Here is a 141,679-nt window from a genome sequence, read left to right on the forward strand (position 1 = left end):
CCACGGAGGAGAGCTGAGCACCTCAGGGAGAGCTGGGGACCTCGGGAGCACAAGGAAAGGCTGGGGAGCAGGAAAGCTAAGGGGTAGGAGGGTAAACTGTGCGGCACATCCAGGTCCTTCCTGGGCACTGAGTCCAGGACGTGTGAGTGAATCAGCCCCAGCTTCTCTGCTGGCTCCGGGGCCAGGGGAGAGGGAGGCTCAGGCTTCCGGCAAGCCACACTGGATGCCAGTTCCAGCCCAAATAAGGGTCTAGACATGGATTCTCAGCTCCCAGTGTCCCAAGGCCACCCCCAGGGTAAGTGGAGTGTAACACCCTTCAGGGAGAAAGTGGCTTTGGTCCCAGTTTGAGCAGGCCACGGGTCAGGCACTCTGGCATTTCAAGTTCCACTCCTCAGTGCAGCCATTTATTCACTCTTCAATCTGTTCACTGATTCCTTTAACTTACATTCATGTTTCTTCCCTTCCTCACTTCTCAAAGGATTTAAGATGTTCGTGTGAGGAGACTGTGTCAGCTACTGCCCCAGGGGCACACTTTCCCCTGACCATAAAGCCTTGCCCGTGCATCCTAGTCACTTTCCATCATGGCTGGGACAAAACACCTGACACCGGCTCACGGTTCAGTCCACGGTTGGCTGGCTCCACACAGGCTCATGATGGCAGGGAGCCACCACAAAGGAAAAGGGGCTCACCCCATGGCGTCCAGGAAGCAGAGAAAGGGAGGAGCCGGGAGGGGGATGCACTCTTAGTCACACCCCTGTGAGCCGCCTCTTCCAACCAGGCCCCACCTCCCAACACAACATTTGACTGTGAGCTTCTCAGAGGATGATCCATTGGTGAGTGTAGCTCACCTGTGACCTAATCACCTCTCAAGCGCCTACCTCTGAACACATGGGGCTTTGGGGGGCAACCCAGAGCTACACCAGAGCACCATGTTCCCATTTACTCAAACAAAATCTATTCTTCTGCATCTAGACCAGATTTCACTTCCTGTCTGAGAACAGCCCAGTCATGTCAGCTGCTGCCATCTCTTCTCTTTGAAATTCTTTAGTACTTATGTGACATATATATATATATATATATATATATATATATATATATATATATATATATAAAACTCTGTCTCTCCAACTAAGCTGTGAGGTCTTTGGGGACAAGGACTCAGTATGTGAACCTTTAATGTCTCTAATATTTGCTAAGGCACTGAACACATGGGAAGCCTGTCTCTAGCATCTAGTAAGGCACTGAGGACATAGAAGGCCCTTCATAACAGTCACTACCCTATAGCACACATTCACTTCTGCCTCAGAAACATTCTTCCATGCCCTGTAACTGTTCTAACATGCATTGGAGCATGAACAGTTTAAATTACAAGGTCAGCTATAACAAAGACAGGAGGTAAAAGCTGAAGACCCATAAAGTAGCAATTTACATTTGTTCTCTGTAGACTAAAGGAATACATTGTAACAAACACAATGACAAGTTAATGTTGGAGCTTTGCTTAAAGTCAGTGTTACCCAGATAGACTCTACTGCAGTTTCTGTGAAGTGTGGTGGGGTTATGCACATTCCTCTAGTAGAAGCAGCCACTGAGCCAGACAACTGTCAAATATAGACTTTAACCCTAGGACATGTCTCTAAAACAGAGATCAAGCGGCTGACCTCCACGTGAAGAAGAAATGCCACATTTCTCAGCTGCCTGTCACCCATTGGAGCCAAGGAGGGAGGACAAGGGAGCGTTTAGATGTTTCAAATTCGACTTTTAAACACCAGCTAGAGAAACAAAGGAGACTGGTTTCTGACACAGTCTTCCCTTGGTCACATTTGCTTTTTCTCATCACTCATCAGATGTTGCCCTGAATCCTATACTTTAATATGGCTAAGCCTTATTTTTCTGCATTGTCTTCCTCTATGATTTTATGCTTTTCATTTTCATTTTATCTATTTCCTCTTTATAATCTCCTTCATCTCCATCCCCAAAATTGAATAGCGACATCTTTTTTTATGGATGGTTCTAGGGACTGAACTCAGGCCCTTCATACTGAGCTATATCTCAACCTCCCTTTTCAAATGATTATTATTATTAATCACTTTATTTTGAGACAGTCCTGGTAAGCCACTAAATCACCAAGGCTGGGCTTGAGTTTGTGATCTGCCTCAGCCTCCCCGAGTGATGGGATCACAAGCACGTACCACCATGCTCAGCTAACAAAAAACTTTTATTTTACCATTCGGAGTGAGGAAGGGATTGAGTTCATGCCCCAGTGGTCAGACCAGGACTCTTGTGAATAGTCACTCTTTCCAGCTCTTGTTCTTGAAATCCGTCAGCCTCAGCCCAATATTTCTGCAGTGTCATGTTAGGAATCACCTTTCTGGTGTGCCTGGAAATCTCAGAAAGAAAACCACATGGAAGATGATGAAGAACTACAAATGCTTACTTTAAATCATTACAACCTTGGATTGGTTTGTGGGATCAACAACAGTTTTCTAAAATGCAGGTTCCAGTCTGCGCAAATGTCTTGTTTTTGTTTCTAAGCACCCTCCACTATGTGGCAGACACTCGTCTAGGGACACAGATCTGAATGGATGCACTCCCTGGCCGCTGGGTCTGACAGAGATGGAAGGAAGCCTGGTATGTGTCTGCTTGGCCTCCAGCTGTCTCCCTCCCTCGGGGAGCATGCTACTTTGGGGTGTGGGGTTGCACCAGGAGCTGCCTACTATTTTACATAGGCTTGAGGACTCCCGACTGGCCTTGTCTTCTACAGCACCTGTGGAAGCAGGAAATGGCAGATGAAGGGCTCAGAGTGCCAGCAGCTTGAAGCCCAGGGAGTGGGGACTGGCCTGGCTCCCACAGCTGTCCTTGGCCTCCACCCACTGCTCCTCTGTGGCCCCCTGGCTCCCAGCCGTCCTGTGTCCTGCAGCCTCTTCGGGGAGACTGAGGCTCACTGCTGCCCTCCACGTCGCCCGCGGCTTTGAACACTCACACAGCAGTTGCTCGGATTTGGACAATGACTCTGAACATTCACAGGGCAGTAACGGATGTGACTGTTAGGACACTTCCCGCACTTCTTCCTTTACTTTTACAAACCTCCGAGGTAGATATTTTATTGCCTCTCCTTTTAGGGCTGAGGAAATAGATTCAAAAGGTTACAAGACGTTGGCCACAGGCAGTGCTGTGGGCGCGGATGGGAGCAGGGGAGCAGCGAGGTCTAAAAGGCCCAGCTTAAAAACCAGTCGTCTCCACCCGGTGGGCGTTTCAGGCCAACCCCACCGCTTTCCCAGCAGGCTGTGAGGGGCAGCTGACAATGATAGGAAGAATTTCAGGGCCACGGGAGAGGAGGGTTAGCGCTAAGTGGCTTCCACCAGACACAGCAGTATGAACCGTCGCTTGTTATATCCTGCATGCATTCACTGTTCCTTCGTTCAGCAGCATGTTCTCTGGTGAAGTGCTACCAGCTAAGGGAAGCAGTTCCCAAATCCACCACATTTAGGAGACGGCAATCTAGTCCTGCAGTTCAAACGTTAAACCTTAGTCCATCTGACTTTCTAATCACTGAAGAAATCCTGCCACGAAACTATCTCTATTATCTTTAATAGATATCAAATCAGATTTCCTTTACCCTGACAGGGAATAAATTCAGCATTAGTCTCAGAGGTAACAGTGGATCCATCTTAATGTGAAATAGGAAGAAAAGGGGCAAAGGGGAAGGAAGTGGGAGGGCTAGGGGAAAGGATAGAAGGGAATGAGATTAATATGAGAAAATGGAAAAATAGGAACAAAATCTTTGTAAATAGGGAGGACTGGAGGGGTTGAAGGGAGGGCCGGGCAAGGGTGAAAAGTAAGAACCAAGAGAGACTATGTAAAGGTGCAAATTTCCAATGATGAATGTCATTATATTGTATACCTAAAATGTACCAATGATTAGAATGAATAATCAATAATGCAAAATAGGAAGAAAAGGTCCAAAGGGGTAGGGGTAGTGGGAGGGGCAGGGGAAAGGAAAGAAGGGAAAGGAAAAAAGGATGACAAATGGAAAAAACGGAAATAAAGTCTTTGTAAATAGGGAAGGGTGGAGGGCGTAAAGGGAGGGCTAGGAATGGGGAAAAAATAAGAACCAAGATGCATTATGTAACGGTACAATTCCCAGTGAGAAATGTAATTGTTGTTGTATACCTACAATGTACCAATAAAAGAATTTAATACAAACAAAACAAAACAAAACAAACCAGTGGATCCATCTGACACACTTTCAGAACCTAAGCCTTTTGCATCTCATTTTCAATCATCTTTAAAAGACCAGCGTCTAAAAATAGTTGCTCCCTCTCCAAGAGTTATCTAAACACCCACACTCACAAATTATACAAAGCAGGAGGAGATTTTTGCAGCGGCAAAAAGTCGCCTTTTATTAAAGAACTCACTGTCCGTTTGGAAAGGCCTAACAGTGAATGAATACTGGTGCCGATGGAGAAATCGCCCCTCTGGGAGGCCGACTCAGGAGAATACCGAGTTGGAGCCCCCCCCCCCGGGGAGCGTACCGAGTCGTCGGTCAGACAGAAAAGCCCCGACCGCATGAAGTCCCTGGGTGACGCGGGGATGGACAGAAAGTGTGGCCAGGGTTTGGAAGCTGCTCCCGGGGCCTGGGCGGGGAACGGCTGCGGTCCGAGGCCCTGGCTGCCTGGGAGCCCCCCACCTGGGCGGCCGCCCGCAGAGCCTCCCGCCCGGCTGCCGGGACAGGCCAGTTCCCGCCGGCTGCCGTGCGTGCGCCCTTCCTCGGCTCCCCGCCCCTTCCTCCTCCCGGGCGCGCCCCCGCGGCCCGGCAGGGCGGGGACGCGGAGTCAGCATCCGCGCCTGCGCACTAGGTCTCCCGGGCCGCGTCCGCGCGGAGGGGGCGGGGCTGCGCGGCTCGCGGGAAGTCCCCGCCCCCGCCCCCGGCGTCCGCCGTCGCCGTGACAACGGGTGCGCGAGGCCGGCCCGCCCCCGGCCCGCCCTCCCGCGCTGCGCCCCGCGGTCCCCGTCGTCGCCGTCCGGGCGCGCGCAGCCAGCGGGCGCGACGATGCCGAGATGGTCCCGCCGGCGTGGAGCAGGCACCGGGACGCGAGCGCCCAGCCGCCGCCGCGCGGGGCGCAGGACCAGGACGCCGGCGAGCCGGGCCCCGAGCGCGCGCCCCCGCCGTCCGCACCCCGCGCCCGCAGGGGGGGCCCCGCCGCGCCGCCCGCTGGGGCCGGCCTGGGGGGGCGCCTGGCCGCGCTGCGCGGGGCGCTGGGCCTGCGGCGGGGGCGCGGGCGGCGCTGGGCCACGCCGCTGCTGGGTGAGCCCCGCGCGGCCGTCCCGGCTCGGCGGGGCGGGCGGGGCCGAGTTTCCAAACTTGAGGCGGGAGGCGGGCGGTGGCGGCTGCGGGAAAGTTTGAGCGCGGGAGCCGGGCTCTTCCGCCTCTTTGTCCCGCCGGCGTCCGGGGCGCGGCGCGCTGCGGCAGCCGTCGGGTGCGGGCCTGGCTCTCCGGGCGCCCTGCCGGGTGCCACCGAGCTGCGCTCCGAGCTGCGTGACTCCTGGCGATGCCGCCCGCGCTGGCTTCTCATCCCCGGGTACCCGCGTTCCCTGAACCCAGGGTGGGGCTCGGTCCTGGGCCCCCGCCGGAGGCGCTGGGTCTCGAACAGCCGCTAGCGTGGTGAGGCGCTCGGGAAGTGGAGCGTGCTGCCTGCTGGCGTGCGGACTAGGTTCACCTTGGGGAGGAAGAGGGAGGCGCGGGCCTTCAGCTGTGCTGGCTGCGCACCCTTTCCTCCCGCTCCCCGCTCTCCGTTCCCCGGGCCGGGCTGGGGAGCGGGACTCAGGGTCGGCGTGCACGGGGAAGCGCCTCGTGTCCGCACGCACCGATTCCAAGTTGTGAAATAAGCAAGCGGGTGATACTGGCTTGAGATTTCGTGAGAGAGTAAAGGCTTATGTTTTGAGTGGCTAGCAGAAACAGTAACCACTTCGCAGTAAACTGTATCATGGAGGAACAGTAACAAATCATGGATTAATGATAGGATATCTATTGCTTTTTTGCATTTTTCCCTCTAATAGTTGCGTTTCTTTCGAATCTTCTTATATTGCACCGTTTATATTTGGACTTGGTAATGGCTGTGCTTCCTAAATACAGTTCAGGGCCCATGTGATGGTGTAGCCCTCTGCTTGGGTGCCCCGGGCGTTGGAAGGTGGTGAATGAGAGCATACCCGCCGCTCCGGGCAGTAGTCACCCGATGTCCGGAGGCTGGATGAGCACCTCGCGCCCCAGACGTCCTGTGCTGCCGGCGTTCCGGGCCGGCGCAGGGCCCGGAGAGGCGGGTGTGCTGCTGGAGGGACCTAGAGTCTGGCTACTTCTCTGGGGTGACCCGCACGAGGCCCCGCCCTGCCCGAGCATCAGAAAGCCACCCAGGCAGGAAACAGTTTCCGTATTTTCGAAAGCTGCCTCCTTTCCTTTTCTTTCCTCTCCCAGAAGGAGGTGAGAGGCCCGCGTGTGGACTTTTGCAGTAGCTCTGGCCTTCGGTGTGGAGAACCGGTTGTGTTCCTCGGTTCTGGAGTTAATCTGTGGCTGATCAAGTACAACCATAAATATTAGGCTCTGACCACAGTGCTTTCGTTTCTGTTTAGGAAGAAACTTATGATGTGAAGGACTGTGATAGAAACACAGATTTGAAGGCGTTAGAAACTGGCTGGGGTTCTTTTCCATTTGTGCTGGACGCTGAGAAGTCTCCGAAGTGGTCCTTCCCTTTGTTAGACAGGGCGAAGCATTGTTAGAAAATCTGTTTTAATCATCGTGTAGGGTTTTCTTACTACTTATTTAATGCTAACAGTTGTATAAATGGGGTCTTGAAATGTTTATTTTTGGAAGTTTCAACCTGGTTGCTTTCTGTTCATCAGCCAGAAGGAGGCAGAGGTGTAGAAAGAACCTTGACAGTGTTTCTCAAGCTTTTTGACCACAGCCCACATAAGCAGTGCATTAAAACTGCTCACACCTCTGAAAACAGCCCACTAGCGTCTGTATGGCTGTGTCCAAGTGTCTCCCAGTCTGTCGATGTGCGGCATGTCAGTGTCCGGAACGAAACGGATTTAACAAATGGACTTTTTGCAAAGTAGGAGCAGGCTTAAGGAGCCCACAAGGACATGCAGCTGCCCAGGGACTACCTCCAGGATGGGGGCTGTGGCTTCAAGCCCCCCCCCCCCCAGCTCCCCAAATCTCCTCCCTTGCCAGGCACTGACTTTGATACACTCTCCCTGGAGTCTGCCTCTTGGGGCCTGGAGCCTGGGAGGGAGGAGAAAGGAGACCAAGCTGCATGTATATGCAAATATTTAAAGCAAGTGTCCCGGGGCAGGATTGACTCTGAGCCTGTGCGGTGTACTCTGATCTGTTCTTTTTCATAACGCTGCTTATAAACCATGGAATTGACCCCACCATCCAATGTTTTACCTCACAGTTTGAAAACCGCACCTTTCAAGACCTTGTTTTTCCTGAGTCTGCCTGTTTCAAACTAGTCACCCGAGCAAGCATTTAGCTTTGTCCAGGCCTGCTTCGTGGACCTGTCCGAGGAGAGCCCTGGGCTGGATGTGGTTCTCAGGTTTAGCTGTGGACCAGTCACCAGGCGCCTTGGAGCCATCCTGAGAGCTGAGCCACACTGTGTAAGCTAAGGCCCAGGTGGGCAGGTGGCAGAGGGAAGAATGCTCTGCGTGTCTGTCCTGCTGGACCGTGCTGGACGGTGTAAACCCACCCCTCTCGCTGGCTGTAGCTTTTCATCTTCTCTTGAAACAGCAGTTGTGAGTTGCCGTTTGTCACCTGCCATGGCTACTTGTTGTTGGTAAGGAACATGGTGTTCCGTATCAGAAGGGGGAAGTTGGGAGGGGCCCTGGGGAGGACTGTGTTTCCGGCAGGAGTGAGAAATACACGTGACACCCGCAGGCAGAGACATCTGTGCAGGGACTGAAGGGCGGCGCTGCTTGTGAGGCAGAATGAAAAGGCAGCCTGGGATGGCGAAGACAACAAAGTGGTCTCCCCTCTCCTTGTCAGCCGCCCGTTCCCGCGCACCCCACTCTCATTTGGTTTTCTGTCGAAGGGCTGAACCTCCGTGCTGGCACGTCCTGGTGGGCTGAGCTGCTGCTTCGGGGGGCTGTCCTGTGCCAGCAGCACCTGGCCTGTGGTGACAGCAGAGGGGCCAGAACCTGGACGGAGGCCAAGGTTTCGTCCACAGGTTGGGAATGGGGGGTGGGCTGCTGGCTGGCGACAGGACAGCCATTTCAGTACTGGCCCGTGTTTGAGTCCTGCTGCTGGCTGCAGAAGCTGTGTCTGTGCTCGCTTAGTATTTCCCATCCTTAGTTGCCTCATCTTTGCGAAGGGACTACTACAAGCCTCATCTGGTTATGGTACGGAGTATATGAAGCCAGGCATGGTGTCTCACACCTGTAATCCCAGCGCTCAGGTAGGCAGGGGCAAGAAGGTCACAAGTTCAAACTCAGCCTGAATAAATTATGGACGCCCTGTCTCAAAATCAATAAAAACAGCTGGGGATGTAGCTCAGTGTGAAGGCCCTGGGTTCAGAGCCCTGTATCCTGAGTGGGTCTGCAGGGGAGAGAAATGAGATAATATGCCTAAAGTTGCACGATAAGTTCATTTGTATTTACCAGTTACGGAGTGCCTATTGTACCAGGTGTTATTCTGGGGGATTAAAATAAACAAGACTCTAGCCCCTACCTCTGTGCCACTTGTGTTCTAAAAATGTGTGTGTGTATTGTACTAAATGAATTGGAAGAAAGGAAAATCAGCTGAGATAGGGAAACAAAACCCCAAAGTCGGGAAATACTCACTTTGGAGAAGACCAGGAAAGGCCTCTGGGAAAGAGGCCTTAAAGCTGAGACCCCCGGGAGCACAGGTGGGTGCAGGCCGGCGGCGAGGAGGAGAAAGCACGCAGGGCGTAGCCAACCGCACGCGCGGAGGAAGGACCGGCCCTGCGAGGGAGCCCTGCGGGTGCTGAGCGGAAGGGTCGTGATTCCGCTTTGCCTCGGAGAACCTGTCTTTGGAGGCAAGGTCTGGTCTCCCGGGCCCAGCGAGAGGGGCTGACCCGGATGGTAGGTGGCGTGGAGGTGGATGGAAGGGGCAGGACTTGGGGGACTTGGCCTTGCTGAAAGAGAAAGGGAGGGGTTACGAGTCATTTCTGGGTCTTGGCAGCTCTAATCGGGAAAATAACATACACACTGAGACGTTGAAGACGAGTGTGGACGGAGCGACAGGTTTGAAGGAAGAGAGCAAGAGTTTGTTTTGACGTAATACTGTTGAGACATTTGGAGATGTCAGGTTGGTGGTGGAACTTGGGAGAAAAAGCCTGGAGGAGACCTAAAGTGGGGTCTTCAGCAAGCAGGGGGTCCTCAGGCTCAGTGGGATTGGATTCCAGCTCCCAGGGCAGGCGAACGGGCACCCCGAGAGGGACGTTCTCTGCTCCGGCTTGTTCTCAGCGCCTCGGAGGAGACGCACCGTGGTGTTGGGGTTGTGCTACTTCCTTTCCCAGGCACCCTCCTGAGGTCCCCTCCTGTGGGGCAGGGCCAGGCTTCGAACCCAGGGAGCGTGGCTCCTGACTTTCTGTGCCTACTCTCCCACTCTGTTCTGCCTCCTCTGGGCTGAGTGTAGCAGGAGAAGAAAGCCCCAGTACCCAGTGCTGAGGAACCTCAGCATTTCCCGAATGTCATGGCTTTTATCTAGATGTCTTCCCAAAGCTCATGTGCTCATGGGTGGTGCTTTTGGGAGGTGGCTGGATCTGGGGTGTGTGATACTGAATTAACGTATGGGTTGGTTTAGCATATTCTTTCTGAGTATGGATGATGGATTTGCTGAAGAGGGAAAGCCACCCTGGGTGTGGGTGGTGCTCTCCAGGAGGCTTGTAGCCTGGACAGGCTAAAAAGGGAAGGAAGAAAGAAGTCTCGCTGCCTCCTGCCTGCCCTGCCGTGGACTGTTTCTGCTCCGCCAGGCCCCTTTGGTAGACTGCCCCGCCTTGGAGCCAGCCCACTGTGGACTGAAGCCCCTACAAACTGTGAGCCAAATGAACCTGTCCTCCTTTACCTTATGGGTGTCAGATACTTTGTCCCAGCACTGAGAAAGTAGCTAAGGCACTGCTCAGTAAACGTCAGCGTCCTTGTTCCTCTCTCCTCAGAAAGTTAGGAAGGGGAACCCTGCACAGAGGCATAGCACAGGAAACAGGAAAGAGCTTGTTTGGCATGCGGGTGGAGCCAGGGGCCGGGGCCATCCTCCTGGCCTTGCTTCTTGACAGGCGCTGAAGCCACACTCAGCACCAGTGTGTGGGGGGGGGCATGTGAGCTAACAGAGACCCCAACCCATGTATCCCCTGGGAAGCCAACAAGAAAGAGGGCAACTTGGGATTGCAAAGAATTTCTTCAATGCTTGAAACCATTTTTTAAAAAATTTCTAAAATAGACTTCTCCTTAAGCTTAGAGAATGTTGATAATCACTGAAACATGTTTTATTCTTAAAATGCTCTGAGCAGTGTGATAGCTCTAATAGCTCTAATCCCAGCAACTCTGGAGGCAGAGGCAGAAGAGTCCCAAATTTGAGGCCAGCCTGGGCAATTTAGGAAGACCTTCTTAAAATTCAGAAAGGGCTGGGGTCTAGCCTAGTGGTAGGGCGCTTGCTTAGTATGCACTGAGGCCCTGGATCCAAGCCTTAGCACCTCAAGAAAGAGAAAGAAAAAGAAAACAGGATGCTCTGAATGCAAAGGACACATTCTCAATTTGTGATTGACTTTGGTCAGTAATATGGCATGGAAATTGAAAGCAGATAACATTTTAATTATTATACACACGTTTGGATGTTGCTAACATTTGAACATTTTAAACACTTACCCTATTTGGTTCTTCCAGTGTCTCTTAAGGAGTGCCTTATGTATATTAATGTCTCCTAAAGATTATGTTAACAAGTTCCTTACACTTCAGAGACTGCAGACAGACCTGCCTGGGTGTTTCCCAGTGGGGTAGCTTGCAGCCTTTGTTATTTCAGGGTTGAACCCTAACTTCCTGGTTCGCTCCTTCATCTCCGCCCTCAGCTTGTCTGTCCTTCACCAAGCATCGCAGCCTCCCTGGGCCCCGTCTTCCGGCGTCTGCAGTCACTCACTCTGATGGTTGCAGCCATCAGAACTGGACGTTGGTCCTGACCTTCATGAATGCTGCTGTTAAATCCCCTAAGGAAGGTTGATCTCTGTGGATCGCCTTTCATTGGCCAATCAAGCATTATCGAATAGGATTACATTTAAAAAGTGAAGAGTTGATTTTCAGAGTACACAGGTCCGTAGCCATTGTGGCACATCTTACTGCCTTTAGTTTTGTCAGTGTTGTCACCATGGTATTTCCCGCTGAGGGCACCTAAACAAACCCTCAGGCTCTTGTTTGTTTGGCTCCTTCCCCACTTGACTTTCTTCTAAAGTAGCCACCTGTCAGGTGCGATTCTGGTGCTATCGCCATTGTGTGATGAGCGTTGGATGGTCTTTTGTACCTGTAACTTACTGCAGCAGTGACTGTAAGTGTAGTTCTGCAACTCCCGCCAGAATCACTGAACAGCCAGTGTGGCCTGTTCTGTACAGGGCGGCCGGGATTCTCTCCACAGTGTGTGGAGCACAGCTTGGACGTCATTTGACCAGTTCCTTTTGCAGACTTGCTATTCAGACAGATCTGAATGTGGGAAGATTGTTGTAATTGAGAAGAGTGAGGCTTCATTCATATTTTTCTAACGCGGATTTGCCTAAAATGTTACCTGCACTGTGAGGCCCATTCCTAGTTTCTGATAGTAATCGCTGCTCTTGTAATCCAGCTTTTCAGTGCAGTTGTCAAATGGCGGAAGAGTTTTCTCCAGGTTTTAATAGGAATGGGAAGCACTTACATAATTGGGGCAATGGTACTGTTTTCTACCATGTTTAAAAGATTTTTTATCAGACCTTGCTTTTCATTCTTTTCGCACCTTCGTTGTTTATGAACATTTCACAACAATCTGAAATTTAAAGGTCACTGCATCGCATTTTACCCATGGGAAACTGAAGTGAGCCAGGTGATCCTTACTCCACCAAATGGGACTTGGGTTGAAGGTGCAGGTCTCTTGGCTTTGTTAGTTACCTCCGGACTCCTGGGCTTGGAACCCAAAATCTTAGGAACGTATCAGTGGGAAGATGGCTTCCTGTGTCCCAAGCCCCTGACTCTTAGAGCCCTGCTCTGCTAGTTGTGCCTGTTGGCCGTCCCTCAGGTTTGCATCTCCTCATGGTCAATCTGTCATCTTCAGTTTGTCGTTGCATAATTAACTTTGAAAACTAATAACTTCTGAATTTTTTTTGGTGTATGTATTGGTTGTTTATTTGGCAATGCTATAAAAACAGTAAAATAGTAAAAAGGTATCATGATTTAAATTAAATAGTAGGGAAGATATTGTGATATCCAAGGTCAGATTGCAGTTCGGAGGGATTTTGTAGTCTTAAGATTGGAGCAATTCACCAGGCAATGGACTTTCAAGGACATTGTGCATGGATGCTGTGTGTTGCTCCCATTTTCCTATAGTGAAGAGATGCAACTTCTAGTTTCCCATTGGGTTTCCTAAAGTTCTGTAGCTTCGCTCTCTTGTCAGAGCATTTCATAAGGTTGGCTGTTCTTCTGCTATATCTTAGCTATAGAGCTCTTTGTTCTTAGAACACTGAATGCATTTTTTTCAATAAGGAGGAAATTAGTTTTTTTCCTTGTGATACTGGGGGCTGAACCCAGGGCCTTTGCATATTCTCTGGCCCTTTTACATTTATTTATTTTTATTTAAATTTTGAGACAGGGTCTCACTGAGTCACTAAGTTGTCCAGGGTGGTTTTGAACTTGCAGTCTTCGGGCCTTAGCACCTAGAGTGCTGGGATTGCAGTTGGTGACACAGGCTAGGAGGAAGTTACTTTATGAAAGCAATTAATGTGGGTTACTCATTAATTTAGAAATATTTATATTCACATTACATAAGGCTGAGACTTTTAAAAAAGTTAAAATTTATTGCTTTTAAAACACACTGGGGGGCCGGGCATTTAGCTCAGTGGTTTTGCCGCCTGCTGCGTAAGCGAGAGGACCCGAGTTCAATCCCTGGTACCAAAAAAACAACAAAAAACCACATTGGGTAATGGTCGTATTTAGGTTTACCTCCTTTAATGTTTATGGATCAATACATGTTTAAACCACATGAAAACCTTTGTATACTTCTCCCCTTAGAAGCCAAATTACATTCTTTCCTTGGTCTTGTTTTCATGTATTCACTTTAAAATGAGTCATTTTGATTCAAGACCAGCTTGGGCAACTTAGTGAGACCCTATATCAAAATAGAGAACAAGTTTTTAAAAAGGGCTGAGGATATAGCTGAACATGGAGGCTCTGGGTTCAATCCCCAGTACTGTTAAAACAAACCCTAATCCAAAAATGCCCCAGACCCGAAAGCGTTTGATCCTTGAAGTTTCTGTGATGTCTAGGCATCCCTGAGTGCTAGTGCACGCTACCTGCAAAACATGCCTGCCATTTCGTGGCTCAGCCTGGATCCAGAGCCCTGGCTGAGCTCCAGCCCTGGAGCCTTGGGCTTCCTGGGGAACAAGAGCCTTGTCTATGTGAAAGTGTCATGTAAACTGCAGCGGATAAACGTATTAGATATCATCCTTAGTGTTAAGGGTGGTGACTTTTTTCTTAACTGTTGCAAGCCACTGTTGTGCTCACTGCCAGCTGTATGGAGGAGATTCTGATTAAAGTCACTCCGAAAACCATCACCACGTGGAACACGTGAGTTCTAGACCTCACCAGGAGCAGTAGTTTCTTTACATAGAACTGAATTTTAAAAGCAATCTTCCTTCTCAGTTTGAAACTCATCTCTATAACTGAATTGAGCCTATGTCTTTTCCTGTTCAGAATAAAGTTTTTCCCCCTGTTCAAAAGAGAAAGCAGAAGGGTCAAACTTAGTAAGGTTTTGCAGTGGGAGGAGCAGGATGATCAGAAGGCAAACAGAAGATCATAGGAGAATTGCCGTGCAGTCGCTTGCTCTGGGGAGAGTGGCGTCCAGAGAGTAAGTGGTGATGCTGTGGGGCACATCAGGGCTGGACACACCCGATCATCAGCAAGGCTCCCTGTTCCGTGCTCTGTGCAGATGCCACCCAGAGAGGCTAAAGAAGTTACGGCAAATCAGGCCTAAGGGAGTCCCTTTCTTTCTAGGGGAAATAAAAATATCTTGGATTTTAATTCTTTCCTTTTCTTAGCCCTTTTTCCGCTATCAAGTTTTGTCAGTCAGAGCTGTCTCGAGTTTGTATTTTCCCTTCCGAATTAAGCGCATTCTGTGGATGCTGTCCGGGCCTCATCTCTCAGACCCCATCCTAACCGGGCTCTGCTTACCAGGCTTCCTGCGGTCACTGCGCTCCGCAGAGTTCAGACTGTGTGGTCCCCGGAGGGCTTGTTCAGGAGCAGTTTCCAGCCCAGACACGACAGGGACACGATTGGCAGTGGAGTCAGGCTCGCTGTGTGGCCTTCCTGCGCTCCTCCAGCCTGGGCCTCGCCCTGTGGTTGCTCAGCAGATCTGCTCCAGTGCCACCCTGCCACGTTGGAAGCCACCAGGAGTACAGGATGCTGTCGGGACCCACATGGCCCTTAAAGGTGGCTCCAAGTTACTGCAGGGGCTGTTAAGTGCAGGCCGGGAGTCAGGACTGATGGGGCCCGAGAGTGCATTTCCTGGCAGCTCCCAGGTTGCGAGGACTCTGGGCTCCAGATGCACAGAGTAGCCAGGAGCCTCTTGCCAAGAGGGCCTGGATATCCACCGCCTAGACCTCCCCCGTCCTGGTCTGTGCGGAGGTGAGGCCCTGACTGTCCTTTAGGATCAGTTGTGAACTGAAGAACCCATCCTGGGAGTTTCAGATGGGGCCCTGACTGAACCCTGAGCATCTCTGGCTCCAAGTCACTGGTGATCCTGCCGCACTACCAGTGTGAGTGCCCTGGCCCCACGTCACTGTGCTCTTCCTTCCTGCCCCTCAAGATGCATACAGCAACTGGGTGCCTGTAGCTCGGTCTGCACAAAGCCAAGAGGCTGCTGGCGGGGGACTCTGGCTCGCCTGCGCTGGGCACAGCCTGAGGCCGCTGGTGAGCAGCTCTCTCACTGCTCTCCCCTCTGTGGTCACGCAGCTGAGTGCCAGCCTGTGTGGGGAGCAGGGCCCTCAGTGTGGGTGAACACCGCACTGTCATTATTTTTTAGGGGCCATCACATCAGTGCAGATGGAAACCCCACTGCCCTGGTGGATCGAGTGTGTCCAGCTGCATTTCACCTGCCTTCTGGCTGTCCGCCCTGACTCCCTCCTGGGTTGTGTCCTGTGTGTCTTCAGCCCTGCCCATCTATTTGCCGAGGTCACTGCTGGCCTGCCCTCTTGGGATTTCTTACAGTTCTCGACATTTGTGTCGTCTGCTGACTGTCGAGTGTGGTTTTAGTCTCATTATTTTGTGGACCTAAATCTTATCTCTCAGAGATTAACCTCTAAGGGCAAAGACATTGGCTACCATTTGTTAGATGTTCTTGACTTCTAGAAAAACATGTCGTGTGCCTAGTAGGCATTTTGATACTCATTGACTTAGAAGCATTTGTGACCCACAAAAAAAAAAAAATCCAGGCACCACCAGAGTGGAAGGAGCACTATGGGCTGTGGCTGTTCTTTTTCTCAAACTGGATTCCTAAGAATGTTTTTTCCTTTTTTAGTTTGCTCCACAGAAACTGAGCTTTGTTTTCTAGGTACTACAGATTAGATATGTTATTTATGTATCCACATAACTCTAACTCTTCAGGCAATTTGGATTGTTTCAGTACTGTCGGAGAGTGTAGTTTCAGCTGAGTCCCTCCTGTGATTCCTTCTGCGTGGCTCAGCGAGGTGCCTGGCAGGCAGGCTGTGCGCGGAGGTTGTGTGGAGATGAATTAAGCCCGGGCCAGGTGCTGGCCTGGAGCTGTGGCAGAGGCAGCTAGCCTGGGTGACCGGGAGCCGGCATGTGTGTGACCACCTGCGTAGGCACTGTCATCAAGGCCTCCCGAGACGGCAGCTGCCCAGAATGTCACTCTTGAATTCTCTTCGCTTTGAGGGATGAGGTAGAGACTTCTCTGGCAGGAACAGGGAACAGAGTCGTCAGCCCAGTGGGGCTTTAGGAGAGCGTGTGCGGGATCGACTGGAGCAGGCCAGAGGTGGGCTCCATGTGTGTGCAGAGGGAAGTGGGGCTGTGCAGGGCAGGGGAGCGGAGCCTGTCTGCAGGCAGCAGCCGACTCGGCCTCAGAAGGGCTTGCTGGTACGGAGCAGGGAGCCGTGCGCACCAAGGAACCCTAAACTCACTGGGGACCCTCAGAACAGTAAGAAATGGGGAGATTAGAACGGGGCTCAGCCTAGAACCTGACAAGGTTGATTTGGAAACCTTGTCCCGGTGGATGTAAGGGATGTCTAGCTTCTTTTACTGTCCTTTTGTCATAAACAAGGCCCAAACTCCCTAGCATGTTTTAGGTGAGAAGCCCTGTTTGGGAATAGCTGTCTCACCTGTCTCGGTGTGCCTGCTGGCAGGAGGCTTCAGTGCCCAAGGCGCTGCTTTGGGAGGGTGCTGGGTCCCGGGAATCCTGCCCTTGCGCAGCTGTGCGCCTCTGGGGAAGAACAGCCCTTCTTTGTGACATGGGATCAAAGCCTCGCAGAAGGTAGAAATGAAGTTTTCTAGGTGCTTTGTGAATGTTCAGCTGTGCACGTGTAAGGGAAGATGCCTTTGTGCTCAGGAGCGTGCCTGGCAGCTGCAGCTGTGGCCAAGTGGCCTGCAGCCTCACAGGGTGGGTGGGGGCTCTCTGGCTGCTCGGATCCTGCCTCACACCTTGAGGAGACAAGATGGTGGGCCTCCCTCTTGAAAAGCACTGGACTCAGCGGGGGAATCTCAGGAGGGCAACCCCCGGTGTGTGCTCCCTCCCGTCCTCAGGGAGGGACCTCAGCCCCACTGTCTGGCGGCCGCAGGGCTGGGGCTGGGCCTAAGGACAGCAGAGTGGCTTAACTTTCGTTCTGTCTCCTTCCCAAGCCTGCAGACATGGGTGGGCCGGGGACCCTGTGTGCTGCTGGGCCCCTCCCCGTGCTGGCCCAGGAGCTGTGGCTGGAACCAGGTCATCAGAGGGAGTATGAGCTGAGGCCCAGGATGGGCTGGGGTTCTGGTGCATACGTTGTCATGAGTCAGCAGTGCATGTTCAAACCCTGCACCCCCACCTCTGTACCCTGCTTGGAACAACAGCCTGTGTGCAGGGCATCCCATTGCAGGAAGTGAGTGGGGTGTGTGTGTGAGTGACATGCATGTGAGTGTCAAAATGTATTCCACTTAAGTTTATTTATTTATTTATTTTTCCCATTAAGTTTATTGGTACATTTTTGGTATAAAATACAGTTACATTCATCATTGGGATCTTGTACCTTTACATGAGTATCTTGGTTCTTATTTTTTTTCCCCTTCCCTTGCTCTCCCTTCCCTATTTGCAAAGACCTTATTTCCATTTTTTTTCCTCTTATATTTTTTCCTTTCCCTTTTTTCCCTTCCCCTACCCCTCACAATTCCCCTGCTCTTTTAGACCTTTTCTTCCTGTTACACAATATCAGTTATACATTTTTTAGATTACAATGTTAAGATCTAGGAGACATTACCACAGATTTTACAGAATTTAAAGGGATATAGAAAGCATATTACAAAAATTGTTTTTGAAATAAATTTGACAACTTCTAAGAAGTACCTTGGAAGACAAATTAATGAAACTAACTCTGGAGGAAATATAAAATTTGAATAGCACCTATTAAAGAAAGTATATTCCTAGCTTGAAAACCTACCTATATGACAACAGCAGGCTCATAAACATTTTAACTGATAAATTATATCAAACAATTAAAGCAGAAAAAAGAAAGAACACTTCTCCCCTCATTTTAGGAACTCAACATTGTGCTAATCCTAAAACTGGATAAAGATATAGAAAAAGTATGAACATTGATAGAAATTTGTTTAACAAAACAAACTATTAGAAGTCAGATCTGGCAGGATGTAGAAAGTGGTTTTGTTATAGGGATGGCAGTGTTGGTTCAGCATTGGAAGATCCACTCCCAAAAGTCATCATTTTAACAGAGGAAAGGAAAAAGCCATGTGATCCTGTCACTAGTTGCAGAAAAAATATTGGACTAAATTCTACAGCTGTTCGTGGTAAAAGCTATCAGGAGACTAGAAGTAGAACAGAAACTTCTCAACAGATTAAAGACATGTACTCCATACTTCCAGCAAAAACACCTTATATGAATGGAGAAGATAAAATACTTTCTCCCTAAGGTGGGGAACAAGGGCAGATATGCTTACTCTTTATCTGTCCATTAAACTTTGAAACCTAGGCCCCACCAAAATAGCCTGGCAATAAAATGACACAACTAGGATAGGATTGGCAAGATAGAAGCAAAATCTTTATATGTAGATGAAATGATCATCTACAGAGAAAATACTAAGAAATCTCTAGGAGCCCCTAGAACTTGTATTTGAATTTAGCAGGATTAGAAAACACAAGGTATATATAAAAATTGAGGTCTGTGTATACTTGCTGTAAATGAAGAATTGGATATTGAAATTTAAAAGTTATGTAGGAGTACAAAGGACCTAGAAAAGTAAAATCAAAAACAAAAAGAGTGTTGGAAGACGTTTAGTACCTAATTTTAAGACTTCTTCTAAAGCTACAGTAATCAAGGCAGTGTTGGTGTAAGGAAAGACATATAGATCATTGGAATAAAACAGAGAATCTAGAAATAGAACCACACATATATGGTCCACTGAGTTTTGAAAGATTATTTAACATTAGCATTTTATAGAATATAAACTCGATTCAAGAGCCTAGGAAGAGATAGTGTTTGCAGCAAATGGCACTAGAACATCTGGTATCCGTATATAAAAAACTAACCTCAACCCTTTTTTTCCATACGTGAAAATAACTTGAAGGCATCTATAAACCTAAATAAGAAAGCCTAAAAGTATAAAACTTTAAGAAGAAATTATAAGAGAAAATATTTATGAATTCAGGGTAGGCAAGAACTACCTAGGATAAAACAAACATGATGTATAAAAGAAAAAAAATTGATACATGAGATTCCATCAAAATTTAGAACTTTAAATGACATCATTAAAATGAAAAGTAGTCCTTAAACAGACCATATTTCCAATGCATATAACCTATGAGCAGAATATATAAAGAATTCTTAGAGCTCATTAATAGACAACCCAATTAAAATGTAGACATAAGAAGATGATAAATAGCCAGTATAGCACAAGGAATGGCGTGCAACTCTAGAATCAGAAAAATACTAATCAGTACAATAACAAGACTGAATTATACACTCATTAGGGAGATGAAGTTAAAAGTTTTAAAAGCCTTGTCCTGACTTTTTCTTTTTGTTGGATTCTCCCCCTTTGTGTTTAATTTGTTGTGCCTAATGGGTTCATTCTGCTGGCTTTCCTGGGGTTGTAATCCTCATTGTCTTTTCCTAGGGTATTGTCTAAAATTTTTTGGAGTGCCAGTTTGGTATTCATGAAGTTCCTGAGGTGCTCTTTGTCATGAAAGCATCTTATTTCTCCATCCATTTTGAAAGATAGTTTTGCAGGGTACATCAGTCTGGGTTGGAGGCTGTTTTCCTTTTAGGGCTTGAAATATATCACTCCAAGCTCTTCTTACCTTGAGGGTTTGCATTGAGAAGTCTGCTGTGATTCTGATGGGCTTTCCCTTGTATGTGATTTGTTTCTTTTCTCTCACTGCTTGTAGAATTTTGTTCTTCTGTTGGATTTCTGGAATCCTAACTATTATATGCCTATGTGTAGATTTCTTTTGATCAAGGCTAGCTGGAGTCCTATATGCCTCACTTATCTGTATGTCAAGTTCTTTTCCCCTCCTTGGGAAGTTTTCTGCCATCACTTCTGTGAAGAGTTTTTTTATGTCATCTGCACTCTCTCCTCTTTCTTCATTGACTTCAATCAGTCTTATGTTATTCTTCTTTGCATCATCTAGCAGCTGCTGGATTGATTTCTCGTGTTCCCTTACAATTTTGAAGCAATTTTTCTTTTCCTGGTCACTAATTGCAATCCTATCTTCTATATCTGAAATTCTATCCTCACATTGGTTCATTCTGCTGCTTAGACTTTCGATGGAGTTTTTAATCTCTTGGAAATCTGTTTGTATGTTTTATGGATTCCATTTGTTTCCTATGTTGGGAGTCCATCATGTTCCTCAGCTCCTCTACTTTTTTCTGTGTCCTCTCTAGATTTATTAATCATGTCTTGCACCATGAGCAAAATCTTTGCTGTTATCTGAATAATTATTTCTGATTTCATTTTTCCCAGATCCTCTTTTGTTGCCAGTTCAGAGAGTCCAGGTGGTTGAGTATCAGATTGTTCCATCTCATTTCCCTTTGGGGTTGCTGTAGGTGATCCAGAAGTCTGTTTCTGAGACTTGTTTACGTGTCTTCTCATTTCCATGGGAGGGGGTGGGGCGGGTGGCTGTGGGGGGTTGGTTGCTTCTGGAGTCCACGTGCCTCACCTTCTCTGCCCTAGGGGCTTGGGATGGCAGCGGGGGAGCTTCCTTCTGGTTGCTGGGACTGGCTCACCTTCTCCGCCCTAGAAGCCTGGGACGGAGGCGGGGAGCTTCCTTCTGGGTGCTGGGACAGGCTGAGCTTCTCTCCCACTTAAGTTTATTATGTGACCATTATTCAGGGTGATTCCATCCTCAGGATGATTTCTCCTTCTCCACTGTACCAAGCAGGGCACATTGTCTCAGCAACGCCACCCACGAGGCCTGGCTGTGTGTGCACTAACAGCCACTGGAGTCAAGCTCAGGGAAGCTGTTTCTCCTGGGAGTTAGGGTTTGGTTTTCATAGACTGGAATTTTGTTTAAACAAGACTCTAACGAGAGTAATACTCAGTGACAAGTCCTCTAAAATCTCTGCAAATCCATGAACGGTGACATACACTCTGTGCAGTTTCTTTAGTTGGAAAGAGCCAGTGCAGTAGGATGCCTAATTCAGGTTGAGAGTATAGGCAGTTCATATGCTTCCAAAATTATAAGAGCCTTTCAGAATTCTCAGGCATACGGAATGTGATCCTTTGAATTATATTACATAGCAAATCTTCCTTTGAATTCCTTTTTCTTACTGAACAAGTTTGAATTTTTTTGAAATTTACACTTGTAAAAAAAATGTTTTATTTTTTAAATAAAAAAATACTTGACTTCATTTCCTTAGAATACCAAAATAGGGCATGGGTGTTAATGTGAAAAAATGGATTAGCTGTTTTGTTATACTTGCCCCAAATATAGAAAGGGTGGAAAATTACTAGGATAAATTTAGAGAAAGTAATTTAAAATATTCTTTCTTGAAGGCAAGAAAAGCTCTAGGAATGCTTTCAGATGTCTTTGTCACTTTATAATTTTATTCTTAAATTTCATGGTCATAAAACAGTGTTTTCCTGGAAATTTCAGTTTTCACATGACACATATCAACACAATGCACTTCAGTTCTTAATCGTTTATCATCATTCTTTCATGTAAGAATTAATAGCCTCTGTGGCATCCACTGCCTGTATCAGTGGATGCATTGCAGCTTTTCTTTTACGTTTAAAGTAGAGGAGGAGTTGGAATACCTTGGGGCCAGGAGGCCCCTCCTTCCACCCGCTTCTTTTTTCTGAGGATTGTTTAAGCCTAGGCTGCGGGCTGCGCGAGCGTGACAGTCGCAGTGTCTTGCTAGTGCAGGTGCGCGGTGCGCACTCCTGACGCCTGCCTCGCCCGGTGGGGATGTGCGCCTGCACACGGCTTGACTCCTTTAGTTCTCTTTCCCTCCCCTTCTGCCCTCCTGCTCTGTCTCTGGCCCCCTTCCCACTTGTAAGTGATCTAGCCCTCCGTTTCCTGTTGTCCCTCTCTTATCTTGCTGTTGAAATTATTTACACTTTGAGTCGCTCATGTAAGTGGCAGAGGCCATGTGTCGGCCCCAGTGCAGCGCTCAGGACAGTTCCTGGGGTTACCTGCTGTGCACCCTGGAGCCAGTGACTGAATACTGGTGACCCCTCCGCCACCACCCCGTTCACGCAGGACAGCTGTGGAGTTCTGCTCAGTGGGGCAGGTACAGCATTGACCAAGTGCTGGCTATGCAGTAAACGTTCAGAGTAACCAGGGTCACTGCCCCGAAAGGTGCGCAGGGATTCACAACCGGAGCACATTCTGAACGGAGCCTGGAGACTGAGGAGGTGCGATTCCCAGGCCGGGAGCTCCAAGGAATCTTGAGAATACTGGTGCTGAAGGAGACCACTTAGAGGAGCTTCAGGCTCCAAAGCCGCCTAGCAACATCAGTCTGTCTCTGAGAGACTCGAGGACACCTGATTGCCTTGACAGACCCCAGCTGTCGCCTGGACTTGTGAAGTCAAAGGCTGACTCTGGCGTGGCATGAAGTGGGTTGCTGTTCAGTGTCCTTGCTCACCGGAGCTCGTAGTATTCTAGAACTTTAGTACCACCATCATCATCATCGTCAAATGGGACGAACAGGAGCCAGAAGCAGGGTTATGATTTACTAATGCTTTCAAATGAAGAATTGAGGATAAACTATTTGAGTTAATGATTTAGTACACGAGGGCCAGGATGTGGCTACTGGTTCTGCGCCTGCCTGGCAAGCACAAGGTCCTGAGTTTGATCCCCGGTACTGGGAAAAAAATTTAGTATACGAGCCAAATATAAATATATTACAAAATACATACTCTTCAAAGATATATTAACAGTAATATCCAATAATGTATAAAAACAAAAAGTTCACGGATATTAGCAGAGAAATTGTTAAAATAGATCACGTGTATCTATCTAGTGTCTCTAAGCGGGAATGGGAGGTGGTTCAGCATCTGAACAGTCTGAGTGCTGAAGTGATGTCGTGAGGGAGGAGCCCTCACTGGCCCTGCTTGGGGGTCCCCGAGATACCGCGCATGTTCTCCCTTGGCATCTCTGCGACGCGTGGGAACCTTCGTGCATTTCCTGTTAGACACAGGGCCCTTTTCTAGGCATCTCATTATATATGTGCAAATATACAAAAATCTAAACCAATTCAAAATTTGAAACACTTCTGGATAAGCACTGTTTTAAGTATGCTGATAGGCATTTTCCCAAGGACAATTGAAAAGCAGTTCAGATAATTGAAGGTATATACCATGTTTGTGGTTACAATATCTCTGTTTCATGTAGATTCTTCCTAAATTCATAAATGAAATTCTGATTTCAAAAAGGTTGCAGAAGTATTTGTGTGACAAGTTCTTAGTAGGTTAAAGACATTTACAGCCAGTCATTCAGTGAAAAATGGTTTATTCAGAAAATAAAAGTTCAATTATGAAAATCATAAAGCCCAAGTTTTATTATAGTGAGGGAAATCTTTAAAGATAGAAATCAAAAAGGGAGTAAGCAGATGTACTTTTTTCAAAGAAAACTTCAAAGAATCACAATATAACATAAAAAAGTCAAGTGACAAAGTATTTGCGACTTTGATCTAGAAAGAATAGCTGCCTTTTGTAGCTATCAGAATCTGCAAAGCAAAATGAATTTTTAAATAAAAACCATAAATACTACTTTGAAAATAAAGCAGTGGTTTACATTTGGTTTACCTTTCTAAGAACATTTCCATGGTTTGATTCCTTAGGAGTTAATTAGAAGCTTGTAATGAGATGTATCTTGTGATACAAGAAAATCGAATGGCATTTTCTGGATTCATCTTAATATGTTGTTTGTAGATGGGCAGAAACCAAACTTGATTTTCCTATGAGTTGTTTTTGTTAGGTTTTTTTCCATCGCCTACCTTTTCTTTCTTCCTTTTTTCTCTCCTTTGCTCCTTGCACTTTGTATTTGTTTAAAAGCAGAAGTTGGCTGGGGATTTAGCTCAGTGGTTTCGCTGCCTGCTGCGCAAGCACAAGGACCGGAGTTCGATCCCCAGTACAAAAATAAATAAATAAATAAATAAATAAAATAAAAGCGGGAGTTAAGTTTATCATATAAATGCAGATTGTAGTAGTTCATAAAAAGTTGCACTTCCCTCATTCCTTACCCACTTGGCCTGTCCTCCCAGGCTGCCCACCTGTGTTCTAAGCGATACTCACCAGTTGGTCCTCTTTTTGATTCTATTTGTGGTAGCCTTTGTCTAAAGATTCCTCTGTAGTGCTTGGCAAATGATAGGCCCTTAGAGATTTTGCAGAATGGGTGAGTGAGTGGGACTTGCAGATGAGTGCTTGATGCTGTCATCAGCCGGTCTGCTGATATTTTCGGCTTAGCCCCCGGCTTCTTTCAAAAGTCAATATTCTTTCCTCAGTTGGTCCAACGTTTCCGCATCCCAGCCTCTGGCAAGCTTGTCTTTGAAGTGTGCTTCTGTAAGTTGAAAATACTTCTTCATGCTAACTTGGTAATTTAAATTTCTTTTTTCCTCCAGCTGCCTTGGCGGCCGTGCTGCACTGGTAAGATACCTTTTCCTCTAATGAGATATTTTATGCAAATGTTTATAACTTACCAAAGCTATTTCCTATATATTTAAAGGAATAATTTTAGTATAGTAAGCATGGATGTGTATTACATGTAACACAGTCTGAAAAAGTAGTTAAATTGATAAATCAGGGTTAGAATAGTAAAATTTTAAATGAAAAATAGGTATTATTAAGAAGGCTATATTTGAAACTACTTCAGTTAACATTAATAGTGTTCATGTTGAGAGGAAGATTAATTTTTTAAATATTCTGGATAGGGAGACATGAATTTCATTAATCAGGCATTTCTGAAATGGTAACCCCATGACATTTACAGTTTAATCTATACTTTCATTGTATTTTATTAAAGCATCATTGTTCTGGCTCGTTCTGATTTAAATCTCACTTGAATGTTTTCTTGTGGAGAGAGATTTTAATAAAAATTAAAACAATGAATGGAAAACAAATACACTATTGTACCAGTTCTATTACAGTATCATCTACAAGTTAATAGATATTTTTATTTTTGCTTTTAGAGTTACTTTTACAAGTAAGACTTAGTGTAAGTCTTGTTGCTTTGTTTCCCAGGAGCCACATAACTCACCTCTTTGAAAATGACCGTCATTTTTCTCACCTGTCCACGCTGGAAAGGGAGATGGCTTTCCGCACGGAAATGGTTAGTTACCCTGCAGTGTTTTATTGCAGGACTTTAAGGAGCCCAGGAAATTTAAGCTTCTTATCGTGGAAAAGTTTAGAAAGGTGTTCCAAGGTGGAAGGTGGACGCCCCTCCGCCCCTTCAGCTTAAGCAGTGTCCGAGGGCACTCTGTCCCCAACGCCACTGCCCCATTGCTCTCCAGGGGTGCACGAGAGGGCCGTTTCATGTGTGAACACTTCCATCGTGTCTCGGAAGGCAAGGCTTGCTTTCTTGTTAGTCTCAGGACCATGTCACACTTAAACACTGAACAAGTTCTTAATGTCACCAAATGTAAATCAGTGCTTCGGTGACTTACGAGTACTTTTTAAAACATCCCATAGTTGAATCAGGATCCAAACACTCTACACATCCATTTAGTCGATGTATCTCTTAAATCTAATCTGTAAATTTCTTCCCTTTTTCCATTTTGTTGTTGTTTTGTTTTTCTGCCATCTATTCATTGAGGAACCCAGGATGTTTGTCTTATAGAATTGTCTACACTACTTCATGTTGTTTTTTTGTTTTGTTTTGTTTTTGTTTTTTTGGTACCGGGAATCAAACTTGGGACCTTCCACTTGCGAGCCAGGCAGCAGCACCACTGAGCTAAATCCCCGGCCCCATGTTGTTTTTTCAAGGGGCTTTTTTTTCCTTTTTTTGGTACCAGGAATTAACCTCTGGGCCTCCAACTTGCTAGGTGAGCGCTGCACCGCTGAGCTACGTCACTGGCCTTAATTCACGTTGTTTATGGTGTTCCTCTGTCCCAGGTTTCCTGAAAATTGATGCATTAGAATCTTGATAGCTGCCTTTTCTTTTCTTTTTTTTCTGGTAGGAATACTTCTCAGTGGAGCCGTTCACCTCTTCTTTTTGATAGTTGGAACTGAGCCTGGGACCAGCCCTGTTTGAAATATATTGTTCTCAGATAGGGCCTCCCTAAGTCACTGGTGCTGGGGCTGCGCCTGAACTTGCGTCGCCCTGCCTCAGGCTTGCAGAGTGCTGGCGTTACAAGCACGCGCCCCTCTGCCTGGCGGGTGCTGTGGCCTCTTTTTGCTTTGTGCCACGGCACACCAGGCCGGGCTGTCTGTCTCCGAGACGGTAAGCTGCGCAGTGGTTTCGGAAGCGCCTGCGGAGCCCTCCGCAGAGCCGGCCCTCAGGAGTTCCATTAGGGTTGCTGGATGGTGCTTATTGTTTTCCTGCCCTTTGACTGTAACTATAAGGAAGGACTTTCCCACAGGACCTGTTTGGCTTCTCTCTGAGGTAAGGAAGGACAGGGCCATGCATGCTTCTCTGCCCTTACCGTTTTCTAAAAGCACGAGTTGGGTTTCCAGCACCTTCTAGTCGTGGCCAGTGGCATCCCTTCCTTGGGCACAGGTTCTGATCTGACGGCTTTCAGCCTCCTGCGCACGCTGCTGTCTGGTAGGGAGGGCCTGGCCGCCGCGGGTCCCAGCCCACCGCCCTCCGTGCTGAGAGGGTCGGGCAGCCCTGGTCTGCAGATGCTCAGGCCTTTCAGTGAATGGAATTAGGAAACAGCTTCTTGATACAGAAAATAACTCAGGAATTTATATTCCCATTTTAAAATTTGAATTCAGGATTTTTTTTTACTTGATGTAAAATTTATATCTTCTTGGTCTGGAGAATCTTGGTTTCAAATTACTTATTTTTTAGGGATAAAAATGCCAGAATGATTATTAAAAATCAAATCACCAAAACTAATGTAAGGTTTTGTTGTGGTTTATTTTGACCTCACCACATATTCCACTGGGATTGTGTAGTAAAATTGCTTTATTTTAAGGTCACTTGATGTCTGCCATCTTGGTAAATTCAGTTTTTTGTTTTGGTTTTTTGAGACTGGGTCTCACTGTAGTTCAGGCTGGCCTCAAACACACAGTGAACCTCCTGCATTAGCCTCAGATGGCAGGTGTGCACCACCACACTGGGCTTGCTTTTATTTTTATTTTAATATTTAATAATTTAAATATTTTGCTTTGTTATTAAATATGACATTTATATGTTTACAAAATCAAACCTACAAAACATGGTAAGTCTGATAGTTTCCCAGGGCTGACATAACAAAGTTCACCAGATTAGGAGGCCCAAAACAGCAGAAGTTAATTTTCTCCAGTTAAGGGTCAGAGCTAGGATGAAGGCTTTGATGGGGTGTCTCATTCCCAGGGCGGAAGGGGAGACCCTGCCTTGCCTCTGCCCAGTGCTAGGCCCCATGGCTGTGTTGCCCACCCCTCTGCCTGCAGCCCTCCCTACCCCACATGAGGCTCCTTATGTGGGACCTGGTCCACCTTAATCTGGACTTAACCTGGGCTCAGGTCCACCTTAATCTGTCTCACCCCGTCTTCACTTGATCACACCTGTGAGGGCCCTGATTCCAGATCAGGTCGAATTCACAGGTTCCGGTGGACCTGGAATTTTGGCAGACATGATTCAGCTCAAAGCAGGAGGGAGTGTAAGTCAGCAGGTAGAGGGGTGAGTGATGAGAGCTAGAGGAACATCATCTCACGACCCTTATCTCCAGTGAATATCTGGGTAGGCAGCCATGTTTGTATTTTTAATTCTGAAATTCAGCTTAGAGTTTGGCCCCGGCTGGCAGGGTGGTGGCCCTTGTGTCCTGTTTGTCTGTCTGTCCTTCCACCGCCCTGCACTTCCTCCCCGTGCTGCTCGAACCTCCATGGTCTCTGTCGGTGCCACTGCCCTTGTCTTTTCCGAGAGTTGGTGTCAGGATGAGCAGCAGCCTCTCCTCCACAATAGCGCTGCTCCCGCCCCAAGTCCCAGGTCTCGTGCTGAGCTGCGGGGAAATGATCTATACAATTATTTTTGAAAGAAATTTATGTGTAACACATCAATATGCAACCTTGAAGACGTTTACATACTTGCATAAAAATCTGAAGATGATTGAGGGCATTTTTTTGCATTCAAATAAGCAGTTAGGGGGAAGTGTTTTTGGCTTGGGAAGATTTCTTGGTTCACTGTGAATTTTAGTTCCATAATAAACCACTCTGTTCATAAGATAGGCTTTTCTAACATATTAGTATGAGTTATGGACTTTTCTTAGATGAAATATACTGAATTTTATGTATATATGCGTTCTAAATGTTGACACTGTATTTGAAGCTATTTTGCATTTATTTCAATTAAGACAAGGTTATTCTAAAATATGTGCCTTTTTTGCAGCCTAAGAATTCATCAGTGATCAGTAACCTGTGAAATTAGTTGTAGCTATTACTTGCTTGAGTGCTCTTTTTTTTTAAAGTGTATTTTAAGTGTTTTAAAAGCTAAGTGGAGGCATAGGTATGTACCTTTTATTATAACTGGAGCGTATCCTTATTTCAGGGACTGTATTATTCTTACTTCAAGACCATTGTGGAAGCACCCTCATTTCTGAACGGACTGTGGATGATTATGAATGATAAACTGACGGAATACCCCCTAGTCATTAACACATTGAAAAGGTTCAATCTGTACCCTGAGGTAAATTATTTTCTCCAACTGTGATGTTTTGCTTTTTCAAAACTTTTTGTATTAAGTGCTGATTTTAAATCTCAGATCTAATTCAACATCTTAAGTTTCAGTTTATTTTTTAAAGGAAAATGTGTATCTTGGGGAGGGGTGTGGACTGCAGAGTGTTTGGGGTCTTGTGGAGCCTTTAGCTGAGCCTGTGGGAACCACTGGGACTGTGGTCGCGCTGTTTGGAAACCTGGCCACTGCCCAGCCCTGATGTGTTTGTGGCCAGCAGACGAGGGCCGTTGTCGCCTGCCTCATGCCCGCCCTCTGAGCCCCTCTTTCACCAAGTGGCCTTCTCGGGCCAGTGGGCAGGAGCAGAGGGAGGGAGGCTGTGACCCCAGCCGTGTATTTTGGCCTTGCACTACCCTCCTGCGTTTATTGGACTCAGCCTGGGCCTGGGGGAGGCCCTGCCTTGTGTCCCCACGCAGCCTGTTGTGCGGCGCCAGAGGACACCCTGGTGACAGGCCTTGAGTCTGGGCTGTGTCCTCAGCTGCCCTCTGGGCACTCACTAGCAAGAGGAGTCCGGCCCCCAAGTTCAGGGCTCTCACGGACGCGTGTGTTTGAGCCCTGCGTGCAGCCACAGGCAGAGGGCTGCCACTGGAGTGCCACCCCAAGGTGCAGACCGTTTTTAGGGTCCTTTGTCATTTAGGAGTATTGGTGACCATCTTCCTGGGCCATCTCTGCTGTGTGTGTGGTGTGCCCTTGCCTGAATAGCCCAGCTTTAGGGAAATTCTGATTGTTTCCAGTCTTAAATATTCTACGTAAAGCTGCAGTCAATCTCCTTGAAGCCAAATCCTTACCCACATCCTTATTGTTTTGAACTAAAAGTTTGGTGATGTGGATCTGTTGCAGTTAGCAGAATACATTCTTTAATGATCTGGACACATTGGCAGAATGCCTTCCATGTAGGTTGCACTAATGGAAATCTTCACCAGCAGTGTCTTTGAAAATGTTTATCTGCACCCTTGTGGGTTTGATAAAGAAACTATAATTACCCAATGTATTTTTTCATTCATATACATATATATCATATATATACACACATTCAGTGCTATATAAATATAATGCATTTTCACTTTTAAAAATAATTACTTGCTCATGTCCTTTGTATATATTTCTATGGGAATTTTGTAAAAGCTCATTTATTATGTCCAGCATGTCAATATTATGTTGTGACCCTGAAACACATTCTTTAGTTTCTTGTTTGCTGTTTGCCTGTGTCTATATATTTTTGTACATAGAAATATTGTATCCGAGAATCTTTTATATTTCTTGTTTGTGCATATATGTAAAAATCTTCATTATTTATAATCCTAATTAATTTTGTACATTTGCTTTTTAAATTTATTGGGAATTCGTATGTGTGTATGCATGTATTTATTTATTTATTTTGGGGGTACCAGGGATCGAACTCAGGACGTTGCGCTTGCGAGGTAGGTGCATTGCCACCGAGCTAATCTCGGCCCTGGAATTCGTTCCAGTCACAGTGTGGGACAGGAATCAAAGCTTCCCATGTTAGAAAGGTGGCCTTCTTTGTAGCCCCACACTGAGGAGCGGTCCACCCTCTCTGCCAGTCTGGAGTGACTTTTCACGCACAGCCCTGCACTGGCGCGCTGGCCGGTGCTCGGTGTCACTGGCTGTCCAGTCCCGGAGGTGGACGGACCGCGGGGAGGAGGTCCGCCTGTGGAGGTGTGGGGAGGAGCTTGGGCCGCACTGCGGTCTGAAGGCCGCGGAGTGGACTGAGGGGAGGCTGGGCCGACAGAGCCCGCTGGGCCCGATGCTGGGGCGCTGTGGAGCTGTCCCGCCCGGCAGCAGGCCCCACCTCACGGCCTGTGCGGCTCTCTGTGGACCTGCTGGGCACGTGTTGCAAGCAGCTTGCCCTGGGTGCCGTCCCTAGCCTGGAGCAGTCACCCGGGGCGCTGGGACCTCCACAGGGAGGGGTCCGCTGCTCACCACCGTGGGTCCCAGTCCTCGGTCGGTGTCACAGTCTTAATTATTCTAAGTAACTCATTTTAATATTTGCTAGGCTGTATTTCAGTTAGTTATCACCGTTTTTTTCTAGATAAAGTTTAGACACTTGATATTTTGATTAGGATAGCTTAATGCTTGTGAACTAATTTGAAAGTGAATTTGTATCTTGAAAAATTAGGTCTTTTCAAGTAGACACAGTATCTCTGTTCATATCTTCATTTATTTCTCCTAGAGTTTCATAGCTTTTGAAAAACATACATCTTAGGAATTTTTACTCTATTTTATTCTTACCAACGGGTGACCAGTGAAGAATCCATGTAGCAGCTGAGTCTCATTTAATGAGATAGAAAGGGAGCCAGGTGGATGACACAGGAAAGGCAAGCTTGAAGATTATGAAAATGTCTCCAGAATATTCTAGTGATGAAAATTTTTTAGCATATCTTTCTTACGATGCATCTGTTTTCTTAATAATAGGTAATCTTGTCCAGCTGGTACCGGATTTATATCAAAACAATGGACTTCCTTGGTGTTCAAAGCAAGATCTGTTGGACAGTTACCAGAGGGGAAGGACTCAGTCCTGTGGAGAGCTGTGAAGGTGCGTGGCTTTCTGTGACGCTGCCTCATAGCTGTGCAGTGGATGAGCGTGCCCCAAACCGGGTGGGAGAGACGGTAACGTCTGGGCGTGCGGTGCCCTGCACTTCTGAAATTGGGGCCACCTGAAGCAGGCTTTCCTTGTGTCCCTGGGGCCTCGGCCTCTGCTGGGAGGACTCAGGTGGCTGGAGGGGAGGGAGGGCCCCCTGGAGGGCAGCCTCCCCCAGCTTCCTCCGCCCGCACTGCGTGGCTGTGCTCCGCGGCAGGTCCCTGCGGCCTTTTCACCGCTGTGGGCCTGTTCCTGGCAGGGCGGGGGCCTCAGTGTGGCCGGGCTTTCCCGCGGCGGCTCCAGGGTTGCTCTGCCTCACTGCGCTGCAGCCCCCCCAGGCTCAGAGCCGGGCACAGGTGCCGGGGTGCATCGGAGGACGCAGCCCTGCCGTGACTCCCTCCGCGACTCCCTCGCGCCGGCCGGGCCGCCTCTTCTCCTCTCAGGTCTGCCTGGGGCTGTTTCACACAGGAGCCAAGGCAGCAGTTTCATTGACGCACTAAGTACCGTTAGGTAGAATGCACCAGACATGTCAAATCATTTACAGTTAGAACATGTTTTGTTTATTTTAAAGGATTGGGAGACCCTGCTTGCTTTTATGTTGCTGTGATTTTTATTTTAAATGGACTGATGATGGCATTATTCTTCATATATGGCACCTATTTAAGGTAAGAGTACTGTAGTATGTGTTTATAAGATGTGTTATAATATACATAATTAGCTAATAATAATCATTAACTTATCCTTTTATTTGTACCAGGGATCAAACTCGGTCCTTGCACTTGTGGGGCAGATGGCAGAACCACTGAGCTAAATCCCTGGCCCCTTCTCCTTCAATTTTTATAGCAATATTTCTAAGATATCTCCTTGTTTTAAAATTTGCCTAATTTCACCATTGGTATAGCCAACTACATTGAAAATAGTTTTAGAGACTTAAAGAAAGCATGGTGGGGACACTAGATAAATTTTAAATATTCACAGACATTTGAGCATAAACAACATGTATTACTTACCTAAAATATAAGGGGAAAGAACACATTATCGGATGATATTAATTGCCCTTGACCTTCTGACTTTAAAATAGAAATATTTTGTATACCGATAGTTAATATCTGACCTGATTTACTTCTCAGATGAGAAGCATTCCTAAAACCAGAAGAGTAGCAAAATTTTAAGAGTTTTTTTTTCTTTGTTTTTCTTTTGACAATTTACCACACTATACAGTTTGACCTATTTGACCTTGAGAGTATCTTCAGACTTTTCTTCCTCTCTGCTTCCTCGTAATACAGAAGTGTGAGTGTGTGTATGAGATTTCCAACTGGAGATGATTAGTTCCAGTCTGCGTCATCCCATTACCTTCTTTTCTTGGGAGGCACGTTTCCTATTTCAAACTTGAAAGGTCTGTTGTTTCTAGCTTGAGTGCTTGAGTATGTAGTGTTACTTGATAATATTTAACCAAGGAGGAAGCTATTAGATCAATTTACAACATTTGCATATAGATTTAAGATATTGTGATGCTAATTATTTCAGACTTAGGTCTAAGAAATTTCTTTTCAGTGTTTCATTGGGGAGAGTGAAATGAAAATGCTTGATTAGAAGATGATGTGGAAGATCTTGTCTTTGGAATAAGACAGGAAGAAAGAGCTCACCCCAAGGATTGGCAGATGGGAAAGGCGCCTGAGGGGCTGCGGCCCAGTGCGGCTGGCCACAGGGAGCCAGAGTGAGGGTGGATGTGTTTGCTTTGCCATGCACTGCACATCTGGTTTACAGATATTTTTGTCACATTTGGGAGATCAGATTTCAAGTAAAAGAAATTAAAACAAGAAACACAGCGTAACTGCTAAATTACTAGACTAGTTATGCTACTTTTTTAATTGAAAGAAGAATCTTGTTAAAATACACATTCACATTGTCTCCTGTGCTGCGTGTTACACACTTGACATGAAAGGCTGAAGGTGCAGGATCTGCTGAAGGGAGTAGTGGTTCTGGTTTGGTCAGGGGTTCTTGGTGTTTGGGGCTTGACCTGGGCTTTCTTGGTCTCTGGGCCGCCTGTCCCAAGTGGGCAGCTTTCTCTCCACGTGGGGGACGCATATGCAGTTGTCCAGGCGGGGTGAAGAGCACACAGCCTGAAGCGTCTGTTTTCAGACCGCACTCTACAGCGGGGCGGGGCCCATGTGTCTGCTTGGGAGACTGGAGGCAGGAGGTCAGTGTTGGAATTCCAGAGGAGTGAGGAATCTGTTCTGTGTGGAGGAGCCCTTGAGCTTGAGCTTGGAGAACTGGAGGGATTTGCACAGGTGGAACGGCATTCAGGGAGAGGGAGGTGGAAGCCTGGGGTGTGGAGGGCAGGTCAGGCGTGCTGGGCCAGTTGTGGCGGTGCGTGTCCTCGGGGGTGTTGTGGGAGATGGCAGCTGGGACAGCGATGACTGAAGGAGGGAGGCCAGGATGCCAGGCTGGTTAGATCTGGCCAGAGCCCAGGAGGGGATCAGATTTCCCAGGAGAGGGACAGGACTGACACCACCCGCACGGCCTTTGTTACGTTGCGGGGTCTGAAAGTGAATTTAGTGGGCTAGTTCCAGTGACGTTTTATACATGAAAAAGGAATATAAAGGTGAACAGTAGAGTATACCATATTTAAAAGGTGTCAGAAAAACTTCACTTTGTTGTTCGTGTACACACAGCATAGTGTAAAGTTTTATTTCTTGCTATCATTTTAAAACAGTCTGTGTCTACTGCTTATGGTGGTGCGAGGCAGCGACACACTTCGGCATTGGAGTGTGTCCAGACAGCTGTCTCTGGTTCCTCTCCCAGGGGAAAGGCAGCCCTGTGCAGCTCCACTCTCTTCAGGGCTTCAGGGCCCATCTTTGTGGCTGGACCCTGCTCTGCAGTAGCACCAGACTCCTCCTCATTTTTCTAGCCCTGCCTTTGTAGTTTCTAACTTTTCCCTAACTTTAAATAATCTCTTTCGTCTTATCCAAAGGAGTCTCTGTGCACAGAGAAGAGAAGCATGCTCCATTTCCCCCCAACGGCAGTCAGCAGGAGAACTGTGACATTGCTCATGAGGAAGTGGAGGGCTTCGCTCACCAACAGCCAACCTTTCAGTTCTGCAGGGGCACCAGCTGGGTGTCCACGCGTTCGGTTCGGTTCTGACCCTGTCTGGCTGAGATCATGTCGCATCCCAGGGGTGGAGGTCTCTGTCCCACAAGATGGCTCACTTTAGGTGGCAGGCACAAGCCCCAGGCCTTGTTTCTTTTGACCTGTGCTCCTGCTGCCCTGGCTGGCTGTGAGTGGAGTTCCTGTGCCCCGCCTATTGGGTTCGGGGGATTTGCTGGGGCGGCCCACAGAACCCCAGGAAGCGCTTCTTCTGATGGACAATATTGCAGAGGATACAGATAGAGAGGCGCGTAGGGTAGGCATTTGGGGAGGCACGGGCTCCGTGTCTCCTCGGGAGCACCACCCCTCAGGAGCCTTGCATGTCCAGCTCCTGGAAGTCCTGGCACCCAGGCCTCTTGTCTTTTTATGGAAGCGTCACTGCGTAGGCATGATTGATTGAATCACTTAACCGTCAGCCCTTCCCCTCCCTGGAGGAAAAGCTCAGCCTCTAACCCAGCCTGGTCTTTCCTGAAGGCTACCCGGGTCCTGCCAGCCACCAGCGGGGTTATGAGTGTCCTGAGCACTCTCCGCCCAGGAGCGTCCGACATCTCCGTTGTTCTTCCCAGCGCTGGCCACGCCCAGTGGGGCAGTGGCTCTTGGGCTGATGGGCACTGTGGTCTCAGGAAGCTGGGCTCTTCCCTTGTGTCCCAAAGACAGAGCTGTAAATGGCACTGGTTTGCAGATCCTGTGTATATTATGTTGAGTAAAATTTCTTAGCACTCTGTCAGTTTTTTTAAATCGTATTTCTAAATGTTCTCAACACGAAGTATTTTTAGAGGTTTCATATTACTGTTCTCACTATTTGCTTTCTCCTTGCTTTGGTCACCCTTCTAATTTTATGGATGGGACAGAGTTACAGATGTCTTAAAATATGAGTTAAGAATCAAGAGAAAGAATCTAAAATTATGTTTAAAGCTTTTTGAAATATAAATTGTACTATATGTTAAATAAAGGTGAAATTTGTCTGGTGGATTAGAAACTTGTAGGACAGACTAAGGATGTGTTTTTTAATCCTAGAAGTCTATTTGTTTTAAAATAATACAGTAATACAAGTTTTCAGAAACCAGGTAGCCAGTCCACTTTGCAGAAATGAAACTATAAGGAAAAATGGAAAAGAGCCATGTAGGGAGCCGCACCACGCCACGCTGCCCGCTCTGACTCGGGTGAAGGCAGATGTGTTCTGCACACACAGCCTATTCGGGGTGTAATTCTTTCTCTGAAGTTCTCCATACTTCAGTATTTCTTTGCATAGCTGTTGTTAGTTATTTTTTTAAAAGCTCCGTTGTTAGTACATAGTTGCAGTTGCTCATTTTATAAGACGCCCTGACATCTCTAGGCCATGGGCTGATGATGTCTAGAGGCTGCTGCCTCAAGTTTGGAATTTCTCCAGAGTTTGGAGAATTACTGTATACCTAGGCTGTGAGAGTCTCTGATGATAAATACCAGAAGCTTTTGTTGTTTGGCCCCAGGGACAGATACCAGACAGGTAAAGTGAACCTTTTATTCTTAGCAGTTTAGCTTCATTTTAGTGTTACTCCAGCATATCATTGTGCATAGGTCAGTGTGCCTTGCTGAGTAACAACAATCGACTAGACTGCATATTTCACGATTAATATTTTACTCCTAAGCTCTGGGCCACTAGTATGTTTTATAGTTAGCTTTCTGGAAAAGATACATTTGTACATAGAGTGTCTTGCAGCTTTTACTGTTATGAAGGCTGTGTACAAATAGTAACAGGGTTCCTGCAGAGGACTGTCTCATTCTGTTCGGATGTGGTGCACTAGAAATGCTCGGACTGGCTTGAACAGGAGGTGGACACTACCGGGATACAGAGGCCGGGGCAGCCAGAGAGAGAGGGCTGAGTGAGCCTCGTGAAAGCAGAGCGAGCCCCGGAGAGCCCTCCGGCCAAGGAGGCTGCTGTGCTCGCCCGCTCTGCACTCGTGTGCGTGTGGCTGAGGCACAGGCCTGTGCTGGCGCCAAGCTCTGGAGGCTCCTGGCCACAGTCAGGGCTCCACGGGCGCAGTGAGGTGGCCGTGCTGTGGGGGAGAGCGGCAGAGCGAGGTGCTCAGCTCCTGGGGCCTGGCAGCGGCAAAACGGGGGAAGGGGTGGGGCCTTACAGTCCCAGTGGAGCCCACATCCAGGGGCCCAGAGGTTCCCCTGGGCCCAGTCCTGAAGGCCACAGCCTTCCTGTAGCGCCCAGGGCAGCGGCCTTTGGGGATCTTCAGGGCCTGAGCGGTGACACTGTCTTCCTGTCCTGCCTCGCTTCCCTCCATGTCTCTCCTGTCTCCCTTGCTTCTCTGATAGGGATGTGTGCGTGCATGTGTGCCCCAGAAGTAGGTCTCTGTGCCCCGAGCTAGTTGGCTTCTGTCATTTCACCTGGCCTTGCACTGAGGAAGTAAAACTACATGGAGGGCGAGTATTTCTTTTAGTAGACAGCAAGGGGGGGCAGAATCTGCCCTGAAATAGGGGAAGTCATTGGAACGGCCTCGGGGGACAGCTCCAGGCGTCCATCCCCGAGGTGTGGCCCTTTACAGTCGCTGTCCTGAGGGCTGCTGTCCTGGCTGCTCCTGGTCCGCGCGCTCAGGGCAGTGGCTGCCCGGCAGTGGTGCAGCTGGCTCTGGCTGTGCATGCATCCGGCCCAGTTCTCCCGTGGACTGCGGCCTGTGAGGCAGAGCTCCCACAGCCTGGCCTTCTATGCTTTGCACTCGTCTGTCCTCTTGACATTTCTCTCCCATCTGTGCTGGCTGCCCGTCACAGTGACAAAACACTGCACACAGGAAGGCAGACTCATTTTGGCTCAGTGCAGAAGTCCCAGTCCGTGGCCGTGTGTCCTGTTGCTCTGGGCATGGGGCGAGACCGAGGGCCACCCTGAGGAGCTGTGACCTGCGTACCTCAGGGTGGTGGCCGAAGCAAGAGTGCACCCTGCGGCTGGGACCTAATCACCTTCCACCAGCCCCGCCTCCCAGTGGCCCTCCCAGCAGCACCCCTGGCTGGGGAGTGGACCCTTCATGCCTGGCCTGGGGGAGCCCTCCAGGGTAACTTTGTATATTGGAGCACCCTGGCTTGGTGTTTGGCTGGTTGTTGGCTGTGCACCGAAGTCTGGGTTTGAGAATGCTTCCTGGGACTGCTGAAGGCTTTACTCCTGTCCTGCATGAGCAGCTGCTGTCCAGACCTTTGTTCCTGGCATCCCTGAGTCTTAACCCTTTGATGTGACCTTTCCTCCCCTTCCTGGAGAGCGGGAGAGTGTAGGATCTTCTCTGTGCTCTAAAATTGCACAGCAGTGTGTCTTAGTATTTATCTGCTTCTGTTTATCTCACAGATTTGACGGGTTAGCTCAGTCTTACAATTTATATCTTTAGGTTCTGAGAAATTTTCTTGAATTTTTTTCACTTATTTCATTCTCTTTTTTTTCTAGAACTTCTATTATTTCAACGTTGCATTTCTTAGTCTTCTAGTGTTTACATCTTTTTCTAGTTTTAGGCTTTGTTTTATATTCTAGGAATTTCATCAGTCTTATTTTTCTGATCCTTCCACTGCATTTTTCATTTTTGTTACCATGCTTTTGATTTCCAAGAATTAGTTGCTCTGTGAATACTTTAAAAATACTATTTTATTTTCACTTTGTAGGCTCGTATCTCTGAGTTATGAGTGATTTTTTTTGCCTCCTTGATAATCTAGGCATCTCCCAGCTTGCTCTTTGATCTTTTGGTGTCCACCTTCTGCATTTCTTGGCGTCTGGCAGTCCTGGGCTGTTCTGGTGAGGACTAGAGCAAAGCAGAGCTGTCCTGAGGCTGCACATGGTGGGTGGACCTTGCTATGTGAAGTTTCCGTGTACTGTGAGTGAGTAATAGAGGAGAACTTGAGTGACTGCCAGCTCTTTGGTTTGGCTTTAGCTTTAAAGGAAAACATATTGTAATGAATTCCTTTGAAGGTGGTAGCAGGGAGTTGCAGCGTTTTATCAGGACAGGACCAGGATCCCTGTAAGAGGTGACTGGGTCTTGGGAGAAGGCCTCCATGAGAGCAGAGGGCCCAAGGGAGTGGCCGCCTTCGGGGACACCTTTGTGACTTTGTGAGCGAATGAAATGAATTAATTAGGGAAGGAAATGCAGCTCATGGTAGTCATATGGGAAAGCACAGTGGCAGTACGTCGCCTGTGCTAAGCCTCACTAGCATTCACCAGTGCAGGGAGTCCAGAGCTTCCCCTGGGATCTTGCAGGCTGTACTGAAGAGCAGTGGTTAACCTATGTGCCAGGCTCTGTTGGGCTCTCTACAACCCTGACCGGAGAATCCTGCAGTGGGCACTCATGGCTCCCCACTGGGTGCTGTGCTGTCTGTGGAAGCACCCTCAATGTTCCTTCTGTAGACCCTAAATTACCTACAGCCTTAGTTAATTTGTATTTAAAGACCCTGAATGATGAAGAGCAAACTTTATTCCCTCCCAAAGAGCGGAGTTGCTGTTTTACGTTTTCTCCGGGTGTTGGGGCCCTAAGGGGCCGTCTGGGCTCCCCAGCCCTGCCCTCCCCGCCTCTGTGAAGGCCCCAGGCTCTGCTCTTCTCCGGGCGATGCTTCCCTAGACATCGGCCAGCTCAGGTTCTCTCTGGTATTTCCATTTGTTCAGGACGTCTTGGCGCTAGACTGTCACTATGACACGTGATTTTGTCATCACTAATGTTCCTCATCAGTCAGTCTTCCCTAGAATTGCTTTATCGGCATTTTAACTCCTGTGAAAGCTGGCGTGAGAGTGCAGAGTGTGCTGCCCGCTTCCCTAACCCTAACCCTGAGGGACGCCGTCTGAAATGGTTCCTCGCATGCCTTGGCAGTTGGTGCTCGCTTCAGTCTGTTTTCGGAAAGTACCTTTTCCAGTGGGTTTCAAGCCAAGGTTAATAAAATTTACTGTTTAGATTCTTTTGGCAGCAGTAAGAATTCTGTTTTAATACTATCTGGAACACTTGTGTGTTCCTTATAGTCATTTCCTTATGGTGCAACAAATATTGATGGTTCTCCAATTAAGTTTATTGAGCAACTTTCTTTTTATTAATATTCTATACAACTGGATATATCACTTGTTGCAGGTTCAGTATCCTTTATCCAGAATGGTTGGGAATAGAAATATTTCCGATGTTGGATTTTGGGGGGTATTTTGAAGTATTTTCTCATATGCATACATACATGCATATGTGCAGGTAGATAGACGATGCATATGTGTGCGTATACATGAGATATACCCGAGATACCGCGAGAGTAGGACCACAGTCTACCCGTGCAGTTCATTTATGTCTCCTTGGGTCATGCAGCCTAAACAAAACCTTGTAATTTAATTCTTTTGTACACGAAACAGAGTTGGTGCTCACTGAACCATTCAAGCTCTGGTATCACCCAAGTGCTCAGAAAGGTTCTGATGTGGAGCCTCTCGGACGAGGGTACTTTACCGTAGCAAATTTTCATCGCCAGCGTTTGCTCCCATCATGTCTTCTGGCACTGTGACTCTGTGTGCAGAAGCGCAGCCCCAGCGCCCGCCCGCCTCCCTCTCTCCCGAGGACCTCGCCCGCCCGGGGTGGCGCCCTTCTGCCGCAGCCCGGTGTTGCCCAGCCGGAAGCTCCGCTCCGCTCCTCTGCGCTCGCGCTGGGACCCCGCTGCTGCACCCCGTCGGCCCCTTGCTCCACTGCTGCTCTGTCTCGGAGGATCACGTCCCCCGCCTTCCCCCGAGACGGAGACCTGCGTGGGGACCCACGTACGCGCTCACTGAGGCAGGGTCCACAGTGCCGCCTCTCCCACGCCCCTCTCTCACTGAGGTGGCTTTTTCTTTAATTGCTTCTTTGTGGTGATGAGGATTGAACCCAGGCCTTCTCACTGCATCCCTAGCTCTTCTTATTAACTCACCGAGCTGCCCCGTCTGGCCTCCACCTTGTGATCGTCCTGCCTCAGCCTCCTGGAATGCTGGGATCACGTGTGCAACCCCTGTCCATGCCTGGCGCTGAGGTGGCTTTTGCGGAGAACTTTCCAATGATCTGTTCGTGGACCTGCCCGCATTTCGAGTCTACTGCTCAGTACCCCTGTGGCCCTTCTGGTCTGCCCCATCTCCTCTGTTCCCTTGGCTCCTGCTGCCCCTCAGTACAGGCGAGCGGTGTCTGCGGTCTCCTCAGCGGCTGCCTCCCATGGAGGCACACGCACTGCTCCTCGCTGTCTGAGGTGTCTCTGGCCTTGGAGCCTCAGCGTGGCTCCTTGGAGACCGAGAACATTTTTTTGCATCTCTATTCGCAGAGTCACAGGAGCCTGGGGCCCTGGAACCAGTCTGCCTGTGAACCCTCTGTCAGTCTAGCGTCCTGTCCGTGCCTCTTCACCCCGTGGTGCAGGGCAGCCCCGCCTGCCTCCTCGTGAGCCGCCCACGTTACCCAGGAAGCACTCGCTGTTCTTTTTAGACTCTGACAGAATTGAAGAGGTTTTTTTTAGCAATTTCTACTGCCCATTAATTTCAAGGAAAACTTGAATTTCTTGTCTTTTATGTCTATTTTACTCCCATCGTTCTGATTATTTTTTTCTCTTTAAAAAAAAAAATCAAGCATTTGCTGTTATTCAGGCTTTTTTTGTCTAAAAGCATGTCTTAGAGAGGCTGTGAATTACACCGTCTCCACCTTTTCCAGCTACATGGTTTTGAATGTTCTGTTGACTTGGCCGGCTGCCGCATCTCTGACCGAACCCACTTGGTCTGATGGTTGTGTATGAACATTGGAAGACACATACTTCTCTTTCATCTGCATAAGCTGATGAAGCTACTGGTTGAAAGCACTGGCACCTGTCCCCCAAAACTTGCCCTGTTATGTCCTGGCTGTCCTAGCGAGTGACCCTTCCGGCCACTCCGGGTCCAGTCCGCGCCTGGGAGATGTCCCCAGCTTCCCTCTGACCTTCCCTGGGCCCCCAGCTGCCGCCCCTGATAGCCCTGAGAGCTGCCCCAGCGTCCTCCTCCCGTGTCCCTGGACCGTGCCTCGTGCCGTTTCCTAGGCGGCCCCCACCTGGTGCAGTGCAAGCTTGGCACTGGGGTGCAGACAGTGAGGGGGACGAGCGACAGCAGCCTGCGGGTCTCAGGCAGGCCCTGGAGGCACTTGGGACACTTGGTGTCTGGATTTGCCCTAGAGAGGCCGGTGTGGTGCAGGTGAAGGGGGGTGGAGGGCTGCAGCCGTTGGCTTTGTTTTTAGGGATTGTGGAGAATGCACTGGGGAGCCCCAGGCTTGGCCACAGAGGGTCCTCAGAAGGGTGTCACCTGGGGGGAGAGTGGTGTGCGGAGGTGCAGGCAGTGGGGTGTCTTCTAGGAGACTGGTGTCCCAGCAGCAGATGGGGGAGAGGCCCGGGGTCCCCACCGCGTGGTGCTGCCCAACTGTGTGACCTGTCGGATGGCAGGGTTGAGGCCGCAGAGGCCAGCAGGCTGTGCACGTTCACCCCCCAGAGGCCTTAGACACCACCGGGTGTCCCGGCGTCCCCCACGCTGCCCTGGGACATCTGCATTCGGGAGAGAGAGCGCTCTGTCTCGCCGCTCTGGCCCTCAGGCTCTCCTCTTCGTGACCGGTGCCTTCCTGCGTGCCTGTGAGCCCCTGCCATGGACAGCCCAGGCTGCCCCGCTGGCCACCTGCCCGGCCCCGTCCAGCTGGCGAGGGGCCAAGCCCGGGTTCCCAGACTGACACCGGAAATCCTCCTAATTCTGCCTCCTCCAAATTACTTGTTTCTTGCCCTTATTCATTTATACAATAAGAAAACTCATCCCAAAGTATTCAGTACAGGTTTGGATCAACTGTGGTTGCCTTTTTTCCTCTCCAAGTGTAGAACTTCTCATGTTTCATCATCCTTTTACAAGTAGAGCTCAAGGCACAACTGGGTGATTGATGTGAATCTTTACAACTCTAGTGGCAGGAAAGAAGAGAGTTACAGGTCTATTGAATATCAGAATTGGATGGTACTTCCAAGGTCTAAAAAGACTTAAACATTTTTAAAATCTTCAGATTTTATAAAAGTGTAAGTCTTTTTAATTCAGGGTTTTATACCCTTCACGTCCTATTGAGGGAAAGTGAGGCTCAGAGCTGAACGACTGGTGGGAATAAATGCGGTGAGTGTTAGCAAGCTTAGCCACGGGAAATCTGTGCAGTGGGAGACCGCACACCCTGACAGTGGACGGTGGCGTTGCAGGGGGACCTTTGTAACCACTAGAACGCTGAAATAACGGGTCGGCTGTAAAGGAAAAAGTGTTAAACAACTGTAAGAGTCACAGTAAGCACGGCTTTCTGTTTAGCACAGTGAAGGGACTTAGGTGTCCAGGGTCAGGCTGGGAAAGGGCTCAGCGTTAGGGACACCCACCTTGATTTCTTGCAAGTTCAGTTGCTAAATAGTGATCTGATCGTAGCTCAGAATATCCCTTGTTTTCTTCCTTCATGAGTGGTGGGGTGTAAAGGGTGCCAGAAAATCTGCCTCACTAGCGAGGCGAGGCCAGTCAGTGTGGGCTCCTGCTTGCCCGGGCAGCCCTGGCCCGCTGGCCCCAGCCGGGGCTCAGCTGGGCAGCCTGTGGCTGCCTGGGTCAGGGCCTTGTCCTTGGTGCTTCAGCTCCCTTCCTTCCTCTGCTATTTAAAATAGTAAAGCTACAAAATTTTGATTTTGCTCTCCTTTTGTTCCGGGGAAATTTTGAAAGGAAATTTTCTTGTTGTTGTTGTTTTGGTTTTTTTTCTTTTTTGCTTAAATTCTTTCATTGGTACATTTTAGGTATACAGTACATTCACATTTATCACTGGGTGCTGGTACCTGCATATGACATATCTTGGTTCTTATTTTTCCCCCATTCCCCTGCCTTCCCTTTACCCCCTCCTCCCTTCCCTATTTACAAAGACTTTGTTTCCATTTTTTCTTTTGTCATAATTTTTCCTTTCCCTCCTTTCCTTTCCCATTCCCCTCCCACCACCCCTACCCCTTTGGAAATTTTATGTAACATTCTCAAAGTTTTTTCATCTTTCTTGTGCTTTTTATATAGTTTGGGACCAGTCAGACAGTGAGGGGTCATTACAGCTGTGCTCTTGGGACACTTACGAAATGCACCTCTTCTGTGCATTTTCAGAGTCAGGCTTATTGATGATCTCCCTCGAGTCACTGATTTATTCTCTGTAGTGCACGTGCCCTGCCAAATCCCAAAAGTGTTAAAATACTCCACCAGGATCAGATTTTATCATTTTCTCTGTAAGCCTAGAAGGTTTAACCTGACTACTATATTGCGTGTCCATATTTTTTATTTAAAGAAATACAATTAGAATTGAATAAATGGAGATAGTATACAACTGAATGGGCAAATTACTATTCTATACATGAGAATCCCTCCCAGTTTATACTATTCTAATCAGAAACTCAGCAGTTTATTTTTTATATTTTTGAAGAAGTGGATGAGATGATAAGTATGAGAGGAAGTTGATGAGAATTACCTAAAAAATCTTTAAAAAATGAAGGTAATTGGCCGTGGGAGATTTGCTTATCAAGTGTTAAAACTGCCATCGTGTTATAGTAATACAGTTAGTGTATGGTAAAAAAAAGTACAGAATCAAGCCTTTTGACCATAATAGAACAGATTCTAGCACTGTACGAAGATAGTGCATGTTAAAGGTTGACTTTCATTTCACTGGGAAAGGGAATGTTTGCTTGATATAATGTTAGCATAGTTGGCTCTTTCAAAGAGCGCAAATTAGGATTCTGCAGATGACAGATCTGAGTGGAAAATGCCAGGATATTAGAGATTTTAGGAGTCGATGTGATTCTGAGACAGGGAAGACCTTTGCAGACCTGGCAAGAAGTGGGGGGACAAAGGGAAATAACGACACAGTTAACTTCCTAAAATTTGGAAAGTTCGTTCTGGCAGCATATACCCTAAATTGTATCAGAATGCTTTATCGCACATGTGACAGCCAAGGATGTGTTACCCCCAGTCTTCAAACGGGGAACAGATGTTCCAGAAGGAAAACAGGAGGCCGGGAACAGGCCGCCACAGCAGGGGAGCGCGTGAAGTCAGAACCGAACGCAACCCCGAAGGACGCTCGGACAAGTAGGCTGCAAGCAGCAGTGCGGACGGCAGTGGAAAGTCAGGGTCTTTGCGAGGCCCGGGGCGCACAGTCTCAGCACGGGGAGCTGCGTCAGCCCGGCCGAGTCTTCCCACGAGGTGGGGGCCCATGGCCTGGCCTCGCCCAGTCCTTGGGAGTGCATGCGCACTGGCACTGCGGATGTGAGGATGTCCGCCTTCTGCGGAATCGCAGCAGGACACTGAAACGTATCTGCGAGTCTAGAACAAGGAAAGGGCCGAACAAGTCGCGTACATTGGTAGCACGCGCTATTTGATGTTTATAAAGAGTGTCTTAGGTTACAGGTATTGATTGGGGAAAACCTTCTTGATTAATTAGAGAAAGAGCAAGTTTCAGGGGAGTGTGCACGGTGCACTGGTCGGGCGCGGTAGGTGTGGCTGTGGAGGAGGACGGCCGCAGACTGGCTCAGGCGCCTAGGGCAGGGCCACGTTTCTTATTTTAATAGGGAGTACCATTTGTCTTCTTAGAATATTAAAATGTGTTCTTATTAAAAACCCTTCTCCGGTCTGTTGCCTTCGGTAAAATGCGCATCTTCCTGTGCTGGTGCTGGTGGCCCCGGGGAGAGGCTGGGAGAGGCTGGGAGAGGCCTTGTCCTGTTGGTTCCCTGGGTCTGCTGGAGCTGCCCTGGACGCCTCCTGGGAGGACCCTGCCCTCCGTGCCCTGGCCTGTCCAACTCCCCACCTCTCCCCTGCCCATTGTACCTCTGCGGCCGGTCACCTGGCCACTTCCCAGCCCAAACCTATGCCTGTCCGGGTTTGCTTGTGTCGGTCCAAGCTGACAGCTGGTAGAGAGAAATCACGGGGTCCCGCACTTGGAGACCCTGTGTGGTGGTCTCTGGCGTCAGCTGTCCTCTTAACGAGGGCTCATGACCCTTTCGTTTCCCCGCATTCCCTCTCCATACAGGCACATGGTATTTCTGCCTCCTTGACCTTCAGACCCCTCCTGCTGCCCCTTTTCCTTCTAGCAGCCAAAGGCTGTGGCTGTTCCCCACGGAAAATGAAACCTCAAAGGCCGTACAGTCTTCCTCCTCTCCCATGCGAAGGCTCGCAGCCCCCTGCACTGGAATCCAGCTGTCTCCCCAGGGATGCGCCCACCATGCAGCCCCTCCCTGCCATCTCCTGTGTCCCCATCCACGGTCCCCAAGGGCAGAGACTGATGCCTGCCACCCCCGCGCTCAGGGCCTTGGCACTGCTCTGACCTCACTGCCGTGGATGCACTTGCCGAAGATGGGAAAGGAGGACATTGGAGCAGATAATGAGAAAGCAGCATCTGCTGAATGGAGCGGTAAACCTGAGGAGGAAAAAGGAAAGAGGTGCAGCTGACTGAAATAGAGCTGAAACCTCTCCCAGACCCAGGGCGGGCGGGAAGGTTTCCCTCTTTCTGGGCAGACGAAGGTGCCCTTGTTGGACCCACCAGCTCCCCGTCCTGGTTTCCTAGCAGCACTTAGCAGCCTGATTGCCATACTTGGATATCTGTCCTACGTCTCTTTTCTGAAAGCAGATCTGTAAACCAGTGCTTCCTCCATGTGTCCTGTGCTCGGGTTTGGGAAGTGGTTGTGCACATTGGTCAGTGTGGGGAGGCAGCTGGCACTTCCTGCCTTACGACCTTCTGGGGCCCTCTCCTGCACTTCCCCATCCTTTCCCCAATGGGTGCTATGTGCTCTAAGGAAAACAGTGCAAGAGAAGTGAGGGAGACACAGTAATGCGTGATGCCGAGGGAGCAGCCAGGTTGCAGGCATGGTGAGGGACTATGAGGGCTTTTCTAGTCCCCTTCTGTCTGCTTGCTGTGCTGACAGTGCGCATTTTAAAGATGACAAATGATTCTTTAAAAAGATAAAGTGATTTTTGGCTCATGATGTTTTGGAGGAAATAAACTGTTTTGTACACAAGCATAAGAGAATCCTGTATTTGTGGAAGGCTACCCCGCGGTAGTACTCTGAGGCTCTTTGGGGTCAGCCTGGGCTTCTCACTGTCCCGAGTCCCATTTTCTTGTCCTGTTTTCCAGTGGCAGCCGGTTGGGAGGCCTTGTGACAGTGTCTTGCTTCTTCTTCAATCACGGAGAGGTAGGTGCTCAAAATATTTCAAAACCATTCCTGGAAATACAGGTTTCTTCTTTCAGTTCTTTTAAATTGTGTCTGTAGCAGTGCTCTTTAAATGCTTACTATTTTGATCTATATTTATGTTATTGTTTATTTTCACTTAACTGTTTGTGACCATTTCATGACCATTTTATCTCGTGTGATTATAATTGGTACTGACTTCAGGAAATAGTGGATCTGTAACAAAGTTTTGCATAATTTAAAAACTATGAAATCTTATGTTTAAGGAATAATATAGTTTTTCAAAAATGTGATATTGGGGATCAAACCCAAGTCTTTTCACTGAGCTACGTGCCCACCTCTTTCTTGTTTTTTGAGACAGGGTCTCACCGGGTTGCTAAGGTGCCCAGTCTGGGCTTGAACTTGCAATCCTCCTGCCCCAGCCCTCAAGAGTGCTGGGATTATAGGCATGCTCCACCTCGTCCAGCCGGGGATGATACACTTCAAGTATCCTCTGCAGGGAATCTTATTATATACACAGATTTACAAATGTTTAAGGGCTTTCTAAAGACAACGGCATTACAGAGTTCGCGGACTTGGATCCGGACGGCTGGATTCCCATCCCGACTCTGCCATTCACTGGCTGTCTGACCAGAACACCCAGTCATTTTTAATCTCTTTGTGCCTCAGTTTCTTCTTTGAAAGTGGAATCTCATAGGGTTATCACAGAGGTAAGTTTTGTGAAGTTGTTAGCTTGATTTTACTTCATTCATTATTAGTATTACTAGTAGTTTAGTTCAGATTAAAATCTCACATAAAGTGCCCATTAATTCCATCCTCTAAATTAATTGTAGCTGCGATTGAATTTCTGTTAATGTGTCTTAGTCTGCGTTTCTTTCTTGGGAAGGTTTGTATGGGAGGGGACCCTAGAAAGCTCAGGTTGCTTTGTATGAATTCACCCTTCTTAAGTCTGTACCCAGTGACCGCAGTGCTGGCGTCTGCGCGTGTTTTGAAGCTCTTCAGGATGAGGGCCACACGCACACATAATGCTCTTGGACTTTTAAAATCCGAGAGTTCCCATAGATACTCATCTGGAACACACCGAGTATTTAGAATCACAGAAAGACGCAGGTAGAATGGGCTTGGAGGTTAGAGCAACGTAGCACGCGGTACTGGTGTAGTGAGAGTTAGGGTGCAGAGAAAGGAGAACGCTCTGGCTCACCCTGCCTGTGACCAGTGTAGACTGGCGCGCTGAGGCTCGGCTCCTGTGAGCGTGCCCTAAGCAGTGGGAAGTAACGGCTCCGGAGTGGAGGAAAGGTGCACTGTGTGCCTGGGGAGGGCTCCTGGACGTTGGGACCAAGACGGGTTCAGAAGGAGCCCTGTCGGCCGCGCACAGAGGCCTGCTGTGCTGTTCGCAGAGTGCGCTGCCGCGCTCAGCTCCGAGCGTACGTTTTGCTTCTAAGTTTAATACTCGTAGCGTGAGCATCACTTCTTATGCACTCTTCAGTTCTTAACAGAGGTATTCAGACTGTTTAGTGGATTTTTCAGCCTGGCAGATTTTCTTTTTAGTATTTTTTAGCTACTTGGTTTTTTAAGGCTGTTAGACATCACTTTCTTAGGAAATGGTAAACTAAATATAATTAGCATTTGAATTTTTATTTTACTAAAATAGCCAAATAAATTATCATATTTATATGTAACTGTAGCTTTAGGGTAAAAAAGCATTTAAATTTAAAGCATTAACTGCAGTTTTAGGCAAAATAATTGATGATTAAATGAGTAATTAGAAATTTATAATTATAGGTTTTGACTGTCAGATTATGAGATTTTTCAGACTATTTTTTCTGATTTTTAAAAATATTGCATAATGTATATAATTTCATATGAGGGAAGGCATCTACTCTGGTAATACGTTTTCATGTATATAATGAATTTTTGTATAGCTTTGTTCACTGGAATTGCTGTTGGTTAATTTTTTAGAAGAGGTATTTTAATCACCTAAATGAAGGCTTTATGTGTCCCCAGAAGAGCTCTGAATGGCTACTTGCTGTTAAGTTCTGTTTCCTTTCTTTATTTGCCTTGTATTGTATCTAAGATGGTATATGTTACACTGTTTAAAATTTTTTTTTCCCACAGATGGTTTTACAAGAAAGTGTTTTGCCTTAACAAAAGAACTATAAAATGGTGTAGCACTAACGGATGAATCAAATTATTTAAAACAAAAAATCAAAACCTTCCAATTAGAAACAGGAAGCACTCATAGAAGGACCAGGGACTCCGAGGCAGTCATGCAGCGTGGTCACTTCCTACGCCTCTGCTGAGTGTCTCCCTCGCTGCTGAGATGCAAGCAGAGTTTGCTCTGGTGCGGATGAGGGGCTTTGTTTTGTATTTTATTTCTTTTGTGGCACTAGGGGGTGGAACCCCAGGTCTTCAAACTGAGCTACAGCCCCAGATCTTTAAGATTTTTTTCTTTTTGAGACAGAGTCTCACTAAGGTGCTCAGTTGCCCAGCCTGAGCTTAAACTCAGGGTCCTCCTCCCTTATCCTCCCTGAAGGCTGGGATTACCCATATATAAGGGCCTTACCATGTTTACAGAAAAGAATCTAGCTGAGAGTAAAGAAAATCTAAACCAGTGTTGTTCTTTAATTTTTGTCTATTAGAAATTCATCTTGTGAAATAGGATTATTTAGCTTTTCCATAATGATGTTTTAAAAAATTATTAAGCAGATTGATATTTCATATAAAACATATTCCCATATATGTAGGTATGCACATGTGAGGAAATGGCTTTTAGAAATTTACTCTCTTCTCCCTCCACTTTCCTGCTTTGCTCCTTGCACCTTTCTTTTTCCTGCTTTCCTGAGTTGGTAAGATTCTGCCCAGGGTATGGGTGCTGGGTCTTCCACTATTGGGCTGACTTGTGGGACACGTGCTGTGTGCCGCACCTCCTCTGGGTAGGTGTGGGTGAGGAAGTCTCCTGAGGTGCTGAGTGGTTGGAGAGGGACAGCCAGCACTGGGAGCTGGAGAACAGATGCTGTTGTCCTTTTAGGTTGCTGAGAGAGGTTGTTGGAGCAGATGGGAAAGCTGCTGGAGCACCAGAGCGCTGCAGTGGCACCATCAGGATGACCTTTGTGCTGGGGTGTAAATTGTGTAAGCGTAGGCCACTGGTTGGTGTTTTCTGTGGATTTGGAGCTTAAATTTATAATAACTCCAAAAGTAAAAAGAAAATAATATTAGTTCGCAGTGTAATAGAAATCCAGTCTGCAGCAGCCCTTGTGCCCTGGGCCACCAGATGCCTGATTTTGCTGCCCATCACTGCCCAGGCTGCTTTTCCTTCTGCATGCTCTGCCTCCACCCTGCTGGCCTTCCTTTCTCCAGTTCCTGCACAGAAACATCCCTGTCCTCCCTGGGACCTGGTCACGTGTTCTCTCAGTCTGGGTCTTGTGTACTTCCTCGCCCCTGGGCCCTCCCTGTGCCTGACCAACTCCTGCTCATCCTAACAGCTGGACGGTTTAGGTTGTGTTCCTGTTGTGGTCTTCATTTCTTCTGCAGATCTGAGTGCGCTTGGCATCATTTTGTTCCATTTGAAAACTTTACGTAGCGCTGTGGTGGAGATCTGCTACAAACACAGCCACGGTTTTTAATCTGTTCTAAATGTCCCTACTCTGCCTTCATTTCTTTGAAGTGTATTTTTTGCTAGATGAGAATTCTAGGCTGATAACATCATCTCTCAGCATATTGAAGCATCATGCTCCTGTCTTTCTAGCATTGTTCAAGGGCTCAGCCATAGCCCCCACTGATCTTCCCTGAACATAACATCTTTAGGGTGGCTCACGGGTCTTCTCTGGTGGCTCACGGGTCTTCTCTGGTGGCTCATGGGTCCTCTTGGTGGCTCACGGGTCTTCTCTGGTGGCTCATGGTTTTCTCTCTGGTGGCTCACAGGTCTTCATTGGTGGCTCATGGGTCCTCTTGGTGGCTCACAGGTCTACTCTGGTGGCTCATGGTTTTCTGTCTGGTGGCTCGCGGTCTTCTATGTGATAGGTTGCAGGTCTTCTGTTAACCACTGAGTTTTGTTGGCTTGATGGTGGTGAACCTGAGGTGCCCTTCTCTGTTGGACCCTGCTCAAGCTTCACTGAATACCGCGATTCTGTGGGGCACTATAACTGGTTGTGGGAAATGATTAGTCTGTATTTTCTCTTCATATATTTGATCTTCATCATTTTTTCCCATCACCTTTGGGGATTCTAATAACATGAACAATTACATTCAGCTTTTTTTTGGTATTGACACTCTTTTTGGTGTTTTTCTCTCTCTGGCTCCTTTGGGCAGTTTCTCTTTCCATGGCCCAGAGCTCACTGTGTTTGGTCTGTTGTCGTCACTGTCTGATGAAGCTTTCTTCCTTTCTCTTTTTCCTTCTTTCCAACTTTAGAATCCCTCTCCCCACACAGGGCTTCCATTTCTTTGTTGAAATTGCCCATCTATCCATACTATTCTATAAATTTTTACCCCTAAGTATAATTGAAGAGATTAAAGAGATTGTCTTCTAATGTCAGTGTCTGCATTATTTGTGGATGAAACTTTGTTTTCTCCTGTTTATGGGTCATGTTCTCCCACTATTTTTCATGTCTTTATTTTGTGCAAGACATTTTGTATAAAGCATGAAGACTGAACCCTGTGGTATTACCAGTACTTGAGCTGGAAGTAGATTTGTTATCCAGTAGCTCCTTTTAGAAATGGCTTGCCAGTCGAAAGTACTCCAGGTCCTTCTTGCCTCCGACATAAAACTGGATGAAACAAGCCAGAAACAGTGCCAAAAACTTTCTTTGAAAAGTGAGAGGTGAAGGGGTAAGGGAGAAACTATTTTTGCGGAATGGACATGGGCCGAACAAGAGAAAGAGAGCACATTGTGTCTGAGAAATGCAGCACAGCTGCTGTGGGGAGTCAGGCTAGCAAGCGCCTGTGGTGTCCTTTTTTATGGTGTCCACATCTCAAGGGAGCGTGAGTTCTTCATGCGGGGTCCCGGAGCCTGTGATTGATAGGTCCTGCGCATTTCCCAGCCAGCACTGCGGCCTATCTCCCGTCTCATATGCATTTTGAGCTTTTCAGTCAGTCCGCATCCACCTCTGGATTCAGCTGCAGCAGGCCCAGGAACCTGCGCACTGCATGAGGGGCAAGATCTGTGTTCTCCTCTCCCCTGCTGCTCGTTGCTCTGCTGACTTCCAGCTTGTGTCTTAAATCTCTTTGCTACGGTTCCAGCCAGAACTCTGTCTTAGCAGATCCGAACCTTAGTTGGGCGCTTGTCCTGGCTGTGAAGAAGGAGCCGGCAGCTGCTGTGCATTTGAGCTGTATCAGTTCCGCTGTGACTCTCAGACTGAAAATCAGCACAAAGAGAGTGCTTCTTTCTGTGGCTTTTTGACTCTTTATATTTTGAAAAATTGACCTAAAGAAAAGTTTTAGATTTGCTTCCATGTACCAGTATTTTGACACATTTACTTCCTGTCTCTTACACACATCCTTATCCACAGATGCTTTTCTGATCCACTGAAATGAGCTGCAGACTCACCCCTAATGCTCAGTACAAATTCCCTAAAGCAAGGAAAGGACATGCCTCCTGGATCTCATAGACTTCTGCCACACTTGAGAAGTCTGACAGCGCTAACTGCACGGTGGGATCTCAGTACAGTGCACATTCAGATTTCCACAGTTACCCAGTAAGTCCCTGTATGCCTTTGTTTCGCCTCCAGAGTTTGAGTTGGCATCAGTCACCTTATCTCCAGGACAGCTGATGTAGAGCACTTCTTCTGCCTCCTGTTTTCTGCCCTCTTCCCTTGGCACTGTTGTTTCTGAGGAACGCAGGCCCATTGTTTCAGAGCCCACACTGCAGATTTGTCAGAGTCACCCTGGGTGTGTCCTGAAGATGGGCACGTAGGTGTTCTGTCCTGTTCATTGTGGTGCTCAGGCCGGGAGACCCTTTTCTCCATTATTGAGTTTACTGCATCTGTTCGATTTGGTGGATGTCAGGTTTAGCTACTGTCAGGATGCTTTTTCCTTGACGTTAATAAGTGGTTGTGGGTTGGTAAGAGACACTTAATATCCTGACCTGTGATTGCAGCACCCTCGGATGCTCCTTGCCCGAGTCAGTTCTTACGCTGGCCGTTGCAGATGGCAGTTTCCTAATTCCTTCATTTTTATCTACATTTAATAATCACTGTTTTCATGCGGACAGATCCCCCCAGCCATTCTTTTTTTACTGTTACTGTACATGCATGGATTCTTTTTGTGCTTTTTTATAATCCACTTACATCATGATTTCTCTTGTGTTTCCCAGTAGGAGCCCTCCTTTAAAATGATAAATAATTTCATACATTAAAATTGACATCGCTTAATTGTCCAGCTCAGCAGAGCTTACCTATGTGCACAATCATATAGCCATGATCCAGAGCAAGATACCGACTGTGACATTGTATTTTCCATTTTTTTATTGTGGTAAAATATACATAACATTAAATCTCATCATAGCTAGTGTTCAGGGCACAGCTCCGTCTCGTAAATGCATCTGTAATGGTGCGTAACCCTGACCACCGTCCATCTCAGAGCTCTTGATCTTGCAGAACTGCAGCTCCGTCCTCAGCAGCAGCTACAGCCCTTCCCCAGCCCTGGCCGCCACTGTCCTGTTTCCTTCTCCCTAAAATGCTTACCAGTGTGTGTGTGCAGTGCACAGCGCCTGCGCTTCCCCGAGGGCTGGGGCACATGTGTGAGGTGCCTTCTTACTTCTCCGCATCTGCTCCCTTCCCTCCCTCCATCGCCGGAGCCCCTTCCCATCTGCAAAAGGTCTGTCTCTGTTTCCTGTTACATATCTTTTATTTTGTTATTAAAAATTATTTGTACTTTGGGTTTCTCATATAAGAGAAGCTATGTGATAGTTAACATTATTTCATGTAGTGCTGTTGACTTAAGTTGAATCCATTTTCCTACAAATGACTTGGGTGTATCCTTAATGGCACAGTAGTCCTCCATCATGTATGAATATCACTTTCTTTATCTGTTCATCTGTTGATGGACATACAGGCTGCTTCCAAGATTTAGCTATTACGAATTGTGCTGCTATAAACATGGGTGTGCATGAAGACACCAGCTGTTTCAGCCCTTGGCAGGATCTCCTCGGCCTGGCCAGTCTGCACCCTCCTCACCGTCCAGGAGTGGTTGGCACTTTTCTGTCCTCTCCCACTGTGGAGAGGCATGGCCTGCTCAGCTCAGAGCCTTGTAGAAATGGAGTGGTACTTTCTGAAGTCTGGCGTCTTTGTCTCAACCTGTCTGTGTGGGATTTATCCAGTTTTCCAAAGTGCTTCTTACCACTTCTTACACCCATCAGCAGTCTCCAGGACGCCCAATTTGCTCCCCTTCCCTGTCAGTACTTCTGTTGGCCTCCTCTTGAGGTTGGTAATTCTGATGAGCGAACTGGTACCTGCATTTTTGCAGTTTGGGTTTGTGTTTCTTTGGTGAGTGCTACTAGAGACCCTTGTGTGTTGCTTATCAGATGCAGATGCTCCTCTGGGGGTGCCAGGTGACGTGGTGCCATCATTGACAAGACCCCTTCCCCACCCAGAAGATACTGTGCCAGGGCTGATCTACAGAGGCAGTGTGTGTCTGAACTTTAAAATATCGCAGTAAGACACTGCCACGTATCCCTCACGGTCACAGCCCTCCCTGGTCACACACACCTGCCCATCGATCTTGCCACTTTCCGAAGCAGTTTTGGAAGGCCCCTTTCATGAGTGGTTTTAGGAAGTGTGACCTCCTAGAAATACAGTGACTGCTGCCGCTGAGCCTCATTCAGTGGAAAGCCAGGCTGATAAAAACATGATACTGTGTCCTCATCCACCTTATTCCTGAATCTGGCACCGTGCGGCTTCTGGCTCTTCCACAAAGTCAGGATGACTGTGAAAGGGGAAACATTTTGAATCGATTCAGGACATTGATGCAGCACATCTAAAGACCCTCGGGAAAGATGACTTTAGAACTGCTTCAGAAAGTGCCAAGAAGGATAGAAGAGATGTTTTTGAAACAAGGGAGAATAGTTTGAAGTGGATTCATGGCACTGTCTCTTTTACTATAATGATCTTTCTTTCTTTCCTTCTTTCTTTCTTTCCTTCTTTCCTTCTTTCCTTCTTTCTTTCCCGGGATGGAACTCAGGACAGGCAAGTGCGGTGCCACTGAGCTACATCCCCAGCCCAATAATTTTTAAAAATGTAAACATTTACCTATGTTTTTGATCGCAGGTAGTATATTTCTAAGTTTGTTTCTAGCCTTTCAATTTTGCTGTATTAGTCTTTTTATCTGTAAGCCAGTGTCACTCAGGGTTAAATATTGTAGCTTTGTAAGTTTGCTCTCTAATGCTGAAAGTCTCCAGCTGTTACCAAGGCTACTCTGGGCCTTTGTGTTTCCGTGTAAATGTTAGGATTGGCCTGTCACTGCTGCTTCCTTTCTCAACTTGTCCGCAACTTGTACACAATTTTAACTGTAATCACTTTGAAACTCCAAGTCAATGTAGGGAGGACGCACCCTAAACACATTGCGTCTTCCACTTCACCAGCATGGCAGTGTCTCGCCTCTCATGTGTGTCAGTCTGTGTTGCTGTCTCTGGTGTCCCTCATAGCTTCTGTTGGCTAATTCCCAGGTGTTCTGTGTTGTTGGGTACTGTTCTGTTTTGATATGTTCTTTCAGCCTTTGAACACTGCCTTTGTGGCACAAAAAGCACCCCAAGATCACCTTGTACTTTCTTGTCCCCAGATATAGAATCATCTGTTGTCCAAGGAATCCTAGATCCTGTTAGCAGAAATGGTATTGAGTGACCGCAGTGTGGATTACATTTCCATCTCCCTGAACATTTATCATTTCTGTGTGCTAGGAATTCTGTACTCCCTTAGATGTTTTGAGATACATCATAGATTGTTGAATCCAGTAGTTAACCCTCCTTCCAGCGAGCTCACTGCTGGGTGTAAGTTCCCACAGAAATGCCTCCTGATGCCAGGGAGACACCCACACTCACACCATTCACAATGAGCAGGGACAGGTCGGGCCAGGTGTCCGCGAGCTGCGGAGGACAGGCAGGAAAACACGGGGTATGCAGGACAGTCTCAAGCCTGTGTGTCTCTCTCAGTACTGTTTCTCACTTCCCAGTTTTGTTCTTTGTGGAAAGTGTGGTTTCATAACGCACCATTTAAATGCATATTATGTGTGAAAAGTGCTTCTCTTTGCATTTGTAAACAGCAGCCTTTGCTTGGTATGTCCTAAGGTGAATTTAGCAAGCACATCACACGCTCTGAATGTTCTCTTTCCAGTGCACCCGCGTGATGTGGACCCCACCTCTCCGAGAAAGCTTCTCATACCCATTCCTTGTGCTTCAGATGTTACTAGTGACTCATATTCTCAGGTAATTTTCACTTTTTTTCTTTTTGGTATTGGGGATCGAACTCAGGACCTTGTGCTTTCGAGGCAGGTGGCGGAACCACTGAGCTGAATCACCGGCCCTGATTTTCACTTCTTTTTAAATAATTTACACTACAGTTTAAGTTGCCATAATAAAACAAGTCAACACCATCAAGATGATCTCCTTATATTGAACTCGTGTAAAACCCAAAACTTACAAATACTGGGCACCGAAGACAGCTCGTCCACCTGCCTCTGTCCCTCCTGTTCCCTTGCTGGTCTGCAGCGACTGCTCTAGGGGCACAGACCCGCTCCTGCTTCTCGAGTCCGCCTCCCTGCATTTGCCCTGTTTCGGCTGGAGAGGAGGAGGGACTGGCATGGCAGACTCGCACTGTGAGTGATGGTCTTTTGCAGCAAAGAGCAGCTCACTGGCCCAGGGAAGTCAGGGATGCCCGAAGCTGAGAGCTGTCTTCTGCTGTCTTAGCATCCCCGAGAATCGCATGGCCAAACAGAAAGAACCGTTTCGGTGGTCCTCAGATGTGCTAGGAGAACTGCTGGAAGTTCAGGACTGGCTTAGGCTCTCCCGTGCTCTGATGGCCTCGGCCAGCAACTTCCCGGCTGAAGCCCCAGAGCGGGGCATGGAGCCGACCCTTCTGCTGACGAAGCTGAGCCAAGCTCTAGAGAATGAGGAGACCGAGCAGAGTGAGGACTCCCACAGGGCTCTGGTTCAGTGGGAAGGTCCTGTGGGTCTCAGGCTGAGCCTGTGGGCACCCTAGCAGGCCTCAGTAGGCCTGGGGCTCCCTGTCTCTCCTGTCCTGTCTGCAGAGGGACCTTTCCGGAGCGGGGTGTGGTGGCTTTCACACCGTGAGCTCTAAAGTCTGCACAACTCCAGCCTCTTCGTCCCGAATCCTCTCCTGCAGCACCTGCAAACACAGGGCACCTCTGGACTGGTTACCGGGCCCTGCCCTCTGCTCCCAGCCCCTGAGGGTGTCCCCTGGGCAGAGGGCCGGAAGGAGCGGGGTGGGAGGGCACTGCTGGGGTGCTGGCCTGGCAGAGCTGCGTCCTCCTCCAGCCTGGGCCCAGCAGGAGGTCCTCGCTGCTCCTGCCGAGCCCGTCCTCACCTCCAGAGCCGCAGCCACGCTGCCTCGCTGCTGCTCTGCCGAGTGTGTGAATATGTATTAATTTTTTGTTTTCTGTTTTATTAGTATATGTTCGCAGTACATAGTGTTTACATTCCATTTAGGGAGTAGGTGCATGTGTTTAACATGTTTCTTTTTATTCCCCTGCTCCACTCCTCCATACCCCGTCCTGCATCTCTAGATCCTTATAATTATTTATACTTCGGGTTTCTCATACAAGAGAAACCATGTGATCCTTAAACTGTGTGTCTGGGGTCTCAAGGTGCATCCATTTTCCTGCAGAAGACTTGTCTATCCTTTACGGCAGAGTGCTCCATTGTGTGGGACACCACACTTTCTTTATCCATTCATCCGTGGACGGCCACATAGGCTGCTTCCAAGATTACCTAATACGAGTCGAGTCGGGCTGCCAAAACGTGGGTGTGGATGGATCACCGCATGTGAGGTCCTTAACGCTCTTGGGGGAAGTGAGGGGGAAAGAGCTGGGTTGAATGGAATTTGTAGCTCAGGGTTTTGCGGAATCTCCACACTGATTTCCACAGTGGTTGTCCTGGTTTAACTCCCACCAGCAGGGCGAGTCTTCCCTTTCCCTACATCCTCACCAGCATTTGTGGTTGTTTGCTTTCTTGATGATACCATTCTTTCTGAGGTAAGATGAAGTCTTCGTGGTGTTTAATTTGCATTTCCCTAATGGCCAGCAATGTTGAACATTTTTTTCTTGTGTTTATTGGCCATTTGTTCTTCTGAGATGTGTCTGTTCATTTCAGTTGCCTATTTTTTGATGGGGTTTTTTATTTTGGGGGAGGGTCCTGACTTTTTGAGTTCTTTGTAATTTCTAGATGCCAGTCCTCTGAGGCGTGGCTGGCAAACATCTTTCCCATTCTGCAGGTTGTCTCTTCAGTCCTTTGGTTATTTCCTGTGATTTGGTGTGATCCCATTTGTTGATTTATGCTACTGGTTGTGCAGTTGGGATCCTAGTGCTTGTAAGAAGCTTTGTTAGGCCAGCTGCCCTGGGTAGTCTGGGCTCACCTCCCTCTGCAGGCCAGGTGATGCGTGCCCGGCCGGCCTTCTGCAGTTGTGTCCCCTCTGCCGGGAAGTCCTGCCCTCTCTGGCTCCAGGGCTCAGGTGGAGAAGTTGCTAGAGGCTGCTGCTGTCCTCCCTGCCCCTCGGGCTGCCCCAGCTGCTGTCTGCTTCCATCAGGGGCTGCTTGCTCCTGGCTTCTCCTGTGTGTTCTCCAGGTACTTCCATGACAAGCTGCTTTGGTTTTTTTAAACCTCCCAAAGAAATTGTTCTCATTTTTTTGGGTTGTTTGTTTTTCTTCCTTGTGGTACTGGGGACTGAACCTAGGGTCTTTGAACTGAGCTACATCACCAGTCCAGTTTTTAGTTTTTATTTTGAGACAGGGTCTTACTAAGCCCCTAAGTTGCCCAGCCGGGCTCTGACCGGGGACCCTCCTGTCTGAGCCGCCCCCAGTGCTGGGATTATAGTAAGCCTTCCTCCACACACACAGCGATTCATTGTTACTTTTACTTGGCCGCATCCACCGCCTTCTCTCTGCCTTTTGTTTTCCCACTGGAAGCTTCAGGCTCAGAGTCACCCCCACAGGCCCCTTTCCAGTCTGTCCCGGTGGCCTGGCTCCCGCCTGCGTGCTGTGGCGCTGGTGGCTGGGGTGCCTGACCGCGCGAGCCTTGTCCTGTGCTGGCCGGAGTCTGTGCTGGAGGTCGCCGCTCCCTTCTGGAGGCCGCCCCTCCTCTCTGGCGGTCCTCGCCTCTCTGTCTGCTGATGGTCATGCTTCTCACGGGCCCTCCTGCGGGAGAGCAGCCTCTCATCCCGAGTTCTTGGTTTCTTCCTGCCGAGAAAGGAGAAACCCGTAGGTATCCGGCCGCAGCGGCGGGAGGAGCCTGCTGGCCGGAAGCCGCTGTGTGGATGTGGGCGATGGGAGGGAAGGAAACTTCCTCGGGCCGGGCTCATTCATGAAGCCAGCGGGCTGCTCTGTTTCCGCAGACTGGCTCTGTCCAGTTTCACTGATGCGCGCCTTTGAGATGCGGTTTCATGTAGATCACCAGATCCTGGGCAGTCCCAGCTCTTTCGTGATTGTTCTCGTCAGCGTTTGGACTCTCCTCCTGCTGCTCTGGGTCCGCGCTGTAACCCTCACACTCTCCCTGCTGGACTCTGCTGCTCCCGTTCCTTCCTCCCCGGAGTCCTTCTGTGGCCAACTGCGGCGTTAGTACTCACGTCTACTCCAGGGTCTTTGTTAATGATGAAACAGCGGCATAGAGAGATGCTTTCCTCCTGGCAGAGAATTCAGTCTTTCTGACTGATCTGTGAGAGATAAATAAACTTCACAGTGTGGCCGCTTGTTTGCACACGTTTGCCGATAAGCACACAACTGACACGGAAGTTTCACAGGCCAGAACCCTTCCTCATACATATTCTGTGGCTCCATTAAAGAAGGGTGCATTTCACCTTGTTCTTTTATTTTACAATCACTCATGGGTCCCCGGAGTGTAGTATGTTTCTGCTCGCTTGAGTCACTGGTGGTGCGTGCACACTATCCCGTCGCTGGCGCTGGGTGGCGCAGCCCCATCGTGACCATGTTTGGAATGCTTGGTTCGGTCCCATAGCAGAGAGAAGGTAGTCCTTTGGGGAAGGGCTCGGGAAAAGTGAAGAGAGGCATTCCTGGATGCTCAGGTCCCCGAGGGGAACCCTCAGGAGGCTCCTGACCTCCATCCTCGCTGCCTGCCTGTCACCTCGGGGTTACACGCACCCTGCACTCCTGCAGAGGCCGGTGTTTGGAGCTTCGGCCGCTCCCAGGCTGAGGAGAAAGTGCCCGCCCCATCACCCGGTCACGACCCCTGTGAAGACAGCTCCGGAGTGGGCCCTGCCTCGCCTCCGCATCCCTCCTGTCTCGGCAGGACAAGGCGAGCCTTCCTCCCACGGCCCAGCTCTCTGCCGCTGCCTGGGCCTGGCTGTGAGGTCCTGCAGAGCTCTCCGCTGTTACTTTGCGCACGGAACCTGCCACTTCCCGTCACGTGTGTTAGACATCTTATCGTTGCAACTGGTCAGGTTACAGAATTGTTTAAAAATGTCTGATTTGAAATTCAGTGTTTAAAAATCCAGTGATTGTACTGATCGGTTGCGCCCCTCTCCCTGAGGGCTGTGGGTTTTTACATAAAATGGGTGCTTCCTTTTCCCAGGAAAATGTGGCGGCTCAGCGTCAGGAGATGCGGCGTCTGATTCAGTGGTTCAGTTTTATGTTCGGGGCCTTTTTGAGACCCTGATCTGCAGCAGTTTGGAGCCAGGCCAGACTGATTTGTGGATAAACTTACTGATATTTATTTTATCTTTTCAAGGGCTGCGAAACTTTACAGAGGAAGCCTAATTGCACTCTGCATCTCCAACGTATTCTTCATGCTTCCGTGGCAGTTTGCTCAGTTTATACTGCTTACCCAGGTGAGGTAAAAACTGATTTCGGCTTAGCATGTTTAACCTTGTGAAATCATTCACATAAAATTACAGCTGAGCTGTTAGTTGATTTAAGCCTAAAACTTTTCTAGTTAATGCTTTTAAAGAGTCCACTGTAGGGAAATGTAGAAGATTGACTGACTTAGTAGAATGCATTTATTGAACTCAGATTTGTCAGAGTGGTCATCTTCATTACTTAGCATTTGTCACCATCCTTAAAAAGAGGTCTAGTGCTGTAACTAACTATTGCCCTTGAGTAAGTAAGCTGTAGTATTCGCGTAAGCAAAATGTGTTTGTTTTATGGCTGCTGCCTTACTGCCTCACACATAGGATAAACACCTAACGAGTCCCAGTTCTATAGCGCCCTGTACCAGTTTGCAGTGTGCCTGTCATCGGTGTATGCTCCTGCCTCTCATCCAACAGAGGAACACAGAGGAGGGCAGCCCACAGGGGCAGGGGCGATACCTTGTGTCCCCACACTGCTGTCTTTGCTTCTTTCTATGCTGGACATGTGTGTACATACACAGTTCAGGCTGGCCCTGGGCTCACTGTGTAGCCCAGGCTGGGCTTGAATGCATGGCAGTCCTCCTGCTTCAGCCTCCAGAGTGCTGGGATTGCAGGCATGCACCATCGCACCCAGCTAGATGCTTTTGTTTTTTTTAAAGAAATTGGCTTTTAATCATGAATTCCAGGATGCTGTTTTTAGAGCACCTTCCCCGTTTGCCGGGCTGCGTAGTGCTCAGGTCGCCATGGGGAGGTGACACGGCTTCTCCTGGCCCTTTACACGCTCCTCCCTCACCACCTCCCGCCTCCTCATCCCTGACCCCTTCCCATCCCCACTCCACCTTCCTGAGAACTGTCGTTTATTTTTCATTTTGCTTTTTAAAGGATTTATACTTCGGGTTTCTCATAAGAGAAGCAATATTTAACCTTCTATGTCTGATTTATTTTATTTAGCATTGTGAGTTGTGAATGTGTTGCCTCAGGAGTAAAGGCAGACCTGGATTGGAGTCCCAGCTCTTCACTAGCTTCTTGGCTTGGACAGAGAACTTAACTGTTCTTAGTTCCAGCTCTCTCCTTTCCGAACTAGGGAAAATTAAACAGCTTGCCTTCTAGGATCAGAAGAGGTGACCTGGGTGAGCCCCAGCACAGTTCCCGATAGTTAGCAGGTGTCACTCATGAGACTGGTTGTCATTATTGTTTTTTAAAAATTGGCTTGATGTGTACATACTTCCTCCTCTGTCTTAGTCTGACGACGCTGTAGGACCATTTCCAATTTCAGCTGCCCCCAGAGTCTCTGATTCTGCCCTTAGGTGTGTGGGGCACTGCTGAGCCCCTGGGCTGGAAGGGGTCTTTCTTTTGCATCCTGCCTCTCTGTGGGGCTCAGGTTGCCAGTGACCCCCCCACGCACAGTTACTGTGTCCTCTCGGTCACCCCAACCATGCAGCTCCCCATGGCTGTTGGCGAAGGTCCTGGAGGGACGGCTTGTAGTTGTTCTTACTAATGGCAAAACTTGTTACAGGGATAGGAGACCGGATGAATGGAACTTAGGCTGTCTGTTGAAGTGTCTGTCTGGTGTGCAGCGTGCCAGTGCCCTGCAGCCAGTAGAGAGGCAGAGTGTGGGCGGAGTGACTTGGGAACCGTGCTGGAGGCCCTGTCTGCCTGCTGTTGCTTCATAAGACCCAGGATCACCACGTCATTGGTTGATCCAGCCAGATCATCCCCGTACTCTTAGAGTTCTTAGTGAACAACATAATTTTCTCCAAAATCAGAAAGAAAATTAAAAATGCCTTCATAGTAAAAGTCTTTCGAATTTGAAATTTGCTTAATTTGGTTGCAACTAATGCTTGAATATTTATATTAATGAAATAGAACGCTAATGGAGATACTTGCAGTAGTAACTAAGAAGGAGAAATTAATGTATTTTACACAAACATGCATCGCCTAATTATTTTCTAGTTTAATGTGCCTTCACCAATTATGTATTAATAGTTATGTTGTAATTACATTTTCACCTGTTTATTGGACAGGGTACTTTTAATTGTACATGTTGACCGCAGAATCAACCTGATATTAAAATGAGTTGTTCTTTGCTTTATTCACAAAGCAGACAGTTCCCATGGTTAACTGAGAGAGGTGTGTGTGGGAGAGAAAAATCAGCCGCATTTACTGCCTTGGTATGTTGACCATATTCAGTAATAAATTGACCAAGGGGAAACTAAAGAACTCGCTTTCTGTACGAATATAAATCAACTCGAAACAATAATAATCTTTAGTTTACCCTTACAGGTGTTCATTTTAAATACATGATTTTATTTTTAACTTGATGTCTTTGTAACTTTCAGGTTGCCTCGCTGTTTGTGGTGTATGTTGTGGGGTACATTGATGTCTGCAAATTACGGAAGATCATCTATACACACATGGTAATGGCTTGCTCGCTGTGTGATCTTCAGGTTGACAGGATGCGACTGTGCTTTGGAACTAGTCGTGCCTGACTTCCACAGGCACAGCAGGAGCCGCTGGAGCCTTGTGACGCCGGCAGTGGCCCCGATTTTGAGCCGTGTTGTCTGATTGAGGGAAGAGAAGTTAATGCAGTGGAAGGGGCGGCGTGTGAGCCTCTGTCCAGCCGTTAGGTGAAGTGAAGTATCTCACAGGCCTGCCGTCCAAGCCCGGGGACACCAGTGTCCGGGTCCAGCAGCCGGCACCCCGTGGGAAGGAGGGAGGTCGGCGAGCTGTGTGAGCAGTGCAGGGATTTCCTGTTGGGAAGTGGTAAGAGTCAAAGGACTGAAAGGAAGAAGAAGGCAGACCAGAGAGGTGGTACAGAGCGGGTGTCCCTGGGGGTGGGAGCAGGCGGTGGGCAGGGAGCAGCCAGTGCATGCAGGGAGCGTGCCCTGGGCCGGGAGCTGGGGCGGGAGGACGCATCTGAAGATGTCCGTGCTCTGTCCCGCATCAGCTTGACCAGAGGTTTCTTTTTCTGATCATTTTTATAATGTGCCATTATTGCTTCTTACTCTCCAATAATTGCTACCTGTATATGACATTTAAGCGCAGGGAAGTTATGGCACAGTTAGAAAATAAACAGCAGGAGGTGTTTTTCCTCCAAAGGCAAAGCAGAGCTTTGTCCTTCCTGTGAGGTCATAGGTGCCCTGCGCATACCCGAGGCAGTCTCTGTCCTGACTCTGAAACCCGCTGACCCGGCTTTGCTTCTTAGCTCCACTCTGCATGTGTTCCTGCAGCAGCACACAGTTTATTATCACCGCGTAGCGACACAGTCTTCAAGGTTTGCACCAACAGTGTCCTTCTGTGACTTGTGCTTTTGCTCAAGTTTTTGAGGCTTACGTGCAGCCAGAGTTGAGAGGTTTTCGCTGCTTTATATTTAACACTGTGTGGATGAGGCTAGCACACTTTGTTCATCCATTTCCCTGCTAGAGGACTGTTAGCTTCTTTCCTCTGCTGTCCCCTGCCTCCTTTATGAATAATGCCGTGCACTCTGTGCGCCTCTTCTCCTGGGCATACGTGTGTGTGAAGAGTTCCTGGGTGTGCATAGCAGTGGACTTGCTGGGTGTGAATTGTGCTTGTGTTCAGCTTCACAACTACAGAGTTATTTCTTCTGAAATGATTGGACTACTTCAAACAGCAATATAACAGCTGTGTTATTCTACATATTGTTAAAATTTTTTGTCAATCTGGATGATATAGAATGGTTTCTTGTGACCTTAATTTACATTTTCTCTGATTCTCAGTAAAGTCGAGCATGTTTTAGTGTGTTTATAGACCTTTTGTGTTTCCGGTTTTCTTGTGATATTCCTATTCAAATCTTTTGCCAATTTGTCTCAACTGTCCAAGAGAAATTTTTAAATAAATTGGATTTTTTTCAGATAGTTTTTGTTACATAATGTCATTATTTTTGTTCTCTAACGATACATATAAGATGGCATTTGAGGGTAGGGAAATTGTGTCTCAGTCAGAAGGCAGACAGCAGGGCTGCCCTCCAGGCCAAAAGGCGGGAGGTGGTGCCGCTCCACCTGAGCCAGACAGCCCGTTGTCCTTATGTTTCATGTTGCTGCTCAGACTGGAGCAGACTTGCCAGGCCACCTTCTCTACCTTTTCAACTTGTCCTGTGCTTTGCACACCTTTAAAAATAAATTAGTGGGCTGAGGATGGAGCTCAGTGGCGTCGCACCTGCCTGGCAAGCACAAGGTCCTGAGTTCGATCCCCAGTACCAAAAAAAAAAAAGAGAAGTCAGTGAGTGTTAACTTTCATGAAAGGCTTTCTGCATCTGCTTAGATCTACCTGTCCCTCTTTAATCTGTCTCTGTGATGAATTGATTTTCTAACATTAAAGAAACTTGCTTTTCTGGGCTAAGAACAATTTTTATGTATTTTTAGATTCAATTTCCTGTTGTTTCTCTAGGATTTTTACATCTCTCTTTGTGACCGAGTTACATAATCATTTAAAAAACATACCTGGCTTATTTTTTTCCCAAACTGGCTACTGCAGTTTTTTTTTCCCTTTGCAGCACAAACAGAATAAATGTTAAACATTCAGAGTTGGGCAGTCACGTGGTCATGTAGGCAGTTATGGTTGGGACCGACTCAAGGTTAAGAGTTACAAAAGCACTAAAATTGCAGAGCTTTTGTCTGCAGTAGAACCTGTCTTGGAAAAGCAGTGTGTGCTTTGATATGATTTAGTATCTATTCTGTCTCCCTCCATTACCAGTTTACAAATTACTAAGTTATTACTACATCAGAATACAGAATTACCTCAGAAATACTTACTTTTCCATTTTTGTTGTGGTACCACAGAGCATTACCATCCCTGATCTCCAAATTCTTTTCTTCTTGCAAACCTGAAGCTCATCCCACAGACTGCAGCTTCTTCTCCCCTCTCCTCAGCTCCTGGAAACCAGCATTCTATTTTCTGTCATGTTTGAACTCCCTTATACTATGTATTGGTCACGCAAGTAGAACGATTCAGTATTTGTCTTTTTGTGACTGGCTTATTTCACTTAGCATAATGTTCTCATGTTTCTTCCATGTTGTACCATGGATCAGCACTCTTCTTTTTCATGGACTGTAGGTGCACATTGTATTTTATTTATCCATTCATCTGTCTGTGAACACTTGGGTGGTTTATAGGTCTTACTTACGCCAGTATGAACACGAGGGTCAGATATCTCTCTGAGACCTTGGTTTCTGTTCTCCTGAGTGTATGCCCACAGTGCATCCCAGGATTGGGCACATGGAACTCTGTTTTTAATTGTCTGAGGAACTGTAATGCTGTTTTCCGATTTCCATTCCCACCAGCAGTACACATGGCTTCTGATCTCCCTGTGTCTTCTTCAGCATTTATTTCTTTTTATTATGGCCGTCCTGATGGCTATGAAGTGTTATTGCATTGTGGCTTTTGTTTGCTTATAATTAAAAGACTACTTCGTAGAGCTGATTTAGGTTTGTAGCAAAATCGAGCAGAAAGCCCAGCTTTCATGTTTCCTACCCTGTTCGTTGATATCCTTTCCGACTGTGGATGTCCATGACTTTTAAAGCAGGTAGACGCGCGGTGACACACCTCCCTCACCCAGTCCACCCTACATGTGAATGCATGAGGGTCCACCCTGCATGTTCTGCCTCCTGCAGGTTTGGACAAGTGTGTGAGGACATGTGCCCAGCGCTGTAAAACCACGCCCAGAGACCTGTACCTCCTGCTTCCCCTGCTCCTAGGAACCTCTGCTCTGTTTGAAGTCTCACAGTTTGGCCTTTGCAGAGTGTCACATCCTTGGAGTCACATGGTATGTCGCCTTTTCAGATTGGCTTCTTTTACCTAGTGAAATGCAGTTACATTTCCTGCAAGTCCTTGCATGGCTCAATGGCTTGTTTATAGCTCTGAAAAACATTTCGATGATGAGACAGTGCCAGTTTATCCCTTCACCAATGGAGGGATGTTTCGGTAAATGCTGAGTTTTGTCAGTGATGAACCCAGTTGTTGTGGACATTTGCCTGTAGTTTTTTATGTAGAACAGAGGCTTTAACTTCCCTGGCTAAATACCAAGGAGAGTGGCTGTTGGGTCATGCAGTTAGAGTGTATGCAGTGCTAAGGAAGTCGCCAACTGCCTTGCAGAGCGACCGGCCGTTTTCAGTCCCGCGGCAGTGGCTGATGCCCCATTGACCCTGTCCGGCCCTGCTCATGCTGCCTGTTAGGACTCAGCTGTCTCAGTGGCCAGGGGAGGCGACTTGTGGTGGTCCCCTGCTGCTGAACAGGTTCTCAGGGGCTTCTGTGCCATCTATCGGACTTGTTTGGTATCATGTCTGCCAAGGCCTTTTGCTGTTTTCCATTTGCTGATCGTTGGTTTTGAAGAATTCTGTGTGCTATGGCCATTATCAGACATGCCCTTTTCGGACCCTTAACGGCCTGCCTCCTTGTTCTCTCAACCTGGTCTTGCTTGGAGCGGGAGGTGACAACTTGATGCAGCCCAGCCTTAGCTGTGTGTTTTGCAGGCTGTGCTCGGGTGTATCTTAGAGTCAGCACCGTATCTGTGGCCATCTGAGCCCCTCTGACGTTAGCCCCTGGGAGTGTATGATGCTGTGGTGTACCTTCAGATCCGAGGTCCATGTCCAGTTCATTTTTTGTGAAGGCTGGAGGTGTGTGGATGATTGATTTTTGTAGTGTGTGGATGCCCACTTGTTCCAGCACCGTTTGTTGAAAAGGCTGTTTTTGATCCATTTCATTATTCATCAAAGATCAGTTAACTCTATTTATGTCGGTTTCCTGCCTCTGTACTTTGTTTTACTGATCCAGTTGTCTGTTTGTTCTGTTGTCTCTCAGCAGTGCCACACCGTTTAGCTTTCTAGTCACCTCACAGTCAAGTGGTGTCAGGCTCCCGACTTCATCCTGCTTCGATGCTGAGTTGACTCTTTTGGGCCTTTTGCATCTCGGTATAGATTTAGGGTCACTGTGTCCGTACTCACATGGTGACTTGCTGGACAGTGCTGGGTGGTACTGAATCTGCAGAGGAAGTTGGAAAGAATGGGTGTCTTGACTGTGGCACCTTGTCCATCAACATGGAATCTCTTCATTTACTTTCTTCTTACTTGATATTCTTCATCAGTGCTTGGCAGTTTTTTTAACAGTTCTCATTCATGATTTGTTAGGCTTACATGCATTTCATCTTTTTGGGTGCTAGTTGTGAATGGCAGTGTTATCCACTTTATTCATCATTGTAGATGGGAAAGCAGTGGACTTGTACTGTAACCTGTGTCCTGCAGCCTTGCCCTAATTCCTTATTTGTTCCAAGAAGCTTTGCTGATTCTTTTGGATATTTTTCATAAATAATTATATCATCTCTTCAAGTTTTATTTCTTCCCTTGCAATCTTTGTACCTTTTATTTCCCTTTCTTGCTGTGTGTTCTCGACCTTCTGGCACGACGCTGAGGAGTAATAGAGGAAGGGAACCTTCTTGGCTTTTCCAGGCTGTGGGAAAGCTTTCAGTCTCTCTGCCAAGATCATGCTAGCTGTAGGTTTGTTGTGAACTTTATCAGCTGATGAAATTTCCTTTTCCTAGTGTTTTTAGTTTTTATCATGAGTGTTACCATGAGTGCATGTTGGATTTTTGTCATAATTTTTCCTGCATCTGTTGATATGATCATGTACTTTTTCTTCAGCCTACATCGTTTTTTAAAGGTTAAACCAGCCTCAAATACCAGGGATAATTCTTACATGCTTGTGGCATATGATTCTTTTTACGTACACTTTGATTTTATTTGCTAATATTTTGTGGATTGGGTTTGTTTTTTTTTTGGTACTGGGGATTGAACTCAGGACCTTGTGCTTTCAAGGCAGGCAGCAGCACCACTGAGCTAAATCCCTGGCCCTGTGGATTGTTTTTTTACATTCGTATTCATGAGAGATACTATCTTGTACTTTCTTTGTAATGTCATTGTCTGATTTAGTGCTAGGCTAATGTTGGCCTCAGAGATAAGCTAGAAAGTATTTTCTCTACTTCCGTCTTCCAGAGGCAACTGTCAGAAGTTGACATAATTTCTTCCTTAGGCAAGAGTGTTCTGGCATATTTCACAATAGTACCTTTCCCCTCTCCGTGCAGAGGCTCAATGATTTTTTCCTCTGATACTTATTGTGAGGACCTTGTAGAGTTCTTGGAGACAAAATTCACAAATATGTAGGCACCTCCCTATTCCTGGGTTTACTGGAGTTTTAGCTTTCAGAGTTGTCCATACTGACCTTCCAGCAGTCAGCAGTTATAGATCAGGTTTTCCTACTAGGTCTGTGTGTGTGTTGGGGGGATACTGGGGATTGAACCCAGGGCCTTCACGCTGAGCTACATCCTAATCCCTTTTTATTTTTTATTCTGAGACCAGGCCTTGCTAAATTGCTGATGGGTGGACTGTGATTCTCCTGCCTCTGCCTCCCAGGGTGCTACCGGCCGTCTAGGTTTGCCTGTTCTCGTACTGGTTCCCACAGGGGCTCTGTTCATGGGTTTCTGCTCCAGTGAGTTGCGGTTCTGGTTCTCGGTGTCCACCTGGCTCTCCTTTCGGGCCGGCTGTGACTGCTCTTCTGTGTCAGAGCTAAGAAAAAGTGGGATCCATCAGCTTGCTGCCCTCTTTCCTTGGTAGGACCTGTGTGCCACTCTTACGACCCTTACTCAGGACTGCCAGTGTCGTTTTGATTTACGCTTTCCTGCGACTCGTTATGTTGAAGACCTTTCTGTGTGCTTCTTTGAAATTTATGTATCTTCTTTGGGGAAGTCTTTTCTAGCTACTCAGTTTTGAATTAGGTTATCCTTGCATGGAGTGTCGGGGTCCTGCATAGATTCTGGTTGCCAACCCTTATCATACACACATGTTGCAGATACATTCTCTTAGCGTTTTAACAAAATGGATCTTCTAATTCATGAACTTGGGTTTCTTTCCATTATTTATGCCTTAGTTTCTTTGAGGAATGCTTTGTAGCTTCCATTTCATGAGCTTTATAAATCTTTGGTTAATTATGGGGTATTTTATTCTTTTCGATGCTACTGTTGTTTTCTTTATTTACTTTTCAGATCATTCGTTGTTATTGTAAAAAATTCAGTTTTTATATGTTGACTTTGTATGCTGACTGCTAAATGTCTAAGTTGTTTTTGTGTGCAACTTTTGAGTTTTTTTCTCTTATAAAATAATATCCTGCACAGAAGTCATTTTGCTCATTCCTTCCTAATTTGGATTTTTTGTTTTGTCTTTCCTAATTTGGCAGAGTAACATGGTACACAATCAATATACAAAACTTACTTGACAAATTAAAAAAAAAACCCTGTCTAAACCAAGCCTTTGATTTCCCCTGACAAAATCAATTTCCTTCCAAATATTTCCTCTTATTTAATGACAAATTTAACCCTCTAGTAGTTAGTCTCAGAGTTTAGCACTTACTGTCATGAAATTTTGAGAATTTGTTGACTTACGTTTAGCACCCAGTGGTGCTGAAGCAGAGCTTGTGTCCACTGCTGTTTCTAAACCCTCGCATCCAGTTCATTAGCAGATCCTGTGGCGTAGTGTCCAGTGCGTGCACGTTCTTTAACACTTGCTTTTCACGTTTGAGCTCTTCTGTCTGTCACTAGCCTCCTCCTTCAGGATGGAGCCTTCCCTTCTACTGTGGAATGTCTTTCTTCCTTCTGAAACTTTATTCTTCAGTCCAGGTTTGAAGCATATGGTGCTTTGCATCAGGAAATTCTAAACAGGGCTGTAGAGTTAACTGGAGATCATATTGTAATTTTGTAAACAAAGCCAGAGGAACAGTGTTTTTCACACTTAATGATTCTGTGATATTTATCTCATTTTTCCTTTGATTAACCATAAAAGCTGTATATCAATTTCTGTCAACAGTGAGATAATTTCAGCAATTTCAGGATTCTTTTAAAGAACTTAATATATATTTTACTAAATTCAGCCTGATACACATGTTGGGATCTTTGGAACTTCTTTTCTTAATACTAATTTACATTTTCTTTTCAATACTTTTCACATTGTTTTGACTGTTTTGGGGTCATGAATCCATTTATTTGAGGTAATATTATCTTCCTAATTTTTGCCATAACCAGGAGGAGAAATTTTAGAACTAGTCTTAAATTTGAGCACTTACAGCCAAAAACTATTGTCATAAAATGTTGAAAATTTAATTACTTACCTACTTAGTAAGTATATAACAATAGAATATTACAGTAAAAGTCCTTCCAGAAATACATTAATATTCTGCCATTAGGGATTCTATTACATTTTATCACATAAAGGTTTTTACAATATCAACAGGATGATCATTTCCTTTGATGCTCTAAAAGCAGATGATAAAAGTTAACATCTATTTCTAATTTTAAGACCTTAATCAAGTAAAAATAGAGATTTCATTGAAGTTTGAAATATGTACACACTCTTAAAACCAAAAGTTATCATCACACAAGACGATAAATCAATGGGACTATTCCATTAACCCCGAATCATGACAGATATGCCTTTTACCACTTGGACTGCAGAAATATCAAGAATACAATTGACTAAAAAATTAAGTTTCAAAATAGGAAAAGATATAAAAGTGTCATTGTTTGCAGATGATAATGATTTTGAGTACCCAAGAATCCAAAGTAATAAAATACAACTAGAAACAGCGAAAGATTATATTCATTGATACATACTTCACTTCTGTGTACAGGTAATCAGAAATATGACAGAAGGTTTCCTGACACAGCAAGAGACAATAGACTTTAGAGTAACAGAAAGTATACAGGGTCTGTCTGAGGAAAACTTTATACTTACCATTGTATGTAGAAAAAGAAATGATAACAATGTACATTGGTTTGGGGCCTAAAAATTGAGTAGCGGGTAGTAGATACAGTGCATCAGATAATGAACATTATTAAATAATTTTAATAAAAATACTAGTTTTTGAAACTGAAGCTGATTCTAAAATTCACATGGAAATTGATGTATAGATTGATGAAAGATAAAGCTTCTAGAAAATACGAATTATTTTGAAAGGATTTTTTTAAGTTATGGAGATAAATCCTGAAAACCTAAAAGAAATGAATGATAAATTTGACTAACAAAATTTATGATAGTACAAAAATAACACAAAGTAAAAAAACGAAACGGAAAAATATTTGCAGTGTGTTTGCTTAATAAGGAGCTATGTCTGTAATTTGTGACAAGTCTCATAGGATGTACATGTAAAGATGTTCATCTTAACAGGAAAAACAAAACAATACAAAAGAGACCTCGAAAGAGCATAAATGTTGAGCAGTACCCAGAGAGCTAATTAAATGATTTATGACACATCTATAGAACAGAATGGCTCAGAGAGAGAGAGATTGAGTTGGACTGATACGGAAAGCCTTCTGAAACATAGTAAGAGTAGAAGCGAGAGACAGTACAGCTCATGTGTAGGTTCCCGTATATGACCTTGAACTAAAATACAAACTAAATGTGACTCCTGGTGCTTCCGGGGAGGATGCCCAGGAATCCATCCCCGAGGGTCTCTGGGCATGAAGTGTGGGATGAGAGTGTGCTGTCTTCAGTATGGGTCCTGTGTTTATCTTGAGCATTTTATCATTGTGTGATTCTTACAGTCACTGTTTCACTTGTCTTCCGTGCATTAACTATTTTTTCTTGGATTTTCGCAGCTTTCTCTTGCACTGTGTTTTGTTCTGATGTTTGGGAACTCAATGCTGCTGACGTCGTATTATGCCTCCTCTTTGGTCACTGTTTGGGTAAGTGTTGCTTAGGGACAGGGCTGACAGGGGTGTGGTGGAATCTATGCTCTGCCCGGCCTGGAATTCACAGGGGCAGCCCCAGGCCCCATGTCGCCTGTCCTCCGAAACCATCTGTGTGTGGTGCGGTGGCCAGGCGTTCACTCCAAGGGGCCAGAGTGGGAGCCTGCGGGCAGCGCAATCGGGAAGCACAGCCGCTGGTCCCGCAGCCACCCTGCCCTGCCTTGCTGTCCCATCTTCTCTTGCCCTTGCTGTGGTCCCAGGCCTGTTTGGGAAGGTGTCTGTGTTTCCTTTCCCTTTGTCGCCGCCAGGCTAAATATGAAAGTCACCTCTGTCTGAGGCAGTTTGCCTTTTTCCCTCTGGTCAATCCTGCCTAACGCCCACGGGCCCATGTCTTCCACTGTCTTACTTGGAAGGTATTGTACTTTTTGAGCAATTTAAGTTACTGGGATCATTTTTTGGCTTTCTTGATTTCTCAAACTTATTTTTTAAAAATTGAAGCCTCCTAGTTTTTCCATTTTACAAATAATGATTATTCAAAAACCTGTTTCTCAAAAATGTGCCTTTTCCCTGTCTGAGCCACCGTCTTTGTCATGTGTATGATGTGATTGTATTTAGGCCCAGAAATGGGCCCTTAGCATGTGCTGAAGCTGAGTTTTCAGCAACAGCAGAAGTCGTCAGTGGAGTTGCTGTGCTTTGTTTATTACTTAGACTCAGGGATTTTGTAACGAGGAGATGAGACAGTACCCTCAGGCCTGTATTCATGTGGATACAGTGGCAAGTGCTGTTACTATGCAGGCTACAGGCATGACTCTGTGTGCCTGTGTATGGGAAGCTGTCGAGCTGGAGGGTGCATGTGGATAAGATTTAAGTAGGTTTTGGAGAAGTGTCTCTGATTTCAGTTCATAGCTCAGGATGTCAGGCACTCCGCTAGGTGCTAGTCAGCAGGGTGTAGCTTGGGCATGAATGAAGAAGCATGTGCATGCATACTTCCTGTGCCTTGGCATATAAGACACGGGTCCCCAGGATTGTAGAATATAGTGTGTGTATATGCACGTTCCCTTCACACACATGCTAGGTTTACCTGCTTCTCATCATTCGAAACCTGAATTGTATCATATTTTGTGTTCTCAAATCTTCAGAAAATTTCTTTAAGTTTTAATTTGAGTTCATAGTATTTGTATCTTGATCTCTAGCTATATTTTTGCTAAGTTTGAAGAGGGTTTAGCTCCCTAAAGGTAGTATAGTTTGTGTGTCTGTGTACCCAGAAAGATTTCGGGTTTGACAGAGAAGCAGTTAATCGTTCTATTCATTTTTCACTTTTTTATTAGTACACGTTTGCAGTACATGAGGATTACATTCATTGTGGAGAGTTGGTGCGTGGACCCAACACGTCTCAGGTCTTCCCCTCCCCTGCATCCCTTGGTTCATCCCAAGAGTTAGGAACTTTTAGCTTAAGGAAAATTTTGTGCCTGTCTGACTGAAATTATGACATTAATATACCTCTTGGGTTTTAGACAAATCTAAAAATCTGTCCTGGAAATTTGTATCTGGTGATTCTCTTTTCAGTTTTACAAAGCCATTAACTGACCTACTCTCCTTTGGGTAAAATAAAGCTAGTTTTTGAAATCATTGACAGTAGACAGGAGCATGTTGTGATATCGTGTGGGAAGTCATCAGAGTGCTGGATTGTAGATTCTCGAAGGTGTAATTATTTAGAGTAACTGTTTTTGTGTTTGTGAGTGTAAGTTTTGACCATTGTTTTTTTCTGTTCAGGGTGTGCTGGCAATGAAGCCACATTTTCTGAGAATAAATGTGTCTGAACTTTGTTTATGGGTAAGAATCCCTCTATTTTAATGCATACATCTTTTCTTCTCTAAAATCTATAATTCATTTTATGTTTTACTCATGTTTCATTTTTTATGCAGGGGATCTAACAGTTTCATAACATAGTCAGGCTCAATTTTAACGTGCCAGGTTGCCCTTTTCAGGAAGCAAGTTAAGATTAATCAGGGACAAGCAGTTAGATTCCCACTTTTATTTTATTACCCTCATGTTTCTTCTGAGGAACAAGCACATGTATACAGAGGTTAGAAGGAGAGTTCAGTGCAATTCCTCTGTGAATCTCCAAAGAAATATATTAATTTTGCTCATAAGGTTGTATATATGTATTTTTGGTTATAGCTTTTGATTTTGGAGCAACTTCATTTTAAACTGAAATGCATTTTTATCATTTTCTCTTAGTGATACATTTATTTCAAATGTGGTGACAGCATTGTTTTCCTTAGAGGTATATTTATTTGATATGTAATTGAAGCATTTATTTTTCACTTCATAGGCTGTACAGTTGGAAGCATCAAAGTTAGTTTTTTTATATCTTATTTTCTCTTGTAGGTTATCCAAGGGTGCTTTTGGTTATTTGGAACCATTATACTCAAGTCTTTGACCTCCAGACTCTTTGGCATTGCAGATGATGTAAGTGCGTTTTTACTTAAATGTGAAAGAAGTGAAAGAAACAAACATGCTGGGAACAAATTGAGTTATTAAAGTACCATTTTCCTAACCAGATTCTAGCATGAAGCCTGTTCACTCGTGATATTATCTATTTAATCTAATCGAAAGCAAATATAGTTCTGTATATAATTCTTGTTTTCCAAAGTAAGTTTCTCGACACAATTCTCCTATTTAGTTGATCCTTCTGTATCTCAGAGAGCGTACAGATTTAAACCAGAACAGCTCAGACTCGGGGCGCACCTTTCCGGCTCTCTGCTCTCCGTGGGCGGTCCGCGTGGCTGCGGGGGAGGCTGGCGGCGTGGCGGGAGTGGCCCCGACTGGCACTGGCCGGCTGGGACTGGCCGATGGTCCAGCCGCGGCTCCCTCCTTCCACGCTGCGCTGTCTTCCGGCTCCGCCCCGGCTCAGGGCTGCCTCCCTCTGCACCCGCACCTGAGGCCCTGGGGAGGGGAACAGAGGAGGCTCGGGAGCTGGGGCCCAGCCAGGAGAGGCCGAGCGGCTATTTCCCCAGCTTCGCGCCGTGAGCGGGGACCACGGGAGGTCGAAGCCTTGGTCCCCAAGAGAGGGGACGGTGGGTGCTGGGGGAGCTGTTGCTCGCCAGCGGGAACCTGGCAGCCAAGAGGCGGAACGCAGAGCTGGGGCCCAGCCGGGGACAGTGGGCTCCGTCATGTAGTGAAAGCTGCCTGGAGCTGCTGAGAGAGTCGCATTGTCACGACATTTGGCTTACCGTCGTGGCTTCTTCTTTGTTTATTACCAGGCTCATATCGGCAACTTATTAACATCAAAATTCTTCAGTTACAAGGATTTTGATACCTTACTGTATTCCTGTGCAGCAGAGTTTGACTTCATGGAAAAGGAGGTAAGGCGTGACTTCTGGCTCTGTTCCCGAGGGTTCGGTTCGGTCCGTTCATCGTGCATGAAGGGTACGCAGCTATTTCAGATTCTGTACGTGCTGCATCTCAACTGAAAGGAAAAGGAAGATCTGGCAGCTTAAAAATGTTCCTGTTGACGTTAGTGCAGCTCCCTGAAATACGCGGCTGCTTTTCGTTTGGATAATTTGGAAATAATGCATTCAGACCAGCCACCATTTTGGGGTGTGAACACGGACGCATTTCTAGTCGCCTCTCTTCAGAGGCGCTGGTATTTTGGCCCAGCACACAACCCCTACCTTCCCTCCCATTCATTTTCTGGTTCTTTGAATGATCTCATTGCTTTTAATTTTTTTTTTTTTTTTTGGTGCTGGGGATCGAACTCAGGTCCTTGTGCTTGCGCAGCAGGCGGTGAAACCACTGAGTTAAATCCCCAGCCCCTTATTGCTTTTAAATATCATTGAGCACAAGTTTTTCATCCCAACAACATTTCTCTTTCTAAAACTTTATTCAGCTGTGCAGAAGGAAATCAGAGAGTAGGTCAGTGGAGTGTGAGACAGAAGTCTGCAAGGTTGTTTGGTCTTGAGCCATTGGCTCGCATTTGTTGTGCTGCAGTTTACCAGTTTCTGGTAATCCATTACCAACAGACGTGGAGACAGAGTGAGATAAGCCAGAAAAGCGCTTTGATATTTTAAATAAAATACTGTTTTACAGTACTTTATCAGCTGTTTTGGTTCCGCAGACGTGTTTTTGCCTTTTAAACACCATCCGCGTGGCACTAATATTTTATGGCCCTCTAGTGGTGCACGTGTGTGTCATTAAACTGCTGGTAGCCCTGTACTGCCACCTCCGTTTCCCCTAAGTCCTCTTGCATGTGGTCTGTGCCACCATTTGAAGTTGCAGGTGTTCTGCAGGTGTCATGCTTGCCCTAGTGGCCTGCTAGTCTTCTGTTACTGTGTTTAGGGTTTTGACATACAATGCCTGATGATAAAAGTTGCCCCTGTTGAAAGACTCAAAGGAAGAGTATCTCTTAGACATCGAAATGCATGTTCATAAGCATTCAAGACTCCTTCAAGGGAATGGTAGCAGTGGGAGCAGAAATAGAAAGGAAACATGAGTGGGGAGTGCAGACGTGGCACAAGTCCCTTAGCATCATTGAGGACATCATGCGTGCTGCTGCGCCCAAGGAGCCTGTCAGCTCTGTATGAAAGGTGTTGTTTGTGAGGCTCAGTGAGCAGCCGCCCAGAGAAACAGCGCAGTCTTCCCTGTGCCATTCCCATCTCTTCAGGTGTCCAGCTGCAGGGACTCCTGTCGAGAGCTCAGTGCAGGAGTGTGGCCCTTTCGTGGCTCATCCCTGTTGGGGACCAGGGGCAGACTTACTGCAGCACCCCTGGCGTGAGGCTGTTGATATGGAAAGGGGTGGTGTGCATGGGAGGGGTGCAGCATGCGGTCATACCTGCCTGCAGTCGGTCGTACCTGCCTGCAGTCGGTCGTACCTGCCTGCAGTCGATACATGTGGAGTGTAGAACAGCAAAATTTATCAGGGGTTTGGGCTAGAAATCAAGACAGGCTTGCAGTCTGTAGGACGTTGTTATTAAAAACATTATCATTCGCTAAAGAAAATGTAAAAATGCCTTTTTGTTCTCTTGGGGTGTGTGCACTTGCATGCATGTGTGTGTGTGTGTGTGTGTGGTGGCTTCAGACTTTCGTACCCCAGGAAATGCAGAGAGAAACTTATCCACTTACACTCTACTTACCAGGTGGGCAGGAAGTCAGACTCCAGATCCGCAGTGTGCAGAAAGTAGAGATCACCCTCTGGCCACCTTGCACACTCACAAGTGTCTGGGAAGTGCACTTCGAGTGTTTTCTCCTCAACACTAGCTGAAATTTGTTTATGGAAATACACAATCATTTTTATAATGGGAGACAGTGGGTAAATGGGACCCTTGATGCCTGAATATTTCATTTTTCCCTACTTATACTTTGGAAATTCACCTGTTCTGTTATTTGAACTGAATTGTGTTTGGTTAAATCATGTTTTCCTCTAAACAAAGCGTCTCTGAATTTCAGACCCCCGTGAGGTATACAAAGACACTGTTGCTTCCTGCTGTCCTTGTGGTGTTTATTGCAATTGTCAGAAAGGTATGTCTGGCACTAGCGCTTTCCTAATAAGACATGTTCTTGTTCTTATGTAGCAGTCACATCTACTTAGTGACTTAGAGTTTGTCAAAGTGTTTTGTGTTGATGTATTGAGGCATATTCTGTGTTTTCTTTCCGACAGCTTTTGATGAGTGTTCACAAGCCTTAGACAGTTCTGCTATCTTCCAGGGTAAATAGAGGAAGGGGATGAACCGAGTTTTGATAGCTGTGTGTATTTTGAAAGTCAGGATCAGAGACCTACATGCAACTTGGTTTTGCCTATTTAATTATTACTGACTTGTTTTTAAGTGTTATGTAATAGTTCCCTAAAATAGTTCATATGTGCTTTCCTAAATGTGCAGTGTCCATTAACTCCTAGATTGTGTGTCTTATTAACACAAAGAAGAAATAGTAGTTAGAAGTGTGTTGATCTCCAGGTTGGCTTTGACAGTCATGTCCTAAGCCCAGGCGTCAGAGAGAAGCACCAGTGCTTAGGGAACAAAAGCAGGTGTGATACTCTGGTTTGTAATACTTTGGCCTTCTCAGCTACAGGTGTCTTAAATAAATGGGTCGAGCTTAATCTGTGATGGGGAAAGAGGCAAAGCCTGAAGCATTCTGATGGGGGGCGTGGCTGAGGTGGCTGCAGCAGGCGTCCTGTGTTTGGAGTGTGGTTGGTGCTGAGGTCACTGTCCACGTGACGCATCTGCGGGGTGCTGTGTCCTCCCGGGAACGTCCTCACAGCGAGTGCGTTGCTGCTGGTTCCTGGCAGCCCTGTGGGAGAACAGAAACCATCACCCCGCTTGGCAGGAAGGTCAGGGTGGCAAGTGTGGGCCCCGTGGGCACCAAGGTGTGCAGCTCCGGGGTGCCGGGCTCTGTGCCGCAGGGCGCTTCTGTGCCCCTAGGAGGTTAGACCTCACAAATACTCAAGAGCCTGCCGGACAGCGGCCATCCAGAATGTTCAAAAGACAGCAACCTGGATGCAAAGCCAGCTTAAAGAAGCTGCTGTTCCCGATTCAGATAGAAAGAGAGAATTATTTTGAAATATTTAAAATCCTATCCCTGGAAAATTAGATTATGTTCATCCTGGCTCCTTACAGTGACGACCGATACCAGGAGGTAGGGCCCGGAACGGACCAGGAGGTGCACATTCAGGCGGCGGCAGCTGCTGGTTCCTGCCAGCGCGGGGTGGGTCGCAGCCAGGGCTGAGCGGCAGAGCCCCGTGCGGGCAGGACAAGGCCTGGGCCAGTGACTGCCGAGTGCGCAGGACAGGGCAGTGTGTCAGCGCGGCTGCGAGTGACAGTGTCCGAGGTTATGCTGCCCCGGTGATGCACTGCGGATGTTCTCTCATGTCTCGCTTTTAGTTAACAGCTTTTAAAATGGAGAAGATACTTGTTAAAATTTTGTTTTTTCTCAAAACAGCATTTCTAAACTGTTTAAAAATCTGTTTACAGATTATTAGTGATATGTGGAATGTCTTAGCCAAACAGCAGACACAGATAAGGTAAATATGCTCTTGAGCATTTTGTGGCTCCTGTTTGTGTATAAACTGCCGCAGTGCGGGGCTTTCGTCCTTCCGCGTGGGAGGTGAGGTCTGCCTGGTGCCCCAGCTTCTTCCTTCCTCCCCACCAGGCAGGGCACAGAACGTCACACCCGTCCCTGGGCGCCCGGAGGGACGAGAAGGTGTTCTCAGGGGTTTGGGGACCAGTGGGCAGCTGGTTTTTTCAATATGAAAAAGGAAATATAAAACTGGATCCATGCCTTACATTTTATACAATATAAATTCCAAATGGAGCAAAGATTGAAATACAGTAAAATTTTAAAAGCCAGAAATTAAGCAAGAAAATTTGCATATAGTCCCAGGTAGAAAGGCTTTGGAGGCAGGATGTTAACACGTGCCCGAAGGAAATGTTGACAGAGCTGCCCAAGTACATTCAGATGTAGAAGATTCCACAGACATTGTTCAATGAAAACACAAAATATTTGCAGTGTATGATGGACTGATGACAATCATATGTAAAGAGCTTCTCAAAGTTAAGAAAAATGCTAAAATCGCGCTGGGGAATGAATGAAACACACAGAAAGATGGCTGAGGAAAATCCTGGTGCCCATTCCTGCCCCCAGCACCTGTGCCGCTGGGCCTCCTTTCTCTGCAGCTGCGGGACCCTGTGCCCACTGCTGTGGCCCCTTCGCCCTGTGACAGCCTGGCCCGCTGGAGGGCTAGTTTCTCTGTCCTTGCTCACCTGGCATTCTCCTCATCCGAGGGCCGCGTCCCCGGGCCTGGAGTTTGCACCAGCGTGCCCTGGGTTGCACTCTGCTCACTTGTCCACTCTTGTGCTTGGATGCAGATGTGTTACCTGTGTCTCTGGAAGGGAGGGACCGTTGCTCTTCAACCCCTGTGCAGAGTAGCAGGTGGATAAGTGTTTAAATATGAGTGGTGGGCACCTGGGAAGGTCCCCATCCTGTGACAGCACATTCAAGTCCATGTGGACAGCCTTTTACCTCAATTAGTGGTGCCCGGTGCATACCAGGACGTGCAGAAACAGGAGGGCAGTTCAGTAGGCAGCGGTTTGTCTGCACAAGCGCATCCTCTAGAGACATTCACAGAAGTGCAGAGATGCTGGTGCACACATGTGCTAGTGCAGTAGTGTGTCACTGGGAAAATTCAGCCTCCAACATGGCGAGGAATTGTTCCGTCGCGGTCCAGTCACGGAGTGGTCTCCATAGAAACAGCTCCACTGTGCATCATCACAGAAGAAGTTGCCAAATCAGTGTAAGATAGCTAATTGCATTTGTGCTTAAATACAGAGATTTCTATGTTTCTTTGTGCACAGGAGCACTTTGGAAGGAGTGAAACTGGAACTGTTAGGCTTGAGGAGCAGAGAATTGAGCGGGGGAGGTTGTAGTTCTACTTTCATTCTTTTGTGTGATTTGGGAGGTAGGAGTTATGACACTGTGCATGTCCACTCTCCCTTACAACTCGAACATGCCCAGGCTGCCTCCTGGTCTCCAGCCCTGCCAGCATCATGACAAATGGCACCACACCGCCCCGTGGGCACCCTTGCCCTCGTTTAGAAATACGTTGCATAGCTGTGCCCTTGCTTGGATCTGAGGCATTGGATTGCTAGACAGGGAAGAGGAAAAAACTTCTAGCCTGTATTGCCAGCATTTCTCTGCATTTGAGCTGAGATTACTTCCGAAGAGCTTGAGAAGAAGACACAGTTGGAGCTACTGTAGCGTGCAGCTCCGGAAGAGGAAATGGGGCAGAACTATCCCTTCAAGGAAGACTCCTGTAGAAAGAGCTACAGGAGACAGTTGAGCCTTGTGGAGTTTTCAGTTTGAGTAGGCTTCGTGCTCAGTTTGGAAGGGTGGGAGCGCCAGCCAGAGGCCTTGCTGGCATTGTTCGGGCTGAGTTGGGCGGGAGGCGAGGGATGCAGGAGGAAGTGCGTGTGCAGGGGAAGCGGTGGGGCGGTGTGTGTGTGTCTGTCCAGGAGCTGCGGGGCTTCCCAGGGCCTTCTGCGTGAGGAAGGGCACAGCATCTCCGGGGTTAGTGGTCTTGCTCACTGTGGGTGAGGCTCAGTGGTGGACAGGTAGGGCTGGGCCGTTGGTGGCCTTGCCCACAACAGTGCCCCGGAGCCTTTGTAGCTTCTCCACCGCAGCCAGGGCATGTGGGGGCCATGGGGAGCAGAGGATCCGGGAGCCTCAGGGTGCTTTCCACTCCCTGCTTGCCTGGATGGGCACCACCAGGAGGATCTGCACTCTGCAGGGCGCTGCTGCTGGCTTTGTGAATACCCACGCACAGTGCAGCATGGTCTTTAAGCAGACCGCCTTCCTGGGTGTAGTGCTAGCTTTGGTATGTGACTTAGTTCTTTTGATGTACATGTGTCCTGGGGAATACTATAGCCATTGTAAATCAGTCACAAGAAAAATGCAAATAAATGAAGTAAGTGCTCAATGATGACTCAATAGCAGTGTTCTTTTCCATTTCAGAAAGCACCGGTTTGATCATGGAGAGGTAAAGACTTAGCATTGCTAATACTTTACTCGTCTTGGTGTTGGCATACGCTTGGGCTTTCTAGTTCTGGTTTCTAGGCTTGTTGGCAATTATCATTAATCATCTGTGCAGTACCGGTATGCGCTTTCGTGAGAATGACTCAGACTCACTGCTCCTTCATTTTCTAAGGCCGTGAAGTAGGAAACTCTTGGCCTGCCGGGTAATCCCTACAGCGGAGCCCAGCTCGGGGAGGGAGGGAGGGCCCTGGCCTGCCACACTGCCCTTTCCTGTCTGCTCCCTTGCCTGCGGCTCTGTGATGAGCCCGCCGCTGCTGTCCCCTGGACACCCAGCCCTTCCTGCAGTTCGGGCGGCAGGCCTTTCTCCCTGCTGTCCTGCCTGGTCTGATGGTAGCACCCAGGTCGGTTATCAACGACAGGCTTGACTCAGTGGGACTACACAAGTCCTGCCTTAGTTACGTTATTTTAGCCTTCTACTGAAGTGGTGCAGTTTGAAAGTGAATCTTAGGAATTGTGTTAGAAATTTCAGAAATCAGCCTAATGTTAATTTTTGTTAGTTAAGAAAACTACCCCTTTCTGCATACTAACCGGTTTAACTGTATATTCTTAACCTTCACAGAGAGTAGGAATACTATGTTTCCCTTTTCTCTCTTTCAGCTGGTCTATCACGCCTTGCAGCTGCTGGCCTACACAGCCCTCGGCATTTTGATTATGAGGCTGAAGCTCTTCTTGACACCACACCTGTGTGTGATGGCTTCCTTGATCTGCTCTCGACAGGTGACTCGGCCATTCCATTGTGGTGGGGCCGTAGCTGCTGTGGTCCCATCACCCCACTCCCAGGCACTGAGTGGCCCTGAGATACGGCTCCGCTGCTCGGGGTTGGGAGTCACTGTGTTTGAAGTTCTTCGTGGTTTTTACTCTCCCTTTCTAAAGGGAGAATCCAAACCTGGTCGCTGTCTGTCCACCCTTGAAAATAGTCCTGGCCAACAGCAGACACTCAGTCAGCTCAGGCTGACTGAGAGCGACCACCACAAGTGCTGGAGGGAAGCAGAGCTCAGTTGCAGAAGTGATTTTTTCTTGACATTCACATCACAGGGGACCCTAACAATTGATTTCAAGTTATAAGGACTTTTAAATTACATTGTTCTTAGTGTCAGGCTTAAACTTTATTTCATTTACTGAGCACGCATTTGCATGCATCCCCTGATTCCCACTTTTGACAGGATAGTTGACTGTCCCTGGCTAGTGGCTGCTGGTTTTCCTGCCTCCTTGCTCTGAGCTTCCTCGTCCTGTCACCTGCTGGTCAGCCAACCAGTCACGGTGCAGAGCAGCACAGGGCCCACAGGTGGAATGAGAACAGCAGGTGGAAAATCACAGAGCCAAGTGTGTCTGCCCTCTGGGAGTCCACCCTGCGGACCCGAGGGAGATGATGCCCGAGGGAGCAGCGGAGACAGCGCTGGTACCGAGCGAGGCTGTGCGTCTTCCCCACTGCAGGCCGGGCTGTGTGGGATGCTCCACTGTCCTGTGCCGGCCTCCGTGCTGGGCACCAGGGAGGCTGGTCGGAAGCTCTGCTTGCGTCCCATTCTGCAGTGTGACACAGGCCAGAGAGCCAGGCCCAGGGCCTGTGGTGCTGCCTGCGGCCTGGGCTATTCCTGCTCCCTCGTGACTGTGCACGAGGAGCCTTGCCCTGTGCACTGGGCCCTGCGGGTGGCCCTGGCCTCCCCTGGATCTGGACCATGGCAAGCAGGGAGCTGCGGGAGTGTGCTTCTGGTGCTGGGGAGCACTGTTTCCGGCACCTTTCCACGTTTCCTTGGGATAATCCTTCCCTGAGGCCCTAGCCAAGACCGCATTCTTTCCTGGACAGTTTTGCTGGTTGATCTGTGCTGCTTTGTGCTAACAACTGTCCATGTGCTCTTCCTGTGGTTTCAGCTGTTTGGATGGCTCTTTTGCAAAGTGCACCCTGGGGCTGTTGTGTTTGCCGTATTAGCAGCAATGTCAATTCAAGGGTCAGCAAATCTACAAACGCAGTGGAATATTGTGGGGGAGTTCAGTAATTTGCCCCAAGAAGAACTGATAGAATGGATCAAATATAATACGAAACCAGGTAAAAAGTCATCATTGAGCTAGGATTTTCTACTGTTTCACATGCTAGTTAGTACACAGTCCTCCCCCGTTACTTCAGTGGTCTTCCTGTTTCTAAGCAGTGCTGGTTCTGGACTATCCCGCCCCCACACAAGGACAGGTTGGTTCTGATTCAGTGGTTTGTAAGGAACTGCTACACATATTTTCTCAATAATTTATTCTGCTACTTTCCATAAATTTGAATTTTTTCAGAATTCATCCACAATTGTAAATGCTACATTTTAAAAAATTTTATTATGCTTATTTTCTTGAGGAAATGTTCACATTAGTCCTTCACAGTCCCTCTAACTTACGGGATGTGATCTTGTATTCATGTTTCCAGAGGGAAGCTGAAAATTCCTTAGTGCTAGAAAGCTTTCCCAGTCACTTTGACACCTCCTCCTTAGGAGCAGGAAAGACTGCTAAGATTTTTTAAAGCAAATAAGTCCTCAGCAGCCTTGGAGCTGATTTCCAGCTTCCAGCTGGCTCCCAAGCCTGGGCAGCACCCCATCAGCCTCCATGTGGCTTTGTTCACTGCTGCCCCTGAATCCAAGTCTGCCCGCCCAGCCTCAGCTCTGTGAGCCCTGAGACGATGAGTCATAGGGGAAGAGGCCTGGCGGCCCTGTGCCCTCCTGAGGCCCCTCTCCCTGCAGGCGCGGTGTTCGCGGGGGCCATGCCCACCATGGCCAGTGTGAAGCTGTCCGCGCTGCGGCCTGTGGTGAACCATCCGCACTACGAAGATGCAGGCTTGAGGTCAGTGCTCACTCGAAGAGAAACAGGTGTCCACGTGCATAGACCACAGTGTGGATGCAGCAGGGCAGGGCTGTGGTGGGTGAGACTCAGGCCTGGCAGAGAAGTGCTGAAGTTGGGAGGGAGCGGTGATGGCTCCAGAGTGTGAAACTGAGCTTGGGGTGGTTCCTGCCGGGCAGAAGAAGAAATACACCCCGTGGTTGTTTGCAGGTGGGTGGGCTCCAGGAGCCCTGAAGGTTTCCGGTCACCGTCATCCTGTGGAGCCCCAAGCCCTCAGTGGCCTGCGACTTCATTAAGGCTTGAATTGTAGAGGCCATTTTTCTTGAATTCCGAGCAGTCTGTCAGTACAGTCCCACCTTGCAGAGTTTTTTGTGGTTTTCACCAATAGGGCCTATGCCAGAGTGATCTTAAATGTTTCTGTTTGTTCTTTTGAGGCTCATTGTACAGTAATTCAGTTCACAGATGCTTCTGTTCACAATTTGATTTGAAAACAAAACCTTTGGGCAAAATTTTGCTTTCCTTTACAAACTCCACACAGGTGACAAACACAACCACGGCCATCTTCCCCAAAATCATAAAACAAATTAAGCTTGTGAACAGAAATAGCACTGTATTTTCTTCATAAATCGTGCCTTTGTGTTCTCATAGAGGAGGTAATAGATTCAGTGTTGATGCAGCTTCTCGGGTGGATGAAGCTATTCATTTCCTAAGTGATCAGGTGAATCCTGTTAGTTTTTATTCTACAAGGCGGTAGGATATACACTTATTAATAAAAAGCTTTTTCATTAAGAAAATCAATTTCAGCATGCTGATTTCCAGAGCAGTGGTATCGAGTTTAGCTTTATTGAATGTGGAGGACAATTCTTGCTGAGGTCTGCTGGTGTCAGGTGTGGGGCTGCAGTCCATGTCCCCTCCACTCGGGCTCCCTGCTCTTTCCTGGGGGAGAGATGAAGAGTTAAGACCAAGAACAAGCAAGCAGACAGAAATGACACCGATTGGAAGTGGCAGCGCACGCCCGAGTGCCTCTCCGCTCTGGTGCTGGCACGCATCCTCAGCGAGACCTGGTCAGCGCCCCTCAGCGAGGCGGGACCGGCTGCCCTGGCCCCTGCGTGGTCTTTTCCTCAGTGCTATCCCATGCCCTCTTCCCAGTAATACTGACTGTTTCCGCTCAACCTGGGAAAATTTTTGCGCCTATTTGTTTTTCTTTAAAGAGCCAGAACGAAAATAGTGTACTCCATGTACAGTCGAAAAGCAGCTGAAGAAGTGAAGCGAGGACTGATCAAGCTCAAAGTGAATTATTACATTCTAGAAGAGTCATGGTGTATAAGAAGATCCAAGTGAGTATTCAACACTATCAGTATTTTACAGTCCTAAATTATAAGTACAGGGAACTTTTTAGATAGTTATTTGAACTGAGTTTTTGTCTTGCCATTGTGTTTGTTTCTCTATAATGCACACCCTACTTAATAAGGATTCTGTGGCACTGATTAATCTCCCAAATTGTTCACAGGGTTATAATAAAAATATATGGCGAAAGGTCAGATTTTACATATTTAATACAGTAAAAGATATACCCTCCTGAAAATCCTCCCCCTCCCTTTGAACACACTTACCCCTCCCTCACAACTTTCTGAAGCAGCTCTGGAGTCCTCCTTTGTGACTGTCTTTTTATCATGCTGTTGTGGCTGGCTGGATGTCCTAATTCGATTCGAAAACATTTACCTTTCATGGTCCTTTTGTCTTGGGGAAGAGCTAGAAGTTACACGGTGCCAGAGCTGGTGAATAAGGTGGATGAGGACACAGCCTGCCTTTCTGTTGGATGGGCCTCCCAGCAGCAGTCGCTGTACCTTGGATCATTAAGGCAGTCGTGAGAGGGGCCTCCAGAGCTGCTGATGAGATAAGTGTGTTCCAAGGGAGATGGAGGGTTTTCAGGAGGGCATGTCTTTTACTGTAAGAATTTTAAAATGCTTTATGTATTCACTGTTATTTTTTATCATACTTTGTATTTGCCTCTGATATTTCAAAAGACTTTTACTTAAAGTTGGATGTATTTTATTTTAAAAGACTCCTGGTCAGTCCAGATCCTGGCAAGACTCATGGCAGTGGGACCACAAGCCCTGTTGGGCATCACACAGGCCCCTGGGTGGATGAGACCCCGACGCCATCAGCTGCAGTGATGCTTTCCTTTTGTGCTGTTTCACAGCTTGAGTGGGAAAATTTTGAATAACTTCACTACAACCCATGTTCTCTTGGATCTATGCTTTAAGAGTTTTTGTGTCCGTGGAGTTCACTCACCGGGATAGACAGGTATCCGGAGGCCCAGCGGTGCCTGCAGCTGACTGTGCTGCAGAGCCCGTACTGAAGGATGGGCCCTCACAGCAGCAGGAGCCCAGCACAGGAGCCGTTTCACCGGAAATAGAGGCTGTTTTTTGGAACATTATTTTAAAATTCCTGAGGAGGTTGCTGTCTGTGGCTTGGTCACGCCTGCCCAGCACAGACTTCATTGGCAGGCGGGGTGTGAAGGCACATGAGATGCTGTGCAGCTCCGGGCTCTCCAGGCTGCATGTGTGCAGCTCTGCCCCGGAGGCCTACTTGGCTGTTCAGTGCGTTGCTGTGAATGTGCCTGGGAACGTGAATTGTGCAGGACTTACACAGAACGTTACTGCTCTTAGAATGTAGAAACTGCCTTCAGTACGTAGGAGTACATATGGAATCCACACTCACCCCTACTTACCTTGGTTCTCTAAACTTAGGCAGAGGTGTGTGCACCTCTCCTAACAGCGTGATGGAGACATGGTAAACCGGGGGGAGCAGATATCTGCAACAGGAGGGCTCCGTTTCTCCACAGAACTTTGACGGGATCTTCAGTCTGCTGAGCCACCTGCTTGTTACTGGCAATAGAAATAATTCTCAGAAGCTTTTTTTCCTCCAAGTTGGACATGACCCTCCGTTCGAGAGTCTTTGTTTTGCTAGACCTCGCTGTAGTGTTTTGGGTATGCACTGGGGCAGGCACCTGGGTCTGAGACTGAGGCAGCTGGAGCTCCTCTGAGCTGCCTGAGGGTTCTGATGGGCGGAAGTTTCACACATGCACCCGCGATAGACCTAAAGGCGAATTTAGCAAGTATGGCGATACATACTGTGCACGAGGGGAAACCAGACGACCAGTGGCTGGCTGTGGAGCATGCCGGGCTCTGGGTCGGGAGCGGGGAGGGGACGAGTCCCTGCCACATTGTCCCATCGGGACCTCGGCTTGCTGGGGTCCTGTGGCTGCAGCAGAAGTCACAGGCTTTCTGCCATCAGGTCCCACTCGTGACTAAATGGCATGGTCCACCTGTAATGGGAGCAGCCACGCTGACAGCCGCTCACAGGGTGCCTCGGGCCGACAGGGTACCACTGTCTGCCTCGACGGGGAGCCCTAAGGGATGGGCAGGAACAGAGGAGGAGGGACATGTTAGTATTTACTGCAGGAACGACTGAGTTTGGTGACGGCCTTTGCTTGGAATTGGGGTCTCTATGGCTGAGGCCTCCGCTCTCCGTCCATGACACCAGCCTCATACCTGGAGGCTGCGGAGGCGCTGCACCCTGCAGGCCGGGGTGTCGGGGCAGGACAGGGAGGAGGCTCATGTCGTGCTTCACCTGTGCCTGCCTGGCACAGCGGGACGCTGGGTCTGCAAGGCTTAGTGGTGCGGCTTGAATAGTCCTTAAATATGCCACACGCGTGTACAGATGCAAGTGCTGACAGACACCTGATGCAAATGTGGAAAAGTATGTAGGTAGCTATTTTTTTATTCTCAGTTCTGTTTTCTCTCATTAATTGGAGTAATGGAGTTGACCTAAAAAATTTTTTTTAAATCTACTCAGAAGAAAATGATTCAGATTCCCAGTAATCGTTATTGGAGATGGGGTCCCACCACATTGCCCAGGCTGGCCTCAAACTTTTGGTCTTGAGCAGTCATCCTGCCTCAGCCTCCTGAGGACTTGGGATTGCAGGCATGCGCCACTGCGCAGCGTTACGAATGTTTGAAAGATGTTGCCGGTGCCCAGGGACCCGCAGGTGGGCATTGTGTGCGCCAGACAGGGCTCATGAAGGTAGCTCTTTGCCTTCTCTTATTCGTAAGAGGGTTGAACTTGGGGAGCTCAGGACGGCTTTCTGGCTCTGTCTCACTCTCTGCCCCTCGGCCATGTGAGAGAACATTAAGAGGTGGAACCCAGAGCCCGGCCATGTTATCCTCGGCCTCCGCTGTCCTTCAGTGAGGACTTGCAGGACGCGTGCACTGGAGCCCTCAGCACGTGTCTATTTTTGTGTGTGGCCGAACATGGATAGGAAAGGTCCAGCAGGATTACATGCTGTGTTGTTTGTAGAAGTCACCTCTGAGAATTGACATTTTTTTCACGTAATTAAAAAAAGGAAGCACCCATGACAAAACATAGCAGTTGTCAGTTCTCTATATTTTTTCATGTATTTTTGTTTCCTAAGATTTCTCAAAAAATAAATAAGAAGGGCCAGGAATTTAGCTCAGTGCCACCATACCTGTCTTGCAAGTACAAGGTCCTGAGTTTGATCCCTGGCACCAAAAAAAAAAGAAAAGTAAGAAAGTGTGAACTTTGTCAAACTCCCAAGTTATATCGGTAAAACTGTCAACCTTGTCATACTCCACCAGTTATATCTATGAAACTGTTCTTGATTTAAATGAAATGTCCAAGAACCTGCTTAGGCAGATAACACTCAGCCCCACTTTCACTTATATCAGTCTTTAGAAAAATACATTGCTTTCAAGGTTTAACTATGCAATAAAATTAATGCATCTTGCCTATAAATTAAGTATACTTACCACTTACAATTTTAAAAATCAGTATGTCTTTTTTATATGCTGGATATAATGCTAGGTACCTGACTGTCCTAACCCTTACAGCAAACCTATGCCCTGTCCCATGTTGTGCATTAAGTCGAGGGGTCCCCCTATCCTCAGGAGCTCATGGCCAGGCCTGTTGGAAGGTGACACTGCTGGCCTGCTGTTAGGAGGTGGAGTCTGCTCAGAAGAGGTGGGCAGGCCTGGGGCATGGCTGGAAGGGTGAGACCCTCCCGACTCTGCCCTCCTGACTCCGCCTTCACTCGGCCTCCGCCTGCTTGACCCAAGCTTTCCCTCGCTGTGCCCCTCCACCTTGCCTTCCTGTTACTGGACAGGGGTCCGGGGGCTTCTTTCCAGGTCCTTGGTGTTTTGAAAAGGGATTGGACAAGACACAGAACAGGCAACGAGAGTGTACGTTTCAGAAGGCCAAAGAGTGTACTCTGCAGGGCGAGAGTGGTCTGGTGAGGTCCCGAGGCCCGAGTGGGGTGAACGGGGTCGTCTGGATCCAAAGCAACGGGTCGGCTCCCCCTCCTGCCAGTGTGGCACCCTAGCAAGGGCTCGAGAGGCAGCAGGCCTCACCCCCATCCACATGGTGCTGATTTTATAGGCATCTAGGATGCAAGAGGTGGGGTCAGGAAGGCTCCACCCAGAGTTCAGAAGGCCTGGGAGGCAGGCAGGGTTCCCCTAAGCTGGCAGTGTGTGAAGCTGTGAGTCTGAAGCCCGAGGTGCAGTGCCGACTCCAGAGAGTTGGAGAAAACAGGCGGGTGGGTCGTCTGCTGAGGAAACGCGAGCAGTGAGCAAAGCCAGCTCGAGAGGCCATGTGGACTGCAGCCAGCTGCCCATAGGGGAAGGGCCGCTCAAGCCCCCAGGGCTCAACACTTGTCTCAGGTGCTGCAGATAGCTACGGGAGCTCCTGTCGCCCTGCTGGATTGGGGTCTTGCCCGGCCCACCCCCCCGCTATCCCCGCTCCTCCCTTTTGGAATGGGCGTGTTTACCCTTGGCCTTGTACGTCGGCAGTGTTTAGCTTTCTCCCCGACTTGTACAGGGGCTGTAGGTAAGACTTTGCGTTAGGTCTCAGAGAGACTTTGGACCTGGACTTGCCACCAGTGCTGACTCTGTTAAGACTTTCAGAGATGACCTGGTGACGTGGCCTGAGTCTTGTGGGCCAGGGGTGGCGTGCTAAGGTTTAAATCTGGATGTCCGTCAGAAGCCTCATGCACTCCTAGCTGGAGGCTGTGCCAGGTGGTCATCTGGTGTTAGGACCTGGGGTCTGGCTGCAAGGGCTTGTCTCCCTCCTCGCGCCTTGCTTCACCCTGGGATTCCTGGCTACCAGCAGGCAAGCAGCTTTCTCCCACTCTGCCTGTCTTCGTGCAGTCCTCAGAGCCAGCAGACCACAGGCACCAAGGCGTAAGCCAGAGTGAAGCTCTGCTCCCCTAGGTGGTGTCAATGTTCTGTCCCAGCAACAAGAAAGTGACTTAGACACCTGGGTAATTCTGCACTTCACAAATGGGAACCTGAGGTTGAGCGGTGTAGTTACCCAGCACATCTTGATAAGCACTTGAGGTGGGACTTGTCGGAAGCCTGTGCCCGGCGCCTGATGGCTGTATTGCAGAAGTGTGTTTCCTTCTGCGCAGTCACCTTTGCTGCACTCACCTTGTCTTGAAGAGGAGCTGCAGCAGCTTACAGAAATCTTAAGTAACAGAGACAGGATTTTTAGCTAAGTTAATTTAACTAGGAAAACAGTGAAATAAGGCCAGAAGTTGGAAGTGTGCAGCTGGGTAACGTGCTGATTGCTTTCCCAGGCCTGGCTGCAGCATGCCTGAGATCTGGGACGTGGAAGATCCGGCCAACGCTGGGAAGACGCCCCTGTGTGACCTGCTGCTGAAGGAGTCCGGGCCTCACTTCGCCACTGCCTTCCAGAACAGTGCTTACAAAGTCCTGGCGGTCACACAAGAGTAAGGGCCAGCACAGCGGCCCACGGACGACTGCGTCAGCCGTGGGCTTAATGCTGTGTTGTTTCCAGTTCAAGTCCCAAGACTTTATAGGCAGCTTTTCAGATGGGGAACATTTCATTTGGCCCGTTGAGTGTCATTCTGGTTGTGCGAGTGACTGGTGTGCTTGTTGATGGGCTACTGGTTCCGCTCGCCCTGGAAACTGGCTGTCCAAGCAGCACACACTCGACAGCGTGTGCTGAGGTGAGCGGAGTGCTGCGGTGTAGAGATGTCTGCTCCCTGAGCACCTGGGCATGCTCCGCCTCCAGCCCGAGCTCCTGGGTCTGCATGCTGCGGGCGGAGGGACGGGCTGCTCCGCTGTCTGCTCTTGCTCTCTGTTGCTCTTGTGAGTGAAACACTTCCTGCCTGCAATTTCCCAGGCTCTTAGGTGTAGTGGCGAGGACCAAATTCCTTTAACACCCAGCCCCTGCATATGGTCTCCCAGCCCCCAGCTGTCAGATAAGTGCTGTTTACTCATTAAGTTGCTTATCAGTACTTGTTCCTGGTTTAAAAAATGGTAACTGTATTTTCCTCATTTTCAGCATTATTCAAATGTTTCTATTTTAATACCTTTAAACCAGTTTTAAAATTTTTCATATTTAATTATAGTCAAAGAAAAATTATTTTGAAGAACCCCAAATATGTGTATCTAAAAGCTAATGTATTTTAAGTAGACATAATATGCAGTCGTCAGTAGTATCTGGTTCTTGACTAATTTTTTGGTCAAAAAAGTAAATGAGTCATGAATGAATGAATGGAGTTTTTCTATTTTGCTTTCAAGATTGCCTGTCTTTAATAGAAAGCCTTAAGTCCCATGTTATAATTTTTGCTTCTAAAAACCATCATTTCAGTGTGAGGAATAAATATATTTAGCCTTCCTCATTATTTTTTCTTCCTCCTTTTTATTGTGAAATATTTCCAAATGTGCTTTGCATTTTTCTTATAAATTTTTGTTTCTTGGAAGTTAATTTGTGTGAAATGAGATTGTTCAAAACAATGAACTATCCTCATTTTCAGAAGTGGTTTTTGGGCTTCTTTAATTCTAAGCAAACCGTGAGGCTTAATCAGTCTCACAGTGCTCTCTGCTAACCGCAGGCCCCTCCCTCCCTCAGCCTTGTCCTGGGGACCTGGCTCCCCAGGGGTGGTTCCCGGAGCCGCCAGCCCAGGAGCAGCTGCTCTCTCTGCCTTCTCAGCCAGGGCGCGGGGGACTGGCTGGGGAATGAATGTCCTCCCCTGGCCCCAGAGCCCAGGAGACTGCACACTTGTGCGTGCTCTTTCTCATTTGCTACTTGACAGTTTTGTTTCCTAGGGATTTGTACATTTCAGGAAATAGGGAAGTAGCTGGGGATTTGTGGATTAGGGATCACACCTGAGCAGTAATGCTGCAGGCGACCTGGAAAAAACAGGAAGCGGGTACTGGATATCGCAGAGAAAGAGCTAGCCCGAATGGGGACCGTGGTGCTTGGGCTGCCTGCAGCGATCTCCTCCCAGTGCGGCTGACTTTGTACCCCCAGGAGGAAGGCTTCCGTTGTGCTTCTGAAGTTCTCCTCTGCTCTTCTCACCTTCCAGCAATTCCCTTTTCTAGCAAGTTCACATGGAACAACTGGAAATTCTGTACAGCAAAAACCGTTAAAATGCCCTTATGATTATGCCATATGTGGAAAACATTAAAAGTAGCTTACATTAGTTTTTTCAGAAGAATCCTTTTGTAACAGTATTTCTTAATGTAACGCCAACAACAAATGATGCTTCTATTTTGGGGAGTCAGCCTGGAGCAGAGGCCGTGGGCACTCTGCTGCTAGATACAAACAGAGTTGTGGTGGGTCCCGGGTAGATGACAGAGCAGTATTAAATCTCAGTATTTTGCAAATTTTTAGCATTTAAAAATATTTTTGCTTTAGTGTGAAGACAGTAAGGGTGGGCAAGGAGGCGAAGGAAATAGCTGTTGACATGACGTTTAGGAAAAGCCGTGCCGGGGCAGGGGTTCCATGGAAAGCCGAGGCTCTGAATGCCTGGCAGGGAGAGCGCCGTTGCATAGGCCAGGGCCGGGAGGGGTCGAGGGTGTCGGGGTACAGGGAGACTGCACAGGAAGTGCTGTGTTTTTATGATTTTATGCCACTTGTCTACATGGACTGTATGTGAAATAAAAGAGATCATGAGAACACGTAGAAAGTGTTTTCCTTCCTGCCCTTTCCATTTCCACGTGGACTGGACGAGCTGCTTTGTAGTAAGGCCAGGTCTGAGTCAGCTGCTGTTCTGACAGACCGGGAGGGAAGTGTGATGGAGGTGTGACCAGTTTTCTCTCCCTGTGCTCTTGTCCTGGGGGCGATGGAAGAGTGAAGCCAATGGGATGGCAGTAGGGAGCAGAGCGGCTGTCATTTACCAGAACAGAGAAGAGCTCTCCGTGGTTGAGGGGGCTCCAAAGGGAGGATGCCGAGGAAGCACCCAAATCGGAGAGCTGATAGTGTGCAAAAGGAACAGGGGACCTGTGGAAACACAGGTGTGCACTTGTCATGGCTCGCCAGGCTTCTTGTTCATTCTTTGTCCTTTGCCCTCCAATTGTTAGTGGGCATCAGACTCACTGAGAAGCCCTCAGATCGCCGTCGCTACCACAGAAGTCTCAGATTTCGTTGGTCTAAGGTGGAATCCTAAAATTCGTGTTCTCGTTCCGTTTGTCCCAAGACCGTCCTTGAGCCCGACAGGTTAATGGGCCCAGCCTGCTGGCCTCCGGGGGGGCACTGCTTTCCCAACAGCACATCCGCCGCCGTGCTGCCATCAGACTGTCTGGAGCTAATTCCCTGCTGTCCCTCCTTTGAATCTGAGGGCCGTGCTGCAAGGGGACTTGCAAGGAGCAAAGAACAGAGAAGGTAATTTTTAACCCGAATACTGATGTAAGTCACGGATCATTTAAATATTTGGAAGCGATGAACTGGACCTCTTCAGTTCAGACAGGGAAAATCCTGTGAAATGGGAGTAAACAGATAAATGCAGTCGTGTGTAGGGATTTAAAAGTTCTTTGTTCCACTCGATTACTTTTGCTTTGACCCCAGACCTCAGACTTCTCCCCTCCTAGAGGCCAGCTAAGCACGAGTACGAGCACACGGGCAGCCAGCTGCTCTCCTGCCTTCCCTCTCCTCTCTGTTCCCCAACACTTACCAGGGCAAATGCACTTCCACATCCCAAGTTGAAAGGATATTACGGTGCATAAAAGTCTTGGAACCTCTTTCTTTTTTACATTATTTCCCAGGGGAGAATTTTAAGGACTCCAAATGATTGTAAGAGAGTCAAAAGGTTTTTCCCTTAAGATTTTGAATCATTGGGCCGGGGATTTAGCTCAGTGGTTTTGCCGCCTGCTGTGGAAGTGCAAGGACCTCAGTTCGATCCCCGGTACCAAAAAAAAAAAAAAGATTTTGAATCATTATAGTGTAATTAAGAGGTAGGATTTTCTTTTATTGTGCAGAGATTAGGATAGCATTGACACCAGCTTCCCTTTCAAAGCAAATGTTTTCTATGCTCAGTTATCTCTAACCCAAAACTAATTACTTTACCCGTAGTGTTGTCAAAATGACTTTCAAATAAATGGTAGGGATACCTGGTATTCTGTTTTCAAATGTGTGCTCTTTTTAATGCAGCCTAATAATCATTTCGTTGATTTTTAAGTACCTGAGTGCAGTTTTTCTCTTGCTTTATGCAAATTTAATACCTCGGGGAGACAATTGAATTTAACAAAATTAGGCTGATTTAGTTGCTACACTGATTGCACTGGCAGATGTAACCCTTATCCACTTATTACAAAATGAGAAGTGATTGTAAGCAATGGCCATTTCTGGGTAGGTTTGGCATCGTGATGGGAACTGACTCGAAAAGATGCCTGCAGGCAGCTCCTGAGCCGGGCCCTGTCCTGGCGACCCAGTCCTGCCGTCCAGCCGGGCCCTGCTGCTCTCCACCCTGGTGTCAGCTGGCTGCCCAGACATCAGAGGCACACAGCCTTGCTCACACAGGAAAACGCTCTTCCCAGAGGTTGTGGCTTGGCTCGCCCTGCGGTCTGGCATGGGAAGTGAACTTGGCTTTTTCTAACAAAGGCCCTGTGGCCATCATTTTCTGTCTGGACGTCAAGATAACTTGGGGAGCTTCAAAAATACTTAAAACCGCCAAGTACACAGCTGTAAGAGCGCTCCGGGAGGCTGAGACGGGAGGGTTGCAAGTTCAGTCCCAGCCTGGGCAGCTCGGTGACTTCGGGGCCCATGGGGATGTAGCTCAGTGTGAAGGCCCTGGGTTCAGTCTGCAGATGAGTGAGTGAGTGGGTGAGGGAGTGAGTGTGGCGCACTCCTGCCCCCAGAGCTGGGCCTGAGGTTAGGAATGGCTCGAATCAGCGAGCGACTCGGGCCTGAGTGCTCCCCGGGAAGCCCACGCCCTGCCCCTTGGGAGCCCCTTTCCCGGGCGCCGAGCCACTGCCTCCCGGCACACATCCCTCTGTTAGTTGTGGGTGCCCATCGGGGTTTATGTTGTTCTCAGTAACTGTGGAGCCCAGTGTTCATTAAGAGCAGACTCCGCGCAGTTACAGCTCCGACCTTGGCAGGGAGCAGGGCACGGTGACAGGACAGGTGCCATTTGTCTTGAGTGGAGCGTCAATGAGGAATCCCAAGCTAGCAGCAAAAAGAAAAATACTCCTTTAAGAATCACTTTGACAAATTACTGTGTGCAGAATCGAGTCTCTTGCCCTTGCGGATGTTTCCCAGAACACCCTTTAGTAACAGCCCAAACGTCACCTCCTCTGGGAAGCCTTCTGCTGCGTGCCGTGCACACCCCTCGCCCTGCACGGCACATGCTTTGCACACAGCTGCTGTTACACTGCATCCTTACAGACGGCCACATGTCTGGCTTCGTTCTGCATCCACAGTGTCCCCAGCCTAGTTCCTGAGAAGTAAAACTGCTTAATGAGTTTTGAAATAAACCACACTGTTCTGCAATGGATGAATTCCAGATGGCACTGCAATTATTTTTAAAACTTAAAGAAATGGAAGCTTCTCTATTCTTGCTGTGCAGAAGAAACAATAAAGAAATAGGAAATCTTCAGCTGAGATTATTAGCATGGATAGGAGAAAAATGTTCTTGACAAACAGCAGTGCAGAGATGCACTCCTAGCGCCTCTGCAAGTGCCTTGGGAACCAACATGGCAGACACACATGCCTGCCTCAGGGCAGTGGCCCAGGGCTTCCTTGGCTTGGTGCTGGTAGTGTGGGTCCCAGGACACAGTGATGGCCAACCAAGGGCACGTTTGTGCCTGGCCAGGGAGCGAGGAGCCCTGGCGATTTGGGGAGAGTCTGGGGAGAAGGACTTGCCACAGAATGGGAAGAGACTGGTGTGTTGTTATTAGATGATGTCAAAAAAACAGATGAGAGCATTCATGTTGTCATAATAAAGCAGACAGATTGGAATCCCGGATCCATCCTTTACAAACTTTGTGAAACTGGGCGTGTTTCTTAATTTGAGCATTAGTCTTCTAGTCTTTTAAAATGACATGTTCCTAGGGCAATAATTAGAAGCAGGAGAAATAGATAAATCTACAATCACAGGAGGAAATGTTAATATCCTCTTAGGCGTTGATAAAATAATCAGAGCAAAAGAACAGTGAGGAAATAGATTTGCAGGAGCAGCAAAGCGGTCTTGACTTAATGGTCATACACAGAACAACTGGACCCAACACAAAGAGAATGTACATTCTGCTCTCACACAGGGTGTTTCCAAGAATAGAGCACAACTCTGGGAAGGCCTGACTTCCCATCTACTTTGTTCGGTGCATGTGGAGAAGGACCTGGCACGTATGCACGGTTAGTGTTTGTTGAATGAACAACCACACATGGGGCCAGATAGCAGTCCTCAAAAACAAAGTTAATGACCCTTATGTTGGAAATCAGCACAAAATGCAGAAATACAGTTTTAAGTATCAGTTACGTACTGGGGATTGAACTGAAGGAGTGCTGGGTTACAGCCCAGCCCTATCTGTTTTGTCTGTCTGTCTGTTATCTGTCATCTGTCTATTGACAAGTTCTCACTAAGTTGCCCAGATTGGCCTCAGAATTGTGGTTGTCCTTCTAAGTAGCTGGCATTGTGGGTACTCATACATTAATATATACATTAAGCCAAAAATCAATGAACTCAAAAACGCCCATGTCGGGACTGGAAAATAAGGAGCAGAATTGATGACGCAGAAAATTGAAGAGGTCAACAAGCTGATTGTTTGAAACCAATCAGGAGAAAAGTAAGAAAGCATAAAAACTTAGGAGTGGCAAAGTGTAGAAGTTGCTGGGAGTAAGCAGATGGGCAGGTATTACAAACAGACTTCTCGGTACATTTGGGGCTGGAGTCATGGCTCCGCGGTAGAGCACTTTGAGCATGGCGAGGCCCTGGGTTCAGTCCCTAACCTCACAATCAAGCAGCAAATCTGGATACAGATAACATGGCTGAGTTCCTAGGAAAAGAAAACTTCAGAGCTGATCCAAGAAGAAATTAAAAATTATAAATAAAAGTCATCCCCTGCAAGGAAATTAATAATCCTAAGAAGCATCTTGTCTTGAAGAGTCAAATACCCATTTCCTAAGTTCTTCCTGCTACGCATTCAGAACACTGATTACTGCAGTGTTGCACACACATCTGGAGAATGGGAAACGAGAGCTCAGCTTTTAGTCAACTGTGGTACTAACTCCAAGAACAGAACCTGTGTCAATCCAGTAAAGGGAAATTGCAGGTCAATTACATCTATGAAAAAGATGCAAATGAACCTAGGAATAAATTTAGCATAAAAAGTGAAAATACCAGTTCTCTTCAAGTTTGTCTATGGTTTTAGCCAAAATCCCAACAAGATTTTCCTATGGAACTTGAAAAATCTATCTTAAAATTTTTTATAGGTGAAGAATAATCAAAGTAAATCCTAAGAGAATTTTCCTACCAGACAATTATTACATTGGCCATGAAAGCACTGCCACAGTATAAATGACGAACAGAACAGACTGGATAGCTCAGGAGCAATCGAGCATGCATTTAGTAAGTGAGAACGTGGGTTATCTGTATGGAAAACAAAGTAGAGTTTCTATCATACATCATATACAAAAATTAAAATTCCATATGGATTAAGTGCCTAGACATGAGAGAGACAGTACTGTAAAACTTAGAAGACAATTCTGTATAGTACTCTGAAATGTAATTGGTTAGGTATGTAACAGTGGATAATCCACCAATGCTTAATACCAATATGGCTGTCTCTTCATTTCGAACATTTCTCCACAGGATCAGCACTGTCAAAACCCTCCAACCCCTGTACACAGACAGTATGAATCCTGTAATGTGATGTCTCTAAGCCGATGGCATTCTTTATGTTTTTTTATTAGTTTAATAGTATATGGCTAGGGCCAAAATGATGCATTGTATAATTTTTTACACTAAATAAATGTAGGCATTACTTTCAGTTTATGAATTTTTTAAGAAATATAACATATTTACATTCTTAAGAAAGAGTTCTTCAAAGGAGAACTTAGTAAAACCCTGTAATCTCAGCACTCAGGCTCAGGCAGGAGGGTCACAAGTTTGAGCCCAGTTCAGGGAATTCAGTGATGTGATATGACTCTTCGAAAACAAAACAAAAACTGCGGGATCTGGGTATAGCTCTGTGCAGAGGCCCTGAATTCAGGCCCTGGTGCACACTCACATGTACACACAAGGACCCCTGAAGCACTATCTGTAAAGGACGAGCACGTTCACTACTGCAGAAGTAACTGGCGCTCCCTGAAAGACTTTGTGTAAAGAGTGAAGCCAGTGTGATGTGTGGAGGGGGCGCACAGCTGGCACAGTGCACAGCGGCCTAGAATCCAGAATGGGGAACTGCAGACAGCAAGGGGAGTTGTCCACCGCATGGGGAGCAGCCACATGGAGGTAAATGACATTACCCAAGAAAGGAGCCAGTCCACCTGCCAGGACCCAGCTCCTCCGCTGCATACACGTCCCCAGAATCTCCTGCACGTGCGCCAGGGAGCTTGTGTGGGGTGTCAGCACCACGGGGTTCCCAACAGCAGAAAGCCAGGAAATCACCTGAACGTGATCTGAGTAAGTAACAAAACAGGCAGACGCCGAGGGTCCTCATCCAGCCCGAGCCAGTGAGCGTGGAAAACTGTAGACGGACTACAGGCAGCAACATGGATGCTCTGGGGAAAATATGAAACAAAAAAAATGGTTTGCGAAAGAGTACGTGTGACAGAAGTCCATTTAGGGAAAGTCCGATGTGCACTGGGCTTTTTTGTTTGTGAGGCTGAGGATCAAAGCAGGGCCTCACTCACGCTAAGCACACACCCTGCCACTAAGCCACATCCGCAGCCCTCAAAAGACAGATCAAAGAATTAGAGCGCAGTGAGGAAGAAAAGCAAGTGAGTGACACAAGTTAGATGGGGTGTCACCTGAGTGGTTGGGGTAGGGACAGACACATGGAGGCTTTCGGAGTGGAAGATCAGGGTCTTTGAAACTGGGTAGTGGACGTGCGGCTATAATTTACTTGAAATGGGTGACACTCGCTCAGCAGCACAGCAGCCCCGTGGTGTCCAGCTACTTGGTCTCCTGGTCTGGGGCTCTCTGTGGCTGCCCAGCTTCATGAGGGAATGTGGCGCATTGTGTACCAGTGGCCTGGGGCCAGGTCACAGTTCAAAATTCAAAGCACACTTGCCACCAAATGCATGTCTTTTTCACAGCATTGTAAAGGTCAAAAGTTCTAAGTCCCACCATTGTGAGTTGGGGGTGCTGGTAGTGCTTTATGCTTCACCCCTATTTTACACATCTTCCCATCTGTTCAGTGTTTGCAGGTAGACACCCTCAGATGCTCATTCAGGTGAAAAGCACCATGCACAACAGTGTGGCAGTTGTCTGAGAGGAAAGCCTACATTTCCGCAGCATGGACAACCTGTAAATCTTATTTCCCTTGTTCCTCTGTCCCCCGTTCTCCATGAAGGGAAAAGCCAAATGAGGGAATCATCTGGTTTAGGAGGCCAGCAGTGGCAACTTAGAACGATAACCTGTTAAAACAAGGTAGTTGCAGATAAGACTGAAGCCAGCATCTTTTACAAATGAAGAAACAGGCTCAGGGAGCAGTGTTTACCCAAGTTCACTCTTGCCACTAGAGCGGAGTGCAAGTTAGAGAGCCCATGACTCCATTCCCTGGGAAGACCGTGGCTTGGGGAGAGCTTGACTCTGGGTTGAAGTCCCAGCTCCACTCTGAGCTGGGTGGGCCGTCAAGGCAGTGCCCTTCCTGGAAGCCCATTTCCTCCTGAGTGAAATGTGGATAAGGAACAAGGCCAGCATGGTCCGTGGCTGGTATGACGTTCGCATGAAGTACTGCGTGCTAAAGCCTTCTAGTCCGGGTGGAGCAATGCTAGCTCCTTCCTTACATCCTACCCAGGAGGCCAGGAGCAGGACATGCAGGACGTGTCAGCCTAGCACATGCGGGCAGGAGGCCAGAGCCCCGCTCGCCTCTGGACAAGCTGGCTCACGCCAAGGCGTGTCACTGCTTCCAGTTCAGTATCTTCTCAGTGCCCCCTGCTTTTTGCTTTTCATACTCACATTGTGTTTATTTCCGGTTCCAGCTGAGTAGACATCTACATTGCATGTGTGCAAATCATGCTTGTGGTTTTCTTCACTCCAGACACATGGGGCTTTGTTACCACCCAAAAATCCCCATGGAAACCAGGAGAATCAAGCTGAACAAAAGTTTCTGCTTAGAACCGATCTCCTGAAGCTGGACAGCACTCTGCGGCGGGCAAGGCCTTTATTCTCCTCCCTTTTCTGTTTGGAAGAAGCAGGGTGCTGCCCTGAGTCTCACCCTACACACCCGCACTGCCCACTCAGACGCTGGCGTCCTGCCCTGGGGAAAGGACCAGAATGACCCTCCCGCCTCGGGGCACTGTGTGGCGCCATCCCTCTGCCCTCTGCTCTCGTGCGTCAGGACAGACGTGGAAGGCTGGGGCGGTGGGGGGCCCACCTAGGCCCCCGAGGTTGGCCAAGAGGTACCAGACAGACTTGCTCCAAAAAAGCACGTCCCTCCCCACCAAGGTGTCTAGAAACAGCCATTAGAGAGACAGTTTGTGAATCAATAGTCATTTCCTGAATTTTATAAAAAGAAAAAAAAGGCAAATTTCCCTGGAGGTGCCGGACATTTCGCTCCTCTGAATCATCTGGACAGAGTAGAGCAGCAGAGGTCAGGGTCAGGAGGCAGGTGGGCGCATTCCAGTCCTAGCATGTCACCCTCAGCAAGCATGGAATCCGTGCCGCCTGCCCTCAGAGCTGTTGGAAGAGGTAGCCAAGGCCTCCACACAGAGACACCGCAGGCAAGCACTGCCGTTGGCGGCATCTGCGTGGAAGTCGCCTTCCTCAGGAGGTTGATGTGGGAGGGGCTGAGTTTTCTTCAGTAGATGCCCAGTGAGTGGGGGCCCAGCTCAGGAGTGACACCGGGGCCTTCAGCACACTGTCCTGAGCTTGCAAGCGAGGACAGGCAGCTGAGCCTCGGGGGCAGGAGCAGCCTGGTCCCTGCTGAGGCCATGGAGCCCTCAGGGGCCAGGAGCAGAGCTCTCGGTGAGGCCAGGCCTGGCTGGCAAGGGTCCCTGCAGGAGCAGGTGGCAGATGGACAGTTTGGATCTGGAATGTCCCCTGAGACCCGAGATTAGAGGATGGACTCAGTGTGGCACTGCTGCAAGTGCTAAAACCTTTGAGGTGGTGCCTGGAGAGCTTGTGTTGATCAAGGGGCGCTCCTGAAAGGGACCGTGAGACGCTGGCCGTCTCCTCTCCGTTGCTTCCTGGCCACTGTGAGGTGAGCAGTTTTGATGTCCTGGTGCCTTGTCCCGGGCCCCATGGCTGCAGGGCCACCCAGTCCTGAACACAGCCTTTGAGACTGAGGTGCAGTAAGCCGTTTCTCTTTGTATGTTGATGGTGCAGGCGTGTGTGGTAGCAGCAGGCGTCTCACTGCAGAAAGAAGCAGAGCAGTGCGTGGGGAGCCTGAGGTGCGGGGAGGCCATCCGCCCTCAGGCTGGGGTCTGGCCGGATCACCCTGGGGACAAATCCAGCCGGAGAGGCCAGGAGTCACTCCAGTTATCATCTCACAGGAGAAGACCGCAGACGGGTCTGGACTTGGACCAGGCGTGAGCAAAGATTCAGACAGCGTTAACATGTTAAATCTGTCACACCAAAGGACGCGTTGCCGCGAATCCCCTCAGAACACTTCCCTCCTTAAAGCACGCTCATCCCATCACCTTGGCACTGTCTGCAGCAGCTCTGGAGGCCTCGTCTGTAATTGCCCGTAGTTGTGCTGTCCTGGCTGCCTGGATGGCCTGAGTCGATTTAAAACGTTTCCCTTTCGTGATCATTTTGGCTCTGGGGAGGACTGAGAGTCACGTGGTGCCAGATCCGGTGAACAAGGTGACGAGGACTCACTGCAACATTTATACTCGACAGAAACTGCTGTGTTTTCCATTGATTCAAAACAGGAGGCAGCCGCAGAGACTTGCAAAGGAGGGCTCCAGAGCTGCTCCAGACAGGGGCAAGGTGATGGGATGAGTGTGCTTGAAGGAAGGCGTATTTTGAGGGCATCAGTGGCAACGTGCCTGTAACTGTAAACATTTTTGAAAATGTAAATGTTCATAGTATGTTTTGAGCACACCTCATGTGACTCTGGACCTTTTGTCATTTCCTCCTGAAGAATGAACTTTCCGGTCAGAGTTCAAACTTCCCATGAACAGCAAAGTCGGAGTTCCAGAGCAGCAAACCCAGCGGATGTTTTGCAGCAAACCCAGCGGATGTTTTGCAGCAATGGAAGTGTTCTGTCTACTGTCCGGTGAGGTGGCCACTAGCCGCATGAAGCCACAAACACTAGCAATGTGGCTAGCCTGATGCATGAACTGTATTTTAAGTTTTATTGAAGTTCCATTAAAGTCTAAAGAGCTGCTGCCCTGTTGGGTAGTGCAGCCTTGAGTCTGGCTGCTCAGAACTGGCAAGAGGCGGCCTCTAGGCTGCTGCCTTCCACCTGGGGGTGCAGGTGGTCCCCGAGACTCAGGCCAACAGAGGGGCCTGCGCCCCTCCCTCCTCCGCCACCGCAAAGACCTGACCAACGTGGCCAGAGAGAGAGGCGCTGCTCTGTCCCGGGCGGCTGTGCGTCAGCCTTGGCTTCTGCAGCACCCGGGACTTGGATGCGTCTCCAGCAGTCAGGGGTCACCTGCCCAGAAGCTAGTCCTCCCCTTTCCGCTCCAGCCCTGCCCTGGGGCCTCGGCTGTCTGTCTGATGAGCGCTGCCTGGCACCTAGTAGGTCTTTAGTAGTTATGTAACTAGGGCAGATGGGGTCACATCAATGCATCCGATCTTGCTGTGTGACCTTAGACAGATTGCTTTCAAATCACCTTCATGGCAGAGCTTGCGGAGTTTATCCTTACTTTTTGCTCCTCTCTAACAGACCCCGTTGAGGGCCCGTGTGAGCCAGGCACCAGGCAGGCATTCTGGAAGGAGAGCCAGCTCTAGTACCTCAGGTTCCTGCAGAGCAGCCTGGGCAGGGCAGGGCAGGGCCTGTGCCAGCCACCGTTCTCTGCCCAAGCCCAGTGACCTCTGTGATGTGGTAACCCCGCCTGTGCTGAGCCCGCAGAGCAGGAATGATGGTTTCGCACCACCCGGGTGAGGTGTGGATGAGATATTTTGGTGACTGCATTACCGTCTGCTCCCAGTGCAGAATCTTCCACCGAATCTGAGACTAAAAGTGTCCCCGGGGCTTGTGTGCTCACCGTGTCCCTGTGGGGTCTGACGGGCTCTGCTCCCTCCCGCACCCGCCTCCCCTGAACTGAGCGGAAACCTGCAGGCGAGGCAGCCCAGATGCACAGGCCCACTGAGGTGGGCAGAGGGGCAGCCGTGGTCCGCGTCGCCATCCCCACTGCGGACAGCGCCCCGGCTGTTGCCTCGGCCCCGCCTCTGGTTGCCGGCGGTCACGCACGCCGCCAGCTAGGGCCCCTCGGCTGCCCGTTGGTCACACCCTTCCCCTTTCTGTGACCTCATGGGCTCTCTGTTCCCAGGGCGTTCGTGTTCACTGTCAGATATATCCGTTAGGCTTTCTTTTCTTCCTTCCTAACCAGGGGATCGGGACTCCTTGCAAGAGGATCTCAAGCTTAAATAACAGGCAGCTTTTCAAACCACCTGCTCCCTTCCCTAACCAGCTGCTCTGCGCCGATCACCAGCCATCTGTCATACAGGAAACGGCAGGGTCCCCTCGGTGCATGTCCTCCCAGGTGCCTGGACAGCCCACCCAGAGCCCTTTCTGGCTGCTTCCCTTTGCTTCTCAGTGAGAAGACACAGAACTGTGCGGCACCGATGGGGCGAGGGAGAGGAGACGATGCCCTGTCTCAGCAGTCTGGCTGCACGTCTGCCCCTCTCACTCAGCCCTGCTGACAGTGGGCCTGCAGGACGCTGGCCAGGCTCTGTCACATGGCCCCTGCCACTGCCCCCCGCCCGGCCGGGCTGCCCCCGAGCTGAGCCATGAAGCCACTGAGTGGCGACAGGGGGATGGATGGCTGCCGGTCCCAGGGGCGCTGCCCCGAGCCACCAAACACTTCACAGTGGACCTGCTCTGGCTGCAGACACCGTGACCTGAGGACGGATTCCTGTCCACATGCCCGAAGGAGGTGCTGATCCCCGGGCTGCAGAGCTCCTCTGGGGAGAAAAATAAAACCAGCAAACCCAAGGATGAGAGTGAAAGGCAAAGTGGTGGCGGTGAGACTGGATTGCAGGTGCCGCGGCTCTGAGGCGGGATGACCCCAGAGGGCAGTGGGGGGGGCCCTCGGCCTGGTGCAGATGCCGCGGCCTAGCTCAGGCTGGTGCCCTTGCGGCAGATGTCTGGCTCTGCCCGCCTCTGCTTGCCAGGTGCCCTGTGGTGAGCAGTTACACGCCACCAGCACCCCTAGCCATCTGCACAGCGACAGGGCTGCGTTATGCCCTGGAGCCTCTGAAGCTGTGAGACAAAAGAACCCCGTCCTCTGTTTGAGTGGCTTCTCAGGCATTAGTTACAGTGACAGAAAGGTGACTGTCAGCCTCCCAAGGCTCAAGGTGAACGCGAGGACAGAACCAGAATGCTGCGCTTAGTGGAGAGACGAGCCTGAGCAGAGGTGGCCCTGCTCGCTACTTGGTGTGGTCTCGGGCAATCCGCTTGCTTCTCTCCACTTTGGTTTCTCACTTCTTATGTGGAGACATCGAACAGGATCAGTGACTTTCAAGCTGCACTCTGAGGACCTTGTAATCAATACACTGGGGAAATTCGGGGATGAGCAGCTTACGTTAGCATCCACCAGCAGTGACCTCCTCAGAAGCTGTAACACGCCGGTGCACGCCGTGCATGTGCAGGACCAAACACCTTCCCCGCAGTGGGAGCCACAGTGAATTTACTGCCCTCAGTGGCACGCACGCTGGACATTTGGCCTCACAGTCTGCAGAAGGGGCAGGGGAGGAGGTTACGCCAGAGGATAGAGAAGCACAAAGCAAGCACTGATGGTACAGAAAGATGAGTCCTCAGAAGAAAAAGCTAATAAATATGAGAATGAGAGATGAATAAAGGGCGATTTGATTTAGCTCAACTTATACAAAGGCTTTAATAAAGAACTGGATGTCTTGGGGGATGGGTAAAGGAAGAATGACTTAAAATTTAAAGAATAAGAAAACATTGCACATATTTGCTCACATTTTTATCATCCAGTCTTTATTCCTTTGTGTAGATACAAATATTCATCTCTCATCTGTTTTATTCTGCTTGGGACAGATTTTAATGGATATAGAACTGTAAACTTAAGGGGATTTTTTTCCTTTAGTACTTTAAAAAGGTTGTTTTGTTATAGGAAATAATATGAGAGATGAAATATGAAATATTCTATCTCCCAACCTATTAACTGTATGATACACAGAGTTCTTGTTCACTAAAAATTGAAGAGTGAGTCCTAGGAACGACAGAGGTTAGGAGTAGGAAGATACTTATTGATAGGAGAACTCCCAAGGGACAGGAGGGGGACCCGAGTGGTTAGCTGGGGACCCTGCTTTACAGAGGAGTTTGTAGAATGGAACCCACATGTGTACAACGTGGGCCACAGCCATGATCAACCAATGAGGTTGCAAGCACAGTCATTTACATAGTAGTGGTCCCGTTGGGAAATAAGTCATGTAGCAAGCATGGATGGGAAGAACAAGGATTCTGCTAGGTGGTGGGTCCAGGGTTCTCTGGCCACCGTCAGGGGTGGCTGATGTCCATCTGGACTTCATTAGGCCCTGTGTTCGTCCTCTGAGGAAGTGTGCAGGCCTGGTCATCTGTCTTTATCCTGGGGCCTGGTTTCCAGCCGATGTCTCTGGCCACAGATGTGGTTTCACCTCTGTCCTGACTCTCGAGGACCTGGCCCTATCTGACTGCCCGTAACATTTCTACCGAAGTCAGCTGGCTATAGTAGTTTCACTGTCTGCTACTTTCCCTGCTCCCAAGGAGACATTTGCTGTGATTCTCACCGTTACTCCTCCATATGCGACAACCCTTTCGTTATTGCTTATGAGCTGTTTGATCATCTCTTGGTATAGTTTCCACGTGTTTCTTATGCTTAGCTTTCCCTGAGCTTTTTTGATCTATGGGTTTATAGGTTTTCTCAGCTTTAGAAATATGTCGGCCATTATGTCTTCAGATGTACTTTCTGCCTGCCTCCCTCTTTTTTGTCTCTTTTGGAGGAGACGCCACCATGTAGGAGTCAGGCCACTTGTGACAGTCCTGCAACCGCTGCCTGTGGTTGCCTGGGAGACAAGGAGCGAATTCTTTTCAGTTTTTGTTTCCATTTGAGCGGTTCTTTGCATATCTTTAGGCTTACTGATCTTTACTGTTGAAATGTCTAATGCACCATGGCAGCCATCTAATGTATTTGTCATCTCAAACATTGGCTTTGATCACTTGAAGCTCCATATGTGTCTTTCTTACACCTCCCATATCTTTCCTTACCTTTGTGGATGTATTAAATTGCAGTTACAATCGATGCTTTAATGTTCTGCTCTGCTTCTGCCATCTGTGTTGGTTTCTGTTGATTGATTATTCCTTTAATTATGCATCATGTTTTCCTGCCATTTTGCACATCTGATAATCTTTGATTAGTTGCCAGACCCAGTGAATTTTACCCTGTTTGGTGCCAATTATTTTGTTATATCACCATAAATATCCTGAATTTGGTTCTGGATGCACTTGAGCTACTGGGAAATGGTCTGATCTCTTTGGGCCTTGCTTTTACGGTTTATTCGTCTGCCCTGCCGCGGCCCGTGTGTGGAAGGCCAGCCCCTGTGTGGCAGTGTGTGCGGGGAGTGTTGGGAAGTGCCTGGCTCGTGAGTGCTCTGGTCTGGTCAGTGTAATAGTCTGTTGGCGAGTTTATAATTGAATGGGCTGTGGTGGCTAGCGGGGACCGTACAGCTGGAGGAAGTGGGTCACGGGGGTGCCCGGAAGGCAACGTCATCCTGTGTCCACCCTTCCCTCTCTGCTCTTTCATAGCTCTCTGCTCCCTGGCTGCCATGAGCTGAGCAGCTTCCCTCTGCACACCTTTCACCGTGATGACTCTCCCTCTCTGCAGGCATAATAGAAATGGAACCAGCCAACAGTGACCGAGAAAGCTCTGAACCATGAGCCAAATGAGCTCGTCTTCCTTTAAGTTGTTATCGTCAGATATTTTGTCACGGCGCCAGAAAGCTGACTAACCAGTGCTCCATCTAGGGACGTTTGTTTACCCTTGAGGCGTCTCTTTCCTGAGTTCTCTACTGATGGGCCATAAATTCTGTGCTTTGCCCATCTGTCTGTCTGGCTGGTAGAAACAGGCAGTAGTTAGTTCTGAGCACACGCTGTGCTGTAACTTCCCAGGTGACTTCTCCCTGCTGTGGTGGTTCCCTTAAACACAGCAGAGCGCTGCTGAATTCCTGACCGGGAACACCTGCAGATCACACCTGTTCCTTCACTCAGTCTCTCCTCTCCTTCCCAGACTCTCCACTTCAGAGTTTATCAGACTCCCTGTAGCCTCTCTCTGCCTGTGCTGTGGCCTGGAGCCTCAGAGGGTGATGACCTAGGGCAATGGCAGAGCTCATTCTGTTCCCGAATTCTGGGGTTCTGTAGACCCTTTCCAGGCCCTTGGTGTCCCGAACAAAGAACTGGACAAGACTTGTGAAGAAGGTGGCGAGGCTGTGTGGGAAAAGAAGTCCACTCTGCAGAGTGAGAGTGGCCACGGAGGAGTCACAGCAGCCACGAGGCTAAAGGCAGGGCCTCTCAGGGGCCTCGTTCTTCAGGCTGACGTCAGGTCCAGGCCACCCTAGCAGAAACCTGAACTCACACCGGAGGAGCTGAAGACAGCACTTTCTGACGACCCCACCCCGCACAGGCTTGAGAGCTGTGTTCTGTGCACTGTCCAGCTCTGAGACAGGCCTCGCCCACGTGCTCCTTCAGTTTGCCACACCCTAATCTCCTGCCTCACCCCTTAGCTACCTCAGGGATTGCTGTCCTTTGTTGCCTAATGCCTAGTGACCTGAAAACCTTTGTTACAAATACTTTGCCATTTTTTTCTCACTTATCTCTGTAGAAAGGCATATCTAATTCCTACTACTGTATCTCAGGTGGAAGCAGAAGTCCTTAACTTAAAATTAGAGCAAAAACATTTAAGTTGACCCTAAGGAATTTTGTTTTGTTATCACTATTCTAAAAGCAAAACCCCTTGAAAGGGTACACCCAAGGATACTGTGACGTCCTTGTGCTCGAAGACCTTAACAAGGTTGACAGGTGACTGTTATGGCTGGTTATTTATTAATAATTCTTTCTGATGCATGTGACAGAAAATAAATTACAACCTTCAGTAAAAGGAGTAATTTATTGGCTTAGTGCTTTTTTCGGAAACCCAAGGAGTCAGGCCAGGCAATCTGTCACTCAGATTGGGATGGCATTGCAAACTTACCTCTTCTCAGGACTCGAAGTCCGGCATGAGGAGGAGAAGCCTCCCTCCAACAGAAGTGAGCAGATGGGCTCTGCTGAAGCATAGCAACACTTCTGGATTGATCATTGTTTCCAGGAAAATAAGCTGTTTACATTGCTCTGTGTTGTTCAGTTGAGTCTGGTTCTGCACTTCTGTGTCCTCCAACCCCACCCATCCAATGCGGGAGTCACAGGGCAGAGGAGGACTCGGAAATGAGAGAGGCACCAGGTACCCTTGTGAGATGCCCACCTACTTAAAAAATTCGTGGTTCCAGGAAAACAATACTAAACAAATAACAAAAACAAACATTCATGGTTCTAAGGCCCAGCATGGTATCAAAACAATTTTGAAAATATTGTAGTGCTTCAGACAATATACAATTAGTCAGTTCTTTTCTTGAGAGCCAGTTCTTAAACTTTTATTGTTTTTCTGATATCCTAAGGTAATACATACTTATTAAAAATTTTGATAATTGAAAAAGTCCCACTACCCATGAAGATGTTTTCTCAAATTGTAAAAGAAGTGGATTGGTTTGAATTTTAAAAGGCATACCTGAATAAAGCCTGCTTCAGTCCATATTTACAGACTAAGCTGAGTACTAAGTCACAGCATCGGTCCCCCCAGTAGCACTGAATGTCTGTTTTTCAATCATTGATGGCACGCACAGGTGCACTTTCCACGGCCTTGTCTGCTGTCCACTTACTGCTGCTGCCCTGAGCTACAGGTTACTCACTAAGGCACACGTAATCACACAGTCGGGCGGGATGGGGCATGGTTCACTTCCTGCGATCCTGCTCCCTTCCTCCAGTCGCCACTCACCGAGCAACCTCGTGTGGAGTCCCACTGTGTTCGAGGCTCTCGTCGGCTGTAGAGAAATAGCTGTGAACAGCACAGAACCACTCCTTTGCTCTCCTGACTCAAAAGGTACGAAAGGTGTGTGTGGGTGCGTGAGAGTGCGTGTGTGTGTGCACGGGTGTGTGTGTAGCCAATGAAATGATCGTAAGCTGTGAGGGGCTGTGAAGCAAGCAGTGTGGGAACTTGTGGGCCTGAGATCAAGCCTCTCTTCTGTACCCTTCCATGGCTGCCCATTGCCTGTACCAGTGGTGGCGAAGCTGTGCTGCAGCAGGCGTGCAGAGCCCTCTCTGTCAGCACGTGAGCCAAGTTGCTCCAGCAGCTGAGCATGGGATAACAGTTGCTTCTTCTAAACTAAGACCTCAGTATTCAGGTATAATTGCAGTGCTGGCACTTTGGGATAAATAAGTGGGTTTTGGGGCTGCAGTTTGGGTGCTCATCTCTAGAAGATTCCCCATCCCTGGCCTGTACAATGAAGCCCCAGACCTTAGCATGGCATTCAAGGCTGTGTACAATGCATGTCTTGTCTGGCATCCCTGGCTTCTGATGCCTCCAGTACTCCAGGCACAGCTAAGCACTCAGCACTCCCAGGATGTGAAGGTTGTGCCAAGCAGCCCTGAGTTTGGCCTGTCGGGGCTGGGAGTTTGGGTGGTCCTAAGGAGGGAGGCGACACAGTCCCCTGTCGTCTGCCTTGAGTGACAGCCTAGTGCAGTAGGGTGTGCAGGGGCCCGGTCGGGTGGGGACAGGACTGGTGCAAAGCACGGGCCAGCTTCAGCAAAGGGATGGTTGGGGCTGAGGTGCCGGCGGGAGGGACACCCTGGGAGCTATTGAAGTCCCCATTCTCTGGGCTTGGGTGCAGATGGGCTGTGAGAGTGGAGAAGCAGACAGCAAACAACTGGCCGGCGCCTGGCCTTGAGGTCGGCAGGGTGCTGACAGCCAGGCAGAGGGCAGAGTGGTGTGAAGGCAGTGATCTCTACCCTCCAAGTACGCCCCGGATCAGGCGAGCACATCACACTGCTTGAAGCGTACTCCTCTCGGTGGGAAGCCTGAACACACTGGACGTTTGCATCCGTAGCTTCCTGTCTGATCACCAACCTTCTCTTCTTCCCTAAGAAGAGACTGAAATCTCCGTAGGTGGGGTCTGCTGGGGCCCACTGGCTGACCGCTTACCAACCAGAGCACACGAGGGGCCACGCATCCTTGTCCCCTGGCTGCTGCTTCTCGCCACCTCTGCTCTCTGCTCCCAGAGGAACGTTAGGAAGATGCCGATCAGAGAGGTGCCCGACAGCGCCTGCCCAAAGCCCTGCTCCCTCAGCCCCTCACACCCCAGGCAGGCCCAGGTCCCGTCGTTGGCGCTTCACCCTCTCACGCTGCAGCAGCCGCTGTGGCCGATTGCAGAGCGAGGGGCTCTGCTGAGGACGCTGGCGCCCCTGTGTCCCAATGTCTGCAGCGGCCCGGAGCTGCGGTTCCATCATCTCATCTCGCTGTGCTGCTCACCTCTCACCTCCTGCCGTGGCTCCCTGCCTCCCTCCAGCCCAAGCCCAAAGGGCTGTGCAGGGCAGGCAGCCCACAACCCGCCCGCCCCTGCCCACACTCTGGTTTTGATCCTTTAAAGGTAATGGCTTCCTAGTTTCCTATCTTAGGGTCCTAAATTTGCGGTCTCCTAAATCCACATTGCTCTGCCTCCAGATATTCACAGGGCTCACTTTCTAATTTCTGCAGGTTTTTGCTGAAATATTAGCCCACCAGAGAGGCCGCTCCTGCCACCGCGTATAGAAGAGCAGCCTCATGATAACTGAATCGCCCCACACCCTCTTTTTCTTCAGGACATATATCACCACCTGACAGTTACACCTTGAATTCCTGAGAGCCTGCCTTTCTCTACTAAAAAGCCAACTCCAAGAATGTAGAGGGGTAGGGGCCTGGGATGAAGCTCAGTGGCACCGTGCCTGCCAGGCAACCACAAGGTCCTGAGTTCGATTCCCAGAACTGAAAAAGAAATGTAGAGGAGTGATGTCTTCCAGGGCTGTGTTCCCAGCACCAGAGCTGCGCACGACACACGCCTGCTGTGTACAGGTGTTAAGAGAGTGAAAGTGATTCTGGAGGAGGGAGCCTGAAGCAGGGAGGCCGGTGAGGACCCCGCGATGGCCCCTGGGCACCAGGAGGAGGGAGGCACTCTTCCTTTCCCATCTCCACCAGGCCCATGGGTTGGGGATGCCGGGGCCGGTGGAGACTCCAGCTGACAGGGGAGCTGAGGGCAGAGATGGCGGGAGCCCCTGGGTGCAGATGGCCTGCAGCAGCTCTACCATGGACAGTGAATGATTTGAGTCAAGGACTCTTATTACAGCCCTTTGCCATTTGCAACAGAAGGAGACTTGAGCAATAGGATGCCTCCTGTGGCCGATCAGGAGACAGTCTTGACTACTCCTCCCCATTGCTTTGCCTTTGGTTGTTAGGAACGATGATCTCCACAGACCGTGTTGACGTTCCAACCTGCATACCTCAGACTGTGACGTTTGCTTTGCGCATGGGCTTGGTTAAAGGAGGCCGAACTGGAGTGGGTGCTCCGTGATCTCAGATTACTGCTGTCCTGGAGGCAGAGGGGACCTGGGCACACACAGAGGAGCACCCTGTGTTGGCACAGCCCCGGGGAGAAGTGGGGTGAGCACGGGGCAGAGACGGGAGCCAGGCTGTCACAGAAGGCATTCTTGTGGTGCAGCACCGGAGCTGCCTGCGCTAGGACTTCCAGAGGAATGTGCTCCTCCAAAGCCTCATTCCACAGTTGTGGGCTTCAGAACTGAGACATAAACTGTTGTTTCAAGCCACCCCGGAGGTGGTGATTTGGTATGGCAGCTGTGGGAAACTGAGGCCGGGGTCGAGCTTCCTCAGGTCCTCCTGGCGGTGACAGCTTTGCATACTCTGCTCTTTTCTGACGATCTTGACTGTGCTTTCCTTTAGGGATGGAGGAAGTGTGATAAATTAGCAAAGGCACCAGCAGGTCTCTTGGTCTGCCTATCTGTCTATTATCTATCCATCATCTATGTTTCTATCTTTTGTAGTGTTAGCCAGGGCCTCACTGGTGCTAGGCAAGGGCTCTACCAGGGAGCTAACCCCACCCAGCTCCACCAGCAAGGTCGCTGGGATGAAAGCAGTGTTACCTGAGTGGTGGCTGCACAGTGTGCTTACTTCATGCTCCTTCATCACGGCGTGTTCTTGTTTTCCTATGTATGCTTTCTCGTTAGGGTCTTCTGGAGGAAAGACTCAACAGGATGCATGTGCATAACCACACAAAGGGTCTGTTAAGTAGCTCACAGGACCCCAGTGAGGAGAGTTCACTGTGGGCCGCTGCACTCTGGAGAGCCCGAGGATCCAGTGGCTGTTCAGCCTAAAGAGCTGAAACTGCAGGGCAGGAGGGGCCAAGGAGGCAGCACCAGTCCAAACCAAAGGCCCAGAAGCTCCTCGGCGAGTCACACTCTGAGTCTGTGTTGGACGCTGAACAAACCAGAGCCTGACATCACAGGCGACAGCAGCAGCCAGACAGGACCGCCCAAACGGAACGGTGCTCCCAGGAAGACACAAGACCTCCTCCACCTTCCTCCGGTCTCTAAGCCGTGAGCCCATTGGCTGGCACTGGGCACTGTCAGAGTGAGTCTCCCCACTTGGGCTCGGGTCCACCCACTGCTCATTGCTGGAAACGCCCTCCACCTCCACAGACACCCAGGGGGTGCTGTCCCCCACTGCAGGCGTCTCTGGCCCTTCCAAGCTGACGCAGCACAGCCGAGGGGCACAAGGGCTGCAGTTCAGTGACAGTTTTACTTAAAAGGATATTTCTGATCTAGATAGAAGATATTGCCAATGTTGCTTCCATGAGATTATAGATCAATTATGCTTCTGAAAATAAAATTTATTCTTCTATATCAGTTAAAATACATTTGCCTAAAAAAAGAAGAAAGCCCAACTCACACTGGTTGGAAGAAGGCCTTGATTATCTCAGCATTATCTGGGGCGGGCCAGCCGGGTGGCTGCTGGTGCGGGGCCTTCAGGACTTAGACCTTACTGCTGCATCCCCAGCAGTTTCGGGCCACAGCCAGACCCTTCAGTGCCCAGTACCTGTTTCTTGGGTGGGTGTGGCCTGAATGTGTCCCCAGAGCTCCAGCATACTCACAAACGTAATTTCCTCACCAAAGGGGTCTGTGTCCATTGCAGAAAGTCTGGGATCTTGAAAAAGGGATAATGAAGAACAGCCTATCATCCTACCGCCCGTGTGTGTTACAAGGTTGGACAATACTGCCTGTTACGTTGTACAAAGTACGTGTATATGCACATATATTCACAAATTTGGGGTTCTACTATTTAGGATATTGACATTGAACTACCTTTCGGCAGGTCATTTTTAGCCCTTGGGTGGTAGTACTGTTTAGTGTAAATCAACTTTCCAACTTTAGTTGTGTTTCGTAATTGCCTGGAAGCTTAAACCCTTTTGTAAATTTCTGAGTTCCTTTCTGCAGTTTCTGCCTCAGAACTACCGGGCCAGAAGTCTGCATGTTTGGCAGACCTCGCTGGTGACTCAGCTGCAGCCTGTGCTGCTGAGACCATTTTGGAACCCGCGCCCATGTGCTGTCCTGTCCTCCGGAGTAAGAAGAGGCGCGGGCCGCTTCGGGGCACGGTGAACGCTGTCCCCTCAGGGGCCAGGGAGGCTCCCTCGCTGGAGCAGCCTTCCCGCTGTCAGTGGCCTGCAGCTGAGGGGGCTGCTGGTGGTGTCGCTGGAGGGAGACCTGGGAGGAAGGAAGGCTTGTGGTGCCGACAGTGGCCTACATCTTCCGGTTGTCTTAGCATAAAGAGGTGCCCTTTTGGGAGCTCCGCTCGAGGAGCTAGCTTTTTGGCAACCTCCCACCTCAGTTTCTGACTGTCCAGTGCTATGTAAATGCCCCTCTGGGCTGGGGTGACTTTCCTATGGCTCTTATCCTCGCCAGCTCTTTCCCAACAGCTGGGTGCCTGCTGCGTGACTGCACAAAGGCTGCCCAGCAGCGCGCTCCCAGCCTCGCATGCTCCGGTGCACGGCAGCTCTGACCTCACTGCTGAGGCTTCTGCCCGGCTCTGGTTAACCCTCTGGCCTCCAGGGTCACCATTCTAACAGCACCAACATTTTCTCCCCCACCTGTCCCTACCAAGCCCAGGGCCGGCCCTCAGCCCACTGTCCCTTCCTTGGGGACTCAGGGATCCCACAGCTGGGGGCTGCCACTCACCAGGACTCTTGGGGCACTGGGCTCCCCCTGTGCTCTGTCCAGCTTTCTGAGTCTGTGGCTCAGACTCCGACCCCTCTCTCCGTTTTCATCCCTCAACAGTGCGGTGACAGAGCTTGTGACGGCCGGGCCTGCCGCTCTCGAGATACCCCCGTCTTCCGTCGCCCCTCTCCAGGCTGTTGCAGGAGGCGAGGGTGGCCCTACCCCGTGTGACAGCTGTAATCAGGGCCCCCGTGACCTCAGTGAGGCTCTGTGCCTTCCAAGCTCACCCCATGGCACCAGCACCTACGTGTGCCGAGACCCAGTGCTGCCTCACGTCTTCCTGGTCCCACTGCAGGAGGCCTGTGGCTCCGTGGTGCTCAGTGGCCAGGACCCAGGCCTTTGGGGCATCAAAATGACTGTCATTTTGGTGGCTCCGCCCTGGGACTCTCAGATCTTAGCACTCCTAACTTCACCCTCCCGTGGGCCAGCCGGGTGCTGGAGTCATCCCGTGCCCCGAACATCACCAGCAGCCCTGAATCTCCAGGCCCAAATTCCCACCAACTCTGGCTGTCCCCGGCCCTGACGGCTGGTGTAGAGTTGGTGTTCCAAGCCCTCCTGCTCTCCCAGCGTCCCAGGGTCTCTCTAACTAGCTCGTGATGCTGCAGGTGCTCAGATGGCCAGGAAGTGGTCACAGAGGCTACGGTCCCGAGACGTCAGTCTACACCCTCACAGCTCTCCTGACAGCGTTTCCACCATTAGAGGTGCTTTCTTCTGCAAAAGACGCCATCGCCTCTTCAATATGGCCGTCTTGAGAGGAACCGCTGCACAGCCTTTCCTGAGTGGCCATGGATAGGCGGGGTGGGGTTGTGCTAGTTGACAGGCAGGAGAAAGCAACTCCACTTCTTTCTGAACTAGAATTCACCACTTCTGGGCCAAGCACTAATACTTTCCTACACTTCACGTCCTTTAACCTCATTAGCGCACCACACACACGGAGCAGACATCAGCACCTGCATTTTGCAGACCAGAAGAATGAGACCCAGGAAGGGCGAGCAAAATGCCCAGGTGTGCAGCCCGAAAATGGGGTCAGGGTGTTGAACCTGGGCTTCAGGAATCCTGCAGAAGGCAATGGTTGATTTTCCTGCTCTTGCTCCCCTCCAAGGGACAGTGCAACATTAGGGCTCTGCTGTCTCACCCTTCCCTGACCTGCTTCCGGTCCATGACTGTCACCCGCTGCCCCATTGTCTGTGCCCCTTTATCTACCCTTCCCCATCAGCCTCCCAGATGCCAGTGGGGCTGACTCTAGCCTCCTGAGCACAGGTGAGCACCTTGCACATCCGAAGAGCCCACACACAGTATTTCTGAGGAGAGGGTGGCCCAGGCAGGCCATGGGGACAGTGGCCATTGTCACGGGGTGCTGGCGCACACACAGTGCCTTCTCTTTTGTCTCTTGCTCTTTTCCTGGTCCCTTTAGCTGGTTCTTGCCATTGAAACCCTGTAATAAAGGGCTACTGTGCTTCTTTCTCTAGCAGAATTGGGCCTGTCATTCCCGAGGCAGACAGGAGGCTGGCATTGTAGTCAGCATCAGCAGAGCCACTGTCCCGTGGCCCTTATTGTCCCCTAAGAATGGCAGCCAGGTGCTGTGAAGAGCATGACCCAGTGCAGCTGGAGGCCTGGAAGGGGCTAGGTTGCACAGGATTTTAGATTCCTTGCCTTAAAGTCGGGGGTCTGTGGGCCGATTTGGGGTACAGGACAGAAAAGGGAGGAATTGCGAGTCCAGGAGCCTTTCCCAGGCCTCTGGGTGACATGCTGGCACTTGCAGCCTCTCTCTTCCCTAACTGGGCTCTTTCAGGTCGGGCACAAGACACTGCCCTGAGAACAGGGCTTCTCAAACTTCAGAGGGTGCGGGAGCCGCCAGGGTGTTGTTAGGCTGCAGGATTCTGCATTTCTAGCAAGGTCCAGAGAGATGGATGCTGCCGGCTCCGCAGCCAGAGACGGGCGCTTGTTCGTGCCGTTGTTCTGACCGAATTGCTTTCCCCGGGACTGGGGCCTGAGTTGCCCTGTCAGGAAGAGTTGGGTCACTCATTAACTCATTATCCTCACTCACTCCCGCAGCGAACATGAAGGAGCGGCTCCCGTTCAGGAGTGAGGGCCCGTGGGGATGAAGATACTCGGCCTGCTTGGACTGCTGGGCAGTGAGAGCCGGTTAAGCGATGATCGAGGCGCAGTGCACCAAGTAAGGAACAACAGGGCGAGAATGTGCCTGCGGCTCCTTGCTGCCAGAAGGCCTGGGGGACAGGGAGTGCTGGGCTGATGAGCTGCTCAGCACCAAGGGGCCTGGGCTCCGGGGCCGGGAGGGACGCGGTGGTCCGTGCCCCACACGGGGTTGCCAAGGGGCTGGGGCTGCTCCGTCGCTGGTGTGGACAGGCGCCCCCTGGCTCTGCTGCAGCACCATCTCCCGCCTCCCCACCTCCCTGTTCTTGGGGTCCCGGATGTCTCGGGGGCCCCACAAACTGCTGACTTTCAGTGTTTTCAGCGGTGGGATGAGATGTCCCACTGTTTCTTTGACGCCCCCTAGACAATCCCTGTGTGGCCCTTCCAGCCCTTGACTAACTCGGGGGCGGCCCCGGGGGAGGACAGCAGTGGCCGTCGTCCCTCCCGCTCCTCAGGCTCTCTCCCTGCTGCGGCCCTCTGGCAGCGAGACGTGCTGGCCGTGGAGCTCAGGGGGGCACCGTAACCTCCCTCTCGGCACCCCGCGGGCCGTGCCCGGTGCCGAGGCCCTGCTCAGCTGCAGTGCTTGCTGTGGCCCTGAGCTCCCGGAAGGTCGGCTTAGCTGGGCAGCCAGGAGCCCAGCCGTGGTGCCTGTCCCTTGGGAAATTCACCCCTCTCTCTGCCCTCTGAGAAAAGAAGCGTGGATAACAAGGAAGGGCTTTTGGGAGCTCTGCCTTGCTGAGGCTCTGGCGCGTACCAGGTCTTATCGCTTCAGCTTTGCAGGCTCTCTTGGCCGCACTCGGGGAAGGCTGACTGAGGGGAGTCTGCTCTCTGCTGCTCCCTATAGCACTGTCTTGCTACCTCCCGCCCAGGCTGCCCCGAAGCGGTGGATGTGCTTCCTGGTCTGTCCCACTTGCTCTCTAGCCAGTTGTCTTTTGGGATCCGTTTCACAGGCTGTGTCTCAAGCTAGTCACGACTGCTGTTCTCAGAAGTCTATCCATCTGTCCGTCCGTCCGTCCACCCATCCCACAACTCCTTTCTGATCAAGATGTCAAACTGAGCCACCATCTAGATAAGATGGACCCAAAGTCCCTATATGGACTCAGCTTGACATGACTGCAGCCATCTTGAACTGTAGCTGTGTGATTGGCCCTGATCGACCCTGGTTGGTTTTCCTCACAGTTTACAAAACCGTTAGAATGGTACGTGGAGCTTTACAACCAGACCTTGGTGCCGAGAATGTCCCTGACCTTCGAGGGTGGCTGGAGATAAATCCAATACATTCTGGCTTAGAGGAAGCCACTTTCGTCCTGACCATTCTGTAAGCCTCCATCTTCTGGCCCAAAGTGTAAGGCTCCACCTGGTCTTGCTTCTGGTGCCAGCTGTCCAACAAATTGTGCTCTGTGTGACCCCAGATCCGTGGCCCCCTTGTTCTGTCTCACAGTGCCTGGGACGTCAGTCCTCAGACACAGGGACCAGTTTGTTCGAACAGCACTGGTTAAGGGTTCCCGGAAGCCAGAGCCTCTGGGAGCCTTGCACGTTCCCGTGGGGCTCGCTGTGTGTGGCCCCTCTGGCTCTGGGCTCCTTGCTCCGCAGGGGGAATCTGTGTCCGTGAACCAGGTCCTCCCTGGCCTATGCCCCATTAACTCACTGTGGGCTCAGCGCCCACCAGTTCAGCCAGTCACAGGAGGTGTGCAGATTGCCACTGTCCGTAGATAGAAAACTTTCAGAAAAGAAAGTCTCTTTTCTGGTCCTTTCCATGACTTGGCTCCCATCTTATCTTAGCTTGCAAGTGATTCCCTCACCAAGTGAACTCTGACAGCAGCTGTCAAGCTATTTTATTTTTTCTTGGTTTGAAATTCCTTCAGCAGGAATTTACTCTAGAGTGGTCCAAGGACTGGGTCAATGTTGTGGCTTAGCTCGAAAAGCCCCCAAAGCCTTCTGTGCTCAGAGCTGGGGCTTCTGGGAGGTGGTGAGGGTTGCACGCTCCGCTGGAGTCGCCCACCCAGCAGTTCAGCGCTGACTGTGGGGAGGGGGCCTGGTGGGGCGTGTGGCAGGAGGTGTGTCCTTGTCCCATTTCCTGCTTGCCTCAGCTTCCTGGCTGCCATGGTGTGAGCAACCTCTCCTCCAGGTCTCTCTGCCGTTCTGTTTCTGCCTCAGAGCCGGCCGACCACGGACTGCAATCGTGAGCCAAGGTAAAACTCTTGTGCTGTGGGTTGCAGGTGCTGGGCATCGTGTGCAGTGAAGGGAGAGTGACTAAGACAGGCAGGCATCATCCTGGTGGCAGAGTTGGGTGGCCACCACAGGCCAGGTAAGTGCTGAAGATGTCCCAGGCAGCTCACCTTGGGCCCAGCCTGCCTCGCCTGGGTTAAGTGTGGGACAGGTGGGTGGGCCCTGGAGGAGAGAAGAGACTCCATGCAGAGAATGCAGCAGGGCTCAGCACCGAGGCTGTCACTCAGGACCCGTCAGAGCCGCCTGCGCTTTGTCCACTGCATGAAGCAGGGCTCGCTGCTGCGTCGAACACCTTGTTCTCAAAAGAAGAAAGAGATGGGAAAGAAAACGCCCAGCGCCCGCTGGTGTCCGCAGAGTAAACGCTGCGTCGTGGCAGACTTCCAGCTGCCGAACGAAGTAAGGGCACTGGATGGAGAGGTGGGCGGAGGAGCGCAGGGTGGGCCCGGGCCGGGCCGGGCAGTGCTGAGACTCCGGGGCACAGGAGGATGGGAGGCAGGCTGGCTCCTGGAATGCAGCTCCCCAAGTCGGGACTTTGGTCCTTGGCTCACTGTCGTAGCCTCCAGCACATCAGCAGCAGACTGGCCCTGGTAGGCAGGCGCTCATTAAGCGTCTGGTGGGTGAGTGAGTGAAGTAGTGGAGAGTGCTGTGTGATTTGCAGCCTTTAGCTCTTAGCCACCAAGGCGGTGGCAGCCCGAATGCTCTGGAGTGCGGAGGCCTGCGATGGGCTTGGAGACGTCAAGCAGGGGGTGGCTGGCGGGTGCAGACTGCTGCGCAGAGCCGCAGAGGGTGGCCCTGAGTCACGTCCGGCTCAGCCGCGCGGGGTCTGGAGCGCAGTCGGAGGGGCTTGCGGCAGGGCAGAAGCCAGCAGATCTGTCCTCAGAGGAGTCGCTTCACGGCGGCCCGGGCCTGCCTTCTCCTCCTGCATGGCCTTGTTGCCGCGCCGTGTCGTCATCCTACTGCCCACCCGTGCTCCCGAGTGTCCCGCTGAGCAGGGCACTTGTCCACTCACAACCTGGTCTGCTGCCGGCCCGGGCAGCGGCCCTGGGGGATGGCAGGTGGGCCACGTGCCCACGGGCGTCGGGACGCATCTCTTCAGCGTGAGGGGGACTTCTGGGTCCCCCAGGAGCGGGGCCTCCCCACCCACGTCTGTGCCCTGCCCCGCCGTGGCCGTGAGCGTGAGTGCTCCGCACGCAGCAGGGTGGCGCCGGCCCTGGGCGCGGCGAGTTAGGGGCTCCGTGCGCAGCTGCGTGCCGGGTCCCTTTCCTCCCCTTGGCTTGGGGCTCTGCCCTCTGCCCAGTGACTGCGGCCCCATTGCCCAGGACCCTGAAGCTCCCAGGGTCCCCCGTGAGGTCAGAGAGACGCGGGCGCGGCCGGGGGACAGGATCCAGGGAGCGCTGGCCTGCGGGTGCTGCCCCGGCCCCCGGGCTGCGTTCCGGTTGAGGCCGAGGGGAAGGGAGGCTCAGAGCCCGCCTCTTTCCCGCGCAGCCCGGGCCCGGCTCCCGCCTTTCCCCTGCTCCCGTGGGTCACCTGGCTCCTGGCACTGGCAGCCTCAGACTCCTCTCTCGGTTTCCTCACTGACATCTTTGCTTTTGAGAAGACCGAGGTGGCGGACACCTGACAGCCCCACGCCACGGACTTTGAAGGCGGAGGCGGGAGGAGGCAAACCCGGCGGCCACCGCTCACTAGATCTGGGCCGCTGCCTCCTCAGGCCTCGACCTTCCGCGCTCACCCGGAAACTGGCGGGAGACACTGTGGACAAGGACTCGCCGGGAGCGCAGCCACTGGCAGTGTCTGAAGAGACATTGTCTGCCGAAGAAGCCCCGGCTCCGCGAGAGTCCCCGTGACCCTTTTCTGTTTCCCAAGGAAGATCAATCCTCCCCATTGCTCCTGGAATGAAATCAGAAGGGCGTTCTCTGGGCAGAACGACGATGCTGCTGCCCAGTGGTGATCGGTGGGTCACAGGGACGGGGCTGGGTCTGCCTGTGGCCGGCGACACTCTGACGCGTGCGCATTGCCCCTGGCCTGCGTTCCCGGCCCACTGTCCTTCATGGGGACTCAGCCCCGCCTGGGCTCCAGGTGCGACAGGCAGCGAGGGCCACTGCCGGCTCCGGCTCCCTGAGGCGCGGGCTGGGGCGCCTGTCCAGGTGGGGCCCACATCCCCCTCCCACCTGCCCCTCTTCCGCTTGGGGTCCGCCCACCTCAGAACTGCTCAGGACAGCTGCTCTGTTTCTTGGGGACGCTCAGTGGCCCTGGTGACCAGCCAGGGCTGCAGCACCCGCGCCTTCGCCACTGCTGGCCGGCCTCATCCACAGCAGAAGGGACCTGTGCCCCTCTCGGAGGGAAGGGGCGCCGAGGACAGGACTTAGGGCTCCCCTTCCAGGCAGAGGAGAAAACAAACTGATTTTTCGCCAACGATGTCCTCGAAGAAACCTTCTTTGTTTTCTGGCACAGCCTGCGGGATTTTCGGTTCGGCACGGGTTTTGCCCGAGGGATGCCGTTCCCTGTGCCGCAGCCCCAGCGTGCCTGTCCCCGGGAGGGGCGTGCTTGCTGGGAGGAAATGCCCCTCTTTCCGAGGGGACGCGCCCGCGCCTCCCACTCTGTCTGCTGAGGAGACTGCGGGGCTCTGGGTGTGGCGCGGGCGCAGAGGGCGAGGAAGGGCTGTTTCCCTCTGTGTCTCCACCTCGCCTGTCCAGCAGGACCAGGAGGCTGCGGGAGCCGAGCGCGGAAGAGGCCGCCGAGCGAGCGGAGCCGCCGGGAGCGTCTGGCAAGGGGCGAGGGGTCGCCAGGGCGACCGGTGCCTGGAGACGGGAGGCCCCGCCGGCCGCCGGAAGGAGACGCTTTTGTGGCGGGGAGGCGTCTCCCTGCACGTGGAAGGGCCGAGGCTCCCTCGCCCCGCCTGGGTTGGGCCGATCCCTGCGAGTGGGGAAGATCGAACCTGCTCGGCGCTCAGCCGTCTCGGGTGGGCGTCCGCGGGGCAGACGGCTGCGCCGGCTTCTGCGTCGCCCCAGGCTGGGGCCCAGGGCTGCAGATCGAGTCCGCGCCAGGCAGGGCCGGGCGCAGGACTGCGCCGATGCTGAGGCGCGAGGGCAGCGCAGGGTGGCGGGGCCCTGCAGAGCGGACGCGGACGCGGCCTTGTCTCAGGGGCGATGCTCGCTCTGGGACTGGGCTGGTTCCGTGACGCAGGTGGAGACAAAGCGGTTCGGTCTCCTCAGCTCGCGCTCTTGCTTCGCTTCCTGCCCCGTGGCGTCTCTGTCCCCTCCCTTCCCCGCCACGTGATGCCATGGCCAGAAGCCGGCGCTGGACCTCCAGACCTGTGAGCGGCGTAAACCCCTTTTTCTGTAAAACAGCGGTCTCTGGTACTTCGTCACGGTAATGGGAAACAGACTGAGATGCACTGCAGCCAACGACTTCCAGGAGCTTAGTGGCCGAAGAAAAATGAATGTTTATTCTCATTCGTGTCGCTGTCCAGTGGGTCGATGGTGGGGTCAGGCTCTCGGCCTAAGTACTTCAGAGACCCGGCCTTCTGCTGCCTGGTGGCTGTGCTTCCATCCAGGGCCCAGCCGCCTCTCCACTCAGCGGGCAAACGTGAACGAAATGCTTGCGGGAGGGTTTATGGGCCAACCTTAGGGTTGTGCATGACTTCCCACATCTCGTTCGCAAAGCTCAGTCGTGTGAGCCTAGTGACTTTGTAAGTCACATGACTTACACCTAGTTATAAGACAGCCAAGAGAGAGGCAGCGCGGTTGTGCCCAGAGCAGGGAGAGGGCAGCCATGGATGGGTAACAGGTGCACCTGCTGGTTGGGGAGACTGGGCCAGATCGAAGAGTCACTGCTTCTGTCACCTGCAAGGACTGGCTGCATTTTAAGTAACAAGGGCGCTGTTCTAATTTTCTCCCTGACATGTTTTCTTCAGAACTCTATTGGGGAAGTAAAAGCCTGTTTTGACGCCCTCAATTCCAACATTCAGTGCGTGGTCTAGAAACTAGGAAATAAAATACAGAAGTTGCGATGAATTTTGGACTTTAATATTCTTTGAACTTTAAATCACAAGGGAATGAGAATATGATTTTGGACTTTAATATCTTTGTACTTTAACTTAATGACTGAATTTAATCATTGAACTTCAAGGTTTTTCCCCAGAATAGTCATGATGAGAAGGAGTTGCTATTCAAATTCGGGACATCTTATCATGGGCATTTTGTTGCTGGAGTATCCTAACATTGTCATTGAATTTCATGTGGGACATTTCATGATCTACATTTCGAGGAGCATGTAACCTATCACCCACACTGAAACAGTTTTGAAAGAGAAGGAGGCTGCGTTAGTAATTGTGCTGGAACAACCGGAAACCAGGACTGCTTTGGGTGCAGTGGGATATAGTGAGGAAGGACGGAGTTAGGAAGGAGAAATGAAGTGTGGGATAGTGTGATAGATTTTTTATTCTAGCCTTGTGATAGATTTAAATAGTCAAATTTTCGGAGGCAGAAACAGTCTTAGGGCGAGCATTCTCACAGTGCCCAACGGACCCCCAGGGAGCTGTAGCGCGGGGTCAGAGAAACCGCACTAGGTATTTCAGACGGAGGGGTGCTGTGCAGGGGCCAGCTGTGGCGGTGAAGGGCTGAGAAGGCAAACGTGAAGGCAGCACGGAGAGGGACTGCCGTGGGGAGAGGACACTGGAGCAGCGGCTGGCTCTGGGCCTCATGAGGCGGGCTTGGGAACCTGGAGCCCTGACCCCTGAGAACTGCCACTGCCCTGGCTGACCAGGGACTTCAGAGTGCAGGACGAAGGGCTGCGGGTCAGTGGTGGGTTCTTCTCCCCCCTTTCATTGTGGACCTACTGCGCCCCCAACTTCTAGGTGCTCTTTGGCCACCCAGAGGAGGAGGAGCAGCTGGAGCCGGGGTCCCCATGAGAGGTCACTGCGTGCTCAGCTCCGCCTTCCCCTTCCTGGAGAGCAGATGCTCCCCATCTCACCTGCACATCGAGACACTGATATTTGCCGGCAGTGACTCACCTGTGTACTGTCTGACCTTGGGGAAATGACAGCAATCAGGAAAGAGAAAGATGCTGCCTCATGGGAAACACAGGCAATAAGTTGTACACGCAGCCAGTAAGTAAGGCACAACATGTTAAAGGGTGATTTGTGCTAATGCAAAGCAAACAAAACAACCCACCCCAGAAGCAGAACACAAACAACATTCAGGGGAATCAGGATTCCTAGGATGGCTGTCTTCTACTAACAATGCAGTCTGGGTGGGCCGCACATTAAAAGTGCTATTTGGCTCTTTGTTTGGTACCAGGAATTGAACTCAGGGCCTTGCGCTAGCCAGGAAGGTGCTGCTGAGCTACATCCCTGCCCTATTTGGGAGCAAGGCAGCTGGACAGCCGGCTCCGGGCAGTGTCCCCTCAGCCGGAGAGCCCTGCCGAGGCGCTTGCAGCAGGCGTCCTTCGGGGAGCGAGGAGGAGATGGGTCAGCGACAGGACCGCCCAGGCAAGGAGTAACGCTGCTGCTGCCACCCAGAACCCTGCGCCTCTGTGGATGGCCCAGTCCAGCCCCGCGGGGCCTTTGCTGAGCGCGTGCGAGGCCGCCAGCCCCGGCCCTGGCTGTGGAACCGCATGCAACCCTCGGGCCTTCTCCTCCTGGCACGCGGGACGCTGCAGCTGTTTTCCTTCCATCTTTGTAGTGCGCTCCAGAATCTGCTGGGCACAGCCTGTGAGAGCCTCCAGGGCCTGCAAAGACAGAGCTGCTCCGTAGATACTATTTCTCTATTTCATTTCTAGTCTCTCGCTGCAGAGGGGAACTTTCCAGGTGTTACACGGTGAGCTGCACCACAACACATTAAGTGCAGAAGCTGATTATAATGTGCTTTTTTTCTTAATTGCGTATTTGTGTGCGGCCTGATTTTCTTTACATATTTCCATCACAGTAACATATTGCAACAGCTTAAATGTCAAAGCTATGAAAATCCACCTAGCTTCTATTAGCCAGACTTAAACTTCAAAAAAGTTAAAACAATGTCAGTCTTCTCACTACTTTTTAGAAAACGTGGTAAGACAAATTATGTTAATATTTAAATTTGTTATTGTTTGTAAGTGATTCATAAGCATTTGTTGGGTTTTTTTTTTTTTTCTGGTACCAGGGATCGAACTCAGGGCCTTGTGCTTGCCAGGCAGGCACGGTGCCACTGAGCTCCATCCCGGCCCTGGGTTTTCATTTTTAATGTAATAAATATCAATGAATGTAATCTACATGAAGAAGCACAGTGGTTTTCTTTGATCTTTTTCTTTTTCTTTTTTTGGTTTTTTGAGGCAGGGTCTCCCTTTGTAGTTCAAACTGGCCCTGAACTCACTGTGTAGCCCAGGTTGGACTTAGACTCACTGTGATCCTCCTGCCTCAGCCTCCTGAGTGCTGGGATCACAGGAGTGGGTTACCACGCCCGGCGCCTTTGGTCATTTTGAGGCCAAAAGTTAAGAACGTCTGGTCTGAGGGCTCTGATCTAGTATCATGTTGGCTCGTCAAGTTTCAGTCCTCAAAACCCTGGCAGAGGTGTCTTTCTTGTTCTAAGACGTCGCATATGCACATGGCCATGTGTCTTCACTTGGCTCTCTTTTGAGTTTCTACACACATGAAAATTACTTTAAATCAGACCTCCCAAATTTAAAGACCCAATAAAAAAATGGGCATCTGAAATGAACAGATATTTCTCAGACAAAGAAGTAGAAATAGAAAATAAATACATGAAAAAATGTGCAACATCACTGGTCATTCGGAGATGCTAATGAAAACAATGCTGAGATTCCACCTCACTCCAGAAAGAATGGCTGCTATCATGAAATCGACCAATAACAAATGCTGGCAGGGCTGTGGGGAAAGAGGAACTCTTCTCCACTGCTGGTGGGAGTGCAGGTTGATGCAATCACTGTGGAAATCAGTATGGAGATACCTCAAAGAACTAGGACTGGAAGTCCCATTTGACTCAGCTATTCCACTGCTGGGGATCTTCCCCAAAGAATTAAAAGAATCATACCACAGTGATATATGTGCGCCCATGTTCATAGCAGCACAGTTTGTGATAGCTAAAACTTGGAAACAGCCCAAATGCCCATCACCTGGAGACTGGATAAAGAAAATGTGTTTTTTGAGGGGTTTTTAAAAAATAAAATGGAGTACTACTCAGACATAAAAAATGAGAAATTAGAGACATTTATAGCTAAATGGATGCACATTGGGGTGATACTCTTAAGTGAAATAATAGGACACAGATGTATAAATACTGAATAGTTTCTTTGGTGTGAGAACCTGAAAGTGTAAATAAGGACTAAAAGGTATAATAGGTAATGTGAAATAGGAAGAAAAGGGGCAAAGGGGAAGGGGAAGTGGGAGGGCTAGGGGAAAGGAAAGAAGAGAATGGAATTAATATGAGAAAATGGAAAAATAGGAACAAAATCTTTGTAAATAGGGAGGAATGGAGGGGTTGAAGGGAGGGCTGGGCAAGGGTGAAAAATAAGAACCAAGAGAGACTATGTAAAGGTGCAAATTTCCAATGATGAATGTTATTATATTGTATACCTAAAATGTACCAATGATTAGAATGAATAATCGATAATGCAAAATAGGAAGAAAAGGTCCAAAGGGGTAGGGGTAGTGGGAGGGGCAGGGGAAAGGAAAGAAGGGAAAGGAAAAATGCTGAGAAATGGAAAAAATGGAAACAAAGTCTTTGTAAATAGGGAGGGGTGGAGGGGGTGAAGGGAGGGCTAGGAATGGGGAAAAATAAGAACCAAGATGCATTATGTGAAGGTACAATTCCCAATGCGAAATGTAATTGTGTTGTATACCTAAAATGTACCAATAAAAGAATTTAATAAAAAAAACTATCTTCATGAAAAAAAATGCACTTAATCCGGAGAAAAAGAATTCGAGATGTCCTGAGTTTACCAACGGCAGTCTGCACAGTTGCAAAAACTAATGAAGCCAGACTCTTAGGGGAACACGTTTGTCCTCGGGACTTCGGGTGGACCCAGGGGAAGCTCTCACTGGTGGTTCCTAAGTACCAGCCCATTAGGAGCCGCAGCCACGCTACCTGCATGGCAATCACCTGGGTAGGTTGCTACAAATACAGGTTTCCAGGGTCTGCCCCAGACCCAGCGAATCAGAGAGTCTATAGTTGGAGATCCAGAAATTTGTGGGTTTTTTCCAAAACTCCTTTGGTGAAGTGAAGCAAACAGGATCAGAAACTGTTGACCCGCCTCCGCAGAGCCTGTCAGGTTGTTATGGAGACGGAGGGCGCGCACTCCCCGCCATGTTTCTCCCAGCCGCCCCTGCGCCCACCGAGTGCCTGCTCAGGCCTGGTGGTCGGCCCAGGGCTGCAGCCCGCAGTCCCCCGGGACCACTGCACGGTCTCTCTGGGGGCCGCTGTGTGCAGCTGGCCCCGCGGTGACACGTACCTCTCCAGCCGAGGGCGGGGAAGGGCAGAGGGCACGGGGAGGGGGACGCTGGCCTGGATCTGGAAGAGGGATCCCGGAGCGGAAGCTGGAGGACTCCGGGCCGCTGGGCAGGCGAGGCAGCGGAGGCTGGCGGTGTCTGCCGCTGCCTCGCGGGGCGGTGCAGGAGTCAGTCGGGCTTCTGCAGAGTGACAAACGTAGGCCTCAGCCTTGCTGCCATCACTGGTGCTAATGATAGGTGATGGCCCTGAAAGCGGAACGGGATTTTCAGCCGTCTCTGCTTTTGTGTGTGGTGAGGGAGACCCAGTGATCACTCCCTGCTCCAGGCTGGCTGCCTGCTCTGCTCCTTGCAGAATCAAGCGAACCCCCTCAAGGCAAGAAATAGAACTCGCTTGTCCGGCTCCCGCAAGTCCGATCCAAACACTGGCCTCTCCCTGCCCCACACAGGCTCCAACCTGTGCTTTTGTAAAAGTAGATTTCTTTTTTTTTTTGTATATCCTTTTATCAGTACATTTTAGGTATACAACATAATGACATTCATCATTGGAAATTTGCACCTTTACATAGTCTCTCTTGGTTCTTATTTTTCACCCTTGCCCAGCCCTCCCTTCAATCCCTCCATTCCTATTTACAAAAATTTTGTTTCTATTTTTCCATTTTCTCATATTAATTCCATTCCCTTCTTTCCTTTCCCCTAGCCCTCCCACTTCCTTCCCCTTTTGCCCCTTTTCTTCCTATTTCGCATTACCTATTATACCTTTTAGTCCTTATTTACACTTTCAGGATCTCACACCAAAGAAACTATTCAGTATTTATACATCTGTGTCCTATTATTTCACTTAAGAGCATCACCCCAATGTGCATCCATTTAGCTATAAATGTCTCTAATTTCTCATTTTTTATGGCTGAGTAGTACTCCAATTTATTTTTAAAAACCCCACATTTTCTTTATCCAGTCTCCAGGTGATGGGCATTTGGGCTGTTTCCAAGTTTTAGCTATCACAAACTGTGCTGCTATGAACATGGGCGCACACATACCACTGTGGTATGATTCTTTTAATTCTTTGGGGAAGATCCCCAGCAGGGGAATAGCTGGGTCAAATGGGACCTGTAGCCCTCGTTCTTTGAGCTATCTCCACACTGATTTTCACAGTGGTTGCACCAGTCTGCATTCCCACCAACAATGGAGCAGTGTTCCTCTTTCCCCACAGCCCCACCAGCATTTGTTCTTGGTTGATTTCATGATAGCAGCCATTCTTTCTGGAGTGAGGTGTAATCTTAGTGTTGTTTTCATCTGCATCTCTTGAATGACCAGCGATGTTGAACACTGTTTTGGATGCTTATTTGCCATGTCTGGAAGTAGATTTCTTGCTTTGCTTTTAGATGTCATCATCTGTGCATGCACAGTAGTGTGACCTGGGCTGGCTTGGTGTTTGTCGTGTGGCATCTCTTGCTGTCTTTCTCCTTCACCTTTGCATTATTCCAAAGATTTTTAGTCTGCTGTTGCAAACAGCTGTGGTTTCTTTATTCTGTTGTTGCTATAAAGGATTCCACTTATGGAATTTACCATAATTTATTCATTCAACTGTGGATGGACATTTATTGTTCCTCCAATTTGCTATTAGGTGTGATTATTCTTTCACATATATCATGGTAACCCTAATTACATACTTTATAGGATATGTACTCAGATGGAACTTCAAGGTCTCAAGGAGCCCTGGTTTTACTTTTGATGGACACATAATTTTCCAGAATGGCTGTATTAAGTAGACCCTCCACCCACCGCCACAAATGCAGGATGATAATTTCTGACTTTCCACATCCCGATCAACTCTTGATATTGTCAAAGTTATACATTTTTGCTAGTAGGTACCTACTCCTATCACATTCTGCTTTGACTGACTTTTCCCTCACTTTTTAATGAGATTAAAACACCTTTTCACGGCTTTTTGCCTTTTAAATAACCTCTCTTCTGAAGTCATTTGTCCATTTTTTTCTTTCGTCTTTCTATTGCTTTTTACTGATCTGCATGAATTTCTATGTAATCTGAATCTGAATCACTTTGCATTGTGTAGCTTATCTTTTCACCTTTGTGATGTCTTCTGATGAACAAATATTTCTAATTTAAGTAATCAAACTTTTTACTATTTTTCTTTAGGAGTAGTGGCATTGTGTTTAAAAGCTGTCCTGAGATCTGTGGATATTCTACTGTCTTCAAGCTGGTTTTGTCTGTTGCTTTTAAACCTATTAACTCCTTTGTGTATAGATTTTCCTAGCACTGTGGATTTTCCCCCTTCTCTGCAGTGACACCTCTGAAGTAAATCAAATTGTCCTGTATTATGTGGGGATTTTGGGGGTATTCTTTCTCCACCATTTGCTAATTTGTCTGCTTTAGAGCCAATGCCACAACTTTCAGTATGACAGTGTCATGATAAGATCTGATATGGGGACTAGCATGTGCTCATAGTTTTCTTCACAGAGGAGTATCTTGGATATTCTTGGTTCTTTTCATGTCTGTAAACATTTCAGAGTCACTCTGTTATGCTCTGCAAAATTACTTTGGAACTTAGATTGACAGCCTATTGAGTCTTTAAAGATCAGTTACAGAGAAATTGATTAATTTCATGAAATTCAGTCTTTCAAACAATTATTATGATTATTTCTGTATTTGGTTTTTCTTAAATATCTCTTGATAGTATTATGATGTCTCCATAAAGATTTATACAATCATGAGTTTATTCCCAGGAAATTCAACTTTTAAAGCTATTATAAATAAGAATTTAAACATTTTAATTTCTATTTGTTGCTGTCAGGTAGAAATGATACTTTTTTTTTTTTTGGTACAGGGGGTCGAACTTGGGTCCTTGCGCTTGCGCAGCAGGCAGCGAAACCATTGAGCTAAATCTCTGGCACCGATGTTGATTTTTTCATTTTTTTTTGTACTGGGAATTGAACTCAGGACCCTGTGCTTGCCAGGCAGGCGTGGTGCCACTGAGCTACATTCCTGGCCCTTGATGTTAGTTTTGTATACTGCAACCTTAGTAAACTTCCGGATTATTTCTAGCAATTAATTCTCTCTCTCTCTCATATGTGTTTTTCTATCATTCATTATAAATTCATGTACTTTTATCTAATTTTCCTTCTTCACTATATTCTCTGACAGTACATTATTGATTAAAAACGAGGATGATGGCTTTCTTCACTCATTATTTCAGAGGGAATATCTTCAAAGTTTCATCATTATGTTCAATATTTTCTCTAAATATGTTTCAGAGGCTTAAGAAATTTCCTGCCTTAAAGTGCAAAAATCTTTTATCACATCTGAAGTTTGTATAATTTTATCAAAAAATTTGGTACACTCATTACTGATTTTAATCTCTCTTCTTTTCCCTGTTTTATCTGTATCACACACATTTTGCACTTGATCTTAGCCACAATGCCGAGAAGCGATGACACACATATTTTGATATTATAATCCTTTCATTAACGTCCATTAACTTTGCTTACTAACATTCACATGCTTTCTTCTTTGAGAAGATTATTTGGAAACACTTTTCCTACTTTCCAAACCTTTGGGAATTTTCCGATTTCCTTCCTGCTTTGGAGTTGTGGCATAATTGCATTGTGATCAGAAGAGCCTGACTGTATGCATTTAAATTTGCGAAAGTTTTGAAGCTGCTTTTATGGGCAGACGTATGGTAAACTCTTGTAAATTCTTCATGTGTGATTAGAAATAATCTATTCTGGGGTGATAGGGTAAGCATGCTTCCTGTGTTATCCATGTTCAAATTATCCAAACCAGTCCTAATTTTGTCCACTTTAGTTACTGGAATTAAGTGTGATCAAATTCTCCACTATGGCTGTGGATTTTCCTGTTTTTAAAATTTTATTTTCTTATACTTCTGACAACTTTTAAAATCATATGTTTTAAGGCTGTATTTTCAAATGCATAGACATTTAGAATTATTTTGTCTTACTAAATGAAAACATGAATGAAATGTTCCTATTTAACTCTGCTGATGCTCTATACTTTCAACTTTATTTAGTTTTTATTAATATAGCCTTACCAGCTTTTTTTAGTTAATTGTTTCTATGAAATACCTTGGTCCATCTTTTATTTGGAAACTTTCTGTATCCTTATATTTTGAGCATGTCTTGTGTCCAGATTGCGAAGTCCCCAAAGACCACCAGGAAGCCGTTTCCGATGCAAGCACACGAGGATCGTTTATTCAAGCTCGAGCAGGGGCTCCCAACCGTCACCAACGCAGCGAATCAGAATTGAGAGCCTCGCATTTCAAATTAGCGGGGTTTTTACTAAAGTTACAGCAAGGTTTGGGGATTTTCCATTTAGCAATCACATGATTGGTTGGCATTTAGCAAGCATGAAGTGTATACTTCTGATTGGCTAGGCCCATTGGGGGTTGAGGGGTGATTACATATAGGTTTTACGAGGGAAAAGAGGGACAAAGGTTAGTGGCTGACTGTCAAGTACTGGCAGTCAGTAGACACAATGGCTAATGGCCAGGACCATTATATACTGATGGTCGGCACATTGACAGATTGTTTTACAAATAGGGGGCCTGGAACGTTTATTTCCTGGGCAAACAGATGGCGGAGTAATTAATTTAGGAACTTTGGTTTGTTACAGATTGTGTCTCCTGTCCCAGAGCAAACACATTTTAACCATTAATTTGAGAGGCTAGGGGAATGGGGGCTTTTAGCAAAATGGAGTTGCTTTGATCTCACAGTCTCTTATAAACAATAGTTGTTTCTTTAAAAAAAATTTGGTCTGATAATCCTAGATTGTTACCTGGAATAGTTAATCTTTTTTGCATTTGCTATAATTACTGATCTATTTGTATGGGTTTTTTTTTTTGGTACTGGGGATTGAACTCGGGTCCTTGCGCTTGCGCAGCAGGCGGCAAAACCACTGAGCTAAATCCCCCGCCCAACTGATCTATTTGTATAAAAAATCTACCATCTTCCTATGTATTTTCAAGTGTTCTATTTTCCTGCTTCTTTCTTTTCTTTCTTCTTTTGGATTGTTTGAGTGACTTTTTGGAAAAGTTTTGATGGGTATATAATAATTGCACACCATTCTGGGATATAACCTGCATTCCTATGTTCCCCACAGCAATGTTCACAATAGCAAGATATGGAATAACTGATGTGTCCATCAACAGATGAATGGTGGTGTGTATCACAGTGAGGTACAATCAGCCATGAAGGTATTTGTAGACAGCTCAGTTAGGTGGAAATATCAGACAGGGCTAGCAAGGGAGTCAGTGCAGAGGATGAAAACACATTACAACTGTGGCTGGAGGCACATCTGTCAAAGGCCAGGCCTTAAAATAAAGATGGAATGACCAGGCCTACATGTCTCTCCAGGGCATAAGATCATTGACATCATCAGGTCCAATAAAGTCTAGACAGACATCAGTTACCCAGGTGGGTGACTAAGACCTTCTGATCCATTTCTTCCTAAAAAAAAGGTTTTTCTCTTTCCATGTACACTTGGTACGTGACCTTCTTTCTACATTGGGTCAGTATTACCTAAGTGGCTAGATTTATAGTCTTATTGAACATGGCTTTAACCCACGTTGTGCCCACCCCACCCCGTGATTTTGGTCCATAAAACTTGCTCTGTGAAATGGGATCCATGGCAAGCCACTTTTGGGTCCCCTTCTGTTTCTCAGGAGTGATTTCTCTCAATAAATTTTTCTTACTCTTAATCTCTGTTATTCCTTAGAATTCATTCTTTGATTTTGAGGAACATGAACTTGGTGTATCTGACACCTAGCAGGTTGGGGTTTACATTTATTCCCCCTGTATCAAGGACAGATGTAATCTTGTCATCTGCAATGACATGGGTGAATCTAGAGGAACCTATGTTAAGCCAGGCACAGGAAGCTAAGTGCCACATGATCTCACTCATGCATGGAATCTACAGAGTGGAACCAGAGTTTATCAGAGGCCGGGAGACAGGCAAGGAGGAGGACTAGGGAGAGTTGCAGCAATTTTACTGATCAGTTGTCCTTTCCTTTTAGTTTGGAAGGTGTATATTTCTTTATTTCTGTTCTTTTAGTGAAAAGGGAATTTTTCCTCCATAGTTCAACCTGGACTCACTACAGGGAAATTCCCTACTTGAAATTTTCCTTTGTTCTACATGTCTGGGCCTGTCCCAGCTCACATGCCCAGACTTGTTGGAGCCAACTTCCACATCTCAGGAATGTCTTTGTCTCTAAAGTGGTTTTGTCTTTCTGCCTAGATGCAAATGAAATGTTAACCCCATATTTTAAATTACTCAATGGGCTTGTCGCCCGTATTATGTGTGAGCCAATACCATGCTTGATCGCTGATTAATGGATATTCAATCTCTGTAGCCAATGAATGTACACCAAAGGTACCTGCCTGTAACCGCCCCTTCCCAGAAAGTATGTCTCCCTTGATCAAGCGCTGGACCAGGCCAGTCTTCCCTGTGGGAATCAGACTGGTCCGCCGGAGTTAAATAAAGCTTTATTTTCACTTTGCCTCCGAAGTTCCTGGTGTGCTTCCATCCACTCGGACTAGCAGCAAAGAGCTAAATTAATTGAGCAGGGAATTGCTGTTTCATTAGTGATTACCCTGAAATCATAACGTGGATTCTTGGTGTATCGATATCTATCTTAATCTACATTCTACCTTTATGCAAGCAATCAAGCACCCTGAAACAATCTAACTACATTTAACCACTTCTAGGTTTATATTCAGTTGTGTGTAGGAACTTTGAGTCACCTTCTGGGAACCTTTCAGGAATTTCTGAGCGGCCTGAGAATTCTCAGAGTAGGTGATCCAAGGATCTTCATGAGGATGGAATTGCACTCTTAAAATCCTGAACGGGCCGGCCCTGAGGCATCAGGGGCAATAATGCATCCCCAAAAGGCAGTTGCAGAGAAATGAGGCACAGATTTTTCATGTTTCCGAAAAACAAGGAGGTGGTCAACCAAACAGGGAGGGCTGGGCCCTTTCAGATGCAATGGAAAAACTGTAGGCAGCACTACAGGCTGCTCTAAGAAGAGCTGTATTCAAGGACTAAACGGCAGAAAAAGCTACAGCAGGTCTGCAGCAAGCCTAAGGTGATTCCAGAAGAACAGTTTTTCCTTCCTTCCTTCCTTCCTTCCTTCCTTCCTTCCTTCCTTCCTTCCTTCCTTCCTTCCTTCTTCCTTCCTCCCTTCCTTCCTTCCTTCTTCCTTCCTCCCTTCCTTCCTTCCTGTTTCTTTTTTCTTTCTCTTTCTGTTTCTTTCTCTCCCACTAGAACTATTTTTGGTTCCCTGTTTCCCCAGCAGACCCAGGAATGTGGCCTTTGACTCTCTGGTTGCAGAGGGAAGGGGTGAGGCCCTTTCTGTGTGCCTGTAAAGTTGTCTGCATGAGGTCAGAAGAAAGTTTAAACCGTAAGTTGGTCTGGTTTAAAAGGATACTTTGTTCTCATGATTAATCACAAATGAAAGTCATTAGAAAGTTTTTCTGGGGAAAATGTGGAAGAAGTTGCTTGGTGAAATTAAACTGCAATTGAAGCGCTTTATTTACACCACCCTGATGCCTTCTCTGGTTCTACCTGGGCATCAGATGCTACAAACAGCGACACCACAGTGCTAAACTCATTTTCTCCGAGAACCCACTGATTCCAGTTGCGAAATGATATTTCACTGGATTCATATGATGGGTAAGGAAGCTAAACCTCTACAGGGCAAAGGACTTAGCACTGAGTAACTGAGGAATGGGTGTCCTGGGGAGAGAATCCCAGAAGTTCCCTCACAATCTCAGGCCCTTTGTCTGTAAGGAGCCCCAGGCTCATCCTAGCCAGCCTTATTCGGCCCCATCCATCTTACACAGGAGACAGCTGGTGCTCGGAGGCAGGAAGTGGCTCACCCAAGGTCATGCGCTGACAATCCCCAGGGGTCTCCTCATGTTTAAATCATCACCCCAAGCTCACAAATACATGGAAAGGAAGGTTCCCAAGTGCACGCCAATATAAAGCACGTCTCAAGTAGTGGCAGCTTACCCTGCAGCAATTGTCCCCTGATTTCATTGATCTCCAGGCTTCTGTGGGCGGGGTGTAGGGTGTGTGTGTGCGTGTGTGTGTGAGACACAGCCTCGCGGTAGCTACAGACTCACACCCACAGTTTGTGGGTGTTCTGGGGCACCTCTTGACTTAAAGGGAAGTATTGAAAAGCACTCCCGAGCCACTCAAAGGGCGTCTGGGTGCTTCAAGTTTAGCTGGCAGTAGAGAGAAAAAGCAGCCTTCACAACTGTTGTGAAGACAGAAAACTAGTTTATTCAGGTTCCTCAACTGCAGAGAATAATTTTCCTAAAGTTGGTGACTGAGGAGTCTGATTCCTGCCTAAAGAGATATTTTCCCTAAGGTCAGAAGGAATTGAGAAGAGAATTGATGGGAAAATTGCTACTATGACCTTAAACACGCAGTCTGAGCTGGTGCTGGAATGAGAGATGGAGTGCTATTAAAATATACTGAACATTTTAATGACTACTTGCAGTCAGCCAAAAAAAGAGAAAAAAAACCCCGATTTAAATTCTGGAAGGGAGAATTTTGCCAAGGAGATTTTAATGTCAAGGGTATATGTGAAGCTAAAAATAAGTGCTCAGGCGCATCCCAGAGCCGTGGGTGGGGATGTACACACAATCAAATTAAATCATTCCATTTCTACTTATGGAGAAATCTGAAGGGAAAAAACGGCCAGGAAAACATTTAGTCATATTTCACTTGGATTATGCTTGTAAGCACCAAGCTCCAGACCTGTCAAAATAAGCGCACAGCACTTGCTGGCAGGGTGTCAGGGAGACCATGGCTGCACATGCCAAAGCCGCACAGACTGGCAGAACCCGCAGGGCTGGCAAGGTGCACGGCCGACGAGAGGATGGCGGGAGTTGACGGGGAGCCGTGTCCCGGGAGGGAGGGCCGGGGCTCAGCGGCCCACGAGCGGGGTGCGGGGGCGTCGGGGAGCCTCAGAGGTGTGAGCTCCCGTACTCGCACCACTGCTTTTCCTGTCAGAAAGCCCCCCACTGTGTCCTTGGCTGCAGCGGTGCTCTCCCACAGCCGCTGTGGACAGAGCGGGCCAGCGAGCCTGGCTGGCACCCGCCAGGCACCTGCAGAAGGACTGCAGAGCACGTGCCTGGAAGTGGGTGGCTCTGTCGGCATTTCGGGGACAGGCACCTTCTTGGCTGCAGACATGGAGCTTCCACCCAGAGCCCGGTGGAAAAGGCCAGTCTTGGTTGAATCTTTCATTTACTTCTGCAGTTGTAATAAGAGAGTCCTGGCAGATGGCCGGCCTGCCTCTTTGTCCCTCCTGCGTGTCTGTGCCCTGGGCTCTGGCGCTGAGCAGGGGAAGAGGGCTAGGAACGGCGAGGAGAGCACAGCTGCTTTCCGGGCTGGTGGGAAGAAGTGGTGAGTGTGCGATGTGAGGGACACAGTGGCCAGGGCTCCATGCACGTGCAGGACCCGGCGGGGACCCTGGAGGGCTGAGCCTGCTGCGCCTCACTCTGCCGCAGTCCCAGGGCTACATGAATTCTGGCTTGGACAGAAACTGCAGCTCATGCCTCTCGCTTCTCTCCCGGCCGGTCATCCTAGACTTCAGTGCCCTTTGTTCCCTAAAGGAAACCAGAATGAGACAGTAAGGGGAATAATGTCACCGGATGCAAAGGGGAGGAGAGATGCTAGTGACAGCAGTGTCAGGAAACTGGTAAAGCATTTCCCACAGAGCAGCCAGCCTTCCTCCTGCACCAAGCACAGCCTTCCTTCCTGGAGAGGAGCTCAGAGAGCACTGGGACTTTCTGGGCCGAAAGGAGGATGCTGCTAACAGCCCCAGTTCCACAAGGAAGTGGGTTTGTGAGAGTGAAGTGAACTGGCTGAGGTCACACAGAGCTGCAACCAAGAAATGGCAGGACTGGAACCTCAGCCTCGGAGCCTGCTGTTCTGTCTCCCATGGGTTTCTCCACTTACTCCCCACAGTGTGGGCAGGAAGGCAGCATGAGGGCAGCCGCTGTGGGAGGGCTTTCATTTCAGCTCTTCTATTCATTACTCCTATCTCCTCACGATGCCACAGAATCTTACCACTTTTTAAATCTGCACTGTGGTAAAAGCCCTCCAGAACCAGTCACCATGATAGGACGGTACTGAAGCAGTTCACGTGGCAAAGCTTTGAGTACCATCAAGGTCTTCTAAGTGTTTCGTGATCAAGATGGCTGTAACAGGACATGATGTGGTATGGAAGAGAGAGAATGGCCGTGGCCAGGTCTGAGTGTGAGTTTGTCACACTGGTGGGGCCTTGTTGACACTTGGGTGTCTCGGCTGTACAGTGGGGACACCACAGCCCGCTGGGGGCTTTAGAGTGAAGAGCACACTGGAGAGTCTGAGTATGGGGCTGCCCGTGTCTGGCACGGCAAGTGCACCCCTACCTGCAGGGGAAGCTGGTGGAGCTGCTGAAGACGCAGTAGAGGAGGGGGTTGATGGCGCTGTTCAGGGTGGGCAGGTTCGGGATGTTCGAAACGCTCCTTGGTGTCTGGAAGGAGGTTAAAGTTGTCCAAAATGTCAAGCAGGAAGTATGGGCTCCAGCAGATAGTAAAGGCTGGGGAGAAGAGAGCCATTACCATCACACTGGCCATGGCTGAGGGCTTGGGCAGCCCTGCCTGGAGTTTCTACTGGGGTGTTCACTGGCACCTGGGGTCTCGGAGAAATGTGGGCTGGGAGCACTGTTGCAGCAGTGGTGTGTGTTAGCACTGGAGTCCTGTTTGCGTAAACGTAACAGCAATACCTTTGTGTACGCACACACCCTGCGGACAACCTTCCCAAACCGAGCAGTGCTCCTGCATCTGCAGTCTGTGAAGGGGGGAGGTCTGATTTCTACTTGTGGGCTTGGCGTTGAAAGATCAGGAGCTCAGGACCAGATGGCCCCTCCCATCTGACACAGTGCTGCAGGAACCTCGGCAGAGTTCCTTGGCAACTCTGGGGCCAGAGCGAGTGGGGCATTTGACCAGTCAGTGTCCCACTTGCAGGGAATGGCAGGGGAAGAGCGATCCTAATGTTTTAGGGCACAGCTCTGTTTAACCATAATGCTCTTGATTTTCCTTTTCATCTCTAGTCACCGCTCCAGAAAATACCCGTCCAATATCCCTGCCCAGGTTACTTGGTGTAGGTGAGCCTCCAGATTCTGTTTGTCTCTAACACCTCGGAGGAGATGGTTGGATGTGGATTTCATGGTGTAAGCATTAACTTTACAGATCAACTTGACTGGGCCCCAGATATCTGGTTAAACACTACTCTGGGTTTATTTACGCAGCTGTTTCTGGGTAAGATTAATGTTTGACTCAGTAGACGAAGAAAAGCAGACCGGCGCCATCCAGCCTGTTGAAGGGCTGAGCAGGGCAGGTCCACTCTCTCCGGCTGTCTCTGCGCTGGGCCATTCGCCTTCTCTGCCTTCATGCTCGGTGGCAGACTGGAACCTGCACCATTAGGCCTTTTAACTCTGACCTGGACTAGAACTTACACCATTATCTCTCCAGGGTCTTCAGCTCACCAAGTGCAGAGCTTGAGACTTCTCAGCCTCCACAGAAAGAGTCAGTTTCACCTGATAAATCAGAATCTATCTATCTGTTTATCTGACATCCTTCTATGCATCCATCACCTATCATCTATTGATCAATGTATTCCCTCTCCCTCCCCTCTCTCTCTCTCTCTCTCTCTCTCTCCCCTATTTCCCTGGAGAGCACAGACTGACACAAGGCCACATACTCTTGGGTTAACCACACATGTGTGAACACACACACACACTCCCCAGCTCTCTTGCTATGTCTTCACTACTCTCCCCAGCCCATCCCCACAAGATTTTTTCTCAGAGTAGGAGAGATTCAGCTTCCTTGACCATCTGCATGAAGAGACAAACTCCCCCAGAATCGTTTGAGAGGTATTGTAGCTTGCTGGGATTTTGGGACGAGGAGTTACCTCATGATGTTTGGCCCCAGATGGTGACGATGTGTTAGAAGATGGGAGCCATTCAAACAGAAAGCCAGGGTCATTCTGGACCAAGTGGTGAACCTCAAAGCTGTCTAGAAGAGCAGTCCTGGGGCACCAGGTATAAAACGCCATCTGTACTCACGCGGTCATGGTCGTGTGTGTGTGTGTGTGTGTGTGTGTGTGCGCACGCGTGCGTGTGCCTGTGTGCGTCAGTGTTAGATCACAGGTAGGCCAGCTCTCCTGCATGCTACAGGATATACTGGCCCAGCCAGCAAAAGCTGAGCCACATTCCAGACATCGTTCAGCACCCAGCTGGACATTCACGCATGGGCAAACTCTGTAATTACACCAGTCTAGAGACCTAACTCTTTCACACATGTATACAGATATTTTTCAGAAATACTGAATTTTTCAGAAATGCAATTCCCTTGTAAACAGAGGAAAGATTACTTTGTTTAATTTGGAGCTTTCCCAGGGTTTTCTCACCTGCTCAGAAAATCAAGTCACTGCCCGTAAGGCTGCTTACACATTTAATGTCTCCATGAAAACACACCTGTGTTGGCTTCCATGTGTAGCTGTTACTGTGTCTAGATGTAAACATCAGATTAATTTATTCTTCTTTTAGTGCAGCAGTCCCCACATAATAACACATCAAACTTGGTATTGTTATATAATAAATGATTTCCTTTCTCTATTTAGATTATTGTTGGGACAATATGTTTATTTAAAAAAATTCTGGCAAGTAGGCACCATCACATCTACATGTCACTTGAGGATGATGAAAGTCCACTGCAAAATATTTGTCCTAGAGAGGGCTATTTCGGTCTGTCCACAGTGCTGGGCCTCTGGTGAGCATCCCTGCTGCACACTGGAGGACGTCACCGGGCTTGGGACTAGGGCTCCTGCTTATACGGGAATGTGTGGGTAAGCACACACTTCTCCACTCAGCATCGGGCGTGTGAATGTGCAGCTCTGGCTGGGGAGGCAGGGGAGTCTCTGACCTGCCTCCCAGCCCTGAGAAGCACTTCCCAGAGCCC

General features: G+C 48.8%; 1 protein-coding gene and 1 long non-coding RNA gene across 6 annotated transcripts; one reads left to right on the forward strand and one right to left on the reverse strand.

Moving 5' to 3' along the window:
• Positions 1-1,479: 1,479 nt before the first annotated feature.
• LOC110347511 (uncharacterized) lies at positions 1,480-5,052 on the reverse strand. The gene is made up of 3 exons (XR_015450901.1): positions 4,533-5,052; positions 2,981-3,121; positions 1,480-2,764 (listed from the first exon to the last, which is right to left on the reverse strand). It is a non-coding gene; the product is annotated as an uncharacterized LOC110347511 (long non-coding RNA).
• On the forward strand, positions 5,024-93,820 carry Dpy19l1 (dpy-19 like C-mannosyltransferase 1). 5 transcript variants are annotated; one of them, XM_087210132.1, is made up of 23 exons: positions 5,025-5,305; positions 24,510-24,534; positions 25,129-25,216; positions 28,574-28,711; positions 31,190-31,310; positions 31,927-32,020; positions 46,604-46,661; positions 55,979-56,070; positions 60,559-60,658; positions 63,016-63,093; positions 72,330-72,416; positions 74,193-74,252; positions 74,811-74,891; positions 75,686-75,787; positions 77,868-77,939; positions 79,388-79,437; positions 81,924-81,948; positions 82,602-82,721; positions 83,874-84,048; positions 84,719-84,818; positions 86,027-86,152; positions 86,566-86,716; positions 91,468-91,607. In XM_087210132.1, the coding sequence occupies exons 1-22, from the start codon at positions 5,059-5,061 to the stop codon at positions 86,684-86,686; spliced, it is 2,160 nt and encodes a 719-aa protein (XP_087066258.1). In that variant the 5' UTR covers positions 5,025-5,058; the 3' UTR covers positions 86,687-86,716; positions 91,468-91,607. The 5 variants fall into 5 exon arrangements, with proteins under 5 accessions (XP_087066256.1, XP_087066259.1, XP_087066258.1 ...); XM_087210130.1 differs by lacking the exons at positions 86,566-86,716; positions 91,468-91,607 and adding an exon at positions 86,880-89,633 and having other exon boundaries at positions 5,024-5,305; XM_087210131.1 differs by lacking the exon at positions 86,566-86,716 and having other exon boundaries at positions 5,026-5,305; positions 91,468-93,820.
• Positions 93,821-141,679: the final 47,859 nt, after the last annotated feature.

The sequence above is a fragment of the Heterocephalus glaber genome, unplaced genomic scaffold, assembly GCF_053883595.1.
Source record: "Heterocephalus glaber isolate CG9 unplaced genomic scaffold, H.glaber_assembly_v1.0 deba00001111, whole genome shotgun sequence".
Taxonomy (NCBI): Eukaryota; Metazoa; Chordata; class Mammalia; order Rodentia; family Bathyergidae; genus Heterocephalus; species Heterocephalus glaber.

What these genes read in the sequence shown, in the direction of transcription:
- Dpy19l1 (XM_087210130.1), top strand. Translation starts at nt 5,059, where the DNA reads ATGGTCCCGCCGGCGTGGAGCAGGCACCGGGACGCGAGCGCCCAGCCG. An exon ending in CTAGTGACTCATATTCTCAG is followed by an intron (nt 56,071 to 60,558) that starts GTAATTTTCACT and finishes TATCTTTTCAAG; the next exon opens with GGCTGCGAAACTTTACAGAG. An exon ending in CCTTGATCTGCTCTCGACAG is followed by an intron (nt 82,722 to 83,873) that starts GTGACTCGGCCA and finishes CTGTGGTTTCAG; the next exon opens with CTGTTTGGATGGCTCTTTTG.